The 144,179-nt window shown below is 41.0% G+C and overlaps 7 protein-coding genes across 9 annotated transcripts in view; 2 read left to right on the top strand and 5 right to left on the bottom strand.

Annotated features, from left to right (window-relative positions):
• The window catches only part of LOC133618020 (pre-B-cell leukemia transcription factor 1-like), a 59,395-nt gene extending 10,736 nt beyond the window's left edge, over positions 1–48,659 (top strand). Inside the window, exons 3-9 of one of the 2 annotated variants that reach the window (XM_061978477.1) lie at positions 20,489–20,739; positions 20,837–21,027; positions 26,757–26,892; positions 27,102–27,150; positions 43,692–43,804; positions 43,895–43,984; positions 48,468–48,659. In XM_061978477.1, the coding sequence (XP_061834461.1) occupies positions 20,489–20,739; positions 20,837–21,027; positions 26,757–26,892; positions 27,102–27,150; positions 43,692–43,804; positions 43,895–43,984; positions 48,468–48,560 (923 nt within the window). In that variant the 3' untranslated portion in view covers positions 48,561–48,659. Of the gene's footprint in view, positions 1–20,488; positions 20,740–20,836; positions 21,028–26,756; positions 26,893–27,101; positions 27,274–43,691; positions 43,805–43,894; positions 43,985–48,467 lie in introns of both variants that reach the window. The other variant, XM_061978476.1, reaches the window with a different exon arrangement.
• Positions 48,660–57,022: 8,363 nt separating this feature from the next.
• med8 (mediator complex subunit 8) lies at positions 57,023–62,116 on the bottom strand. Of its 2 annotated transcripts, none has more exons than XM_061978650.1 (7): positions 62,038–62,116; positions 59,734–59,855; positions 59,507–59,651; positions 59,293–59,433; positions 59,138–59,225; positions 57,458–57,697; positions 57,023–57,376 (listed from the first exon to the last, which is right to left on the bottom strand). In XM_061978650.1, the coding sequence occupies exons 1-7, from the start codon at positions 62,041–62,043 to the stop codon at positions 57,306–57,308; spliced, it is 813 nt and encodes a 270-aa protein (XP_061834634.1). In that variant the 5' UTR covers positions 62,044–62,116; the 3' UTR covers positions 57,023–57,305. The 2 variants fall into 2 exon arrangements, with proteins under 2 accessions (XP_061834634.1, XP_061834635.1); XM_061978651.2 differs by having other exon boundaries at positions 59,734–59,877; positions 62,038–62,098.
• Positions 62,117–65,308: 3,192 nt separating this feature from the next.
• On the bottom strand, positions 65,309–91,802 carry aldh9a1a.1 (aldehyde dehydrogenase 9 family, member A1a, tandem duplicate 1). The gene is made up of 11 exons (XM_061978472.1): positions 91,593–91,802; positions 79,651–79,796; positions 76,529–76,658; positions 76,304–76,438; positions 76,039–76,235; positions 75,822–75,962; positions 75,572–75,760; positions 75,419–75,506; positions 71,951–72,092; positions 71,770–71,882; positions 65,309–65,515 (listed from the first exon to the last, which is right to left on the bottom strand). Exons 1-11 carry the CDS (start codon positions 91,732–91,734, stop codon positions 65,421–65,423), a joined length of 1,518 nt encoding a protein of 505 aa, XP_061834456.1. The 5' UTR covers positions 91,735–91,802; the 3' UTR covers positions 65,309–65,420.
• A 2,325-nt stretch (positions 91,803–94,127) lies between these two features.
• Positions 94,128–105,772, bottom strand: tmco1 (transmembrane and coiled-coil domains 1). The gene is made up of 7 exons (XM_061978649.1): positions 105,560–105,772; positions 99,402–99,479; positions 99,273–99,332; positions 99,171–99,217; positions 99,031–99,098; positions 94,414–94,558; positions 94,128–94,357 (listed from the first exon to the last, which is right to left on the bottom strand). The coding sequence occupies exons 1-7, from the start codon at positions 105,627–105,629 to the stop codon at positions 94,259–94,261; spliced, it is 567 nt and encodes a 188-aa protein (XP_061834633.1). The 5' UTR covers positions 105,630–105,772; the 3' UTR covers positions 94,128–94,258.
• Positions 105,773–112,055: 6,283 nt separating this feature from the next.
• Positions 112,056–113,931, bottom strand: aatf (apoptosis antagonizing transcription factor). Its single transcript, XM_061978470.1, has one exon. It carries the CDS (start codon positions 113,865–113,867, stop codon positions 112,416–112,418), a length of 1,452 nt encoding a protein of 483 aa, XP_061834454.1. The 5' UTR covers positions 113,868–113,931; the 3' UTR covers positions 112,056–112,415.
• Positions 113,932–115,827: 1,896 nt separating this feature from the next.
• Positions 115,828–121,406, top strand: magoh (mago homolog, exon junction complex subunit). The gene is made up of 5 exons (XM_061978648.2): positions 115,828–116,011; positions 116,275–116,333; positions 120,945–121,055; positions 121,125–121,207; positions 121,281–121,406. Exons 1-5 carry the CDS (start codon positions 115,921–115,923, stop codon positions 121,378–121,380), a joined length of 444 nt encoding a protein of 147 aa, XP_061834632.1. The 5' UTR covers positions 115,828–115,920; the 3' UTR covers positions 121,381–121,406.
• Positions 121,407–121,494: 88 nt separating this feature from the next.
• Positions 121,495–142,066, bottom strand: cpt2 (carnitine palmitoyltransferase 2). The gene is made up of 6 exons (XM_061978469.1): positions 141,638–142,066; positions 137,061–137,214; positions 129,503–129,583; positions 127,132–127,238; positions 122,129–123,427; positions 121,495–122,062 (listed from the first exon to the last, which is right to left on the bottom strand). The coding sequence occupies exons 1-6, from the start codon at positions 142,044–142,046 to the stop codon at positions 121,734–121,736; spliced, it is 2,379 nt and encodes a 792-aa protein (XP_061834453.1). The 5' UTR covers positions 142,047–142,066; the 3' UTR covers positions 121,495–121,733.
• Between the last annotated feature and the right edge of the window lie 2,113 nt (positions 142,067–144,179).

The raw sequence follows: 144,179 nt of genomic DNA, 5'->3' as shown, positions 1-144,179 counted from the left end.
AATGGGCTCACCACCCATAGCAGGGGCCATAGAGGTCGGGTGCAGTGTGAGCTGGGCGGCAGCCGAGGACAGGGCGCTTGGCGGTCCGATCCTCGGCTACATAAGCTGGCTCTTGGGACGTGGAACGTCACTTCGCTGGGGGGGAAGGAGCCTGAGCTAGTGCGTGAGGTGGAGAAGTTCCGGCTAGATATAGTCGGACTCACTTCGACGCACAGCAAGGGCTCTGGAACCACTTCTCTTGATAGGGGCTGGACTCTCTTCCACTCTGGCGTTGCCGGCAGTGAGAGGCGACGAGCTGGGGTGGCAATTCTTGTTGCCCCTCGGCTCAAAGCCTGCACGTTGGAGTTCAACCCGGTGGACGAGAGGGTAGCTTCCCTCCGCCTTCGGGTGGAGGGACGGGTCCTGACTGTTGTTTGCGTTTACGCGCCAAACGGCAGCTCAGAGTACCCACCCTTTTTGGATTCACTCGAGGGAGTACTGGAGAGTGCTCCCCCGGGTGATTCCCTCGTTCTACTGGGGGACTTCAACGCTCATGTTGGCAGCGACAGTGAAACCTGGAGAGGTGTAATTGGGAATAATGGCCGCCCGGATCTGAACCCGAGTGGTGTTCTGTTATTGGACTTTTGTGCTCGTCACAGATTGTCGATAACAAACACCATGTTCAAACATAAGGGTGTCCATATGTGCACTTGGCACCAGGACACCCTAGGCCGCAGTTCCATGATCGACTTTGTAGTTGTGTCATCGGATTTGCGGTCTCATGTTTTGGACACTCGGGTGAAGAGAGGGCCGGAGCTTTCTACCGATCACCACCTGGTGGTGAGTTGGCTGCGATGGTGGGGGAGGATGCCGGACAGACCTGGCAGGCCCAAACGCATTGTGAGGGTTTGCTGGGAACGCCTGGCAGAGTCTCCTGTCAGAGAGAGTTTCAATTCCCACCTCCGGAAGAACTTTGAACATGTCACGAGGGAGGTGCTGGACATTGTGTCCGAGTGGACGATGTTCCGCGCCTCTATTGTCGAGGCGGCCGATTGGAGCTGTGGCCGCAAGGTAGTTGGTGCCTGTCGTGGCGGTAATCCTAGAACCCGTTGGTGGACGCCGGCGGTGAGGGATGCCGTCAGGCTGAAGAAGGAGTCCTATCGGGTTCTTTTGGCTCATGGGACTCCTGAGGCAGCAGACAGGTACCGACAGGCCAAGCGGCGTGCGGCTTCAGCGGTCGCGGAGGCAAAAACTCGGACATGGGAGGAGTTCCGTGAGGCCATGGAAAAAGACTTCCGGACGGCTTCGAAGCAATTCTGGACCACCATCCGCCGCCTCAGGAAGGGGAAGCAGTGCACTACCAACACCGTGTATGGTGGGGATGGTGTTCTGCTGACCTCGACTGCGGATGTTGTGGATCGGTGGAGGGAATTCTTCGAAGACCTCCTCATTTTGACTCATCACAATTAAATATGTCTATATCGCATTTCATTTTGCATGTGCAAAGAGAGCCATAAAGAAGGGCACGGAATGTGTTTATTCAGCATGTAAATCAGAGGTGTCAAAGTGGTTTTCACTGGCAGTTATGTTTGGCTTCTAACAGTCAATGCTATTATTACACCATTTGTTAATGCATTTTTAGTAGATTTAAAAAAAAAACTAAAATGTAAAAAAAAATATGGTAAGTTGCACTAATTTCACCTCAAATTGTAGTGTATATTACTGTAAATGTAGTGTATATTACTGTAAATGGAAAAACAGTACTGCTGTTTGTATGGTTAAAAAAAGGCAGTTCAGTTGCCAAAATTTGACTGTAAAATTTACATTAGATTTTTTACTATAAATGAAAAAAAAGTAAAAATTTTGGCACCTGAGCTGCCAGTTTGTTGTTGTTGTTTTTTTTGTTTTTTGTTTTTTACCGCAAATCAACAAGTGTATATTTTTGGGTGTATTACTGTAAATGTCAAAATGGCACCACAGTTTATTACAGTAAAAAAAAAGTACAGTTTTTTTAATTTTGAGAAAAATGCTGTAAAAACCTCAGTAAATTTCACAATTTGACCATGAAATCTATTGCTACTTTTACATTGCACACTTTGATGGATAACTTGCTTTGAAATCATTATTATTAGTATCTATTTCTATTTAAAAACGGTTTGAATGTTTGATCATATATAATTAGACAATATTTGAGTTAACATAATGTGCGATTACATGGAGTTCATATATATTTGTTCTCCCACAATAGAAAGAAAGAATACATTTAATAAGAAAAGTTATTGATACATGTTATTTCCAGGCTTTCCAGGGCCAAATAAAATGAAGTGGCGGGCCACATGTGGCCCCCGGGCCTTGACTTTGACACCTGTGATGTAAATGATAACTAAACAAACATTTATTCACACGAACATCAACCTGATACTCATTTTGTGTTATTAACGCACTATTTCAAGATAAATATGATGGAATTAATCCGCATTAACGTGTTCATTTTGAGAGCAATAAGACATAATGTGACAATATCAACAAAATAATACAATTATTCACTTTCATTTCATACACTTGTAAAAGTAGTAATACATTGCAATCAAGTCAACAGTTCAAAATAAGAGAACACAAGCAAAAATAGTTATTGGCTTTCAATCCAAATCTTTTACTTAGCTGAGATAGGCTCCAGCACCCCCGCCACCCTGAACGGGACAAACGGTAGAAAATGGATGGATGGATGGATGGACCCCAAACCCAACTTCCTTTGTCCAGTTACTCCCTGAGTTTGCAAACGATATAAAAACATATTTATAATGTAATAACAATGTAACAATATGAACACAATAAAATAACATTTCAAAATAAACATAGTGTAGAACGGTGAAATATCACGCCAGTATCCATCCAATACTCATACCATACTTGGTATCCATGTTGTCCATATTTGGAACAATTCGCCCACCTCTACGAATTAATTATTTTCTGTAAGAAAACATTTTGCGCCCCCCACTCTCCACCCAATATCATTTGTCAATAGAATTGTTATAAGTACACCTCTGCGTAACGTTGTATCCTTATCACCATTAAAGAAAACACAAAATCAATTTCGATCAACTTACAACAAAGAATAACTTTATTAACATTATTTTTTAGTCTCGAGAAAATATAAATTTTTATTACTATTGAAATTATTTATTTTTTTAAAGTGTCCTTATTTAAACTATAAACATTATTTTGACCGACTTGAACCATTAGTTACTAAAAAATATTATAAAATAATAATAAATTCAAATTGATCAGCAACGATAACTCAGGAGCACAATACAGCAGGGTTTCTTAACCACTGTGGGGCGGCCGTCGCCCCCTAGAGGGCCGCCCCACAGTGTTTCTTAACCATTGTGGGGCGGCCGTCGCCCCCTAGAGGGCTGCCACAAAATATCTGCTTCTCACCTGTGGTCGGTACGGGCCGCAGTGGTACTTACCGTATTTTCCGCACCATAAGGCGCCCTGGGTTATAAGCCGCGCCTTCAATGAACGGCATATTTCAAAACTTTGTCCACCTATAAGCCGCCCCGTGTTGTAAGCCGCATCTAACTGCGCTAAAGGAATGTCAAAAAAACAGTCAGATAGGTCAGTCAAACTTTAATAATATATAAAAACCAGCGTGATGTGGGCGCGCATGGAGTCGTATATCAACATGGACGGAGCTGCGTGAAAAAAGCCACCCGGCCTCTTCGCGTAAACTTCCCTTAACCACTCGCTCATCTTTTCTTCATCCATCCATCCCTTCGAGTTAGCTTTTATGATGACGCCGGCTGGAAAGGTCTCTTTTGGCAAGGTCTTCCTTTTGAATATCACCATGGGTGGAAGTTTCTGGCCATTAGCATGGCAAGCTAGAACCACAGTGAAGGATGACTTCTCATTCCCTGTGGTGCGAATATTCACCGTACGTGCTCCCGTTGTATCCACAGTGCGGTTCACAGGAATATCAAAAGTCAGTGGAACCTCGTCCATGTTGATAATGTTCTCTGGCCGGATCTTTTTTTCAGCTATCTTGTTTTTACAATATGCACGGAAAGTAGCCAGCTTTTCTTGAAAGTCTTTAGGCAGTTGCTGTGAAATAGTAGTCCGTGTGCGGATGGAGAGATTGCGTCTTTTCATGAACCGGAAACCTGTCGCTTAGTAGGAGTCATTTTGTGGTCTTTACAGATGTAAACACACAAAGGAAATGAAACGTAATATCCGCGCGCTTCTTCTTCTTCTACGTAGGTGGGTGGTTGCTTACAGTAGAAGAAGAAGCGCTTCCTGTTCTATGGGGGCGGGTGCTTACCTTGGCGGTTGCTTGCGTAGAAGAAGAAGCACTTCCTCTTCTACGGGGAAAAAAGATGGCGGCTGTTTACCGTAGTTGCGAGACCGAAACTTTATGAAAATGAATCTTAATATTAATCCATATATAAAGCGCACCGGGTTATAAACCGCACTGTCAGCTTTTGAGTAAATTTGTGGTTTTTAGGTGCGGCTAATAGTGCGGAAAATACGGTAGTTGTAATACACCTTTCCACCACTTGTGGCAGTAATGACAATCTCAAACAAACGGAAGACGTCTGCAGCTAAAATCATCGAGAAGTTTCTCCAGTGCAAAAATTATGACTAAAGTAGTGAATCTGTATTGTCATTTGAACTTTAATTGTATTGACAGTTTAGTCCAGAAACATATATATTATTGTTTTTTTATTATTCATTTAGTGAGAATGTATTTATTTTAACAGTGTAATTGTGTGTAAATTTATTTTTCATCCGTTTTAATGAGTGTATTCAATCACTATTTATTTTTGGAATCAGTCTGACCTAAGCCTTGATAAAAAAAAAAAAAATGCTTTCATATCATTTGACAAGGTTTATTCTACATTTATTATATATAGTTATTGAATACCATTCAAATAAAATGATTCAATCATTTTTTTAAGAAACATATTTAGTTAGAATGTGATGCACTGCATAATTGTATGTACATTTATTATTTATGTGTTCTTTCTTTTGCAGTATATTTGATTAGTCTTTATTTTTAGGTTATTATTTTGAAGTCTATTTTGGTCAACTGTAAGTAAGTTAAAAATATTAATTAGATCCTTTTCAAATGAAGATTACTCAAGATGACTAATTGAGTGTTAATATTTGAGTGGGCCCCGGGGCCCTCTGTAGTGGAAAGGTTGGTATATAACCGTCAAAATAAAAGGTGACTAAGACAATCAGTTAGCATTGTGTTGGCTTGGAAGGCTAGCAGGTGTTAGATGGAGCGCCACTCACCTGCGTGGTCGGGTGTGGTCAGTGTGTCGTGGCGGCGGATGCAAAAGTAAAGCGCGGCCGTGGTAAATCTCAGCGTGTCAAACAAAAGCGTCGCTGACTCGCCGTTTCTTTGCATTCCCCTCGCCACCTTCTGGCGGCCATGTTTGTGTAGTGTCAGGTTTCAAGCGGGAGGCTGACAAGCGTAGGCGGGCGCCCGCGTCGCGTCGACCCCTTCACTTCGCCGCCGTGCGCACCGGTGACTCTCGGGTCGGAGGTCGCGGGGTCAAGTGTGTGACCTCGCTGGCAGCCCATTATTTTACACTCTCTTTGCTGAAACGCTAACCATCGAGAGCTTTGGTTGCTATGACGACACTGTGTCATGGCACCCTCCTGCTGCTGTATGTACATCACACACACACACACACACACACACACACACACACACACACACACACACACACACACACACACACACACACACACACACACACTCTTGTGTTTGTTACCTTCCTGCCTCCCTCTTTAGGACCAGCCTTTCTAGATATATAGAGAAGTGTATTTACAACATTAATAATATATACATACTATGCACATATAAAAAGGTAAGCTTTTAGTTAATTATTATTATTTTATTTTTTTGTTTGTAATTGGTTTTTAATCTTCATTATTTACTTCAAATTATTACAGTATGTCTCTGTATACATATTTATTTTATTTGTTTTATTAATTTTGGCGAAAGGGGGCGCATTTCAATTTCTTACACACACTTGTTATTTCATATGTTGACCAGAGGGGGAGCACTTTTAAAAGCGACAATTATAGAAATCCCTCCTTTTTGGGAGCACCCTCATGTTGATAGATGTCACCACAAATGAGACATTGTCTATTAGATGCAATGTTATTGATGTATGTCATCACTTGTTCACACCTCCTCATATGGAAGATACTTTTCCTTCTTCATGTCTCAAGAAGGACAGCAAAACAAGAACACACACACACACACATTCTTGTATGTGTTACCTTCTTGAGACCTGCCTCCCTCTTTAGGACCAGCCTTTCTAGATATATAAAGAAGTGTATTACAACATTAATAATATATACATACTATGCACATATAAAAAAGGTCAGCTTTTAGTTCTTTTGTTTTTTTCTGAATTTTTGGTTTGTAATTGGTTTTTAATCTTCATTATTTACTTCAAGTTATTACAGTATGTCTCTGTATACATATTTATTTTATTTGTTTTATTAATTTTGGCTAAAGGGGGTGCATTTCAATTTCTTGCACACACTTGTTATTTCATATGTTGACCAGAGGGGGAGCACTTTTAAAAGCAACAATGATAAAAATCCCTCCTTTTTGGGAGCACCCTCATGTTGATAGATGTCACCACAAATGAGACATTGTCTATTAGATGCAATGTTATTGATTTATGTCATCACTTGTTCACACCTCCTCATATGGAAGATACTTTTCCTCCTTCATGTCTCAAGAAGGACAGCAAAACAAGAACACACACACACACATTCTTGTATGTGTTACCTTCTTGAGACCTGAGAAAAATGCCTCCCTCTTTAGGACCAGCCTTTCTAGATATATAAAGAAGTGTATTTACGACATTAATAATATATACATACTATGCACATATAAAAAAGGTCAGCTTTTAGTTCTTTTGTTTTTTTCTGAATTTTTGGTTTGTAATTGGTTTTTAATCTTAATTATTTACTTCAAATTATTACAGTATGTCTCTGTATACATATTTATTTTATTTGTTTTATTAATTTTGGCGAAAGGGGGCGCATTTCAATTTCTTACACACACTTGTTATTTCATATGTTGACCAGAGGGGGAGTACTTTTAAAAGCGACAATGATGAAAATCCCTCCTTTTTGGGAGCACCCTCATGTTGATAGATGTCACCACAAATGAGACATTGTCTATTAGATGCAATGTTATTGATTTATGTCATCACTTGTTCACACCTCCTCATATGGAAGATACTTTTCCTCCTTCATGTCTCAAGAAGGACAGCAAAACAAGAACACACACACACACACACATTCTTGTATGTGTTACCGTCTTGAGACCTCTGAAAATGCCTCCCTCTTTAGGACCAGCCTTTCTAGATATATAAAGAAGTGTATTTACGACATTAATAATATATACATACTATGCACATTTTAGTTAATCTGTTTTTGTTGAATTTTTGGTTTGTAATTGGTTTGTAATCTTCATTATTTACTTCAAGTTATTACAGTATGTCTCTATATACATGTTTATTTTATTTGTTTTATTAATTTTGGCTAAAAGGGGCGCATTTACATTTCTTACACACACTTGTTATTTCATATGTTGACCGGAGGGGGAGCACTTTTAAAAGCAACAATGATAAAAATCCCTCCTTTTTGGGACCACCCTCATGTTGATAGATGTCACCACAAATGAGACATTGTCTATTAGATGCAATGTTATTGATTTATGTCATCACCTCCTCATATGGAAGATACTTTTCCTCCTTCATGTCTCAAGAAGGATAGAAACACACACACACACACACACACACACACAGAGTTAAAGCAGAACAAGACAACCCGCCCCCCCCCTCATTGGACCAAATCAACACTCATCAACATGTAGTCCACTTTGACCCCGCCCCCCCCAGGCACTCAAGCGAGACCCCCCCCCCCCCCCATCCCCCCTTTAGCAAACCCCAGGCGCACCAAGCAGGGTGCCCCCATCACCCAACCACCCCACCCGCCATACTACCCCCCACTCTCAGCACACATCTTGCTACGCTTTCAGCTCTCATTCAGCTCTTACACACACACACACACACACACACACACACACACACACACACACACACACACACACACACACACACACACACACACACACACATTTCACATCACGCCGCATTAAAGTCATAAAATACTTTCTCCTTTCCACTTGCATCAGATATTCACACTCTACTGGCTGTGTGTGTGTGTGTGTGTGTGTGTGTGTGTGTGTGTGTGTGTGTGTGTGTGTGTGTGTGTGTGTGTGTGTGTGTGTGTGTGTGTGTGTGTGTGTGTCTGCTTAGTGCTCAGTGGCTAACGGTATGTAAGATTAGTTTAGACATAGGGCCTGATCTACTAAAGGTTTGCGTGCGCTAAAACACGTGCAAACTCCACAGCACACGCAAAAGTGATAAATAAGAGAAATAAATAAGACGCGCGATCCATTTTGCGTCTCTGTCCTCATTAATATGCAAAATATATGCTGATCGTCAAAACGCCCGCAACACTGGGGAGAGAAGATGCAAATATCCTGACTTGGATTTAATTGGATCAAACACTCTTCACCCTTTTGAGAAGAACGCGCAGACTGACGCAGTTGGACGTATTGTCACTTCAGCAACATCCTTTTATGATTTCATAGCTGCTGGGTGACTCGAGGGGCTGATTAAAACTAATGAAATGTATGCGTTTTATTGTAATTTATTTTCTTTTTTTTTAATGGCGTTTGTTTTTTTTCACAGAAAATATTACAGTGCCGTATTTTTCGGACTATAAGTGGCCGTTTTTTTCATAGTTTGGCCGGGGGTGCGACTTATACTCAGGAGCGACTTATGTGTGAAATGATGAACACATGATAATATTATTGATCTCATTCACGTAAGAGACTAGACCAGGAGTCGGCAACCCGCGGCTCTAGAGCCGCATGCGGCTCTTTAGCGCCGCCCTAGTGGCTCTCTGGAGCTTTTTCAAAAATGTATGAAAAATGGAAAAAGATGAGGGGAAAAAAAATATTTCTTTGTTTTAATATGGTTTCTGTAGGAGGACAAACATGACACAAACCTCCCCAATTGTCATAAATCCCACTGTTTATATTAAACATGCTTCACTGATTCGAGTATTTGGCGAGCACTGTTTTGTCCTACTAATTTTGGCGGTCCTTGAACTCACCGTACTTTGTTTACATGTATAACTTTCTAGGACGTGTTTTATGCCACTTCTTTTTCTGTCTCATTTTGTCCACAAGACTTTTTACGTTGTGCATGAATGCACTAAGGTGAGTTTTGTTGATGTTATTGACTTGTGTGGAGTGCTAATCAGACATATTTGGTCACTGCATGACTGCAAGCTAATCGATGCTAACATGCTATTTAGGCTAGCTATATGTACATATTGCATCATTATGCCTCATTTGTAGCTATATTTGAGCTCCTTTAGTTTCCTTTAGGTCATCTTTTTTCAATTTATATCTCATGACACACTATCTGTATGTAATATGGCTTCTAATTTTTTTGCGGCTCCAGACAGATTTGTTTTTGTATTTTTGGTCCAATATGGCTCTTTCAACATTTTGGGTTGCCGACCCCTGGCATAGACACTTATGTGTGAAATGATTCAAATAATATTATTGATTTCATTCACATAAGAGACTAGACGTATAAGATTTCATGGGATTTAGCGACAGATTGTTTGGTAAACGTATAGCATGTTCTATATGTTATAGTTATTTGAATGACTCTTACCATAATATGTTACGTTAACATACCAGTTGGTTATTTATGCCTCATATAACGTACACTTATTCAGCCTGTTGTTCACTATTCTTTATTTATTTTAAATTGCCTTTCAAATGTCTATTCTTGCTGTTGGCTTTTATCAAATGCATTTCCCCAACAAATGCCACTTATACTCCAGTGCGACTTATATATGTTTTTTTTCCTTCTTTGTTGTGCATTTTCGGCCGGTGCGACTTATACTCCGGAAAATACGGTACTTATATCCTATATTTAAAAAAAACTTCTTTAAGTATACATTTTTACTGAGCCAAAACACTGCCAGTAATATTTGGACATTGTTGTATTGGCACCGAAACAAGTTTTGGTGACAAATAAATAAAAAGCATGTTTAACACATATAGTTAATAAGTTAAAGGTGTTTAAAGATAATACAAAGTATGTTTAACACATATAGTTAATATTGTTAATAAGTTAGAGGTGTTTAATGGTAATACAAAGCATGTTTAACACATATAGTTAATAAGCTAAAGGTGTTTAAAGATAATACAAGCATGTTTAACACATATAGTTAATAAGTTAAAGGTGTTTAAAGATAATACAAGCATGTTTAACAATTAGTTAATAAGTCAAAGCTGTTTAAACATAATACAAGCATGTTTAACACATAATTAAATATTGTTAATAAGTTGAAGGTGTTTAAAGAAAAAATCTGATTTTTGGTGGATATTTTTTTGAGCCATGAAGTGTTTTTCCATGCCAATATTCATATTTTTGTACCCTTTTAATTTTTTTTCTGGGTTCCAAAGGTTTTTATGCTCGACTTTTTTGTTCGATTTCGCTTCTTTGTATTACAGTTTCAAACTAATGGCAGTTTTTTGGCTTGGGGGGCGGGGCTTACAACAAGTTTACCCAAAAAGCAGCTTTACTAGATTTGGACTTGCAAGAAGACTGCAACTTTTTCTACAATATACTTTTTTTTCCTTCTCGATACCAAATCTTACTGGCATGGTTTTTTGTGTCTTAGACTTAGACAAACTTTAATGATCCACAAGGGAGATTGTTCAACACAGTAACTCAGTTACAATTAAGGCTGAAACGACGCGTCGACGTAGTCGACGTCATCGGTTACGTACATACGTCGACGCCGTTTTTGTGCGTCGGCGCGTCGCATATTTACGTCACACTACTTTACTGTCATGGCGGAGCGCAAAGCAGACGATGCGAGCGAGGGGAAAAAAGCACGCCAAAAGTCGTCAAAAGTGTGGGAGTATTTCAATAAACGGCCTAATAACGTTGTTGTATGCACACTGTGTCGAGCGGAAATGGCCTATCATAGCAGCACAACGGCTATGAACGAACATTTGAAAAGAAAACCCCCGACAGCGTTCTTGCCATCACCATCAACAAGTCAATCGTCCGCGTGCGTATACGTTGTCATTATTACACAAAAACATGAATGTGTCATTTGTATCTGCGTTGTAAATTCATAAACTAAAGCACCGTTTCGCTCTGAGAGGCGCGTTTGGCGTGCCTGTTCAGTGTTTACAAAGACGCGCTCCTCTTTAACGCTGTGGAGAGGCGGCGGCGGCGAGCGAGCGGCGAGGCGGGGCGCGCCGGGAGCGACGCCGCAATCGTGCCCAGGTGCGCGATCCGCGCAGTTGGAAGAGAAAAGACTTTGTGTAAAATTAAAAGATTGTAAACCTGGCAAAGCCGTCTGGCGTTCAGTCTGTCGGTCCTGAAAGAACCCCACGGCACAAGACGTGTCACAAACGCTAACGTTAATTAGTTGTGCAAATACCTTTTACAACATTAACAGTTACATATACTATGTACAAACCAACAATTAACTTTCACTTTAATCATACTATCATTGTTGTGTTATTAAGCAAAATAAGCAATACTTTTACTTTTGTTGAAATGTTTACACTGTACACTTTTTTGTATTGGATGTTTAGCTTTATTTTTGCACATTTTAGCAAATAAGCAATACTTTTACTTTTGTTGAAATGTTTACACTTGTTACAGAATATTTCCGTTTTGCACTTTTTTGTATTGGATGTTTATCTTTATTTTTGCACATTTTAAAGCAAAATAAGCAATACTTTTACTTTTGAAATGCTTATACTATTCCAGAATATTAAGATTTGCACTGGATGTTTACTTTTATATTTGCACATTAAAAAGCAAATAAGCTACTTTTAATTTTGTTAAATGTTAAAAGTTTTAAATGTTTACATTGTTACAGAATATTTTGTCATGTTGTTGTCAATGTTGACTGAGTGGCCATACTTTTTTTTTTGTAAATAAAAGCCATGCCTTTTGAAAAAACTGGCCTACATTTATTTTTTCCTCTTCATTTTAAATTTAAAAAAAAATCGGTAAAAGGAAAAATAATCTATAGATTAATCGAAAAAATAATCTATAGATTAACCGAAAAAATAATCTATAGATTAATCGATAGAAAAATAATCGTTAGCTGCAGCCCTAGCTCAGTTACAATGATGGAAAGTGTAAGGGTGGAAAGGACAATGCAGGTATAAATAGACTAATATAGCGATAAAAAAATCTAACATATATACATAATATGTGTAGAGAATAATATATATACAGATATATTATCTTCAGCACATAAGTGCAGCCTCCCTCCCAGCGGCAAGAAAAAAAGTGGTGTCATGGTAGATGCACGACTGCTTCTAAAATGCCCATAAAAAGTGGTAGATGTCTCCTGCTTTTTGTAAAACACCACAGGTAGGAGGACCATGATGACATGTATGAGCAGTAAATGAGTGTCTCCATGGTGATGCCTTGTATAGTACAAGCAAAATGCTCATTTAAATAAGGCCTTCTGCCCCACCTTTTAATTGCACACGCCCACTAATAGTGAATGCTATTTTATAGATTGCACATGCGTGTTTAGCGCGTGGTGTTATAGTAAATCAGGTGGATAAGAGTGGATTTATAGCTGCAGATAGCGCCACCCAGTCCCTTTTTCTTTTCTCTTGACAGTGTAAAAAGAGGAGAGATGATTTCCAATGTAAGGAAGATATGTGCAGGACCCAGCTGGAAACAAAGTGACAAACTGGTCAAACTGGGAGTCTTGTGTGTGTGTGTGGAAACAAAGTGTCAAACTGGGAGTCTTGTGCGTGTGTGGTCGTCAAGGCGGACGGCGCCAAGATGGCGGACATTAAAGCAGTCGGGAGGCACAGCCTTTTTAATTGCGCTGGTGTGATGTTGTTCCTGGGTCTGGGATCGTCCGCTGGGCCGCTGCGGAACGTTCCAGAGGGCGTCAGAGCTGACAGCGTTCATGTTTTTTTCATCGGGTGTCGCGTCCCAATCCTCCCATGTCGTTAGCGGCGCCCGGCAGGATCCTTCAGCGCCGGCCTAATGAACTCCACTGTGGCGCCGTGCTCTCGCCTCGTTATCCGCCTCAAGGTGTCACATTAAAACACCCCCCTCCCCCCCTCACCCCCCTTTATTGACGTGTGTGACTTCCTGCTTGTTAATGAGCAGCTGACCGTGATATTTGAACCTCTTCGTGCTTATCTTTGCGACACAGCGTGCGGCTAATGGAGCTTATTTACTTTTTTTTAGTTGTCATGGAAACACGGCCTTTCCAGTATAACTCCACCCCCTTCATGTTCACCAGACACGTCATGTGGCGCCATGATAATATGTCCTCATGTGGCGTCATGATGATGTCACGCCACAGTGGAATCATGATGATGTCATGTTGTCATGGTGGCTGTCATGTCTTTGTAATCATGTTTTGTTTGGCTATGTTCTGTTGGGTTTTTGGACACTTTTAGTTCCTGTTTTTTCACTCCCGTTTTGTTTCCATGACGACCATTAGTTTTCACCTGTTTCACGTTTTGGACTCACGCACCTGTTGTCACTAATGAAGAGACTATTTAAGCCGATAGTTGCCAGGTATTCAGCCTGGCGACATTACCTCTGATACTTCTGCTACCATAGTTCATGCTGATCCTTTCACGTCATAGTAAGTGTCTTTTTGGTTTCATGTTCATAGTTTCTGCCTTTGTGCGAGTTTTGTTTTCTTAGCCAAGTTTGTTCTCCGCCTTGTGCGCGCCTTTTGTTTGTTCCTTTTTTGAGTCAAAGATTAAACATGTATTTACCTGCACGCCATGTCCAGTCAAGTTGTTTTGCATCTCGGGAAAACACTCCATGCAGTTTACTGCACCATAGTCCACGTCGTGACAGATGTTGGTGTCATGTTGTTGTCATGTTGTTGTCATGGTGGTGTCATGATAATGTCATGATGTCATGGTGGAATCATGATGATGTCATGGTGGAATCATGATGTCACATCACGGTGGAATCATGATGATGTCATGTTGTCACGGTGGAATCATGATGATGTCATGTTGTCATGGTGGAATCATGATGATGTCATGGTGGAATCATGATGATGTCATGTTGTCATGCTGGCTTCATGTTAATGTCATGGTGGAATCATGTTGATGTCATGTTGTCATGGTGGCGTCATAGTAATGTCATGTTGTCATGGTGGAATCATGATGATGTCATGTTGTCATGGTGGAATCATGTTGATGTCATGTTGTCATGGTGGTGTCATAGTAATGTCATGGTGGAATAATGATGATGTCATGTTGTCATGATGTCATGTTGTCATGGTGGCGTCATTTAATGTCATGTTGTCATGGTGGAATCATGATGATGTCATGTTGTCATGGTGGAATCATGATGTTGTCATGGTGGAATCATGATGATGTCATGGTGGAATCATGTTAATGTCATGTTGTCATGGTGGAATCATGATGATGTCATGTTGTCATGGTGGAATCATGATGATGTCATGTTGTCATGGTGGAATCATGTTGATGTCATGTTGTCATGGTGGCGTCATAGTAATGTCATGTTGTCATGGTGGAATCATGATGATGTCATGTTGTCATGCTGGCGTCATGTTAATGTCATGTTGTCATGGTGGAATCATGATGATGTCATGTTGTCATGGTTGAATCATGATGATGTCATGTTGTCATGGTTGAATCATGATGATGTCATGTTGGAATCATGATGATGTCATGTTGTCATGGTGGTGTCATGATAATGTCATGATGTCATGGTGGAATCATGATGATGTCATGGTGGAATCATGATGATGTCACGTCACGGTGGAATCATGATGATGTCATGTTGTCACGGTGGAATCATGATGATGTCATGTTGTCACGGTGGGATCATGATGATGTCATGGTGGAATCATGATGATGTCATGTTGTCATGGTGGAATCATGATGATGTCATGTTGTCATGCTGGCGTCATGTTAATGTCATGTTGTCATGGTGGAATCATGACGTTGTCATGGTGGAATCATGTTGATGTCATGTTGTCATGGTGGCGTCATAGTAATGTCATGGTGGAATCATGATGATGTCATGTTGTCATGATGTCATGTTGTCATGCTGGCGTCATTTAATGTCATGTTGTCATGGTGGAATCATGATGATGTCATGTTGTCATGGTGGAATCATGATGATGTCATGGTGGAATCATGATGATGTCACGTCACGGTGGAATCATGATGATGTCATGTTGTCACGGTGGAATCATGATGATGTCATGTTGTCACGGTGGGATCATGATGATGTCATGGTGGAATCATGATGATGTCATGTTGTCATGGTGGAATCATGATGATGTCATGTTGTCATGCTGGCGTCATGTTAATGTCATGTTGTCATGGTGGAATCATGACGTTGTCATGGTGGAATCATGTTGATGTCATGTTGTCATGGTGGCGTCATAGTAATGTCATGTTGTCATGGTGGAATCATGACGATGTCATGGTGGAATCATGTTGATGTCATGTTGTCATGGTGGCGTCATAGTAATGTCATGTTGTCATGGTGGAATCATGATGATGTCATGTTGTCATGATGTCATGTTGTCATGCTGGCGTCATTTAATGTCATGTTGTCATGGTGGAATCATGATGATGTCATGTTGTCATGGTGGAATCATGATGATGTCATGGTGGAATCATGTTAATGTCACGTTGTCATGGTGGAATCATGATGATGTCATGGTGGAATCATGTTGATGTCATGTTGTCATGGTGGAATCATGATGATGTCATGTTGTCATGATGTCATGTTGTCATGCTGGCGTCATGTTAATGTCATGTTGTCATGGTGGAATCATGATGATGTCATGTTGTCATGATGTCATGTTGTCATGCTGGCGTCATGTTAATGTCATGTTGTCATGGTGGAATCATGATGTCATGTTGTCATGGTGGAATCATGATGATGTCATGCTGGAATCATGTTGATGTCATGTTGTCATGATTGCATCAGGATGATGTCATGTTGTCATGGTGACGTCAGTATGCCACGTCGTGTCATGATGATGATGTCACAATGATATCAGGAAGATGTCATGACGATTGCTTGATGATGTCATGATGGCGTCATGACATCAGTGTGGTGTCATTGTGGCGTCATGATGGCGTCACTATGATAGCGTGATGTCACGATGATAATCGCAGTGTGTGGTCATGATGATGTGATAGTCGTGTCAAGAAGATGACATCAGAATGAGCTCATTAAAGTCACATGACCGAGTGTAAGTAGGAGTTCATTAAAGGTATTGTTGTTAGGAGCCTCAGGAAAACTCACGGTGGACTTGTGGGGGCGTGGCCAATGTGTTAATGTGTTACATACGACCATTTGAGAGAAACAAAGAGCTGAGGGGTGTGGCCTTCACGCGGTCACAAAGGGTGCACTTCCTGTTTCCTCTCGCGTTGACTTTCATCTCAAAACACTTTCATGTTTCCACTTCCTGTTTACGTTTCCATTGTTAATACTTCCTGTTCCATTTCAGTCCTTCCAAGCACGTTGATGTAGTAGTTGTGGTCCAAATGTGCAAGTTGTCAGTCCCAGGTGTCCATCACTTCTTCATGTCATCTGACTGACTATCTTTGTGTTGTTATGTCATCTGACTGACTATCATTGTGTTGTTATGTCATCTGACTGACTATCTTTGTGTTGTTATGTCATCTGACTGACTATCTTTGTGTTGTTATGTCATCTGACTGACTATCTTTGTGTTGTTATGTCATCTGACTGACTATCTTTGTGTTGTTATGTCATCTGACTGACTATCTTTGTGTTGTTATGTCATCTGACTGACTATCTTTGTGTTGTTATGTCATCTGACTGACTATCTTTGTGTTGTTATGTCATCTGACTGACTATCTTTGTGTTGTTATGTCATCTGACTGACTATCTTTGTGTTGTTATGTCATCTGACTGACTATCTTTGTGTTGTTATGTCATCTGACTGACTATCTTTGTGTTGTTATGTCATCTGACTGACTATCTTTGTGTTGTTATGTCATCTGACTGACTATCTTTGTGTTGTTATGTCATCTGACTGACTATCTTTGTGTTGTTATGTCATCTGACTGACTATCTTTGTGTTGTTATGTCATCTGACTGACTATCTTTGTGTTGTTATGTCATCTGACTGACTATCTTTGTGTTGTTATGTCATCTGACTGACTATCTTTGTGTTGTTATGTCATCTGACTGACTATCTTTGTGTTGTTATGTCATCTGACTGACTATCTTTGTGTTGTTATGTCATCTGACTGACTATCTTTGTGTTGTTATGTCATCTAACTGACTATCTTTGTGTTGTTATGTCATCTGACTGACTATCTTTGTGTTGTTATGTCATCTGACTGACTATCTTTGTGTTGCCAAACAAGTTCATCATTGATGCAAACAAAAACCTTCATTTATTTGTTGTCCTATTAATTATGGAGGTTCCTTCATCGTGCCTGTCTTGCTTTTTCTCCCTTTTTCGGGGACTATGTCTTCCTGCGAGGGGCGGTCTTTATGTTTGCGAGCCACATTATATCTACTCTCTGACCCTAATAGGACCACCTAATGACCTTCTTGTCCTTGTCTGCCCATGCAGTGGGTCACTAGGTCATGTGATGCGTGTCCATATTTCTTGTTTTGGGGGGCGCAGCAAAGACTACACTTTCTAAATATCGTGGTCAGTAGAGTTGTTTTTATTTTAGAGGGTCGACCCGATAAGTGAGGGCCACAGACTGAACAATTAAAGGATGTGGAGGCCATTTTGGCAGTTTTCGCCTTCCAAACCAGTACAGTATATAGATTTTCTTTTTCAAAGAACTAGAAGATTCGATGCCAAAGTCGAACTGAAATGCTAAGAGTTAGCCTCAGGTAACAAAATATATGGGGAAAAAAATTGCTAAAAGAAACAACAAGCTGGCATGCTAACAGTACAATGCTAACATGCTAACCGTTAGCATTAATGAAACACCAAAATATTTACACTGAGGTCTATTCCTGCTAAATTAGCTAAAACAAAATGCTAACTGAACATGTGTCAAATACCAAAATATACTACTTTGTACCTGAAAAATAGATCACATGCTAGCATGCTGACATTAGCATGAATTAAGTACCAAAACGTGACTGAGGTGTACGTATACTTGGCGTTGTCTCCATACCAATATTTTGGTACTGGTACCAAAATGTATCTAGTTACTTTTCGATACTTTTCTAAATTAAGGGCACCACAAAAATGTCATTATGGGCTTTATTTGAACATAAAATCTTACGTTACATTAAACATATGTTTATTATTGCAAATCAAGAACAATTTTGTCCTTAAATAAGTATGCAAACAAAGACTCCTAATTAGTCTGCAGTAACATATTGTGTCATTTATACACCTATTATTTTCTACACATTACGAGGGACAAACTGTAAAAAATGGATTATTAATCTACTTGTTCATTTACTGTTAATATCTGCTTATTTTCTCTTTTAACATGTTCTATCTACACTTCTGTTAAAATGTAATAATCACTTATTCTTCTCTTCTTTCATACTTGACATTAGTTTTGGATGATACCACACATTTAGGTATGGATACGATACCAAGTAGTTACAGGATCATACAGTCCTCATGTGTCCAGGTATACATATTTCCTGAGTTTATAAACATAATATACTTTTTTTTTTAAAAAGGGAAAAATATTTTTTGATGATAAAAAATATTGATTGTTGTTTGGACTAGACACACTCTTGTACTTGGTATCATTACAGTGGTACTTGGTATCATTACAGCAGTACTTGGTATCATTACAGCGGTACTTGGTATCATTACAGCGGTACTTGGTATCATTACAGTGGTACTTTACTAGTAGCAGTAACCCTAATGTTTACCTACAGAATTAGCTTAATAAAAAAAGAAGGTTACCATATTTTCCGCACCATAAGGCGCCCTGGGTTATAAGCCGCGCCTTCAATGAACGGCATATTTCAAAACTTTGTCCACCTATAAGCCGCCCCGTGTTATAAGCCGCATCTAACTGCGCTAAAGGAATGTCAAAAAAACAGTCAGATAGGTCAGTCAAACTTTAATAATATATTAAAAACCAGCGTGATGTGGGCGCGCATGGAGTCGTATATCAACATGGACGGAGCTGCGTGAAAAAAGCCACCCGGCCTCTTCGCGTAAACTTCCCTTAACCACTCGCTCATCTTTTCTTCATCCATCCATCCCTTCGAGTTAGCTTTTATGATGACGCCGGCTGGAAAGGTCTCTTTTGGCAAGGTCTTCCTTTTGAATATCACCATGGGTGGAAGTTTCTGGCCATTAGCATGGCAAGCTAGAACCACAGTGAAGGATGACTTCTCATTCCCTGTGGTGCGAATATTCACCGTACGTGCTCCCGTTGTATCCACAGTGCGGTTCACAGGAATATCAAAAGTCAGTGGAACCTCGTCCATGTTGATAATGTTCTCTGGCCGGATCTTTTTTTCAGCTGTCTTGTTTTTACAATATGCACGGAAAGTAGCCAGCTTTTCTTGAAAGTCTTTAGGCAGTTGCTGTGAAATAGTAGTCCGTGTGCGGATGGAGAGATTGCGTCTTTTCATGAACCGGAAACCTGTCGCTTAGTAGGAGCCATTTTGTGGTCTTTACAGATGTAAACACACAAAGGAAATGAAACGTAATATCCGCGCGCTTCTTCTTCTTCTATGCGGGCAGGTGGTTGCTTACAGTAGAAGAAGAAGCGCTTCCTGTTCTATGGGGGCGGGTGCTTACCTTGGCGGTTGCTTGCGTAGAAGAAGAAGCACTTCCTCTTCTACGGGGAAAAAAGATGGCGGCTGTTTACCGTAGTTGCGAGACCGAAACTTTATGAAAATGAATCTTAATATTAATCCATATATAAAGCGCACCGGGTTATAAGCCGCACTGTCAGCTTTTGAGTAAATTTGTGGTTTTTATGTGCGGCTAATAGTGCGGAAAATACGGTATTCGTCAAGTAACAAAATATTTGAGGTATGTTTGCAAAATTAGCAAAAAAAAAAGCTAGCATGCTAATATTAGAATGCTAATGATTGTGCTGCAGGACGTTAACAATTAGTAGCTTGTTAATTAACATGACTGTTAATTAATGTGGAGCAGCGGCACAAGTGGGGGTAGGTTCAAGCGTGCTGGGATGCTGCTGATTAATTATGCTAATGAGGGATTAATTACTGCCATTAATGACTTCATCACAGTGACTTGGCTAAAGCTAACCGCTAACACTAGTCCTGTGTCGCTGCCTTTACCCACACTGGGGTCAGAGGTCACGGGGGAGAAAAAGCGCATGATGGTGCCAGTGACCTTTGACCTCTCCCTGTTTTGTCAGTGCTGAGCATCCGTGGCCCTCAGGAGGAGGACCCCCCCGACACCCAGCTCATGAGGCTGGACAACATGCTGCTGGCAGAGGGCGTGTCCGGGCCGGACAAGGGCGGGGTCTCGGTGGCGGCCGCTGCGGCGGCGGCGGCGGCGGCGGGGAGCGGAGTCGCCACCGACAACTCCGTGGAACACTCGGACTACCGAGCCAAGCTGACTCAGATCCGACAGATCTACCACACCGAGCTGGAGAAGTACGAACAGGTGAGCTGATGACGTCTACGCTCTTGGGACTTTTTGTTGACTTTTTTATATATGTGTGTGTGTTCATGTGTGTGTGTTCATGTGTGTGTGTGTGTAGGCGTGCAGCGAGTTCACGAGCCACGTGATGAACCTGCTGAGGGAGCAGTCGCGCACCAGGCCCATCTCGGCCAAGGAGATCGAGCGCATGGTGACCATCATCCATCGCAAGTTCAACTCCATCCAGATGCAACTCAAGCAGAGCACGTGTGAAGCTGTCATGATCCTGCGCTCACGCTTCCTGGACGCCAGGTGTGTCGCCGGTCTCCATACCAACATCTATTTCCATACCACAAAAAAATGTCATTATTGTAACAACACATGTTAGTGTACATGAAACATATGTTTATTATTGTCATTTAGTCCTTAAATAAAATAGTGACAACTTGTCTTTTAGTAGTAAGTAGAGATGCGCGGATAGGCAATTTATTTCATCCGCAACCGCGTCAGAAAGTCGTCAACCATCCGCCATCCACCCGATGTAACGTTTGATCAGAACTGCATCCGCCCGCCATCCGCCCGCACCCGCCCGAAGTTTTATTTACGGAGGCAATAATTGAGCATGGACTTCCAATCGCACTGGCTGATCACATGGGACAGTTAAATGTTTGTAATGCAACCTTTAAAAATCATTACGCGGTGATCGCGGTCCCAAAAATAAACTTTTCTTGCATGATAATGTCCAGAAAAATTCGCTTTATATTACTATGGAGTCCTTTTAACGAATGAGTTTGATGGTTTATCACAAACCTTAAATGAAAGAAGTCCTTTCTTCTCCTGCGCTTTGGCCTTGCTTCGTGTTTGGTGCGCAATCCTGTCGGCTGAATTTCACAGCACGACATACTGTTAAAAGTGTTTATACTATTTATGCTTTCAAGTCCAAGTTGAAGAAATCTTGTTAAATGTTGACAGCATAACTACCAAAATACAGAAGTATGTCCTTAATATTTTTGCAGTGCTATTTCTGTTGAAAAGTTCAAATGATTACATTAGAGATGTGATGTGCCACTTTTCAAGTGTCTGACGGCTTAAATTAATTTTCATTAATTTTTCATATTTTGAATTCTTTTGAAAGGCTTACAAAAAAAACTACATTTGAATTGTAATTCCATGCTATTGACAGGACTATTAATTTTAATGAAGTTAGCTTACCATGTTTACAGTATGATAATTGTGATAGAAATGTGAATTTTAGGCACAGAATATTTTTTACAATTGAACAAGGCAGTAGATTATACAAGCTTGGACAGAAAGTTAATAATGACACCAATTTTTTTTTTTATGGAATTGTTTAGTACTGTTTTACCATTTGTTTACTGTAAAAAGTGTTTATACTTTCAATGAACAAATTGAAGTCTTGTGAAAGGTTGACAGGATAACTGGCATTAACTGTCAAAATAATTTCAAACTATTGAAGTTAGCTTACAGAATAAACATGTCAATCAACCCATATGATTTTTGCTGTAATATTTTTGTTTTGAAAAGTCACTGTGACTGATAGAAAAGTGATGGTTTTAGCAACATTTTAACCTGTCTGAATGCTAATAATCATTTTGCGTCGGGGGGCGAAGCCCTGAACCCTCCACCAGGACTTTGTCCTGGACCTACCGGGGCCTTGGACCCTTGGACCCTGGCTACTAGGTTTTTCTGATTTCAAAAGTTGGCAGGTATGGTGAGGTTATAAAGCTTTTGCCTGTTAAAGAAAGGAGACTGATCCAATGCAGCACAGACTTTTGCGTGCCACGCTGTCACGACCCAGACGCACACCAGTGCGCAATCATATGGGAGCCGCGCTGAGCGCACCTCCAAGCGCGTCTCGCTGCCGGCGACGGCCAGGTATGGGCCCACGCTCCAGCGCCATCCATTTTCAGGGCTAGTTGATTCGGCAGGTGGGTTGTTACACACTCCTTAGCGGGTTCCGACTTCCATGGCCACCGTCCTGCTCTCTATATAAACCAGGGTGAGCCCCACCCCTTTCGTGAGCGAACTGCGCGCGGAGTGACCCCTGTTACGCGCCCCCGGCCACGGGGGTGGCGGGCAGGTAAGCTGCTTACCTGCTGCGCGTGACGCCGGCCGCGGCGAAGGCGGACGAGGCGGGGTGTCGGTGCGGTGGGCGCGGTAGTGACCCTGGACGTGCGTCGGGCCCTTCTCGCGGATCGCCTCAGCTACGGCTCCCGGTGGGGCCCTCTCGGGGGAAGGGGCCTCGGTCCCGGACCCCGGCGAGGCGTCCCTTCTCCGCTCCGTAAAAGTGTCCATCTCTTCTTTTTTTCTTCTTCTGTTGTGGCATATGCTGCAGGTGCCTGCTCGTTTTTCGTATGTGGGTAACAACATTTAACTATGTATATATATTTACCAATTGGTTTAACTGCCACCCGCAAAAAAAAAAAAAAAAAAAAAAAAATATATCTAATTAATCCGCCCGACCCGACCCGCACGCGGATAAAATCTTATTTTTTTTAATTTCATCCGCCCGATCCGCGGATAATCCGCGGACTCCGCGGTTGTGCCCGCAAACCGCGCATCTCTAGTAGTAAGTAAACAAACAAAGACTCCTAATTAGTCGTATGCAGTAACATATTGTGTCATTTATTATTTTATACACATTATGAGGGACAAACTCATACTTGCCAACCCTCCCGGATTTTCCGGGAGACTCCCGAAATTCAGCGCCTCTCCCGAAAACCTCCCGGGACAAATATTCTCCCGAAAATCTCCCGAAATTCAGGCGGAGCTGGAGGCCACACCCCCTCCGGCTCCATGCGGACCTGAGTGACGTGTTGACAGCCTGTTCACACGTCCGCTTTCCCACAATATAAACAGCTAATGATGGAGGGCGAGTTCTTGGTTTCTTATGTGTGTTTATTGTTAGGCAGTTTCATTAACGTCCTCCCAGCGCGGTAACAACACACAACAACAGCAGTCAAGTTTTCGTCTACCGTAAAGCAGTTGGTCTGCCGTAAACAGCAATGTTGTGACACTTTTAAACAGGACAATACTGCCATCTACTGTACATGCATATGTGACCCACCCATAATGTGTCACATTTTTGTGTTGATTTATTTATTTTATTTTGTGGTTTGAATTAATTTTTGGAGCTGTCATTACACATTTATCAGTATTCACATTGGTCAGTAGGGGGCAGTAGAGCGTTTCTTCCCAATTGAATGCTATCACCTGCAGACCGGAAGTGTCTTGTCATTCTGATGAGCGCGACCAGTCTGTGAACAATTGAAACGCTTTTTCCTCCTGTATAACAGGTTAGTTTTGGTGAATCAACTCACTGAATAATATCCATGTGATCTTTATAAGTTTAAGTACACATTCTGATGGTGGAGCCTAACTCTAAAGTGTTTGTGAGTTGTAGTTTGTGTTTGTGAATGAATCCAGTGCACAGCTGCAGTAATCAATACAAAAAGGCGACGTGAGTGCGCAATGTTTATATAGGAACTTCTGATCCTAATTCAGACTCCCAAATTAGAGCTCCCGTTTTCTTATTGATTTTATCATGTATATTTGTATAATGTGTGTGTTCTGAAATAGTGACAGAGAATAGAACTAGGATGGACAATTCAACCCTTAACTCAACAATGAGTAGATGAGTGTTATGTGTGTGTATATGTGTAAATAAATGAACACTGAAATTCAAGTATTTATTTTATATATATATATATATATATATATGTATATATATATATATATATATATATATATATATATATATATATATATATATATATATATATATATAGCTAGAATTCACTGAAAGTCAAGTATTTCTTAGTTATATCTATCTTAACCACGCTCCCAACCACGCCCCCCACGCCCCATCTCCCCAAATCGGAGGTCTCAAGGTTGGCAAGTATGGACAAACTGTAAAAACTTGTTCATTTACTGTTAATATTTGATTACTTTCTCTTTTAACATGTTCTATCTACACTTCTGTTAAAATGTAATAATCACTTATTCTTCTCTTCTTTCATACTTGACATTAGTTTTGGATGATACCACACATTTAGGTATGGATGTGATACCAAGTAGTTACAGGATCATACATTGGTCATATTCAAAGTCCTCATGTGTCCAGGGACGTATTTACTGACTTTATAAACATAATATGAAGTTTTTTAAAAAGGAAAAAAGATTTTGTAACGATAAAAAATATCGATGTAATCATAGTAGTATCGACTAGATACGTTCTTGTACTTGGTATCATTACAGTGGCTGGCCAGTGAGCTATTGTATCCTCCTACGGTGTGTAGTGAAGCATGTTTAGCTATTCTTCCTCCTCCAGTGATAATACTACTTGTAAGAAACGTACTTTGTTGCCATGGAGACCAGGATTAGTGATTTAGAAGTAGCTAAAACACTGTGGATGGACGTTAGCCGCTTAGCCAGCCAGCGAGCAAAGACTCTGCAGTGCATTTTAAAGCCACAATACGTACATTCTCCCTCTTCTGTCTCCATGTATCTGCTCACATTACCAGCAATGTTACCATTTAAAGTATTTATCATATAGTACCTTTTTTTTTACTTCATTAGTAGCGCTGGATTATACCGTACAACCCTGTCCAAAACCTATATTTCTTAAACTGAATGTAAGTACAAGTTCTAGAAGTGCTAAACAAGAACTACCGTATTTTCCGCACCATAAGGCGCCCTGGGTTATAAGCCGCGCCTTCAATGAACGGCATATTTCAAAACTTTGTCCACCTATAAGCCGCCCCGTGTTATAAGCCGCATCTAACTGCGCTAAAGGAATGTCAAAAAAACAGTCAAATAGGTCAGTCAAACTTTAATAATATATTAAAACCAGCGTGATGTGGGCGCGCATGGAGTCGTATATCAACATGGACTTAAACTTAAACTTACCTTAACCACTCGCTCATCTTTTCTTCATCCATCCCTTCGAGTTAGCTTTTATGATGACGCCGGCTGGAAAGGTCTCTTTTGGCAAGGTCTTCCTTTTGAATATCACCATGGGTGGAAGTTTCTGGCCATTAGCATGGCAAGCTAGAACCACAGTGAAGGATGACTTCTCATTCCCTGTGGTGCGAATATTCACCGTACGTGCTCCCGTTGTATCCACAGTGCAGTTCACAGGAATATCAGTTGCTGTGAAATAGTAGTCCGTGTGCGGATGGAGAGATTGCGTCTTTTCATGAACCGGATCCCTGTCGCTTAGTAGGAGCCATTTTGTGGTCTTTACAGATGTAAACACACAAAGGAAATGAAACGTACGGTAATATCCGCGCGCTTTTTCTTCTTCTACGCGGGCGGGTGGTTGCTTACAGTAGAAGAAGAAGCGCTTCCTGTTCTATGGGGGCGGGTGCTTACCTTGGCGGTTGCTTGCGTAGAAGAAGAAGCGCTTCCTGTTCTACCGGTAAAAAAGATGGCGGCTGTTTACCGTAGTTACGAGACCGAAACTTTATGAAAATGAATCTTAATATTAATCCATATATAAAGCGCACCGGGTTATAAGGCGCACTGTCAGCTTTTGAGAAAATTTGTGGTTTTTAGGTGCGCCTTATAGTGCGGAAAATACGGTACAAACTCTGAACAGAATGAAACAATCACTTACTGAACAATGTCTGCTCTCATGGGATGTGTATTTCTTTAATTTAGATGAAGAATTCATCATAATACAAAAAAACAACTAATGGGCATAAACAAGAGTATTTGTGTGTCTTTCTAAGTTGAATGGCAAAGTTGCCAAACGTGAGAGTTTGTCATTTAGAGGGAACTTTCACCAACTCTGAGGCGACGCAGCAGCTCACAATATGTCAATATAGCGCTGCTAAAAGTAGTCCCTCTGCGTCAGCGCTGATAATAACAATATTGCTTATACTTGCTTCACATTAGGGTCACCATATGTACGTGGAACATGTTTTTACACACCATTATCTACATAAACACACCATTATCTACAATCATGAACGCTTCATTTTACGTGTTGTCGTTTGCCGGTTGTTGTTTTTTTCCAGACGCAAAAGACGAAACTTCAACAAGCAGGCGACGGAGATCCTCAACGAGTACTTCTACTCGCACCTCAGTAATCCCTACCCCAGCGAGGAGGCCAAAGAGGAGCTGGCCAAAAAGTGCGCCATCACTATGGCACAGGTACGCCCCCTTGTGGAATTGTCATGGCACAGGTACGCCCCCTTGTGGCACTGTTAACAAATACAGCCACCAGCCCTTTCCTGCCTAGATGGGCGGCATTAGAACAGGAAACAGGAAGTAAACGACATCATTAGTTTCTAACGTTGACGAGCTCTCAGAGGCTCCGCCCCCAGGGATATTGTGACCAATGGTGGTGTTTGTGTGCTCAGGTTTCCAACTGGTTTGGCAACAAAAGAATCCGATACAAGAAGAACATTGGTAAGTTCCAGGAAGAAGCCAACGTGTACGCCGCCAGAACCGCCGTCAGTGCGGCAAACGCGTCGTCGTCGTCGTCGTCGCACAGAAGCCGAGCAAATTCTCCCGCCACGCCAAACTCTGCAGGTGAGACAGGAAGTCTCTGCTCCTGGTTCTGGTCCACTTTGACACGCAGGCTTTTTCCTCTGACCCACTTGGGACTCCCGGCGGAACCAAACCTGCGCGCATTGTTAGTTTATAATAAATACAGAAAAAATACTTTCACTGATCAGCGCAAGCGAGGATTTCCTTTACGCCCTTCTAGAACACGGGTGTCCAAACTTGGAGGATGCGAGTCCACTTTGGGACATTAAAGATAGTAAAACCAATCATCTGTCAATCAATATATGCTAAACTACTTCTTTTGCATACAATATTGGCCTAAATTAAACTTTTTCCAGCATAAAGATGGCTTAGTAAAATGGCTTAGTAAGATGGCTTAGTAAGATGGCTTAGTAAGATGTCTTAATAAGATGGCTTAGTAAGATGGTTTAGTAAGATGGCTTAGTAAGATGGCTTAGTAAGATGGCTTAGTAAGGTGACTTAGTATGATGGCTTAGTAAGATGTCTTAATAAGATGGCTTAGTAAGATGGCTTAGTAAGATGGCTTAGTAAGATGGTTTAGTAAGATGGCTTAGTAAGATGGCTTAGTAAGATGGCTTAGTAGGATGTCTTAGTAAGATGGCTTAGTAGGATGTCTTAGTAAGATGGCTTAGTAAGATGGCTTAGTAAGATGGCTTAGTAAGATGGCTTAGTAAGATGGCTTAGTAAGATGGTTTAGTAAGATGGCTTAGTAAGATGGCTTAGTAAGATGGCTTAGTAGGATGTCTTAGTAAGATGGCTTAGTAAGATGGCTTAGTAAGATGGCTTAGTAAGATGGCTTAGTAAGATGGCTTAGTAAGATGACTTAGTAAGATGGCTTAGTAAGATGGCTTAATAAGATGGCTTAGTAAGATGGCTTAGTAAGATGGCTTAGTAAAATGCCTTAATAAGATGACTTAGTAAGATGGCTTAGTAAGATGGCTTAGTAAGATGACTTAGTAAAATGGCTTAATAAGATGACTTAGTAAGATGGCTTAGTAAGATGGCTTAGTAAGGTGACTTAGTATGATGGCTTAGTAAGATGTCTTAATAAGATGGCTTAGTAAGATGACTTAGTAAGATGGCTTAGTAAGATGGCTTAGTAAGATGACTTAGTAAGATGGCTTAGTAAGATGGCTTAGTAAGATGGTTTAGTAAGATGGCTTAGTAAGATGGCTTAGTAAGATGGCTTAGTAGGATGTCTTAGTAAGATGGCTTAGTAAGATGGCTTAGTAGGATGTCTTAGTAAGATGGCTTAGTAAGATGGCTTAGTAAGATGGCTTAGTAAGATGGCTTAGTAAGATGGTTTAGTAAGATGGCTTAGTAAGATGGCTTAGTAAGATGGCTTAGTAGGATGTCTTAGTAAGATGGCTTAGTAAGATGGCTTAGTAAGATGGCTTAGTAAGATGGCTTAGTAAGATGACTTAGTAAGATGGCTTAGTAAGATGGCTTAATAAGATGGCTTAGTAAGATGGCTTAGTAAGATGGCTTAGTAAAATGCCTTAATAAGATGACTTAGTAAGATGGCTTAGTAAGATGGCTTAGTAAGATGACTTAGTAAAATGGCTTAATAAGATGACTTAGTAAGATGTCTTAGTAAGATGGCTTAGTAAGATGGCTTAGTAAGATGGCTTAGTAAGATGGCTTAGTAAGATGGTTTAGTAAGATGGCTTAGTAAGATGGCTTAGTAAGGTGACTTAGTATGATGGCTTAGTAAGATGTCTTAATAAGATGGCTTAGTAAGATGGCTTAGTAAGATGGCTTAGTAAGATGGTTTAGTAAGATGGCTTAGTAAGATGGCTTAGTAAGATGGCTTAGTAGGATGTCTTAGTAAGATGGCTTAGTAAGATGACTTAGTAAGATGGCTTAGTAGGATGTCTTAGGAAGATGGCTTAGTAAGATGGCTTAGTAAGATGGCTTAGTAAGATGGCTTAGTAAGATGGTTTAGTAAGATGGCTTAGTAAGATGGCTTAGTAAGATGGCTTAGTAGGATGTCTTAGTAAGATGGCTTAGTAAGATGGCTTAGTAAGATGGCTTAGTAAGATGGCTTAGTAAGATGACTTAGTAAGATGGCTTAGTAAGATGGCTTAATAAGATGGCTTAGTAAGATGGCTTAGTAAGATGGCTTAGTAAAATGCCTTAATAAGATGACTTAGTAAGATGGCTTAGTAAGATGGCTTAGTAAGATGACTTAGTAAAATGGCTTAATAAGATGACTTAGTAAGATGGCTTAATAAGATGGCTTAGTAAGATGGCTTAGTAAAATGCCTTAATAAGATGGCTTAGTAAGATGGCTTAGTAAGATGGCTTAGTAAGATGGCTTAGTAAGATGGCTTAGTAAGATGGCTTAATAAGATGGCTTAGTAAGATGGCTTAGTAAGATGGCTTAGTAAAATGCCTTAATAAGATGACTTAGTAAGATGGCTTAGTAAGATGGCTTAGTAAGATGACTTAGTAAAATGGCTTAATAAGATGACTTAGTAAGATGGCTTAGTAAGATGGCTTAGTAAGGTGACTTAGTATGATGGCTTAGTAAGATGTCTTAATAAGATGGCTTAGTAAGATGGCTTAGTAAGATGGCTTAGTAAGATGGTTTAGTAAGATGGCTTAGTAAGATGGCTTAGTAAGATGGCTTAGTAGGATGTCTTAGTAAGATGGCTTAGTAAGATGGCTTAGTAGGATGTCTTAGTAAGATGGCTTAGTAAGATGGCTTAGTAAGATGGCTTAGTAAGATGGCTTAGTAAGATGGTTTAGTAAGATGGCTTAGTAAGATGGCTTAGTAAGATGGCTTAGTAGGATGTCTTAGTAAGATGGCTTAGTAAGATGGCTTAGTAAGATGGCTTAGTAAGATGGCTTAGTAAGATGACTTAGTAAGATGGCTTAGTAAGATGGCTTAATAAGATGGCTTAGTAAGATGGCTTAGTAAGATGGCTTAGTAAAATGCCTTAATAAGATGACTTAGTAAGATGGCTTAGTAAGATGGCTTAGTAAGATGACTTAGTAAAATGGCTTAATAAGATGACTTAGTAAGATGTCTTAGTAAGATGGCTTAGTAAGATGGCTTAGTAAGATGGCTTAGTAAGATGGCTTAGTAAGATGGTTTAGTAAGATGGCTTAGTAAGATGGCTTAGTAAGATGGCTTAGTAAGGTGACTTAGTATGATGGCTTAGTAAGATGTCTTAATAAGATGGCTTAGTAAGATGGCTTAGTAAGATGGCTTAATAAGATGGTTTAGTAAGATGGCTTAGTAAGATGGCTTAGTAAGATGGCTTAGTAGGATGTCTTAGTAAGATGGCTTAGTAAGATGGCTTAGTAGGATGTCTTAGTAAGATGGCTTAGTAAGATGGCTTAGTAAGATGGCTTAGTAAGATGGCTTAGTAAGATGGTTTAGTAAGATGGCTTAGTAAGATGGCTTAGTAAGATGGCTTAGTAGGATGTCTTAGTAAGATGGCTTAGTAAGATGGCTTAGTAAGATGGCTTAGTAAGATGGCTTAGTAAGATGACTTAGTAAGATGGCTTAGTAAGATGGCTTAATAAGATGGCTTAGTAAGATGGCTTAGTAAGATGGCTTAGTAAAATGGCTTAGTAAGATGGCTTAGTAAGATGACTTAGTAAGATGACTTAGTAAAATGGCTTAATAAGATGACTTAGTAAGATGGCTTAGTAAGATGGCTTAGTAAGATGGCTTAGTAAGATGGCTTAGTAAGATGGCTTAGTAAGATGACTTAGTAAGATGACTTAGTAAAATGGCTTAATAAGATGACTTAGTAAGATGGCTTAGTAAGATGGCTTAGTAAGATGGCTTAGTAAAATGCCTTAATAAGATGACTTAGTAAGATGGCTTAGTAAGATGGCTTAGTAAGATGACTTAGTAAGATGGCTTAGTAAGATGGCTTAATAAGATGGCTTAGTAAGATGGCTTAGTAAGATGGCTTAGTAAAATGCCTTAATAAGATGACTTAGTAAGATGGCTTAGTAAGATGGCTTAGTAAGATGACTTAGTAAAATGGCTTAATAAGATGACTTAGTAAGATGGCTTAATAAGATGGCTTAGTAAGATGGCTTAGTAAAATGCCTTAATAAGATGGCTTAGTAAGATGGCTTAGTAAGATGGCTTAGTAAGATGGCTTAGTAAGATGGCTTAGTAAGATGGCTTAATAAGATGGCTTAGTAAGATGGCTTAGTAAGATGGCTTAGTAAAATGCCTTAATAAGATGACTTAGTAAGATGGCTTAGTAAGATGGCTTAGTAAGATGACTTAGTAAAATGGCTTAATAAGATGACTTAGTAAGATGGCTTAGTAAGATGGCTTAGTAAGGTGACTTAGTATGATGGCTTAGTAAGATGTCTTAATAAGATGGCTTAGTAAGATGGCTTAGTAAGATGGCTTAGTAAGATGGTTTAGTAAGATGGCTTAGTAAGATGGCTTAGTAAGATGGCTTAGTAGGATGTCTTAGTAAGATGGCTTAGTAAGATGGCTTAGTAGGATGTCTTAGTAAGATGGCTTAGTAAGATGGCTTAGTAAGATGGCTTAGTAAGATGGCTTAGTAAGATGGTTTAGTAAGATGGCTTAGTAAGATGGCTTAGTAAGATGGCTTAGTAGGATGTCTTAGTAAGATGGCTTAGTAAGATGGCTTAGTAAGATGGCTTAGTAAGATGGCTTAGTAAGATGACTTAGTAAGATGGCTTAGTAAGATGGCTTAATAAGATGGCTTAGTAAGATGGCTTAGTAAGATGGCTTAGTAAAATGCCTTAATAAGATGACTTAGTAAGATGGCTTAGTAAGATGGCTTAGTAAGATGACTTAGTAAAATGGCTTAATAAGATGACTTAGTAAGATGTCTTAGTAAGATGGCTTAGTAAGATGGCTTAGTAAGATGGCTTAGTAAGATGGCTTAGTAAGATGGTTTAGTAAGATGGCTTAGTAAGATGGCTTAGTAAGATGGCTTAGTAAGGTGACTTAGTATGATGGCTTAGTAAGATGTCTTAATAAGATGGCTTAGTAAGATGGCTTAGTAAGATGGCTTAATAAGATGGTTTAGTAAGATGGCTTAGTAAGATGGCTTAGTAAGATGGCTTAGTAGGATGTCTTAGTAAGATGGCTTAGTAAGATGGCTTAGTAGGATGTCTTAGTAAGATGGCTTAGTAAGATGGCTTAGTAAGATGGCTTAGTAAGATGGCTTAGTAAGATGGCTTAGTAAGATGGCTTAGTAAGATGGCTTAGTAGGATGTCTTAGTAAGATGGCTTAGTAAGATGGCTTAGTAAGATGGCTTAGTAAGATGGCTTAGTAAGATGACTTAGTAAGATGGCTTAGTAAGATGGCTTAATAAGATGGCTTAGTAAGATGGCTTAGTAAGATGGCTTAGTAAAATGGCTTAGTAAGATGGCTTAGTAAGATGACTTAGTAAGATGACTTAGTAAAATGGCTTAATAAGATGACTTAGTAAGATGGCTTAGTAAGATGGCTTAGTAAGATGGCTTAGTAAGATGGCTTAGTAAGATGGCTTAGTAAGATGACTTAGTAAGATGACTTAGTAAAATGGCTTAATAAGATGACTTAGTAAGATGGCTTAGTAAGATGGCTTAGTAAGATGGCTTAGTAAAATGCCTTAATAAGATGACTTAGTAAGATGGCTTAGTAAGATGGCTTAGTAAGATGACTTAGTAAGATGGCTTAGTAAGATGGCTTAATAAGATGGCTTAGTAAAATGCCTTAATAAGATGACTTAGTAAGATGACTTAGTAAGATGGCTTAGTAAGATGGCTTAGTAAGATGACTTAGTAAGATGGCTTAGTAAGATGGCTTAGTAAGATGGCTTAGTAAAATGCCTTAATAAGATGACTTAATAAGATGGCTTGGTAAGATGGCTTAATAAGATGGCTTAGTAAGATGGCTTAATAAGATGGCTTAGTAAGATGGCTTAGTAAGATGACTTAGTAAGATGGCTTAGTAAGATGGCTTAATAAGATGACTTAGTAAGATGGCTTAGTAAGATGGCTTAATAAGATGGCTTAGTAAGATGGCTTAATAAGATGGCTTAGTAAGATGGCTTAGTAAGATGGCTTAGTAAAATGCCTTAGTAAGATGGCTTAGTAAGATGGCTTAGTAAGATGGCTTAGTAAGATGGCTTAGTAAGATGGCTTAGTAAGATGACTTAGTAAGATGGCTTAGTAAGATGGCTTAGTAAAATGACTTAATAAGATGGCTTAGTAAGATGGCTTAGTAAGATGGCTTAGTAAGATGACTTAGTAAGATGGCTTAGTAAGATGACTTAGTAAGATGGCTTAGTAAGATGGCTTAGTAAAATGACTTAATAAGATGGCTTAGTAAGATGGCTTAGTAAGATGGCTTAGTAAGATGACTTAGTAAGATGGCTTAGTAAGATGGCTTAGTAAGATGGCTTAGTAAGATGACTTAGTAAGATGGCTTAGTAAGATGGCTTAATAAGATGGCTTAGTAAGATGGCTTAGTAAGATGACTTAGTAAGATGGCTTAGTAAAATGCCTTAATAAGATGACTTAGTAAGATGGCTTAGTAAGATGGCTTAGTAAGATGACTTAGTAAAATGGCTTAATAAGATGACTTAGTAAGATGGCTTAATAAGATGGCTTAGTAAGATGGCTTAGTAAGATGGCTTAGTAAAATGCCTTAATAAGATGACTTAGTAAGATGGCTTAGTAAGATGGCTTAGTAAGATGGCTTAGTAAGATGGCTTAGTAAGATGGCTTAGTAAGATGGCTTAGTAAAATGCCTTAATAAGATGACTTAGTAAGATGGCTTAGTAAGATGGCTTAGTAAGATGACTTAGTAAAATGGCTTAATAAGATGACTTAGTAAGATGGCTTAATAAGATGGCTTAATAAGATGGCTTAGTAAGATGGCTTAGTAAAATGCCTTAATAAGATGACTTAGTAAGATGGCTTAGTAAGATGGCTTAGTAAGATGGCTTAGTAAGATGGCTTAGTAAGATGGCTTAGTAAAATGACTTAATAAGATGGCTTAGTAAGATGGCTTAGTAAGATGACTTAGTAAGATGGCTTAGTAAGATGGCTTAGTAAGATGACTTAGTAAGATGGCTTAGTAAGATGGCTTAATAAGATGACTTAGTAAGATGGCTTAATAAGATGACTTAGTAAGATGGCTTAGTAAGATGACTTAGTAAGATGGCTTAGTAAGATGGCTTAGTAAGATGACTTAGTAAGATGGCTTAGTAAGATGACTTAGTAAGATGACTAAATGAACTACAAATACTGCAGTAGTTTAGGCCACAGAGCAAGACCAAAACAAGCAAACGTTCAGTATCGTGGCCTCTGATTGGCTCAGCCAGGCAGCATGACTAACATTAGCCTGCTGACTCTTTTATTTAGCCAATTTTGCAGCCATATGCTAATTGTTAGCTTGCTAACTTTTTTTTTTGCCAATTTTGCAGCCGACCGCCTCAGACTCATGTAACTTTGTACTGGACACATGTTGACTGTTAGCATACTAGCATGCTAACATTGGCATGCTTACTTTTTTAGCCAATTTTTAGCCTGAGACTCATATAACTTGGTACCTGACACAGGCTAACTGTTAGCATGCTAGCATAAGTGTGCTATTTTTTTTAGCCAATTTTGCAGCCAAATTCCTCAGACACATGTTAACTGTTAGCATGCTAACATTAGTGTGCTAACTTTTTTTTTGTGCCAATTTTTCAGCCAGATGTTTCAGACACATGTTAACTGTTAGCATATTAACATTAGTGTGCTAACCTATTTAGCCTGTTTTGCATGCCAACATTAGATGGCGTGCTAGCATGTTAACATAAGTGTGCTAACTTTTTTTTTAGCAAATTTTGCAGCCGAATGCCTCAGACATACATTACATGCTAACATTAACGTACTAACTTTTTTAGCCCATTTTTCAGCCCAACGCCTCAGACTCATATAAGTTGGTACCTGACACATGCTAACTGTCAGCATGCTAACATGCTAACATTAGTGTACTCACTTTTTTAGCCAATTTTTCAGCCCAATGCCTCAGACTCATATAAGTTGGTACCTGACACATGCTAACTGTCAGCATGCTAACATTAGCGTGCTAACTTTTTTTAGCCCATTTTGGAGCCGAACGTCTCAGCCTTGTATAACTTGGTACCTGACACATGCTAACTGTTGGCGTACTAACTTTTTCCCCCGCCAATTCTACAGCCGAACGCCATAGGCTCATATAACTTAGTACTTGATACATGCTAACTGTTAGCATACTAACATTAGCATGCTAACTCTTTTAGCCAATTTTGCAGCCAAATTCCTCAGACACATGTTAACTGTTAGCATGCTAACATTAATGTGCTAACTTTTTTTTTGCCAATTTTGCAGCTAGATGTTTCAGACACACGTTAACTGTTAGCATGCTAACATTAGTGTGCTAGCCTATTTTGCAGCTGAACGCCTCAGACTTATATAACTTGGTACCTGACACATGCTAACTGTTGGCGTGCTAGCATGTTAACATAAGTGTGCTAACTTTTTTTAGCACATTTTGCAGCCGAATGCCTCAGACACACATTAACTGTCAGCATGCTTACATGCTAACATTAGTGTACTCACTTTTTTTAGCCAATTTTTCAGCCCAACGCCTCAGACTCATATAAGTTGGTACCTGACACATGCTAACTGTCAGCATGCTAACATTAGTGTGCTAACTCTTTTAGCCCATTTTGCAGCCGAACCTTTCAGCCGCATATAAGTTGGTACCTGACACATGCTAACTGTCAGCATGCTAACATTAGCGTGCTAACTTTTTTAGCCCATTTTGGAGCCGAACATCTCAGCCTCGTATAACTTGGTACCTGACACATGCTAACTGTTGGCGTACTAACTTTTTTTTTAGCCAATTTTATAGCCGAACGCCGCATGCTCATATAACTTTAGTACTTGATACATGCTAACTGTTAGCATACTAACATTAGCATGCTAACTCTTTTAGCCAATTTTGCAGCCAAATTCCTCAGACACATGTTAACTGTTAGCATGCTAACATTAATGTGCTTTTTTTGCCAATTTTGCAGCTAGATGTTTCAGACTTATATAACTTGGTACCTGACACATGCTAACTGTTGGCGTGCTAGCATGTTAACATAAGTGTGCTAACTTTTTTAGCACATTTTGCAGCCGAATGCCTCAGACACACATTAACTGTCAGCATGCTTACATGCTAACATTAGTGTACTCACTTTTTTTGGCCAATTTTTCAGCCCAATGCCTCAGACTCATATAAGTTGGTACCTGACACATGCTAACTGTCAGCATGCTAACATGCTAACATTAGTGTACTAACTTTTTTTAGCCAATTTTTCAGCCCAATGCCTCAGACTCATATAAGTTGGTACCTGACACATGCTAACTGTCAGCATGGTAACATGCTAACATTAGTGTACTAACTTTTTTTAGCCAATTTTTCAGCCCAATGCCTCAGACTCATATAAGTTGGTACCTGACACATGCTAACTGTCAGCATGCTAACATTAGTGTACTCACTTTTTTTAGCCAATTTTTCAGCCCAATGCCTCAGACTCATATAAGTTGGTACCTGACACATGCTAACTGTCAGCATGCTAACATTAGCGTGCTAACTTTTTTAGCCCATTTTGGAGCCGAACATCTCAGCCTCGTATAACTTGGTACCTGACACATGCTAACTGTTGGCGTGCTAGCATGTTAACATAAGTGTGCTAACTTTTTTTAGCACATTTTGCAGCCGAATGCCTCAGACACACATTAACTGTCAGCATGCTTACATGCTAACATTAGTGTACTCACTTTTTTTAGCCAATTTTTCAGCCCAATGCCTCAGACTCATATAAGTTGGTACCTGACACATGCTAACTGTCAGCATGCTAACATGCTAACATTAGTGTACTCACTTTTTTAGCCAATTTTTCAGCCCAATGCCTCAGACTCATATAAGTTGGTACCTGACACATGCTAACTGTCAGCATGCTAACATTAGCGTGCTAACTTTTTTAGCCCATTTTGGAGCCGAACGTCTCAGCCTCGTATAACTTGGTACCTGACACATGCTAACTGTCAGCATGCTAACATTAGCTAACTTATTGAGCCAGTTTTGCAGCCGAACGCCTCAGACTCATATAACTTGGTAACATGCTAGCTGTTGGTGTGCTAGCATGTTAACATAAGTGTGCTAACTTTTTTTAGCACATTTTGCAGCCGAATGCCTCAGACACACATTAACTGTTAGTACACTAATGTTAATATGTAAGCATGCTAACAGTTAATGTGTGTCTGAGGCATTCGGCTGCAAAATGTGCTCAAAAAGTTAGCACACTTATGTTAACATGCTAGCACGCCAACAGTTAGCATGTTACCAAGTTATATGAGTCTGAGACACTTGGCTCCAAAATGGGCTAAAAAAGTTAGCACACTAATGTTAGCATGCTGACAGTAAGCATGTGTCACGTACCAAGTGTTTTGAGTCTGAGGCGTTGGGTTGAAAAATTCGGCTAAAAAAAGTTAGCATGCTTACATATTAACATTAGTGTACTAACAGTTAATGTGTGTCTGAGGCATTCGGCTGCAAAATGTGCTCAAAAAGTTAGCACACTTATGCTAACATGCTAGCACGCCAACAGTTAGCATGTTACCAAGTTATACGAGTCTGAGACGTTCGGCTCCAAAATGGGCTAAAAAAGTTAGCACACTAATGTAAGCATGCTGACAGTTAGCATGTGTCACGTACCAAGTTATTTGAGTCTGAGGCGTTGGGCTGAAAAATTGGCTAAAAAAAGTTAGCATGCTTACATATTAACATTAGTGTACTAACTTTTTTTAGCCAATTTTTCAGCCCAAAGCCTCAGACTCATATAAGCTGGTACCTGACACATGCTAACTGTCAGCATGCTAACATTAGTGTGCTAACTCTTTTAGCCCATTTTGCAGCCGAACCTTTCAGCCGCATATAAGTTGGTACCTGACACATGCTAACTGTCAGCATGCTAACATTAGCGTGCTAACTTTTTTAGCCCATTTTGGAGCCGAATGTCTCAGCCTCGTATAACTTGGTACCTGACACATGCTAACTGTTGGCGTACTAACTTTTTTTTTAGCCAATTTTACAGCCGAACGGCACATGCTCATATAACTTAGTACTTGATACATGCTAACTGTTAGCATACTAACATTAGCATGCTAACTCTTTTAGCCAATTTTGCAGCCAAATTCCTCAGACACATGTTAACTGTTAGCATGCTAACATTAATGTGCTAATTTTTTTTGGGCCAATTTTGCAGCTAGATGTTTCAGACACACGTTAACTGTTAGCATGCTAACATTAGTGTGCTAGCCTATTTTGCAGCTGAACGCCTCAGACTTATATAACTTGGTACCTGACACATGCTAACTGTTGGCGTGCTAGCATGTTAACATAAGTGTGCTAACTTTTTTAGCACATTTTGCAGCCGAATGCCTCAGACACACATTAACTGTCAGCATGCTTACATGCTAACATTAGTGTACTCGCTTTTTTTAGCCAATTTTTCAGCCCAATGCCTCAGACTCATATAAGTTGGTACCTGACACATGCTAACTGTCAGCATGCTAACATGCTAACATTAGTGTACTCACTTTTTTTAGCCAACTTTTCAGCCCAACGCCTCAGACTCATATAAGTTGGTACCTGACACATGCTAACTGTCAGCATGCTAACATTAGCGTGCTAACTTTTTTTAGCCCATTTTGGAGCCGAACGTCTCAGCCTTGTATAACTTGGTACCTGACACATGCTAACTGTTGGCGTACTAACTTTTTCCCCCGCCAATTCTACAGCCGAACGCCATAGGCTCATATAACTTAGTACTTGATACATGCTAACTGTTAGCATACTAACATTAGCATGCTAACTCTTTTAGCCAATTTTGCAGCCAAATTCCTCAGACACATGTTAACTGTTAGCATGCTAACATTAATGTGCTAACTTTTTTTTTGCCAATTTTGCAGCTAGATGTTTCAGACACACGTTAACTGTTAGCATGCTAACATTAGTGTGCTAGCCTATTTTGCAGCTGAACGCCTCAGACTTATATAACTTGGTACCTGACACATGCTAACTGTTGGCGTGCTAGCATGTTAACATAAGTGTGCTAACTTTTTTTAGCACATTTTGCAGCCGAATGCCTCAGACACACATTAACTGTCAGCATGCTTACATGCTAACATTAGTGTACTCACTTTTTTTAGCCAATTTTTCAGCCCAACGCCTCAGACTCATATAAGTTGGTACCTGACACATGCTAACTGTCAGCATGCTAACATTAGTGTGCTAACTCTTTTAGCCCATTTTGCAGCCGAACCTTTCAGCCGCATATAAGTTGGTACCTGACACATGCTAACTGTCAGCATGCTAACATTAGCGTGCTAACTTTTTTAGCCCATTTTGGAGCCGAACATCTCAGCCTCGTATAACTTGGTACCTGACACATGCTAACTGTTGGCGTACTAACTTTTTTTTTAGCCAATTTTATAGCCGAACGCCGCATGCTCATATAACTTTAGTACTTGATACATGCTAACTGTTAGCATACTAACATTAGCATGCTAACTCTTTTAGCCAATTTTGCAGCCAAATTCCTCAGACACATGTTAACTGTTAGCATGCTAACATTAATGTGCTAACTTTTTTTTTTGCCAATTTTGCAGCTAGATGTTTCAGACTTATATAACTTGGTACCTGACACATGCTAACTGTTGGCGTGCTAGCATGTTAACATAAGTGTGCTAACTTTTTTAGCACATTTTGCAGCCGAATGCCTCAGACACACATTAACTGTCAGCATGCTTACATGCTAACATTAGTGTACTCACTTTTTTTGGCCAATTTTTCAGCCCAATGCCTCAGACTCATATAAGTTGGTACCTGACACATGCTAACTGTCAGCATGCTAACATGCTAACATTAGTGTACTAACTTTTTTTAGCCAATTTTTCAGCCCAATGCCTCAGACTCATATAAGTTGGTACCTGACACATGCTAACTGTCAGCATGGTAACATGCTAACATTAGTGTACTAACTTTTTTTAGCCAATTTTTCAGCCCAATGCCTCAGACTCATATAAGTTGGTACCTGACACATGCTAACTGTCAGCATGCTAACATTAGTGTACTCACTTTTTTTAGCCAATTTTTCAGCCCAATGCCTCAGACTCATATAAGTTGGTACCTGACACATGCTAACTGTCAGCATGCTAACATTAGCGTGCTAACTTTTTTAGCCCATTTTGGAGCCGAACATCTCAGCCTCGTATAACTTGGTACCTGACACATGCTAACTGTTGGCGTGCTAGCATGTTAACATAAGTGTGCTAACTTTTTTTAGCACATTTTGCAGCCGAATGCCTCAGACACACATTAACTGTCAGCATGCTTACATGCTAACATTAGTGTACTCACTTTTTTTAGCCAATTTTTCAGCCCAATGCCTCAGACTCATATAAGTTGGTACCTGACACATGCTAACTGTCAGCATGCTAACATGCTAACATTAGTGTACTCACTTTTTTAGCCAATTTTTCAGCCCAATGCCTCAGACTCATATAAGTTGGTACCTGACACATGCTAACTGTCAGCATGCTAACATTAGCGTGCTAACTTTTTTTAGCCCATTTTGGAGCCGAACGTCTCAGCCTTGTATAACTTGGTACCTGACACATGCTAACTGTTGGCGTACTAACTTTTTCCCCCGCCAATTCTACAGCCGAACGCCATAGGCTCATATAACTTAGTACTTGATACATGCTAACTGTTAGCATACTAACATTAGCATGCTAACTCTTTTAGCCAATTTTGCAGCCAAATTCCTCAGACACATGTTAACTGTTAGCATGCTAACATTAATGTGCTAACTTTTTTTTTGCCAATTTTGCAGCTAGATGTTTCAGACACACGTTAACTGTTAGCATGCTAACATTAGTGTGCTAGCCTATTTTGCAGCTGAACGCCTCAGACTTATATAACTTGGTACCTGACACATGCTAACTGTTGGCGTGCTAGCATGTTAACATAAGTGTGCTAACTTTTTTTAGCACATTTTGCAGCCGAATGCCTCAGACACACATTAACTGTCAGCATGCTTACATGCTAACATTAGTGTACTCACTTTTTTTAGCCAATTTTTCAGCCCAACGCCTCAGACTCATATAAGTTGGTACCTGACACATGCTAACTGTCAGCATGCTAACATTAGTGTGCTAACTCTTTTAGCCCATTTTGCAGCCGAACCTTTCAGCCGCATATAAGTTGGTACCTGACACATGCTAACTGTCAGCATGCTAACATTAGCGTGCTAACTTTTTTAGCCCATTTTGGAGCCGAACATCTCAGCCTCGTATAACTTGGTACCTGACACATGCTAACTGTTGGCGTACTAACTTTTTTTTTAGCCAATTTTATAGCCGAACGCCGCATGCTCATATAACTTTAGTACTTGATACATGCTAACTGTTAGCATACTAACATTAGCATGCTAACTCTTTTAGCCAATTTTGCAGCCAAATTCCTCAGACACATGTTAACTGTTAGCATGCTAACATTAATGTGCTTTTTTTGCCAATTTTGCAGCTAGATGTTTCAGACTTATATAACTTGGTACCTGACACATGCTAACTGTTGGCGTGCTAGCATGTTAACATAAGTGTGCTAACTTTTTTAGCACATTTTGCAGCCGAATGCCTCAGACACACATTAACTGTCAGCATGCTTACATGCTAACATTAGTGTACTCACTTTTTTTGGCCAATTTTTCAGCCCAATGCCTCAGACTCATATAAGTTGGTACCTGACACATGCTAACTGTCAGCATGCTAACATGCTAACATTAGTGTACTAACTTTTTTTAGCCAATTTTTCAGCCCAATGCCTCAGACTCATATAAGTTGGTACCTGACACATGCTAACTGTCAGCATGGTAACATGCTAACATTAGTGTACTAACTTTTTTTAGCCAATTTTTCAGCCCAATGCCTCAGACTCATATAAGTTGGTACCTGACACATGCTAACTGTCAGCATGCTAACATTAGTGTACTCACTTTTTTTAGCCAATTTTTCAGCCCAATGCCTCAGACTCATATAAGTTGGTACCTGACACATGCTAACTGTCAGCATGCTAACATTAGCGTGCTAACTTTTTTAGCCCATTTTGGAGCCGAACATCTCAGCCTCGTATAACTTGGTACCTGACACATGCTAACTGTTGGCGTGCTAGCATGTTAACATAAGTGTGCTAACTTTTTTTAGCACATTTTGCAGCCGAATGCCTCAGACACACATTAACTGTCAGCATGCTTACATGCTAACATTAGTGTACTCACTTTTTTTAGCCAATTTTTCAGCCCAATGCCTCAGACTCATATAAGTTGGTACCTGACACATGCTAACTGTCAGCATGCTAACATGCTAACATTAGTGTACTCACTTTTTTAGCCAATTTTTCAGCCCAATGCCTCAGACTCATATAAGTTGGTACCTGACACATGCTAACTGTCAGCATGCTAACATTAGCGTGCTAACTTTTTTAGCCCATTTTGGAGCCGAACGTCTCAGCCTCGTATAACTTGGTACCTGACACATGCTAACTGTTGGCGTGCTAGCATGTTAACATAAGTGTGCTAACTTTTTTTAGCACATTTTGCAGCCGAATGCCTCAGACACACATTAACTGTCAGCATGCTTACATGTTAACATTAGTGTACTAACTTTTTTTAGCCAATTTTTCAGCCCAATGCCTCAGACTCATATAAGTTGGTACCTGACACATGCTAACTGTCAGCATGCTAACATGCTAACCTTAGTGTACTAACTTTTTTTAGCCAATTTTTCAGCCCAATGCCTCAGACTCATATAAGTTGGTACCTGACACATGCTAACTGTCAGCATGCTAACATTAGCGTGCTAACTTTTTTAGCCCATTTTGGAGCCGAACATCTCAGCCTCGTATAACTTGGTACCTGACACATGCTAACTGTTGGCGTACTAACTTTTTTTCCCCGCCAATTCTACAGCCGAACGCCATAGGCTCATATAATTTAGTACTTGATACATGCTAACTGTTAGCATGCTAACTCTTTTAGCCAATTTTGCAGCCAAACACCTCAGATTCATATAACTTGGTACGTGCTGCTAACGTTAGCATGCAGCCTTTTTTTTTTTTTTTTAGCAAAAAACACATTCTAACTGTTAGCATTTCATTAATTTCAGCATCCACGGACAATTTCACACCTTTTTGCGTAATATTGCTATTTTGTCAGTCGAATGTGACATACTTGTTGGAAAGATGCAAACCTCACACGTGGTCTGTAGGCCAACACCACACCGCTTCTTCACACATGCTAACCCCGCCGCTGATTGGACGGCTGCTGTCTCCTCGCAGGTTCCGCCGCGTCTTTTAACGCGTCCAACTCGGCCGACCTCTTCGCCGGCGTCCAGCCCCTCAATGGCGACCCGTACCAGCCGGCTCAGGTGGGCGCCAGCGTCCAGGCGCAGGTACCACTTGCTCATTTAACCCACATTTGCCATCTTTTTTTGTCTTCCAGATGACATCATTGTTGTTGTTGTTGTTGTTGTCGCCCCCAGGTGGACAGTCTGCGTCACGTCATCAGCCAAAGGGGCGTGTACAGCGAGGGCCTGTCAGCCAATCACATGTACAGTCCTCAAGGCCTCAACGTAAGCATGGAAGACACACAAAGAGTATCTGAGGTTGTCGGGGGAGGGGCCGAGCAGGTGACCACCTCTCCGCCGCGTCGGCGTTTCCCCGCCAGCACGTGCGGGAGAACATGGAGGGGGGAGGGGGGAGGGGGGAGGGTGGTGTTAGTGTGCTGGCTGGCGGGAGGAAATCCACAGCGACAAGGCGTGTCGGGAGGAGTAAAATGGATAGGACAGCCAGAAGGAGACTGGGACAACATTCAGAGAGCATCGCTCACGTCACCTTGCAGCCTCGCTAATGGCGCTGACAGCGAGCGTGCACTACTTCCTCTACACACACACATATATTATTATGGGCCCGCTGCAATGCAATACATTGTATACACACATATGTTATTATGAGCCTGCTGCAATGCAATACATTGTACACACACACACACACACACACATATATATTATTATGGGCCTGTTGCGATGCAATACATTGTACACACATATATTATTATTATTATGGGCCTGCTGCAATGCAATACATTGTACACACACACACACACACACACACACACACACACACACACACATATATTATTATGGGCCTGTTGCGATGCAATACATTGTACACACATATATTATTATTATTATGGGCCTGCTGCAATGCAATACATTGTACACACACACACACACACACACACACACACACACACATATATTATTATGGGCCTGCTGCAATGCAATACATTGTACACACACATACATTATGAGCCTCCTGCAATGCAATACATTGTATACACATATATTATTATGGGCCTGTTGCAATGCAATACACACACACACACATATATTATTATGGGCCTGCTGCAATGCAATACATTGTATACACATATATTATTATGGGCCTGCTGCAATGCAATACATTGTACACACACATATATTATTATGAGCCTCCTGCAATGCAATACATTGTATACACATATAATATTATGGGCCTGCTGCAATGCAATACATTGTACACACACACACACACACACACACACACACACACACACACACACACACACACACACACACACACACACACACACACACACACACACATATATTATTATGGGCCTGCTGCAATGCAATACATTGTACACACACATATATTATTATGGGCCCGCTGCAATGCAATACATTGTACACACATATATATTATTATGGGTCTGCTGCAATGCAATACATTGTACACACATATTATGGGCCCGCTGCAATGCAATACATTGCACACACAAATATATTATTATGGGCCTGCTGCAATGCAATACATTGTACACACACACACACATATATTATTATGGGCCTGCTGTAATGCAATACATTGTACACACACACACACACACATATATTATTATGGACCTGCTGAAATGCAATACATTGTATACACATATATTATTATGGGCCTGCTGCAATGCAATACATTGTACACACACACACACACACACACACACATATTATTATGGGCCTGCTGCAATGCAATACATTGTACACACACATATATTATGGGCCCGCTGCAATGCAATACATTGTACACACACATATATATTATTATGGGTCTGCTGCAATGCAATACATTGTACACACATATTATGGGCCCGCTGAAATGCAATACATTGCACACACAAATATATTATTATGGGCCTGCTGCAATGCAATACCTTGTACACACACACATATATTATTATGGGCCTGCTGTAATGCAATACATTGTACACACACACACACACATATTATTATGGACCTGCTGAAATGCAATACATTGTATACACATATATTATTGTGGGCCTGCTGTAATGCAATACATTGTACACACACACACACACACACACACACACATATATTATTATGGACCTGCTGAAATGCAATACATTGTATACACATATATTATTATGGGCCTGCTGCAATGCAATACATTGTACACACACACACACACACACACACACACACACATATATTATTATGGGCCTGCTGCAATGCAATACATTGTACACACACATATATTATTATGGGCCCGCTGCAATGCAATACATTGTACACACACATATATATTATTATGGGTCTGCTGCAATGCAATACATTGTACACACATATTATGGGCCCGCTGAAATGCAATACATTGCACACACAAATATATTATTATGGGCCTGCTGCAATGCAATACATTGTACACACACACATATATTATTATGGGCCTGCTGCAATGCAATTCAATGTATACACACATTATTATGGGCCTGTTGCAATGCAATACATTGTACAAACACATATTATGGGCCTGCTGCAATGCAATACATTGTACACACACATATATTATTATGGGCCTGCTGCAATGCAATTCAATGTATACACACATTATTATGGGCCTGTTGCAATGCAATACATTGTACAAACACATATGGGCCCGCTGCAATGCAATACATTGTACACACACATATTATGGGCCCGCTGCAATGCAATTGCCCATGCACTACAGCAGTGAATGGGCGCTTGCATTGCAGCAGGCCCATATTATTATTGCTCATACACTACATTGCCAAAAGTATTTGGCCAGCCATCCAAATGATGAGAATCACTAATCACTTGGCCCGGTGTATCAAATCAAGCACTTGAACATGGAGACTGTTTCTGAAAGAATGGGCCGCTCTCAGTGATTTCCAGCATGGAACTGTCATAGGATGCCACCTGTAACTTTTTATGCTAATTTTGCAACCATTTACCCTACAGTCATATAACTTTGTCCTTGACATATGCTAACTATTAGCATGTTAAGATGCTAACATTACCGTGCTAACTTTTTTTCAAGCAATTTTCGCAAACGCACACCTTACAGTCATTAAACTTGGTACGTGACATATGTTATCTGTTAGCATGCTAATTTTGGCACCTTGGACATTGTACACACATATATTATGGGCCCGCTGCAATGCAATACAAAGTTATAAAAAGTTATAAAAAATACATTGCTAAGGTTGGTACGTGAAACATGCTAACTGTTTTTGCAGGCTAACTTTTTATGCTAATTTTGCAACCATTTATCCTACAGTCATATAACTTTGTCCTTGACATATGCTAACTATTAGCATGTTAAGATGCTAACATTACCATGCTAACTTTTTTAAGCAATTTTCGCAAACCTTACAGTCATTAAACTTGGTACGTGACATATGTTATCTGTTAGCATGCTCATTTTGGCACCTTGGAATCACATAGGTTGGTACGTGAAACATGCTAACTGTTTTTGCAGGCTAACTTTTTATGCTAATTTTGCAACCATTTACCCTACAGTCATATAACTTTGTCCTTGACATATGCTAACTATTAGCATGTTAAGATGCTAACATTACCATGCTAACTTTTTTAAGCAATTTTCGCAAACCTTACAGTCATTAAACTTGGTACGTGACATATGTTATCTGTTAGCATGCTCATTTTGGCACCTTGGAATCACATAGGTTGGTACGTGAAACATGCTAACTGTTTTTGCAGACTAACTTTTTATGCTAATTTTGCAACCGTTTATCCTACAGTCATAAAACCTTATCCTTGACATATGCTAACTATTAGCATGTTAAGATGCTAACATTACCATGCTAACTTTTTTAAGCAATTTTCGCAAACGCACACCTTAGTCATTAAACTTGGTCATGACATATGTTATCTGTTAGCATGCTCAATTTGGCACCTTGGAATCACATAGGTTGGTACGTCAAACATGCTAACTGTTTTTGCAGGCTAACTTTTTATGCTAATTTTGCAACCATTTACCCTACAGTCATATAACTTTGTCCTTGACATATCCTAACTATTAGCATGTTAAGATGCTAACATTACCATGCTAACTTTTTTAAGCAATTTTCGCAAACGCACACCTTAGTCATTAAACTTGGTACGTGACATATGTTATCTGTTAGCATGCTCAATTTGGCACCTTGGAATCACATAGGTTGGTACGTCAAACATGCTAACTGTTTTTGCAGGCTAACTTTTTATGCTAATTTTGCAACCATTTATCCTACAGTCATATAACTTTGTCCTTGACATATGCTAACTATTAGCATGTTAAGATGCTAACATTACCGTGCTAACTTTTTTTCAAGCAATTTTCGCAAACGCACACCTTACAGTCATTAAACTTGGTACGTGACATATGTTATCTGTTAGCATGCTCATTTTGGCACCTTGGAATCACATAGGTTGGTACGTGAAACATGCTAACTGTTTTTGCAGGCTAACTTTTTATGCTAATTTTGCAACCATTTACCCTAAAGTCATATAACTTTGTCCTTGACATATGCTAACTATTAGCATGTTAAGATGCTAACATTACCGTGCTAACTTACTTTTTTTCAAGCAATTTTGGCAAACGTACACCTTACAGTCATTAAACTTGGTACGTGACATATGCTAACGAGTTCATGAGCATGAAACTTTGTGCATCAGCATTTTAACCAGCCCCTCCTCCTTTCAGACAAACGGCGGCTGGCAAGACACGCCCACCCCGTCTTCAGTGACATCGCCCACAGAAGGACCCGGAAGCGTCCACTCAGACGCGTCCAACTGATGTCCGATTGGGACCATTTGTACTCTTTGACTTCTGCGGTGCCACACATCCTTTTGATTGACACATTTCACTTCCTGTCCTGTCTTTTTAAACTTCCCGTCTTGGGTCTTTGTTGGCATTCCAAACACGTCGGATTTCTTTCTTTACTCGCTGGAGACTTTGACACCTTCAAAATGTGACGTTTTTTTGTTTTTTTTTACAAGAATGAATGTTTCTTGAAACTTGTGGGCGGAGTCACTGTGACGTCATCGCCATGTGGGCGGAGCCACTGTGACGTCATCGCCATGGTGTCCTGCTGCAAGAGGAGCTAAAGAAAACAATCCCAATAAAGACTCTTTTTACCGCGTGTGGAACCGGACGGAATGTTGGATTTGTTACTTATTGCATGTCTTTTTATTGCTAGGACAAGGAAACATTATTCTTTGTTTGCTGTTCTCAGAGAAGTGTTTTTTTACAAGTCATAACAAGAAATAAACAGGAAGTTTGCAATGAGAGCGGACGCGTGATGATGATGACGTAGTTCCCAAACCAGTCATTTGCGGTTTATGTTTTTCATAATGTTATCTTGGCTGTTAGCATGTTAGCATGGCTCTGCTAACTTGTTGTTAGTGGACCAACTTCTTTTAATGCTGCTCATACATGATAGTACAAACCCCGTTTCCATATGAGTTGGGAAATTGTGTTAGATGTAAATATAAACGGAATGCAATGATTTGCAAATCATTTTCAAGCCATATTCAGTTGAATATGCTACAAAGACAACATATTTGATGTTCAAACTCATAAACATTTTTTTTTTTTTTTGCAAATAATCATTAACTTTAGAATTTAATGCCAGCAACACGTGACAAAGAAGTTGGGAAAGGTGACAATAAATACTGATAAAGTTGAGGAATGCTCATCAAACACTTATTTGGAACATCCCACAGGTGTGCAGGCTAATTGGGAACAGGTGGGTGCCATGATTGGGTATAAAAGTAGATTCCATGAAATCATTCACAAACAAGGATGGGGCGAGGGTCACCACTTTGTCAACAAATGCGTGAGCAAATTGTTGAACAGTTTAAGAAAAACCTTTCTCAAGCAGCTATTGCAAGGAATTTAGGGATTCCACCATCTACGCTCCGTAATATCATCAAAGGGTTCAGAGAATGTGGAGAAATCACTGCACGTAAGCAGCTAAGCCCGTGACCTTCCATCCCTCAGGCTGTACTGCATCAACAAGCCACATCCGTGTGTAAAGGATATCACCACATGGGCTCAGGAACACGTCAGAAACCCACTGTCGGTAACTACAGTTGGTCGCTACATCTGTAAGTGCGAGTTAAAACTCTCCTATGCAAGGCGAAAAACCGTTTATCAACAACACCCAGAAACGCCGTCGGCTTCGCTGGGCCTGAGCTCATCTAAGATGGACTGATGCAAAGTGGAAAAGTGTTCTGTGGGTCTGACGAGTCCACGTTTCAAATTGTTTTTGGAAACTGTGGACGGACCAAAGAGGAAAAGAACCATCCGGATTGTTCTAGGCGCAAAGTGTAAAAGGCAGCATGTGTGATGGTATGGGGGTGTATTAGTGCCCAAGACATGGGTAACTTACACATCTGTGAAGGCGCCATTAATGCTGAAAGGTACATACAGGTTTTGGGGCAACATATGTTGCCATCCAAGCAACGTTACCATGGACGCCCCTGCTTATTTCAGCAAGACAATGCCAAGCCACGTGTTACATCAACGTAGCTTCATAATAAAAGAGTGCGGGTACTAGACTGGCCTGCCTGTAGTCCAGACCTGTCTCCCATTGAAAATGTGAAGCCTAAAATAGCACAAGGGAGACCCCCGGACTGTTGAACAACTTAAGCTGTACATCAAGCAAGAATGGGAAAGAATTCCACTTCAAAAATGTGTCTCCTCAGTTCCCAAACCTTTACTGAGTGTTGTTAAAAGGAAAGGCCATGTAACACAGTGGTGAACATGCCCTTTCCCAACTACTTTGTCACGTGTTGCAGCCATGAAATTCTAAGTTCATTAATATTTGCAAAAAATAAAGTTTATGAGTTTGAACATCAAATATGTTGTCTTTGTAGCATATTCAACTGAATATGGCTTGAAAAGGATTTGCAAATCATTGTTTATATTTACATCTAACACAATTTCCCAACTCATATGGAAACGGGGTTTGTAGTTTATTCGCTTCTATGGAGGCAATGATTTCGAAGCAGAAGCTAACTCGTCAAGACCACTGGCGTCGTCCAACGGCGAGTTAACGAACGCCGTCGCCATAGCTCGTTTTAAAAGGGGCGTGGCCTCGCCAGGGTTCGATGCCAGCGGTGTTTGTTGACAAGTTTGTCACGGCGTCCTCAGACTGAATCATTCCCAACTTTTATCTTGTCGGTTTTTGTGTGCGCGTGTGGGGGAGTGTGTGTGCTTTTTTTTTTTTTTGTTGTCGCCTGGAGCGTCTGGAAGGTTGTTAGCACTTTGATTGGAGGAGCTCTTATCTCTGCTAAACATGAGAGACTTTTTGGACGTGATGCTGATCACGGGGATGCTGATGTCACTCTGCATTAACTGGTCTTGCCTACACACACACACACACACACACACACACACACACACACACACACGCACACACACACACACACGCACACACACAGCGTTGTTTATGTTTATGGCCTACTCATCTGGTCAAATTATTAGGAACGGATGCTGCGAGAAAAAATACCACGCGAACCCGCGGCTACATTTTCCACGGCACAAACAAAATATTAGTTATGGTCAAATAATTAGAAAAATAATGGCGACACCCAAAATAATAGGTACACCTGCAGACAAAGTATTAGGAACACCTACGACTAGTGATGGGTTGATGAGGCGTCATGAAGCGTTTCGACACGTTGCAAAACTGTATTGATACTGTGTCGATACTGTGTCACTAAATACTGACATCTGCTGGACATTAAAAATCCCTACAGACAACCTATGGACCGACTCAACTGACACTGATTTGATGCCCTAGTACAGGGGTCACCAACCTTTTTGAAACCAAAAACTACTTCTTGGGTACTGATTAATGCCAAGGGCTACCAGTTTGATACACACTTAAATAAATAAATATATTGTCATTTGTAAGTTACACGTAAGTGTGATTTAAACAAGAATAGCTCAATAAATACATTTATATATATAAAAAATGGGTATTTCTGTCTGTCATTCCATCATACATTTTTTTTTTCCTTTTATGGAAGGTTTTTTGTAGAGAATAAATGATGAAAAAAACACTTAATTGAACGGTTTAAAAGAGGAGAAAACACGAAAAAAAAAAATAATAATTTTGAAACATAGTTTATCTTCAATTTCGACTCTTTAAAATTCAAAATTCAACCGACAAAAAGAAGAGAAAAACTAGCTAATCTGAATCTTTTTGAAAAAATTAAAAAAAGAATTTATGGAACATCATTAGTCATTTTTCCTGATTAAGATACATTTTAGAATTTTGATGACATGTTTTAAATTGGTTAAAATCCAATCTGCACTTTGTTAGAATATTTAACAAATTGGACCAAGCTATATTTCTAACAAAGACAAATCAGTATTTCTTCTAGATTTTCCAGAACAAAATTTTTAAAAGAAATTCAAAATACTTTGAAATAAGATTTAAATTTGATTCTACAGATTTTCTAGATTTGCCAGAATATTGTTTTTGAATTTTAATCATAGTAAGTTTGAAGAAATATTTCACAAATATTCTTCGTCGAAAAAACAGAAGCTAAAATATTTATTATTCTTTACAATAAAAAATAAATAAATTTACTTGAACATTGATTTAAATTGTCAGGAAAGAAGAGGAAGACATTTAAAAGGTAAAAAGGTATATTTGTTTCAAAATCCTAAAATCATTTTTAAGGTTGTATTTTTTCTCTAAAATTGTATTTCTAAAAGTAATAAGAAGCAAAGTAAAAAATAAATGAATTTATTTCAACAAGTGAAGACCCATCCATCCATCCATTTTCTACCGCTTATTCCAAGTGAAGACCAAGTCTTTAAAATATTTTCTTGGATTTTCAAATTCTATTTGAGTTTTGTCTCTTTTAGAATTAAAAATGTCGAGCAAAGCGAGACCAGCTTGCTAGTAAATAAATACAATTTAAAAAATAGAGGCAGCTCACTGGTAAGTGCTGCTCTTTGAGCTATTTTTAGAACAGGCCAGCGGGCGACTGATCTGGTCCTTACGGGCTACCTGGTGACCGCGGGCACCGCGTTGGTGACCCCTGCCCTAGTATATACAATAATATAAACCAAGTCATTTAGGATTATTTCATATCTTCATTTAAATAAAAAATATACTTTTATCTTTTTTAGATACAGTCAATAAATAATGTGAACATGTATCATAACATGTACATCTAATAGAACGTGTTGTGGATGATTGTGGACTGGGAATTTATTTAATTTTATTTTTTTACACATTTTTATTAAAAAAAAAAAAAAAAAAAGTTTTTCCGACGTATTACATTTTAGACGATTTCTCTTCTTAGTTATTATTTCTCGGGCTGTAGAAAAGAGCCGCTCACAGGGCACAGAGGAGGCGTCATTGCTGCCACAATATTGGGTATAACCAAACTATTAGGTACATCTGCAGACAAAGCATTAGGAACATGTAAGGCCAAATTGTTGGGTACCCCATAATATTAGGTACACCCGCAGACAAATTATTAGGAACATACTCCCAACATATTAGGTACACCTAAATTATTAGGTGTGCCCAAATGATTGGGTACGCCTGCAGACAAAGTATGAGGAACATGTGAGGCCAAATTATTGGGTACCCCCTGTACTGATATGTGCTAGGAACGGATATTACGGACCTCTATCTATGTAACACCGTGCCGTTCTGAAATCAAACATGTTCTGGTACCAACGGAGCAGCCAAGCTAACTGATAGCAGCGGTCTGCACGTCGGGAGCAACCCGAACAAGAGTGCGCCACGGCTGCACTCCTACCGACCATGAACTGGACCGACCCGGACCTGAGTGAGGCCATATCACTGTTTAAACAGAACATTATTCTTTACCTAGAGCAGGGGGCGGCAACCCGCGGCTCCTCTTTGATCACTCTGATGCGGCTCAGCAGCTTACTTGCCGACCCCCCCCCCCATTTTCCCGGGAGACTTCCGGTTTTTAATGCCTCTCAAAACTCCCGGGATTAATATTCTCCGATTTTCACACTTACAGTTATAATAAGGGTGTGCCATGATGGTACAGCATTTGACGCCCTCTACAATCTGTATTGACAACGTGCCAGCCCAACCCTTTGTTATGCAGTTTGCATCTTCTGCTTGCACACGCACGTGACAGCAAGGCATACTTGGTCAACAGCCACACAGGTTACACTGACGGTGACCATATAAAACAAGTTTAACACTCTTACTAATAATGCGCCACACTTTGAACCAAAACCAAACAAGAATGACAAACACATTTCGGGAGAACATCTGCACCGTAACACAACATAATAATAATAATAATAACTGGGATTTATATAGCGCTTTTCTAAGTACCCAAAGTCGCTTTACATGTGGAACCCATCAATCATTCACACCTGGTGGTGGTAAGCTACTTTCATAGCCACAGCTGCCCTGGGGTAGACTGACGGAAGCGGCCCCTCCGACCACCACCTATCATTCATCATTCAGTTCACCGGTGTGAGTGGCACCGGGGGCAAAGGGTGAAGTGTCCCGCCCAAGGACACAACGGCAGCTATTTTTTGGATGGTAAGAGGCGGGGAGCGAACCGGCAACCCTCAGGTTTCTGGCACGGTTGCTCTACCCACTACGCCATGACGCCATAAACACAACAGAACAAATACCCAGAATCCCATGCAGCCCTGACTCTTCCAGGCTACATTATACACCCCTGCTAGGACCAAACCCCACACCCACCCCAACCCTGCTCCCTCACACATCAAACCCCCCGCCCCCCATCCTCTGTGCGTCGGTTGAGGTGGGCGGGGTTTGGTAGCGGGGGTGTATAATGTAGCCCGGAAGAGTTAGGGCTGCATGGGATTCTGGGTATTTGTCCTGTTGTGTTTATGTTGTGTTACGGTGCGGATGTTCTCCCGAAATGTGTTTGTCATTCTTGTTTGGTGTGGGTTCACAGTGTGGCGCATTATTAGTAAGAGTGTTAAAGTTGTTTTATATGGTCACCGTGAAGGACTGAAACGGCTCAGTGAAGCCTGCTAAACTATGGGAATTCTATGACGGTCAGTTGAAACTGAATGTGAATTTTAGGATCCATACACTCCACCTAATGCAGTACAGGCAAAAGCCGAATGAGAGCATTGATGACTTTGTGACCAGAGCCAGAACGTTAGCTCAAAAATGCCAGTTTACTGATGAAGAGCTGAACGAAGGTCTAATTGAACTCACCATTGCTCGTACACCTCATGATGCTCGGAGAAATGACCTGTACAGCAAACCCAAAGGCCACTCTCTGGCGGATGAACTAACAGAAGGGCGGAAATACGAAGCCCTATCAGCAGGCAATGAACAGTTACAGCAACTCGGCATGAAAACCCACGCCGTGGACAGAGGGCCGACGTGCCAAAATGGTGGTAGGAGCCATAAACCCCGTCAAAGTCCCGCGTATAATGACGAATGCTCTGCCTGTGGTGCAAGAGGTCATTGGGCGAAGTGCTGTAGGAAAAGCAAGCAGAAGAGACAGCAACGCTCCGGGCGGGGTAGGGGCCAAAGGAGTAAGTCCCCCTCCTCCCCACCACAACAGAGACGTGACAGACAACAAGCCTCCAGGGGCCACAACAGGCAACGTGGTGAGTCTCATATCAACACCATAGACGGCTCGGAGGCCGATGAAGAATGTGAGTACCAATCACTCACCATCAGCGAGAAAAGTATGTACAGCATAGAGAGCAAAGCACCCAGAGAGGAGGCATACACAACATTGAAGGTGAGGCCACCTGACTTACTGATACACACTCCGCCTAAAAATAGCCACAGGAGCGTCTGGCAACACACTCCCACTACACCCGGAACAAAGAGCAGAGGACATGAAGGAGCACCACCACCACCGTAGATGCCGCAGAGAACTGCCTCGGACAGCATTGACTGCGGTGAACAAGGACAGAGGAACATGGCATCCAGCTGTTGTGCAAAAGTGCAACAAGCCAAGAAGCTATGTTGTACAAACACCAAATGGCAACCGGATTAGACGGTGCAGGAGTTAGCTGCGTGAGCTATACGACCCACAAATGCAGAGAAGCGTAAACCAGACCCACATTGCTGGGACGCAGCACCAAGAGGAGGACACTCATTAGGGTCACCGTGACCCACCGGACACGGCCACAACGCCACCCTGTGACACACAGTCACCCAATAGCCCAGAACCTAGACACACCAGGTCACAGGCACCCAATAGCCCAGAACCTAGACACACCAGGTCACAGGCACCCAATAGCCCAGAACCTAGACACACCAGGTCACAGGCACCCAATAGCCCAGACACACCAGATCACAGGCACCCAATAGCCCAGAACCTAGACACACCAGATCACAGGCACCCAATAGCCCAGAACCTAGACACACCAGGTCACAGGCACCCAATAGCCCAGAACCTAGACACACCAGGTCACAGGCACCTAATAGCCCAGAACCTAGACACACCAGGTCACAGGCACCCAATAGCCCAGACACACCAGATCACAGGCACCCAATAGCCCAGAACCTAGACACACCAGGTCACAGGCACCCAATAGCCCAGGACAGAGGCACACAAGAGGTGGTAAGCCTATACACAGGCCCTCTCACTACAAGGACTATGTGTAGTCCAGGTTACGTTGGTTCTTATTGAATCATTGACGTTATTGTTTTTGCAGACTAGATGTTAATAAACAAAAAGAGAGGAAAAGGGACATTGTATTAATTACTGATGTGTGCACTAATGTTTGAAAGTGATATGGCTTATATTAGTCCTCTGAGGAATGTTATGTTTTTGTGTTTCTTGCAGAGAATTTATCACAACTAAGTTTACAGGGGAGGTGTTAGAACTAAATAGGCGGATGTAGTCATATGTGCTGGGAACGGATATTACGTAGGGTGCACCATGGACCTCTATCTATGTAACACCACTAGGTAAACAACCGTTCTGAAACAGAAGATGTTCCAGTCCTAACTACCCAGTGTATTATTCATACCAATAACACTTCACCCCAAAATATTAGGTACACCTGCAGTCAAAGTATTAGGCACACCCAAATTATTAGGTGTGCCCAAAACATGAGGTACACCTGCAGATATTTATAGCAACGTGGCCAAATTATTAGGTATGCCACCAATAAAAAGTACACCTGCAGACAAATAATTAGGAACGCATGAGGCCAAATGAAGTGCAAACAAATTATAGGTACACACGTGAGGCCAAATTATTAGGAACAGACAAAATACGAGGCACAAATGCTGAAAAAATATTAGGTACACCCAAATTAGGTGTGCCCAATGTATTAGGTACACTTGAATACAAAGCATTGGGTACATGACATGAGACCAAATTTGGTAGGCTACAAATGATTAGGTAGACCCATAATATTAGGTAGACAAGACGTAATACTCCTTAAGTTAACTTTAATATATGATGGTTGCTAGACGTTATCATGACAAGGAAATAAAGCCAAAACTTGTTTGGGACTTGCTGCCATCTAGTGGCTGACTTGTAGATGTGACAGATGGCTAGTGGAGACTCATCTGCTGTAAGGGTGCATGGAGCCCGAGGCCGACTTGATGTTGGTCTTGATGCTGCCTGGCATCTTTCCTGGCGACGTTCACAACAACACAACATCAGCAACCACACGGCGTGAAGGCAGACAGGAAGTGAGAGCAGCATGATCAATACCTGGCTGTCCTTGCTGCTGGTTGGGCACCGGTCCTCCCAACGCCCCCTGCTGGCCCACCCCACCACCGATGGTAACCTGCTGCAAGGTGGGGCCGCCGCTCATCATGGGACCTTGACCGGGATGTCCCGGCGGCAGGGACCCGGGCGGCCGGCACTTGGAGAGGCCCTTCCCGAAGGCCACGGCTCCGACCAGAGCGTTGGTGTCGGCCGGGTTAAAGGACGCTTTGTTCTGTCGCATGGCTGAAAGTAACCATGTTTACTTTGGGGACTTCGTCTTTGCCGCCATGAAATGTTACATACTTTGTGGACTTCGTCTTTGCCGCCATGATATGTAACATACTTTGTGGACTTCGTCTTTGCCGCCATGAAATGTAACATACTTTGTGGACTTCGTCTTTTCCGCCATGATATGTAACATACTTTGTGGACTTCGTCTTTGCCACCATGAAATGTAATATACAGGTAAAAGCCAGTAAATTAGAATATTTTGAAAAACTTGATTTATTTCAGTAATTGCATTCAAAAGGTGTAACTTGTACATTATATTTATTCATTGCACACAGACTGATGCATTCAAATGTTTATTTCATTTAATTTTGATGATTTGAAGTGGCAACAAATGAAAATCCAAAATTCCGTGTGTCACAAAATTAGAATATTACTTAAGGCTAATACAAAAAAGGGATTTTTAGAAATGTTGGCCAACTGAAAAGTATGAAAATGAAAAATATGAGCATGTACAATACTCAATACTTGGTTGGAGCTCCTTTTGCCTCAATTACTGCGTTAATGCGGCGTGGCATGGAGTCGATGAGTTTCTGGCACTGCTCAGGTGTTATGAGAGCCCAGGTTGCTCTGATAGTGGCCTTCAACTCTTCTGCGTTTTTGGGTCTGGCATTCTGCATCTTCCTTTTCACAATACCCCACAGATTTTCTATGGGGCTAAGGTCAGGGGAGTTGGCGGGCCAATTTAGAACAGAAATACCATGGTCCGTAAACCAGGCACGGGTAGATTTTGCGCTGTGTGCAGGCGCCAAGTCCTGTTGGAACTTGAAATCTCCATCTCCATAGAGCAGGTCAGCAGCAGGAAGCATGAAGTGCTCTAAAACTTGCTGGTAGACGGCTGCGTTGACCCTGGATCTCAGGAAACAGAGTGGACCGACACCAGCACATGACATGGCACCCCAAACCATCACTGATGGTGGAAACTTTACACTAGACTTCAGGCAACGTGGATCCTGTGCCTCTCCTGTCTTCCTCCAGACTCTGGGACCTCGATTTCCAAAGGAAATGCAAAATTTGCATGGTTGGGTGATGGTTTGGGGTGCCATGTCATCTGCTGGTGTCGGTCCACTCTGTTTCCTGAGATCCAGGGTCAACGCAGCCGTCTACCAGCAAGTTTTAGAGCACTTCATGCTTCCTGCTGCTGACCTTCTCTATGGAGATGGAGATTTCAAGTTCCAACAGGACTTGGCGCCAAGTTTTTCAAAATATTCTAATTTACTGGCTTTTACCTGTACTTTGTGGACTTCGTCTTTGCCGCCATGAAATGTAACATACTTTGTGGACTTCGTCTTTGCCACCATGAAATGTAATATACTTTGTGGACTTCGTCTTTGCCGCCATGATATGTAACATACTTTGTGGACTTCGTCTTTGCCGCCATGATATGTAACGTACCTAAGCTTTCTGCGTCTCTGTCGTCACGAGGGTTGCTGAGCTTCTCCAAAAGATTGGAGCACAACTTATTCAGCGTCTGGATTTGTTTCTGGAGAAAAAAAAATGGGTTAAGTCACGTTGTCGCCCAGCGACCGATTAATCGCAACGCCGCTCACCTGTGCCGCTTCCGGGCCGATGCGAGCCGCCTCCACGCTCAGCTGCTTCTCCTGCTCCTCCACCTCGGGGTCGGGTTTGGTGCGCAGGTAGTCCGGAACGATCTCGTGGTTGAAGATGGGCACGCGCAGCTCGGTGAGTTTCTGACAGACCGCAAACACCGGAAAAATAAATGCAGCTCAGGACTTTTGCCGCCATTCCTGCAAAGACGCTCACCGCCAAATCGTCGTCGCGGTCCTGAGACAGCACCAGCGGGATGATGACCTGGTTGCGAAACGACGGCGTCTTCTCGTTCTTGAGGAGTTTATTGATGGTGTTCAGCTGACCCGAAAGAAGGGCGAAGTTGTCCAGGACGGACGGCCTGACGGACGGAAACAACCCAAGGTGATGCCAACGCGGACGAGAAACGGCGTGCTCTGTGGAGGCCGTGTGACGCTTCTCACCATGTCAGTCGCTCGTACTCGTTCTCCAGCTTGAAGATGAAGGAGTGAAGCGCGTTCTTCACGTGCGCCACCTGAGTGATGAGCGACTCCAGCGAAGCTTCCAGTTGTTTCTCTTCCCGCTGCTGCATGGGGACAATTCTAAGGCTGAAACGACGCGTCGACGCAGTCGACGTCAACGGTTACGTAAATACGTCGACGCCGTTTTTGTGCGTCGGCGCGTCGCATATTTACGTCACACTACTGTCATGGCGGAGCGCAAAGCAGACGATGCGAGCGAGGGGAAAAAAGCACGCCAAAAGTCGTCAAAAGTGTCGGAGTATTTCAATAAACGGCCTAATAACGTTGTTGTATGCACACTGTGTCGAGCGGAAATGGCCTATCATAGCAGCACAACGGCTATGAACGAACATTTGAAAAGAAAACCCCCGACAGCGTTCTTGCCATCACCAAGTAAATCGTCCGCGTGCGTATACGTTGTCATTATTACACAAAAACATGAATGTGTCATTTGTATCTGCGTTGTAAATTCATAAACTAAAGCACCGTTTCGCTCTGAGAGGCGCGTTTGGCGTGCCTGTTCAGTGTTTACAAAGACGCGCTCCTCTTTAACGCTGTGGAGAGGCGGCGGCGGCGAGCGAGCGGCGAGGCGGGGCGCGCCGGGAGCGACGCCGCAATCGTGCCCAGGTGCGCGATCCGAGCGAGCGAGGAAGAGGAGCCGAAAAGCGAGGAGAGAAAAGAGTTGGAAGAGAAAAGACTTTGTGTAAAATTAAAAGATTGTAAACCTGGCAAAGCCGTCTGGCGTTCAGTCTGTCGGTCCTGAAAGAACCCCACGGCACAAGACGTGTCACAAACGCTAACGTTAATTAGTTGTGCAAATACCTTTTACAACATTAACAGTTACATATACTATGTACAAACCAACAATTAACTTTCACTTTAATCATACTATCATTGTTGTGTTATTAAGCAAAATAAGCAATACTTTTACTTTTGTTGAAATGTTTACACTGTACACTTTTTTGTATTGGATGTTTAGCTTTATTTTTGCACATTTTAGCAAATAAGCAATACTTTTACTTTTGTTGAAATGTTCACACTTGTTACAGAATATTTCCGTTTTGCACTTTTTTGTATTGGATGTTTATCTTTATTTTTGCACATTTTAAAGCAAAATAAGCAATACTTTTACTTTTGAAATGCTTATACTATTCCAGAATATTAAGATTTGCACTGGATGTTTACTTTTATATTTGCACATTAAAAAGCAAATAAGCTACTTTTAATTTTGTTAAATGTTAAAAGTTTTAAATGTTTACATTGTTACAGAATATTTTGTCATGTTGTTGTCAATGTTGACTGAGTGGCCATACTTTTTTTTTTGTAAATAAAAGCCATGCCTTTTGAAAAAACTGGCCTACATTTATTTTTTCCTCTTCATTTTAAATAAAAAAAATAATCGGTAAAAGGAAAAATAATCTATAGATTAATCGAAAAAAATAATCTATAGATTAAGCGATTAATCGAAAAAATAATCTACAGATTAATCGATAGAAAAATAATCGTTAGCTGCAGCCCTAGACAATTCCAGATGTGACGTTTTGAAGCAAAACTCTCAATTGACACACGTTGCATTTTGAGTTTGCTCACACATGGAACTACGGTCAAATACAGCAGCTTCCACTGCGCATGACCCAAATGGTTAGTAGTCGGAAGGGGAGGGTTGATTGATTGATTGATTGATTGATTGAGACTTGTATTAGTAGATTGCACAGTACAGTACATATTCCGTACAATTGACCACTAAATGGTAACACCCAAATAAGTTTTTACACTTGTTTAAGTCGGGGTCCACGTTAATCAATTCATGGTAAAGGGACTTTATTAATCCTGGTGGTTGCAATTAACAAATAAACAAGAGACGATTAACTCTTGAAAGTGTTATTTCCAGTGAGCGTACAATGACAATATTATATTATATTATATTTGGGACAGCACTACAGTGTCAACATTTGCTCCATTAAGAAAGTACTGCAAATGATGAAGACAATTATTTCCTTTGACTTGACCTAAATCCTTTTCAAACAAGGCGATGTTGTGACGTGTTTAATTGAGTTTACTTCCACTAAACACAATGTCAACAAACGTCCATTAGCATTAGCATAGCGGCTAATGCTAACACCGCTATGCATTGCTAAGTCGAAGGAGATAAACTAAACGCACCCTGACACGAACTAACAAGCTCTTTAAACGTTAACATCTGACACTTGAAAGTCGACATTTTGTCTTATATTAGCGCGGACTTACTTGCATGTTGAAACAACGAACTAACGTGAAGATGAACACAATGACAAACGGGAGCACTTCCGGTTCACTCTTTTCAAAATAAGAGATTTCGTTTTGAACGTCGAAAATCCTCTAGCGTACTTAAACAATATTGAGTCAATTGTTTGCTATCATTTTAGCCTTTTAATTTACTATTATGTAGAATTGTGATCATTATTGTCTCTTGGTTATGGAGGTAAATGTGTGTTTTAATTATGAAAGCTTTTTTGGACACGTTTGAATGTTGTGAACATCAAATAATACTGACAATTGTATTAAATAAAAAATTGTGAGGAAAAATTCAGTGTAAAAATGTAGTGAATAAAAAAATTCAATGTAAAAAAAAATCTGTGCTTGGAAAAAAAATAGTGCTTCAGTCCTAATTGACCGGAAAGTGAGTTTTGCGTTTTAAAGCAACGGAATTTTTATACGCTGAATTTTGAAACAATGTATTTTTACAAACTTGATTTTTAAACACTCACATTTTCATACTTGCCAACCCTCCCGAATTTTCCGGGAGACTCCCGAAATTCAGCGCCTCTCCCGAAAACCTCCCGGGACAAGTATTCTCCCGAAAATCTCCCGATTTTCAGCCGACGCTGGAGGCCACGCGCCCTCCAGCTCCATGCGGACCTGAGTGAGGACAGCCTTTTCTTTATGACAACAGGGTGACAATAACTAAATCATCCAGACTAGAGATACAATGTATTATTATGTTTATCTAACCTAAAAATAAATATATTTATTAATTTTTTTAAATAAATACAATTTTTTTACTATATTTTGCTAAAAACATAAAAATTAATTGTATTTTTATTTATTTTTTCTGACTCCTTATTACATGCAGCCATAGAATTATACATTAAAATAAACATATTTGAAATCATTAATTTTAAATGATCATAATAATTCCTTTAAAATGACCATATTTAATTATTAAAAATAATTACTTGTTTATCAACAACTTTAGCATTTTATTCATTACATTTTGAAGCTCTCAGAAGCCAAGTTATGTTATATTCCTTAAGATTTATTTATGCAAGTTTGAAGTATCAATTATCTAAACACAGTTTTGTTTGCATACTTTCAGGATATATATATATATATATATATATATATATATATATATATATATATATATATATATATATATATATAAAATATTACACATTTTTTTATCATGTTTTTACGGAAGAAATTCTGGCAACTGCGCTACCAGTTTTTTTTTACCGAAAAATGATTTTTCATTGTACAATTTGATGGATAAGTTGCTTCAAAATCATGAGTCAAGCAGATATTTATATACTCATTTGGATGTTTGGAATGTGCAATAATATAACATTTGTTGCAACATTAGATTAAGTTTAAAATATATGACATTTCATACGGTACATGTATTTTTTCCTGTCAAAATAGAAAGTTGACTACTTTTAGAAACACATAGGCATGGTAGTGTTGTCCCGATACCAATATTTTGGTACCGGTACCAAAAATAAAGGCATACTTGCCAACCCTCCCGGATTTTCCGGGAGACTCCCGAAATTCAGCGCCTCTCCCGAAAACCTCCCGGGACAAATTTTCTCCCGAAAATCTCCCGAAATTCAGGCGGAGCTGGAAGCCACGCCCCCTCCAGCTCCATGCGGACCTGAGTGACGTCAGGTGCGCAACACCACGTAAATCGTTGGCCAACCAAAAAGTAACCCCAGTACGCTATAGCCAACATTCACCAGGAGATGGCAACAGACAAACATAGATAACTCTATTACATTATTCCCCTTTTAGAAATGTATAGAAGTTACTCAAAATAAATAAACAACCCAACCAAAAAATGCAGAAGCTCAATTAAAAAACTGTACTTAAGCCACATTCTTTTTTTTTTTTTTTTAGTACTGAACTCTTAACCCTCATTTGTAAAAAAAAAAAAATAACATGCTTATTATACAAACAGTATTTGTACACCTTTAACACAGATTTTTATACTGTCTTCAGAGATTCAGTTTTTTTTGGTGGTACTCGAAACCTTTCTGGGCACCTGCGAAAGGGTGTTCAGCATGGTTAGAAAAATAGTGACAGAGAATAGAACAAGGATGGACAATTCAACCCTTAACTCAACAATGAGTAGATGAGTGTTATGTGTGTGTATATGTGTAAATAAATGAACACTGAAATTCAAGTATTTCTTTTATTTATATATATATATATATATATATATATATATATATATATATATATATATATATATATATATATATATATATTGTGTATATATATATATATATATATATATATATACATATATATATATATAATAAAATAAATATATATACAGCTAGAATTCACTGAAAGTCAAGTATTTCTTATATATATATATATATATATATATATGTATGTATGTATGAAATACTTGACTTGGTGAATTCTAGCTGTAAATATACTCCTCCCCTCTTAGCCCCGCCCCCAACCCCCACATCCCGAAATCGGAGGTCTCAAGGTTGGCAAGTATGATAAAGGGGACCGCAAAAAATGTATTGTAACAAAAAATCTTAGGGTACATGAAACATATGTTTATTATTGCAATTTAGTCCTTAAATAAAATAGTGAACATACTAGACAACTTGTCTTTTAGTAGTAAGTAAACAAACAAAGACTCCTAATTAGTCTGCAGTAACATATTATGTCATTTATACACCTATTATTTTGTACACATTATGAGGGACAAACTGTTAAAATTGATTATTAATCTACTTGTTCATTTACTGTTAATATCTGCTTATTTTCTCTTTTAACATGTTCTATCTACACTTCTGTTAAAATGTAATAATCACTTATTCTTCTCTTCTTTCATACTTTACATTAGTTTTGGATGATACCACACATTTAGGTATGGATGTGATACCAAGTAGTTACATGATCATACATTGGTCATATTCAAAGTCCTCATGTGTCCAGGGACATATTTACTGACTTTATAAACATTATATAGATTTTTTTTTAAACTAAATATCGCAGTACTATACTAATACCAGTATACCGTACAACCCTAATGCATGGTAATTCCAGGCCTTTGCGGGCCACATAAAATGAGGTGGCGGGCCAGATATGGTCACTTGAAAGTCTAAACGAGATGAGACAATTATTTGACTTTTTCTGTGTGATGATTTCCCACAGAGGACTTAAAAGCAGGTTAGCAATGTGGCAGACAGTTTCAAACAACAGTAGTCGGCCAAAGTGAAGTCAGGGAAAACAAGAGAAAGATGGTTGACTTCATTTTTACTTCATAAGAAATGGAAGCTCAAAAAAAACCATCCGGATGTCAAGGCGTCTGTGGAGCAGATTTTCGTGCAAATAAAATCAGCAAAAGCCCCTCAGAAGAGACTCTCCACATCGCCCATTTCCACCACCACAGTCTTCAACTGGGAGTAGTACTCGATGGTCACCTGACCGTTCTCACGGCCGAAACCTGCAGATGCAAAATGGAAACACATTAGAAGAGTACCGTATTTTTCAGACCATAGGGCGCACCGGATTATAAGCCGCTGAGCGGGTCTAGTCAGGTCTATTTTCATAAAAAAGGCGCACCGGATTATAAGACGCACTAAAAGGGTCATATTTGTCATGACTTGGTCCTGGGTGTTTGCTTTTCCGGGATGCAACGGAAAGTTGGCTCGGGCGAGACGGGAATGTAAGTACATTTTTTATTGAAACAAAAAAAAGAAGTAAACAAAAGGCGCGCACAATGGCAGAGAACAAACTATGAAACCAAACACTTGCACAAAGGCAAAAACTATGAACAACAAAAAACACTAACTGTGGCAATAATAAACAAAACTTACTCGGCATGGACAAAAAGGAGCAGCGTGAACGATGGACATGAAAAAAAGAGTCCGAAATGTGCAGAGCATAAATGTGGGGATGTCACCAGAAAGACAAACTGAAAAACAATGAACTTAAAATACTACAGACATGATTAACGAAAGCAGGTGCGTGCATACCTGCCAACTTTTGAAATGAGAAAAACCTAGTAGCCAGGGTCCAAGGGCCGCAGGCCCCGGTAGGTCCAGGACAAAGTCCTGGTGGAGGGTTCAGGGCTTCGCCCCCCGACGCAAAATGATTATTAGCATTCAGACAGGTTAAAATGTTGCTAAAACCATCACTTTTCTATCAGTCACAGTGACTTTTCAAAACAAAAATATTACAGCAAAAATCATATGGGTTGATTGACATGTTTATTCTGTAAGCTAACTTCAATAGTTTGAAATTATTTTGACAGTTAATGCCAGTTATCCTGTCAACCTTTCACAAGACTTCAATTCGTTAATTGAAAGTATAAACACTTTTTACAGTAAACAAATGGTAAAACAGTACTAAACAATTCCATTAAAAAAAAAATTGGTGTCATTATTAACTTTCTGTCCAAGCTTGTATAATCTACTGCCTTGTTCAATTGTAAAAAATATTATGTGCCTAAAATTCACATTTCTATCACAATTATCATACTGTAAACATGGTAAGCTAACTTAATTAAAATTAATAGTCCTGTCAATAGCATGGAATTACAATTCAAATGTAGTTTTTTTGTAAGCCTTTCAAAAGAATTCAAAATATGAAAAATTCATGAAAATTAATTGAAGCCATCAGACACTTGAAAAGTGGCACATCACATCTCTAATGTAATCATTTGAACTTTTCAACAGAAATAGCACTGCAAAAATATTAAGGACATACTTCTGTATTTTGGTAGTTATGCTGTCAACATTTAACAAGATTTCTTCAACTTGGACTTGAAAGCATAAATAGTATAAACACTTTTAACAGTATGTCGTGCTGTGAAATACAGCCGACAGGATTGCGCACCAAACACGAAGCAAGGCCAAAGCGCATGCATGGTGCAGGAGAACAAAGGACTTCTTTCATTTAAGGTTTGTGATAAACCATCAAACTCATTCGTTAAAAGGACTCTATAGTAATATAAAGCGAATTTTTCTGGACATTATCATGCAAGAAAAGTTTATTTTTGGGACCGCGATCACCGCGTAATGATTTTTAAAGGTTGCATTACAAACATTTAACTGTCCCATGTGATCAGCCAGTGCGATTGGAAATCCATGCTCAATTATTGCCTCCGTAAATAAAACTTCGGCATTTATCACATCCAAAGAATCTGTTTGGGCGACGAAAAACGTTGAAAGTTTTCCACTTGTATCACTAGCAACGGCATTAGACTTGTGTTTTTTTGTCCCAACGTGGTCTTTTACATCGCTAATTCCTCCGTGTCCGATCGAAAAATCTTGTCTGCACAAGGTGCAATTCGCGTAGTTTTCACCCTTTTTTTTTTTTAATTAATGAAAAACCGTATTTTTTATCACTGCAACCGTAACCCGGAATAGGTTGATGAAAACCGTACGAATTACGGGAAAACCGGAGTAGTTGGCAGGTATGTGCGTGACTCAAAACGTGAAACAGGTGCGTGACGTGACAGGTGAAAACTAATGGGTTGCTATGGTGACAAACAAGAGTGCACAATGAGTCCAAACGTGGAACAGGTGAAACTAATGGGGTAATCATGGAAACAAGACAAGGGAGTGAAAAGCCAGAAACTAAAGAGTTCAATAACTAAACAAAACTTGACTAAAACAAAACATGATTACACAGACATGACAATATTATAATTATTTTCTAAATGTAAAAGACTTCCTTGTGGTCTACATCAGTGGTCCTCAACCTTTTTTGCACCACGGAGCGGTTTATTGTAGGCATTATTTTCAGGGACCGGCTTTCCACTTGTGCCAGATAAATACAGCAAAAATAAGTGCATGAAAAGTACAACTCACTTTAACACTGAATTAGTGGGAGCCCTGGGCTTGTTTCTTTGCAATGAGATGCAGATGCAAATCAGCTTTTTGGCTACAATCTGTCACATTTATATGTTATATGTTCATTAATGTGTCACTAAGTTATAACAAATGGCAACTTCCTATGAGGAGTATTATTGTACATCTATAAACAAGCTTATTGGTGGGACAGGCCAAAGTTAAGTCAGAGAAAATGCTGTAGTTTATCAATTATTTCATGTTTCTCTGCGGCCCGGTAGCAAATGCGTCACGGACCGGTACCGGTCCCCGGTAATGGTGTTTTTTTGCTCAAATATTGCATAGATGATGTTTTACACGTCGCTTTCTGACAGTCTCTTCAGGATGCACCGTTTTGTGGGCGCTCTTATTTACGTGCCTCCACTTGGACAGCGTCTTCTTTGTTGTAGCGTGCAAGGACGGGGGTGGAAGAAGTGTCAAAAGATGGCGCTAACTGTTTTAATGACATTCACACTTTACTTCAATCAATAACGGAGCTGCATCTCCTCATCCGTGGCTCACTAGTGCAACAACAACACCCGAAATGTGTCCCGTGACCGGAACTCTCTAATAAGTAAAGTTCCTTGGGTGAATAATGTAAACTCACTACACCGGTATGTTTTAGTGCTTTCATGGTGAGTTTACTGACAGATATAAGTAGGGATGATGTTTGATAAGAAAATATCGAGTTCGAGCCCGTTATCGAATCCTCTTATCGAACCGATTCCTTATCGATTCTCTTATCGAATCCAGATACCGTATTTTCCGCACTATTAGCCGCACCTAAAAACCACCAATTTACTCAAAAGCTGACAGTGCGGCTTATAACCCGGTGCGCTTTATATATGGATTAATATTAAGATTCATTTTCATAAAGTTTCGGTCTCGCAACTACGGTAAACAGCCGCCATCTTTTTTCCCCGTAGAAGAGGAAGTGCTTCTTCTTCTACGCAAGCAACCGCCAAGGTAAGCACCCGCCCCCATAGAACAGGAAGCGCTTCTTCTTCTACTGTAAGCAACCACCCGCCCCCGTAGAAGAAGAAAAAGCGCGCAGATGTTACGTTTCATTTCCTTTGTGTGTTTACATCTGTAAAGACCACAAAATGGCTCCTACTAAGCGACAGGTTTCCGGTTCATGAAAAGACGCAATCTCTCCATCCGCACACGGACTACTATTTCACAGCAACTGCCTAAAGACTTTCAAGAAAAGCTGGCTACTTTCCGTGCATATTGTAAAAACAAGATAGCTGAAAAAAAGATCCGGCCAGAGAACATTATCAACATGGACGAGGTTCCACTGACTTTTGATATTCCTGTGAACCGCACTGTGGATACAACGGGAGCACGTACGGTGAATATTCGCACCACAGGGAATGAGAAGTCATCCTTCACTGTGGTTCTAGCTTGCCATGCTAATGGCCAGAAACTTCCACCCATGGTGATATTCAAAAGGAAGACCTTGCCAAAAGAGACCTTTCCAGCCGGCGTCATCATAAAAGCTAACTCGAAGGGATGGATGAAGAAAAGATGAGCGAGTGGTTAAGGTAAGTTTAAGTTTACGCGAAGAGGCCGGGTGGCTTTTTTCACGCAGCTTCGTCCATGTTGATATACGATTCCATGTGCGCCCACATCACGCTGGTTTTAATATATTATTAAAGTTTGACTGACCTATCTGACTGTTTTTTTGACATTCCTTTAGCGCAGTTAGATGCGGCTTATAACACGGGGCGGCTTATAGGTGGACAAAGTTTTGAAATATGCCGTTCATTGAAGGCGCGGCTTATAACCCAGGGCGGTTTATGGTGCGGAAAATACGGTAGGTTGTTGTATATGTAAAAAAACACAATCTTTGGTTTAACAAAAGCTCACTTTTATTTTATAAGAAAAAAATAAAATAAAATAAATATATAATTATTGACTGTTACCCCCCCTAAAAAAATTAAATAAATACATGTTGACTGTTGTTACCCAAAGTATATTAAGTGGGATTTTTCAGAAAAACAAATATATACAGTAACACAAAAACAACCTGTCTCTGTGATCACTATAGGTGAATAGCCATGCCTTGAGGCGGTTTTTCCGGTCCATTATTTTTGCTGCTTGTGAGCTACGTCATTTCCTGTGATGTGCCACAGGGCATTTCTTTTGGGACGGTATTCGTTCCCAGGGATTCGAATAAAGAACCAACTCTTTTTCTTTACTAAAGCATACTTGCCAACCCTCCCGGATTTTCCGGGAGACTCCCGAAATTCAGCGCCTCTCCCGAAAACCTCCCGGGACAAATATTCTCCCGAAAATCTCCCGAAATTCAGGCCAATAACCTGCCCAATAACGTTATAACTGTAGAATGATGGAGGGCGAGTTCTTGGTTTCTTATGTGTGTTTATTGTTAGGCAGTTTCATTAACATCCTCCCAGCGCGGCAACAACACACAACAACAGCAGTCACTTTTTTGTATACCGTAAAGCAGTTCGTCTGCCGTAAACAGCAATGTTGTGACACTCTTAAACAGGACAATACTGCCATCTAGTGCATTTGATGAAAGCACTTTTGTGCGTGCCACACAGCAATGCATCATCAGAGAGGGTGTTCAGCATGGTTCGAAAAATAGTGACAGAGAATAGAACAAGGATGGACAATTCAACCCTTAACTCAACAATGAGTAGATGAGTGTTATGTGTGTGTATATGTGTAAGTAAATGAACACTGAAATTCAAGTATTTCTCTTATTTATATATATATATATATATATATATATATATATATATATATATATATATATATATATATATATATATATATATATATATATAAATAATAAAATAAGTAGTACAAGTATTTATTTAATATATATATATATATAATAAAATTAATATATATATATATTAAAATACATATATATATACGTATATATATATATATATACATATATATAGCTAGAATTCACTGAACGTCAAGTATTTCTTATATATATATATATATATATCTATGAAATACTTGACTTGGTGAATTCTAGCTGTAAATATACTCCTCCCCTTTTGGCCACGCCCCCAACCACGCCCCCGTACCACCCCGACCACGCCCACCTCCCGAAATCGGAGGTCTCAAGGTTGGCAAGTATGACTATAGTGGCCTCGATAACGGGAACCGGTTCTCAAAAAGGGATTCGAGTCCATGGAATCGGTTCTTTTCTTATCGAACAACCGGGAGAACCGGTTTCGAACATCATCCCTGGATATAAGTAAGAACTTTACACTACTTTATATTAGAAATGGCAACAGTGGAGGATGAATATCACATAACAAGAAGATTATCGACTACGGGGTCGGCACGGACTACAATGGCGGATGCGCGCACATTTTCAGGACTTATGCAGATCCCAAATACACATCAGCAGGTACCAGAAGGTAAGAAAAGTTGCTTTTGCATAATATTGTGAAACATAACAGCAGATAAGGTCTGCTAATGGGTGCAATTTTGCGGTCCTTGTATGTGTGACTACAGTAGCCATGATGGGCGACAATCCATCAAGCGGTGTGGCTTCATAGCTTACCAAAGTCCTACTAAAACATTTTGATGGATTTGTGAGTGCCGTGTGTATTGTTCTATATTCTCAATGGAACATATAAAATGTTGGTCTTGTTTACTGGCGTCAAATTGCAGTTTACACGTATCTCTTATGTGTGACTGCCATCTACTGGTCACACTTATCATTACACCATGTACCAAATAAAATAGTTTCGAGGTCGGTAAGCACAACCAGAATTATTCCGGTCATTAGACACACCGAGTTATAAGGCGCACTGTCGAATTTTGAGAAAATGAAATAGTCCGAAAAAAAGGGTATTTTGAAAGGTGCGCACACCTGACATCTTGTAACCGCCGAAGGGCACCTCCACCGGGCTGATGTTGTAGTTGTTGATGAAGCACGTTCCCGCCTCCAGCTTGCTGGCCACTCGGTGAGCTCTTGAGATGTCTCTGAGGGACAAAAAAAAAACAAAAAACGTTGAGACTTTGTGGAGGCCGCTCTTCATGGTCGTGCTCACCTGGTGAAGACGCCGGAGGCCAGTCCAAAGGTGGTGTTGTTGGCCCGCTGCAGGACCTCCTCCTCGGTGTCGAACGGCAGGACGGACATGACGGGGCCGAAGATCTCCTCCTTGACGCAGGTCATGTCGTCCCTGCAGTCGTCTGACGCCACATCAACACCAACACAAGGAAGAAAGAGGAGAAAGAAGGGAAGGTAAGGTAAGTTAAAGAAGGTATAGCGACTAAGTTGGTCCAGGTAAAAAACATATTTATAAATCAAATATTTTCATTCGTTTACGACCTTGTAAAAATGATGTTTAACAGCCTGACATGATAACACCCACATACATAGTCACCTTCACCATATTTGCATCCAGCACCTAATGCTGCCTGCGGCTGAGCCAATCAGAGGCCACGATACTGAACACAGAGCGCTGATTGCTTTGCTCTCATACAGTGGCTAATACGGCTGGAGTAGTGGACATTTTTTTGTTGAATTGGCCATTTTTATGAATGAAAATGCTTAATTTAGGGTAATGTACAGTGCAGGCCAAAAGTTTGGACACACCTTCTCCTCATTCAATCTTCATTTTCATGACTATTTACATTGTAGATTGTCACATCAAAACATGTGGAGTTTTGTACTTAACAAAAAAAGTGAAAACATGTTTCATATTCTAGTTCCTTCAAAATAGCCACCCTTTGCTCTGATTACGGCTTTGCACACTCTTGGCATTCTCTCCATGAGCTTCAAGAGGTAGTCACCTAAGTTAAAGTTAAAGTAGCAATGATAGTCACACACACACACTAGGTGTGGTGAAATTTGTTCTCTGCATTTGACCCATCACCCTTGATCACCCTCTGGGAAGTGAGGGGAGCTGTGAGCAGCAGCGGTGGCCGCGCCCGGGACTCATCTTTGGTGATTTAACCTCCAATTCAAAGCCTTGATGCTGAGTGCCAAGCAGGGAGATAATAGCTCCCATTTTTATAGTCTTTGGTATGACTCAGTCGGCGTTTGAACTCTCGACTAAGGCTGAAACGACGCGTCGACGTAGTCGACGTCATCGGTTACGTAAATACGTCAACGCCGTTTTTGTGCGTCGGCGCGTCGCATATTTACGTCACACTACTTTACTGTCATGGCGGAGCGCAAAGCAGACGATGCGAGCGAGGGGAAAAAAGCACGCCAAAAGTCGTCAAAAGTGTGGGAGTATTTCAATAAACGGCCTAATAATGTTGTCGTATGCACACTGTGTCGAGCGGAAATGGCCTATCATAGCAGCACAACGGCTATGAACGAACATTTGAAAAGAAAACCCCCGACAGCGTTCTTGCCATCACCATCAACAAGTCAATCGTCCGCGTGCGTATACGTTGTCATTATTACACAAAAACATGAATGTGTCATTTGTATCTGCGTTGTAAATTCATAAACTAAAGCACCGTTTCGCTCTGAGAGGCGCGTTTGGCGTGCCTGTTCAGTGTTTACAAAGACGCGCTCCTCTTTAACGCTGTGGAGAGGCGGCGGCGGCGAGCGAGCGGCGAGGCGGGGCGCGCCGGGAGCGACGCCGCAAGAGACAGGGGACGACGAGCGAGCGAGGAAGAGGCGGGGCGCGCCGGGAGCGACGCCGCAATCGTGCCCAGGTGCGCGATCCGCGCAGTTGGAAGAGAAAAGACTTTGTGTAAAATTAAAAGATTGTAAACCTGGCAAAGCCGTCTGGCGTTCAGTCTGTCGGTCCTGAAAGAACCCCACGGCACAAGACGTGTCACAAACGCTAACGTTAATTAGTTGTGCAAATACCTTTTACAACATTAACAGTTACATATACTATGTACAAACCAACAATTAACTTTCACTTTAATCATACTATCATTGTTGTGTTATTAAGCAAAATAAGCAATACTTTTACTTTTGTTGAAATGTTTACACTGTACACTTTTTTGTATTGGATGTTTAGCTTTATTTTTGCACATTTTAGCAAATAAGCAATACTTTTACTTTTGTTGAAATGTTTACACTTGTTACAGAATATTTCCGTTTTGCACTTTTTTGTATTGGATGTTTATCTTTATTTTTGCACATTTTAAAGCAAAATAAGCAATACTTTTACTTTTGAAATGCTTATACTATTCCAGAATATTAAGATTTGCACTGGATGTTTACTTTTATATTTGCACATTAAAAAGCAAATAAGCTACTTTTAATTTTGTTAAATGTTAAAAGTTTTAAATGTTTACATTGTTACAGAATATTTTGTCATGTTGTTGTCAATGTTGACTGAGTGGCCATACTTTTTTTTTTGTAAATAAAAGCCATGCCTTTTGAAAAAACTGGCCTACATTTATTTTTTCCTCTTCATTTTAAATTAAAAAAAAAAATCGGTAAAAGGAAAAATAATCTATAGATTAATCGAAAAAAATAATCTATAGATTAACCGATTAATCGAAAAAAATAATCTATAGATTAATCGATAGAAAAATAATCGTTAGCTGCAGCCCTACTCACGACCTACCCATCTCAGGGCGGACACTTTGCATGGCAGCTCCCGCCATCAGAGTGTGAAAGTGTGTGTGAATGGGTGAATGTGGAAATAGTGTCAAACCGCTTTGAGTTCCTTAAAAAAAAAAAAAGGTAGAAAAGCACTATACAAGTACAACCCATTTTATCATTTACTCTAACCACTAGGCCACTGAGTAGAACCTGAAATGGTTTTCACTTCACAGGTGTCCAGGGTGTACCCCGCCTGTTAGAATAATTGTTTCTATATTATCACAAAAGCTTTGTATTACGTTGAGTTCCTGGCAGGGAGACGGGAGCTGTCTTTGGGGCCTACCAGGATTAAGGCTCGTCAAACTCCACCGTGACCTCAAAGCGGACAGATGGCAGGATCTGCCCAACTTCCAGATAAACTCTTTTTGAAGTATTTTACGAACTCTCTTTGAACTATTTTATGGAACTCTTTTTGAACTATTTTATGACCTCTTCTTTTGAACTGTTCGGTAGCCAAAGGCAACGCTGTTTACGACCCACTTCCCTCTGGAAGAAGCTGTGGTCAGGTGGGGGGAGAAAGTCAAATAAAGAAGGAGGAGTGCAATCTTTTGTCAGAGCGTGGTGCAAGACTGCACAGAGAGTACAGTGGCCGCGTCTCTCCTCAAAATTGAGTCCAAATTTAATTCTGTCTCTGTTTTATTATTTGCTTCTTGTCTTGTTTAATAGATGTCATCAGTATTTGAACCTGACACCGCCAGCTGAGATAGGCTACAGCTAACCCCCGCGACCCCGAACGGGACAAGCGGTAGAAAATGGATGGATGGATGGAGGTGTCATAGTTTTGATGTGACAATCTACAATGTAAATAGTCATGAAAATAAAGATTGAATGAGAAGGTGTGTCCAAACCTTTGGCCTGTACTTAAATCAAACTTCACAAAAATTCCTCAACGGAATGAAGCCGCAACCTTTGAAGCGCGACGTGGCGAGGAACTTACCGAGTATGCAGGGCGACATGAAATAGCCAGCTTTCAGTTTGGGATCGCTGGGGACAAACATGTCTCCACCACAAAGCACTTTGGCGCCCTAAAAACCACCAGACTTTCCTGTTAGCTTTAGCATTAGCATGGCCACCGCCGCTAACGACTTACCTCCTTCTTGGCTTGACTGACAAAACCTAGAACCTTCTCCAGTTGGGGCTTGCTGATCAGCGCTCCCATGCGCGTTCCGTCCAGCAGAGGGTCCCCGATGGCGATGGCCTTGGTCCTCTTGACCACCTGCTCCAGGAACTGCGGCATGACGTCCCTCTGAACAAAGACCCTGGTGCCGTTGCAGCACACCTGTGGGAGGAGAGCGGCTTGGCGAGGAGCTCGGGGACGAAGCGAGGAACGAGAGACAGACCTGTCCCTGCGTGAGGAAGTTGGCCATCAGCGCGCCCTTCACCGCGTTCTCCAGCTCGCAGTCTTTGAAGATGATGAGCGGCGACTTCCCGCCCAGCTCCAGCGTCACCTGCTTCACCGTCTTGGCGGACATTTCCATCACCTGCAACCGCCAACATGCACGTTCACTTTGAACCAATCCCAGGGCTTGAACAATCAAACGGGTGTTGATGGCTTACCTTCTTCCCTGTGGGCACGCTGCCCGTAAAGGAAACCTTGGCGATCGCCGGGTGACGGCACAGCAAGGTGCCGGTCTCGGCGCCGCCTTGTACCACACAGAAGAGCCCGTCGGGAACGCCGGCCTCCTTGTAGATCTCCGCCAGTATGACGGCGGTGACGGGGGTCATGGGAGAGGGCTTGAACACCATGGCGTTGCCTGTCAAAGCGCAAAGTGACGGGGACGGTCGCCGCCACGGCTGGAGAACACGTGGTTTACCAACTCACCGCACGCCAGCGCAGGAGCGGACTTCCAGGCCGCGATCTGGAAGGGGTAGTTCCAGGCGCCGATGCCCGCGCACACGCCCAGAGGCTCCCTTCTGGTGTACGCAAACGCTCCACCGGGAAGCTGGATGTGCTGGCCTGTTGAGACAATCCGGAAGGTTCCGCTATTAATGCCTCTTTAGATACAAATGGCGCCACTAACATATTCAATGTTGGCGTGACAGCGACCTGACAGCGTTCCCGCCAGGCCGGCGTAGTACTCCAGGCACTGCCAGGCCACGTCCACATCCACCAGCGCTTCAGTGATGGACTTCCCGTTGTTGACCACCTCCACCTTGGCGATCTTCTCCCGGCGCTCCTGGAGTCAACGTCCACAAAGAACTCGCTTGAAGTGCCTCACAACCCCCTCACGCCGTAACGTGTTTCCTGTCACGCCAGGAACACAAATGTCCACGCAACCCCGGATTGGAGAATAATAATATTAAGAATTGTTGATTTTTATTTATGTAGTGAAAAAAGTGCTATATTAGAGAGTGGGCGTGTCCATCTAAATATGATGTTGTCTAGTGGGCGTGTCCATCTAAATATGATGTTGTCTAGTGGGCGTGTCCATCTAAAAATGATGTTGTCTAGTGGGCGTGTCCATCTAAATAAGATGTTGTCTAGTGGGCGTGTCCATCTAAATATGATGTTGTCTAGTGGGCGTGTCCATCTAAATATGATGTTGTCTAGTGGGCGTGTCCATCTAAATATGATGTTGTCTAGTGGGCGTGTCCATCTAAATATGATGTTGTCTAGTGGGCGTGTACATCTAAATATGATGTTGTCTAGTGGGCGTGTCCATCTAAATATGATGTTGTCTAGTGGGCGTGTCCATCTAAATATGATGTTGTCTAGTGGGCGTGTCCATCTAAATATGATGTTGTCTAGTGGGCGTGTCCATCTAAATATGATGTTGTCTAGTGGGCGTGTCCATCTACATATGATGTTGTCTAGTGGGCGTGTCCATCTAAATAAGATGTTGTCTAGTTGGCGTGTCCATCTAAATATGATGTTGTCTAGTGGGCGTGTCCATCTAAATAAGATGTTGTCTAGTGGGCGTGTCCATCTAAATATAATGTTGACTAGTGGGCGTGTCCATCTAAATATGATGTTGTCTAGTGGGTGTGTCCATCTAAATATGATGTTGTCTAGTGGGCGTGTCCATCTAAATATGATGTTGTCTAGTGGGCGTGTCCATCTAAATAAGATGTTGTCTAGTGGGCGTGTCCATCTAAATATGATGTTGTCTAGTGGGTGTGTCCATCTAAATATGATGTTGTCTAGTGGGCGTGTCCATCTAAATATGATGTTGTCTAGTGGGCGTGTCCATCTAAATATGATGTTGTCCAGTGGGCGTGTCCATCTAAATAAGATGTTGTCTAGTGGGCGTGTCCATCTAAACATGATGTTGTCTAGTGGGCGTGTCCATCTAAATATGATGTTGTCTAGTGGGCGTGTCCATCTAAATATGATGTTGTCTAGTGGGCGTGTCCATCTAAATATGTTGTTGTCTAGTGGGCGTGTCCATCTAAATATGATGTTGTCTAGTGGGCGTGTCCATCTAAATATGATGTTGTCTAGTGGGCGTGTCCATCTAAATATGATGTTGTCTAGTGGGCGTGTCCATCTAAATATGATGTTGTCTAGTGGGCGTGTCCATCTAAACATGATGTTGTCTAGTGGGCGTGTCCATCTAAATATGATGTTGTCTAGTGGGCGTGTCCATCTAAATAAGATGTTGTCTAGTGGGCGTGTCCATCTAAATATGATGTTGTCTAGTGGGCGTGTCCATCTAAATATGATGTTGTCTAGTGGGCGTGTCCATCTAAATATGATGTTGACTAGTGGGCGTGTCCATCTAAATAAGATGTTGTCTAGTGGGCGTGTCCATCTAAATATGATGTTGTCTAGTGGGCGTGTCCATCTAAATATGATGTTGTCTAGTGGGCGTGTCCATCTAAATATGATGTTGTCTAGTGGGCGTGTCCATCTAAACATGATGTTGTCTAGTGGGCGTGTCCATCTAAATATGATGTTGACTAGTGGGCGTGTCCATCTAAATATGATGTTGTCTAGTGGGCGTGTCCATCTAAATATGATGTTGTCTAGTGGGCGTGTCCATCTAAATATGATGTTGTCTAGTGGGCGTGTCCATCTAAATATGATGTTGTCTAGTGGGCGTGTCCATCTAAATAAGATGTTGTCTAGTGGGCGTGTCCATCTAAATATGATGTTGTCTAGTGGGCGTGTCCATCTAAATAAGATGTTGTCTAGTGGGCGTGTCTAACTAAATATGATGTTGTCTAGTGGGCGTGTCCATCTAAATATGATGTTGTCTAGTGGGCGTGTCCATCTAAATATGATGCTGTCTAGTGGGCGTGTCCATCTAAATATGATGTTGTCTAGTGGGCGTGTCCATCTAAATATGATGTTGTCTAGTGGGCGTGTCCATCTAAATATGATGTTGTCTAGTGGGCGTGTCCATCTAAATATGATGTTGTCTAGTGGGCGTGTCTAACTAAATATGATGTTGTCTAGTGGGCGTGTCCATCTAAATATGATGTTGTCTAGTGGGCGTGTCCATCTAAATATGATGTTGTCTAGTGGGCGTGCCCATCTAAATATGATGTTGTCTAGTGGGCGTGTCCATCTAAATAAGATGTTGTCTAGTGGGCGTGTCCATCTAAATATGAGGTTGTCTAGTGGGCGTGTCCATCTAAATATGATGTTGTCTAGTGGGCGTGTCCATCTAAACATGTTGTGGTCTAGTGGGCGTGTCCATCTAAATATGATGTTGTCTAGTGGGCGTGTCCATCTAAATATGATGTTGACTAGTGGGCGTGTCCATCTAAATATGATGTTGACTAGTGGGCGTGTCCATCTAAATATGATGTTGTCTAGTGGGCGTGTCCATCTAAATATGATGTTGACTAGTGGGCGTGTCCATCTAAATATGATGTTGTCTAGTGGGCGTGTCCATCTAAATATGATGTTGTCTAGTGGGCGTGCCCATCTAAATATGATGTTGTCTAGTGGGCGTGTCCATCTAAATATGATGTTGTCTAGTGGGCGTGTCCATCTAAATAAGATGTTGTCTAGTGGGCGTGTCCATCTAAACATGATGTTGTCTAGTGGGCGTGTCCATCTAAATATGATGTTGTCTAGTGGGCGTGTCCATCTAAATACTTTTGCCACTCTGTTGTGTTAAAGCAATTGTCACAATAGCATTTTGTAAGTTGGCAACATCTAATCTAATCTAATCTAATGCTGTGGGAGTGAATCAATAATGTGTTTTACTGCTGTCTCACTCTGATGATGCGAGCGGCCTCCAGCATGACCCGCGCTCTCTCCATGCCCGCCAGCTGGCTCCACTGCAGGTAGGCGGCCCGGGCGCTCCTGATGGCCGCGTCCACGTCCTCCTCGCCGCAGGGGGTCATGTGACACAGCACGCGGCCTGCACACGCACACACGTTATAACTTTAACTTCTTCATTTACCCATAGTTATAACTGTAGCAGGCTAACTACAATTTAAAGGGGAACAGCGCTTTTTTGGGGGGGAATTTTGCTTATCATTCACAATCCTTATGTAAGAAAAGAAAATATATACAGTACAGGCCAAAAGTTTGGACACACCTTCTCCTCATTCAATGCTTTTTCTTTATTTTCATGACTATTTACATTGTAGATTGTCACTGAAGGCATCAAATAACCACCATCACATGTTATGTAGACCACAAGGAAGTCTTTTACGTTTAGAAAATAATCATAATAATATGACTCCTTTAATGCGCCTTATAATCTGGTGCGCCTTTTGTATGAAAATAAACCTGACCTAGACCCGCTCATCCCCTTATATTATAGTCCAGAAAATACGGTATATATATATATATATAAATATATATATATATATATATATATATAAAACGATGATGGAGGCATTTGGATGTTTTTTAGAGCGCTTTATAGGCAACTTCCGTTGTTGCCATTGTTAGCTGACTTTTGCTAACGTTTATTTACGAGTTAGAATGCATTTTTAAAAAGAAAAACGTGTGCTTGTCTTACATAAGGATTGCGAATGATAAGCAACATTCGAAAAAAAGTGCACTTCCCCTTTAAGGCAATGCAGAACATCCATCCATCCATTTTCTACCGCTTGTCCCTTTTGGGGTGGCGGGGGATGCTGGAGCCTATCTCAGCTGCATTGTAAATTGAATACTAGAAAATGACTGCGGAAGTTTTGATGGGCCACGACCTCTGGTCGAGGGCCACACTTATTAGATGGTGTCTGAATCCGTGAGTTTTTGGTGTGACGGAAAAAATGAGCCACAGAGCTAGCCTAAATCAGTAGCATGTTTACATAAAATTGCTAACACGTAGCATGTGTGCTAATGATAGCATGATAACAGTCAGCATGCTTCATATGGCTGCGGAAATAGGAAAAAAAAAAGTGTAAAATTAGATGAAAAAGTTAGCAAGCCTAAGTTAGCTTGCTAGCATGCTCTCGTTTGCATGCTAACAGGTAACAAGTGTCACATACCAAGCTATAAGTTAAGTTAAGTTAAAGTAGCAATGATAGTCACACACACACACACTAGGTGTGGCGAAATTATTCTCTGCATTTGACCCATCACCCTTGATCACCCCCTGGGAGGTGAGAGAAGCAGTGAGCAGCAGCGGTGGCCACGCCCAGGAATCATTTTTGGTGATTTAACCCCCAATTCCAACCCTTGATGCTGAGTGCCAAGCAGGGACGTAATGGCTCCCATTTTTATAGTGACTCTGGGCTAAACGGTTAAAAAACAGTAGCTTAAAAAGTTAGCATGCTAGCAAGCTAACGTGAGCATGCTAATAGTTAGCTTGTGTTGCATACAGAGGTGGGTAGTAACGTGCTACATTTACTCCGTTACATCTACTTGAGTAACCTTTGGGATAAATTGTACTTCTAAGAGTAGTTTTAATGCAACATACTTTTACTTTTACTTGAGTATATTTATAGAGAAGAAACGCTACTTTTACTCCGCTACTTTTATCTACATTCAGCTCGCTACTGATTTTTATCCATCTGTTAATGCACGCTTTGTTTGTTTTGCTTTGTCAGACAGACCTTCAAAGTAGGATATATCGCATGCCTGCGTTTCACCAATCAAATACAGTCACTGGTGACGTTTGACTCCGTTTCACCAATCAAATACAGTCACTGGTGACGTTTGACTCCGTTTCACCAATCAAATACAGTCACTGGTGACGTTTGACTCCGTTTCACCAATCAAATACAGTCACTGGTGACGTTTGACTCCGTTTCACCAATCAAATGCAGTCACTGGTGACGTTTGACTCCGTTTCACCAATCAAATACAGTCACTGGTGACGTTTGACTCCGTTTCACCAATCAAATGCAGTCACTGGTGACGTTTGACTCCGTTTCACCAATCAAATACAGTCACTGGTGACGTTTGACTCCGTTTCACCAATCAAATGCAGTCACTGGTGACGTTTGACTCCGTTTGACTCCGTTTCACCAATCAAATACAGTCACTGGTGACGTTTGACTCCGTTTCACCAATCAAATACGGTCACTGGTGACGTTTGACTCCGTTTCACCAATCAAATGCAGTCACTGGTGACGTTTGACTCCGTTTCACCAATCAAATACACTCACTGGTGACGTTTGACTCCGTTTCACCAATGAAATACAGTCACTGGTGACGTTTGACTCCGTTTCACCAATCAAATACAGTCACTGGTGACGTTTGACTCCGTTTCACCAATCAAATGCAGTCACTGGTGACGTTTGACTCCGTTTCACCAATCAAATACAGTCACTGGTGACGTTTGACTCCGTTTCACCAATCAAATACAGTCACTGGTGACGTTTGACTCCGTTTCACCAATCAAATGCAGTCACTGGTGACGTTTGACTCCGTTTCACCAATCAAATACAGTCACTGGTGACGTTTGACTCCGTTTCACCAATCAAATGCAGTCACTGGTGACGTTTGACTCCGTTTCACCAATCAAATACAGTCACTGGTGACGTTTGACTCCGTTTCACCAATCAAATGCAGTCACTGGTGACGTTTGACTCCGTTTCACCAATCAAATGCAGTCACTGGTGACGTTTGACTCCGTTTGACTCCGTTTCACCAATCAAATACAGTCACTGGTGACGTTTGACTCCGTTTCACCAATCAAATACGGTCACTGGTGACGTTTGACTCCGTTTCACCAATCAAATGCAGTCACTGGTGACGTTTGACTCCGTTTCACCAATCAAATACACTCACTGGTGAAGTTTGACTCCGTTTCACCAATGAAATACAGTCACTGGTGACGTTTGACTCCGTTTCACCAATCAAATACAGTCACTGGTGACGTTTGACTCCGTTTCACCAATCAAATACGGTCACTGGTGACGTTTGACTCCGTTTCACCAATCAAATACAGTCACTGGTGACGTTTGACTCCGTTTCACCAATCAAATACACTCACTGGTGACGTTTGACTCCGTTTCACCAATGAAATACAGTCACTGGTGACGTTTGACTCCGTTTCACCAATGAAATACAGTCACTGGTGACGTTTGACTCCGTTTCACCAATCAAATACAGTCACTGGTGACGTTTGACTCCGTTTCACCAATCAAATGTAGTCACTGATGACGTTTGACTCCGTTTCACCAATCAAATACAGTCACTGGTGACGTTTGACTCCGTTTCACCAATCAAATGTAGTCACTGATGACGTTTGACTCCGTTTCACCAATCAAATGTAGTCACTGATGACGTTTGACTCCGTTTCACCAATCAAATACAGTCACTGGTGACGTTTGACTCTGTTTCACCAATCAAATACAGTCACTGGTAACGTTTGACTCCGTTTCACCAATCAAATACAGTCACTGGTGATGTTTGACTCCGTTTCACCAATCAAATGCAGTCACTGGTGACGTTTGACTCCGTTTCACCAATCAAATACAGTCACTGGTGACGTTTGACTCCGTTTCACCAATCAAATACAGTCACTGGTGACGTTTGACTCCGTTTCACCAATCAAATGCAGTCACTGGTGACGTTTGACTCCGTTTCACCAATCAAATGCAGTCACTGGTGACGTTTGACTCCGTTTCACCAATCAAATGCAGTCACTGGTGACGTTTGACTCCGTTTGACTCCGTTTCACCAATCAAATACAGTCACTGGTGACGTTTGACTCCGTTTCACCAATCAAATACGGTCACTGGTGACGTTTGACTCCGTTTCACCAATCAAATGCAGTCACTGGTGACGTTTGACTCCGTTTCACCAATCAAATACACTCACTGGTGACGTTTGACTCCGTTTCACCAATGAAATACAGTCACTGGTGACGTTTGACTCCGTTTCACCAATGAAATACAGTCACTGGTGACGTTTGACTCCGTTTCACCAATCAAATACAGTCACTGGTGACGTTTGACTCCGTTTCACCAATCAAATGTAGTCACTGATGACGTTTGACTCCGTTTCACCAATCAAATACAGTCACTGGTAACGTTTGACTCCGTTTCACCAATCAAATACAGTCACTGGTGACGTTTGACTCCGTTTCACCAATCAAATACAGTCACTGGTGACGTTTGACTCCGTTTCACCAATCAAATGCAGTCACTGGTGACGTTTGACTCCGTTTCACCAATCAAATACACTCACTGGTGACGTTTGACTCCGTTTCACCAATGAAATACAGTCACTGGTGACGTTTGACTCCGTTTCACCAATCAAATACAGTCACTGGTGACGTTTGACTCCGTTTCACCAATCAAATACAGTCACTGGTGACGTTTGACTCCGTTTCACCAATCAAATGTAGTCACTGATGACGTTTGACTCCGTTTCACCAATCAAATACAGTCACTGGTAACGTTTGACTCCGTTTCACCAATCAAATACAGTCACTGGTGATGTTTGACTCCGTTTCACCAATCAAATGCAGTCACTGGTGACGTTTGACTCCGTTTCACCAATCAAATACAGTCACTGGTGACGTTTGACTCCGTTTCACCAATCAAATACAGTCACTGGTGACGTTTGACTCCGTTTCACCAATCAAATACAGTCACTGGTGACGTTTGACTCCGTTTCACCAATCAAATGCAGTCACTGGTGACGTTTGACTCCGTTTCACCAATCAAATGCAGTCACTGGTGACGTTTGACTCCGTTTCACCAATCAAATGCAGTCACTGGTGACGTTTGACTCCGTTTGACTCCGTTTCACCAATCAAATACAGTCACTGGTGACGTTTGACTCCGTTTCACCAATCAAATACGGTCACTGGTGACGTTTGACTCCGTTTCACCAATCAAATGCAGTCACTGGTGACGTTTGACTCCGTTTCACCAATCAAATACACTCACTGGTGACGTTTGACTCCGTTTCACCAATGAAATACAGTCACTGGTGACGTTTGACTCCGTTTCACCAATGAAATACAGTCACTGGTGACGTTTGACTCCGTTTCACCAATCAAATACAGTCACTGGTGACGTTTGACTCCGTTTCACCAATCAAATGTAGTCACTGATGACGTTTGACTCCGTTTCACCAATCAAATACAGTCACTGGTAACGTTTGACTCCGTTTCACCAATCAAATACAGTCACTGGTGATGTTTGACTCCGTTTCACCAATCAAATGCAGTCACTGGTGACGTTTGACTCCGTTTCACCAATCAAATACAGTCACTGATGACGTTTGACTCCGTTTCACCAATCAAATACAGTCACTGGTGACGTTTGACTCCGTTTCACCAATCAAATACACTCACTGGTGACGTTTGACTCCGTTTCACCAATCAAATACAGTCACTGGTGACGTTTGACTCCGTTTCACCAATCAAATGCAGTCACTGGTGACGTTTGACTCCGTTTCACCAATCAAATACAGTCACTGGTGACGTTTGACTCTGTTTCACCAATCAAATGCAGTCACTGGTGACGTTTGACTCCGTTTCACCAATCAAATGCAGTCACTGGTGACGTTTGACTCCGTTTCACCAATCAAATGCAGTCACTGGTGACGTTTGACTCCGTTTCACCAATCAAATGCAGTCACTGGTGACGTTTGACTCCGTTTCACCAATCAAATACAGTCACTGGTGACGTTTGACTCCGTTTCACCAATCAAATACGGTCACTGGTGACGTTTGACTCCGTTTCACCAATCAAATGCAGTCACTGGTGACGTTTGACTCCGTTTCACCAATCAAATACACTCACTGGTGACGTTTTAGACTCCGTTTCACCAATGAAATACAGTCACTGGTGACGTTTGACTCCGTTTCACCAATGAAATACAGTCACTGGTGACGTTTGACTCCGTTTCACCAATCAAATACAGTCACTGGTGACGTTTGACTCCGTTTCACCAATCAAATGTAGTCACTGATGACGTTTGACTCCGTTTCACCAATCAAATACAGTCACTGGTAACGTTTGACTCCGTTTCACCAATCAAATACAGTCACTGGTGATGTTTGACTCCGTTTCACCAATCAAATGCAGTCACTGGTGACGTTTGACTCCGTTTCACCAATCAAATACAGTCACTGGTAACGTTTGACTCCGTTTCACCAATCAAATGCAGTCACTGGTGACGTTTGACTCCGTTTCACCAATCAAATACAGTCACTGATGACGTTTGACTCCGTTTCACCAATCAAATACAGTCACTGGTGACGTTTGACTCCGTTTCACCAATCAAATACACTCACTGGTGACGTTTGACTCCGTTTCACCAATCAAATACAGTCACTGGTGACGTTTGACTCCGTTTCACCAATCAAATGCAGTCACTGGTGACGTTTGACTCCGTTTCACCAATCAAATACAGTCACTGGTGACGTTTGACTCTGTTTCACCAATCAAATGCAGTCACTGGTGACTTTTGACTCCGTTTCACCAATCAAATACAGTCACTGGTAACGTTTGACTCCGTTTCACCAATCAAATGCAGTCACTGGTGACGTTTGACTCCGTTTCACCAATCAAATACAGTCACTGATGACGTTTGACTCCGTTTCACCAATCAAATACAGTCACTGGTGACGTTTGACTCCGTTTCACCAATCAAATACAGTCACTGGTGACGTTTGACTCCGTTTCACCAATCAAATACACTCACTGGTGACGTTTGACTCCGTTTCACCAATCAAATACAGTCACTGGTGACGTTTGACTCCATTTCACCAATCAAATACAGTCACTGGTGACGTTTGACTCCGTTTCACCAATCAAATACAGTCACTGGTGACTTTTGACTCCGTTTCACCAATCAAATGTAGTCACTGATGACGTTTGACTCCGTTTCACCAATCAAATACAGTCACTGGTGACGTTTGACTCCGTTTCACAAATCAAATACACTCACTGGTGACGTTTGACTCCGTTTCACCAATCAAATACACTCACTGGTGACGTTTGACTCCGTTTCACCAATCAAATACACTCACTGGTGACGTTTGACTCCGTTTCACCAATCAAATACACTCACTGGTGACGTTTGACTCCGTTTCACAAATCAAATGCAGTCACTGGTGACGTTTGACTCCGTTTCACCAATCAAATGCAGTCACTGGTGACGTTTGACTCCGTTTCACCAATCAAATGCAGTCACTGGTGACGTTTGACCAGGCGGTCACATGACATAATAAACTTAAAGTTTCAGCGGCAAAACAACAACAAGCTTAAGCTTACATGAACTCAACGTCAAATTTGAGGAAGCACATGGCGGTAAGTAACGTTAGTAGATATTTTGGCTGTCACCGTAGGCTGATGTTAGCTTCCCTGCTATGAATCATTGTCAAATATACATCGTGTGGGGACATTTATTAACGCACTGCAGCCTCATAGACCCACACACACACACACACACGCATGCATACAAACACCAATCAGAAGTGCACAGTGTGTTCCCAGGTGCAGCCCACACCTATCAGTTTATGGCTTGTATAAAGGCTAACTTGTTATTTTCCTTTGTAATTTTTTTTATGTTAATGTATTATTATTTAATATATATTATTGTTTTAGCTGCTTAAGAGATATTCCTGGCTCTGAATTTGCTCATTGCTATTTTTATGTTTTTGTGCATTATTTAATAATAATAATAATAATAATGGATGTTATATTTGTTGCCGTCATCATTAAACGGGCAGGTTACTCATCAGTTACTCAGTACTTGAGTAGTTTTTTCACAACATACTTTTTCTCAAGTAAATATTTGGGTGACTACTCCTTACTTTTACTTGAGTAATAAATCTCTAAAGTAACAGTACTCTTACTTGAGTACAACTTCTGGCTACTCTACCCACCTCTGGTTACATACCAAGTTATATGACTAGATGGTGTATGGCTGGGGAATTAGAGAAGAAAAAGTAAATTTAGAAGAAAAAAAAGATAGCACTTTATTTAATGTTAAAGTGTTTACAAGTGTCACGTACCAAGTTACAGGACTCTGGGGTAAATGGACGTGCTTATTTCTCATATGTGTTTACCAGTGACGTGCAGTAAATTGTTATATGTATCCAGTGATTATACTATAAAGTTATTTTCCATTTAACTTCACCAGTTTTAGATTATTTTTATACAAAATCGCTGAATTTTCACATTTGCCGTTCAAATACTGAGAAGAGACGGTGCGGTGAACAGCAGCCAGTTGAGGCACGTCACTCAGTGCCTCAACATGGATTCCGGACTCGGCTAACTGCTGGCCTGCTGTGCAGTGAGACCGTATTGCTATATGAACTATATTATACATTTCCATAGTTTAGTTAGCTGAGGTATATAATGTACAGTGTATTTTGTCAACAACTGTATGTGTGTAAAGTATTTCTTGTGCTGAGCGATCATAAAACGGCTGCAAAAGACGCACTGGCTGAGGCTCCAGTAATCCCGCCTCCTGCACCCCCGCCGTAGAATTGTTATATCAACTAAAGCCCACACTTAAACTTTCCACGTGCAAGATTGAATCTATTTAAAAAAAATATTTAATAAGAAGCCAAAAAGTGCAAAAACAATAATGTTGGTGTTGGAGGAGTTGTGAATGACTGCAGGGACACTACATTAGATACACCTGCAGACTGCAGGTGTACCTAATTCACAACTCCTCCAACACGAACATTATTGTTTTTGCACTTTTTGGCTTCTTATTAAATAACTTTTGTAACCTATTTTCATGGGCTTTCCTATTTGTGATGTTAAGTTCCTGTTATGCGCTGTTATACAGTATATGCCTTTAGCTCTCTTTTTGAAGGCGCTAAGAGCGGAAGTGATGTCACGTTGTGGAGGTTTTTGAAAGAATGTAAATAAAGTGGTCCTCGTGTAAACTGGAGCCTCCGTGTTTGTTATTTTGTAGTTTCATACAGTATAGGCCACATTTATAAACCCTCGGTTACACTTTTTTAAATAGATTCAATCTTGCACGTGGAAAGTTGAAGTGAGGGCTTTCGTTGCGGCGCATGGACTTCATTTCTAAGTAAAGGTAAGACCATAATAACGTTTTTCTTTATTAAATGTGCTTTTTTGTGTGCTACAGTTTGTATGTGTAAAGTTAAAGTTAAGTTAAAGTAGCAATGATTGTCACACACACACTAGGTGTAATGAAATTTGTCCTCTGCATTTGACCCATCACCCTTGATCACCCCCTGGGAGGTGAGGGGAGCAGTGGGCAGCAGCGGCGCCGCGCCCGGGAATCATTTTTGGTGATTTAACCCCCAATTCCAAGCCTTGATGCTGAGTGCCAAGCAGGGAAGAATGCTGGTATGAGCTTTTAAACATAACCCGTTAACTGCTGCCAATCAAATGGTGAATAAGATACTCTTTAGGGTTCATATGTTTGTAAATCTGACTGTGATGAAGTCAGTGCCTCACCAGCCATCAACCTCACCGCACGTCACTGGCGTTTACTTTATTGTTAAGTCAAGTCATGTCCTATTAGCAGAGGTGGGACCAAGTCATTGTTTTGCAAGTCACAAGTAAGTCTCAAGTCTTTGCCCTCAAGTCCGAGTCAAGTCCCGAGTCAAGACAGGCAAGCCCCGAGTCAAGTCCAAAGTCAAGACTGGAAAGTCTCAAGTCAAGTCCTAAGTCCTGCATTTTGAGTTTCGAGTCCTTTCAAGTCCTTTTAACCACAGACTAATATATTAACACAGATTGTGTATGCTTTTCAAACGCTGTATTTATTTATTAAAACAAGTGCATTTTAAATTGCAGGAAAGAAAATTGTGCTGACATTGCACTTTATAATAGCACTATTAACCAGTCATTTTAAACATTAACTCATTCCTTTACAGAACAAACACATTGAAAAATAAAGTGCAAATGTACTTATTTGTACAAAAGTGTTAACATTGAAAAAACATGACATATACGTGAACATAACAAAAAAGTTGTACTTTTTATATGTCAGGGCCCTATGCTGCATTGCATTTGCAAAAGACCAAATTAGCCAAGAGTCTGTCAGTCATTTGTGCACGATGGGGGCGTAGTATGATGCCACCATGGCTGAAAACTCGCTCCACTGGAGCACTGGAGGCAGGCACTGCCAAGACTCTCATGGCCACTCGGAACAGTGAAGGAAGAGTCTTCATGTTCAATGCCCAGAACAAAAGGGGGGAGAGAGTTGTTTTGGGTTGGTGCACTACTTGTAAGTGTATCTTGTGTTTTTTATGTTGATTTAATTAAAAAAAGAAAAGAAAACATTTTATTTCTTGTGCGGCCCGATACCAATCGATCCACGGACCAGTACCGGGCCGTGGCCCGGTGGTTGAGGACCACTGAGGTAAACAACCAACAGTATGTCAGAAAGCTAGCTAAAACGGTACACATATTCATAATATAGTATACATTTTAACTGACCTTTATTTGACTATTTTTGTCTTTTTTTAGGTGGCTAAAATATGCGGTGCTGCTGACCGCCGTCTAACGTTACGTGTGATATATTGACTAACGTAACCCTGCTTAAAAAAAAATCACTGAACAAAAAGTATGAATAAGGTAGTGAACTGCAACAGATTCCCGTGTTTGCAATAACGTTATAACGTTAGCAGTGAGTTTACAGCCTCACTGATTTAACTACACAGCAAATAAAAGTCACGTTACTTAGCCAATAAACGTTATCTTACATTCAAAACTTACCGTTCTTTGTGCAACTTCAAATGCCGGACGAAGTTGGAAGTTGTTGCCTCTCCATCAGTCATTTTCGAACCGCATGTGTTGCATACTGCAAACCGTTTTGTGTTGACCACCTCGTCATTTTTATACCCAAACAAAATTATTTTAGGTATCATTTTTTGTTCACTGGCGTGTGGTTTGGACATGTCTTCTTCGTTGGTTGTCCTGCAATTTGATTGGATGAATGCTGTGTGATGAAAACAAAGTAGATGTAATTTGATTGGCTGTTGTACTGAGAGCACACCAGCTGACACACGCAACGCTGATAGACAAGTACACAATGAAAAATACGGAGCGCTCCCGAATAACTTTTTCATCTTTGGGTTTTGGGGAAAGTAGCAAGTCATGTCAAGTCATGTCAATTCAAAAGGCTCAAGTCCAAGTGAAGTCACAAGTCATTGATGTTAAAGTCTAAGTCCAGTTGCAAGTCTTTTTACATTTTGTCAAGTCGAGTCTAAAGTCATCAAATTCATGACTCGAGTCTGACTCGAGTCCAAGTCATGTGACTCGAGTCCACACCTCTGCCTATTAGTGCACATTCCATTACAAAAACAAGTAAAATATTGCCAGTGTGTCCTAGTTAGAAGCATATTATGCAACTGTTTGCAGCTCAATGTGCCAACTTTCTTCTTGTCTGCTTTTCATGCCAACAATGGAAAGTCTTGGTACTTTGCCTGCTCCGTCTCTGGCTTGGAGTCCAAAGGGTACATTTGATGTACCCTTTGGACTCAACTACATGATATACTATATCATGTGTACACAACTACATGATATACTATATCATGTATACACAACTACATGATATACTATATCATGTGTACACAACTACATGATATACTATATCATGTGTACACAACTACATGATATACTATATCATGTATACACAACTATGATATATACACAACTAGTATATAATGTAGTTGTGTATATTATGTCACCAGGAAGAGGTCATTGCCCCCCCCCCCCCCCCCCCCCAGTTTGAACACGAGAACATTCCACATTATAGCCGCACCGTGGTGATGACGTCACAGGCTAGCTTAACCTACCGGTGGCGGGCTCGTAGACGGCCTCCGAGGGTGCGCCTTCCCGGGCTGCCTCGCGCCTTCCGCCCCAGAAGTTGAGCGGGCCGGTGAAGACCAGGGTTCCGGTGGAGGCGGCGGGCATGGCGTCGAGGACGGACTGGGCCATGTTGTGGTCAGGGTGGAACTTTCTGGAATAAACCTCGAGCGAAGCGGGGAAAAAAACCGTTGTCTTGTACCGTTGTCTGACACGCCCCTCTTCATCCAGTAAACCACGCCCCGGTTTTTTTCCTGACACGCCCCTTTCATTACTCCCCATTTTACGGTCCTAATGTCACTCTTTTGCATCGGTTTCTGCGGCGTTTGTACGACAAATAAACGGCAGTGATAATAGCCGCTGCAACACGACGGTTACCATTAGCGTTTTGAAAAAGAAAATGATCGGAAAAGCGTGACTGTGGTAACGGACTGGCGCTAGCTAGCTTAAATGCTAACATGAAAACAACGGACATTTTCACGTCTTTCCCCATTTTTAGCCGTGTATAAACACATAACTTCCCAAACAACTGAGCTACACTATTCACATTAACCATGACGGATGTTGTGTTTATCCGCAAAGTGAGCAATTAACTCAGTGGTCCCCAAACTACGACCCGCGGGCCGGATATGGTCCGCCAGCGTCAAACATCCGGCCCGCAGGAAGTCCCAGGTTAAAAAAATTATATATATATTTTTTTATTATTATTATTTTTTAAATCTGTCCTTTCTAATCCATTTTCTACTGCTTGTTACTCTTGTTGTCTCCTAGCCGCTCAGGCAAATCATATGGTCTAAAAATGCATTTTCCCATCAATAACGTGACATCATCGCACGCTCATTCAGTCAATTAAGTGTGCCAGGATATATATATATATATATAAACAGGTAAAAGCCAGTAAATTAGAATATTTTGAAAAACTTGATTTATTTCAGTAATTGCATTCAAAAGGTGTAACTTGTACATTATATTTATTCATTGCACACAGACTGATGCATTCAAATGTTTATTTCATTTAATTTTGATGATTTGAAGTGGCAACAAATGAAAATCCAAAATTCCGTGTGTCACAAAATTAGAATATTACTTAAGGCTAATACAAAAAAGGGATTTTTAGAAATGTTGGCCAACTGAAAAGTATGAAAATGAAAAATATGAGCATGTCCAATACTCAATACTTGGTTGGAGCTCCTTTTGCCTCAATTACTGCGTTAATGCGGCGTGGCATGGAGTCGATGAGTTTCTGGCACTGCTCAGGTGTTATGAGAGCCCAGGTTGCTCTGATAGTGGCCTTCAACTCTTCTGCGTTTTTGGGTCTGGCATTCTGCATCTTCCTTTTCACAATACCCCACAGATTTTCTATGGGGCTAAGGTCAGGGGAGTTGGCGGGCCAATTTAGAACAGAAATACCATGGTCCGTAAACCAGGCACGGGTAGATTTTGCGCTGTGTGCAGGCGCCAAGTCCTGTTGGAACTTGAAATCTCCATCTCCATAGAGCAGGTCAGCAGCAGGAAGCATGAAGTGCTCTAAAACTTGCTGGTAGACGGCTGCGTTGACCCTGGATCTCAGGAAACAGAGTGGACCGACACCAGCAGATGACATGGCACCCCAAACCATCACCCAACCATGCAAATTTTGCATTTCCTTTGGAAATCGAGGTCCCAGAGTCTGGAGGAAGACAGGAGAGGCACAGGATCCACGTTGCCTGAAGTCTAGTGTAAAGTTTCCACCATCAGTGATGGTTTGGGGTGCCATGTCATCTGCTGGTGTCGGTCCACTCTGTTTCCTGAGATCCAGGGTCAACGCAGCCGTCTACCAGCAAGTTTTAGAGCACTTCATGCTTCCTGCTGCTGACCTGCTCTATGGAGATGGAGATTTCAAGTTCCAACAGGACTTGGCGCCTGCACACAGCGCAAAATCTACCCGTGCCTGGTTTACGGACCATGGTATTTCTGTTCTAAATTGGCCCGCCAACTCCCCTGACCTTAGCCCCATAGAAAATCTGTGGGGTATTGTGAAAAGGAAGATGCAGAATGCCAGACCCAAAAACGCAGAAGAGTTGAAGGCCACTATCAGAGCAACCTGGGCTCTCATAACACCTGAGCAGTGCCAGAAACTCATCGACTCCATGCCACGCCGCATTAACGCAGTAATTGAGGCAAAAGGAGCTCCAACCAAGTATTGAGTATTGTACATGCTCATATTTTTCATTTTCATACTTTTCAGTTGGCCAACATTTCTAAAAATCCCTTTTTTGTATTAGCCTTAAGTAATATTCTAATTTTGTGACACACGGAATTTTGGATTTTCATTTGTTGCCACTTCAAATCATCAAAATTAAATGAAATAAACATTTGAATGCATCAGTCTGTGTGCAATGAATAAATATAATGTACAAGTTACACCTTTTGAATGCAATTACTGAAATAAATCAAGTTTTTCTAAATATTCTAATTTACTGGCTTTTACCTGTAAATGATCTACTCCAAACTGGTGGAGATGATGGAATAAGAAATGCATGTAATTTAAAATGTATCAATAAAACTTTATTTCTACAGACGTGACAGTGAATACTGACAAAAGTATCGTTGTGTCAATTCTTGGTCGAAATGGGGAAAAACATTTGCGGTTCAATGAAGTCCCTCCTGAAGTGGATTAGGAAAACTTGGCGGCCTGGGGAGGTGGTCCCAAGAAGCCCCCCGCCTGTTTGGTCGCCGCTCTGGAGGGGGCGAGGCCCAACATCTTCTGGATGTTCTGCACAGTGGATTGAGTCAATGCATATTAAGAGAGAAATATGGAAGATGCCATACCTGTCTGATGGACATGGTGCAGAGGATGTAGAGGAAGATAAAGGAACAGTCGGTGTAATCCTCGCCCAGCAGGTTGCGATGTGACAGACCCTGAATGTAAGACAGCGGAACAAACGGCAGCTTGGCCACCACTCGCCCGTCAAAACTGAGAAACAACAGAAACATATGTCATGTCAATCAAGTTAGGGTAACTTTTTACTTTTTTCCTACGCTTTGCACCCTGCGGTGGTGGCTAATTTAGGGATTTTTCTTCACTGATGGCCATTATACAAAAAATATTCGTAAAACATGTTAGTGCGTCCCGCAAGTTTTATATTAATGGCGCTTGACAGTGTCATACTTGCCAAACCTCCCCATTTTTCATGGAGACTACAGTGTGCCGGCCCAGCCACACGTTGAATGAGGCTTCTGCTTGCACACGTACGTAACAGCAAGGCATACTTGGTCAACAGCCATACAGGTTACACTGACGGTGGCCGTATAAAACAACTTTAACACTTCGGGAGAAAATCTGCACCGTAACACAACAGAGTGTCCGCCCTGAGATGGGTAGGTTGTGAGTTCAAACCCCGGCCGAGTCATACCAAAGACTATAAAAATGGGACCCATTACATCCCTGCTTGGCACTCAGCATCAAGGCTTGGAATTGGGGGTTAAAACACCAAAAATGATTCCCGGGCGTGGCACCGCTGCTGCCCACTGCTCCCCTCACCTCCCAGGGTTGTGAACAAGGGGATGGGTCAAATGCAGAGGACAAATTTCGCTGGTACTTTAACTTTAACTTAACATAAACACAACAGAACAAATACCCAGAATCCCATGCAGCCTTAACTCTTCCGGGTTACATTCTTTCTTTCTTTAGTTTATTTGGAACATGAACACACTTACATCATAATACATCACACAATTTCATATCATTTCATTTTACAACATGCCCGAAAAGGAGTAGGAAGAAGCAAAGCTTATTTAATCCTACCCCTTTCCCACTTCAAGCGTTTACAAATATATAGAATAATTTACTGACCTTTTTATATAATAAAATAACATCTATGAATTAGTATACAACAGTTTTGTAATATGTAATTAATTAATTAATTCAGTCATTATTAACATACTGAGATGAAGAATATCTTATTTTCAATAAGGTTGAAAGTATTTCTCATAATTCTTCTTCTTTGTACTCTGTAAGCACTATTATTTTGAACAACCTCTTAAACTGGATCATATCAGTACCATTTTTAACTTCTTTACTTAATCCATTCCATAATTTAATTCCACATACTGATATGCTAAAAGTTCTAAGTGTTGTACGTGCATATAAATGTATATTATACACCCCCCCCCCCTTACCACCAAACCCCGCCCACCTCAACCGATGCACGGAGAGGGCGTTGATGTGTGGGTGAGCAGGGTTGGGGGGGGCAGGGTTTGGTGTCGCCCGGAAGAGTTAAGGCTGCATGGGATTCTGGGTATTTGTTCTGTTGTGTTTATGTTGTCTTAAAAAAACACATTAAACAAACACATTTCGGTTGTTTGGTTTTGGTTCACAGTGTGGCGTATATTAGTAAGAGTGTTAAAGTTGTTTTATACGGCCACTGTCAGTGTGACCTGTATGGCTGTTGACCAAGTATGCCTTGCTGTTAAGTACGTGTGCAAGCAGAAGCCTCATTCAACGTGTTGTGTCTGTTTGTACAGCTTGTAGCGGGCGCTAAATGCTGTACCATCACGGCACGCCCTTAATATTATTGTTAAGGTGAAATTCTGAGAATATTTGCCCCGGGGAGAGGCAAGTTATTTAGCCTACTTAGTTGTCAGAATCATGTTGAAAAGGGTTTTAGTACTCTTGATAACAACTAGCCAGCTGAATTAGGGGAGTTTGAATAATACACAATGGTTGGTAACAAGAAACTGACCTGTTTATTCAAGGATAAACACAAAATAGACAAAATTATACATGACAAACAGAAATGGCATCATTGAACTAGGGCTGGGCGATATGGCCTTTTTTTAATATTGTGATATTTTAAGGCCATATTGCGATACACGATATATATCTCCATATTTTGCCTTAGCCTTGAATGAACACTTGATGCATATAATCACAGCAGTATGATGATTCTATGTGTTTGGATTGATTGATTGAGACTTTTATTAGTAGGTTGCACAGTGAAGTACATATTCCGTACAATTGACCACTAAATGGTAACACCCCAATAAGTTTTTCAACTTGTTTAAGTCGGGGTCCACTTAAATTGATTCATGATACAGATATATACTATCAGATATATACTATCATCATAATACAGTCATCACACAAGATAATCACATTGAATTATTTACATTATTTATAATCCAGGGTGTGGATGTAAGTGTCAAAAAGACAGCCAAAAGAGTTTGATATGAGAATAAATCTAAAGTTAAAATATAGGGTAGAAATGCACCCATTTGCAGGAAATGTAGTCTTGATTTTCAAAATGTTCTTTCAAGGCTTGCATGTCTACATTAAAACATTCTTCTTCATACTGCATTAATATATGCTACTTTTAAATTTTCATGCAGAGAAGGAAATCACAACTAAAAAAAATCACTAATTTTTGTTGATGTGGAAATATTTGCCTCGGCATTTTGATGGTGTGGACGTGTGGCACCGAATGGAGATAAGCGTCTCGACGGACGTCACAATATTTGAACAATGATGACGAAAACTGTTTTCTCTGTCGTGTCCGTGTGTCGAAAATTGTTATGCGCTTATTTTTTTATTTGATTTTGTGCGTGGCATAGATTTGCTATGCGCAGAGGACGCTTAAACAGTGCGCAATTGCACAGGCGCGCACCTTAGAGGGAGCGTTGCTCGCACGGCTGCGCTAGCATCACAGCTAACGTTAGCCATGCTGCTACCTCTCTGCTCGGGGAGGACGTACACGTATGTGACGTATGACGTGACAGTATGTGACGTATGACGTGACAGTATGTGACGTGTGTAAGAAGGTGCGCTCGCTGTCTGTGAGAGGGAGACACAGGAAAGAGTGAGAAGAGCCTGTCGTGTACCGTATTTTCCGCACTATTAGCCGCACATAAAAACCACAAATTTACTCAAAAGCTGACAGTGCGCCTTATAACCCGGTGCGCCTTATATATGGATTAATATTAAGATTCATTTTCATAAAGTTTCGGTCTCGCAACTACGGTAAACAGCCGCCATCTTTTTTCCCCGTAGAAGAGGAAGTGCTTCTTCTTCTACGCAAGCAACCGCCAAGGTAAGCACCCGCCCCCATAGAACAGGAAGCGCTTCTTCTTCTACTGTAAGCAACCACCCGCCCGCGTAGAAGAAGAAGAAGGGCGCGGATATTACGTTTCATTTCCTTTGTGTGTTTACATCTGTAAAGACCACAAAATGGCTCCTACTAAGCGACAGGTTTCCGGTTCATGAAAAGACGCAATCTCTCCATCCGCACACGGACTACTATTTCACAGCAACTGCCTAAAGACTTTCAAGAAAAGCTGGCTACTTTCCGTGCATATTGTAAAAACAAGACAGCTGAAAAAAAGATCCGGCCAGAGAACATTATCAACATGGACGAGGTTCCACTGACTTTTGATATTCCTGTGAACCGCACTGTGGATACAACGGGAGCACGTACGGTGAATATTCGCACCACAGGGAATGAGAAGTCATCCTTCACTGTGGTTCTAGCTTGCCATGCTAATGGCCAGAAACTTCCACCCATGGTGATATTCAAAAGGAAGACCTTGCCAAAAGAGACCTTTCCAGCCGGCGTCATCATAAAAGCTAACTCGAAGGGATGGATGGATGAAGAAAAGATGAGCGAGTGGTTAAGGTAAGTTTACGCGAAGAGGCCGGGTGGCTTTTTTCACGCAGCTCCGTCCATGTTGATATACGACTCCATGCGCGCCCACATCACGCTGGTTTTTAATATATTATTAAAGTTTGACTGACCTATCTGACTGTTTTTTTGACATTCCCTTTAGCGCAGTTAGATGCGGCTTATAACACGGGGCGGCTTATAGGTGGACAAAGTTTTGAAATATGCCGTTCATTGAAGGCGCGGCTTATAACCCAGGGCGCCTTATGGTGCGGAAAATACGGTAATGCCAGCAGCTAAAAGCAACTGCGTGAGAATTCACAGACCTGTGGATGTGTTGAAGGTGTGCTGGAAAATGCGTAACGGAAATTACGGAGCAGCAGAAAAGTGGAATGTATTATTTAAATCGGTGCGTAGGAAAACACGGACCGGAGTTTTTAAAAAAAAACTGGATCTGGATCGGCATTTTCCCATGCCTTGCCGATACGCAATTTTTGGCAAATATCGGCAGCCGATCCGATCCAAATATCGGATCGGGACATCCCTACCGTGGACTAATTGAGTCTGTTTAGCTGATTGGAGAGCTAGCTTCTTGCAGCTGGTGGGTGCACTGTTTAGATACAATTAAGGTATGTAAATAAACATTTACTAAATCTTTCTCTGTAAATAATTCCTTACACAACGTATATATCTGCAGTGCGGGTAATATATGGGGGAAAAACAATTATTTTCAAATGTAGTGGATGCGGCTTATAGACTTTATAGACTTGTATGCACTTTTCAAGCTGCTTACATGGAGTTGAACATGCCCATCAAAGCCGTGAAGCAGAAGCCGATAGCAAACATGGACTTCATTCGCACCTGAAAATAAAGGAGTTAATAACTGTTCTTGCAACAATCAATCAATGACCTGATCAGCTTCTAGTCACTCACCATAGACAAGTCTCTGTTGTTGTTCTTCAGCTTCTCTTCTTGTCTCTCTGTTAAAAACACCAACATGTGATCGCTCCTCCAAACTTTGCAAGACAATCTTACCTATTTTCTTCTTTTGTTGGCGGCCTGCAGATTCTGTAATGGTTTCCTTTTTCTTCTCCACTGCGGACAAATACACACGACTACTGGAGGTGTGCAAACAAAATGAATATTCAAAAAGGTCCATCTTACGTTTCTTGCTCTGCTTTTCCACCTCAGCCTTCAGCCTCTTGTACTTCTCAGTGCGATACACCAGCACCCAGGTGATTCCTGGACAATCACACCACAGATTCAATCACAAAATACTCACTTTAGGGCTGAACCAACAAAACAATGTCAAAATATATGGCAATACACACGTAATCGATATTGATAAAAAAATGTGTTTGGTAAAAATATATATGTTTTTTGTTAGGAAGTAGCCGCAAGGTACAAAGGCACTGGCTCCCTGGTAAAACATGATCACTGATCAATCATGCAACAATATCGAGTTTGGTTGCTCCATCTTGTTGTCTCGCCGTTGATTCTCTGGATGGAGTGGGAAGAAAAAGTTCAAATTACAGCAAATAAATTGTTGATAAAGCAGTAAAAGTCACCTCGACACAATGGCATTTAAAACATTTTTTTTTTATATAGACCGTGGTTCACCTCTTTTCTTTTCAACCCAAGTCCGTTCCCTATTGGGGTATACGGAAACAACAGGTAGGAACAAAAGTGCAAGACTATATAAATAAAACAAATTACAAAATATAACAAATGTTGTCATTTAAAACAATGGTCCAATATATTTCAATAATTACTTCAGAGCATTAACTCCTTTTACATGCTAAAATAAGAATAACAGACCAAATTAAATGTTACACAGCTGGAACTTCCTGGCACTAAACCTGCAAAAAAATAGTTCTTAGTGTTTCTCTATGATTACATTTTCACACTTTGCAGTTAAAGTTAAAGTTAAAGTAGCAATGATTGTCACACACACACACACTAGGTGTGGCGAAATTATTCTCTGCATTTGACCCATCCCCTTGATCACCCCCTGGGAGGTGAGGGGAGCAGTGAGCAGCAGCGGTGGCCGCGTCCGGGAATCATTTTTGGTGATTTAACCCCCAATTCCAAGCCTTGATGCTGAGTGCCAAGCAGGGAGGTAATGGCTCCCATTTTTATAGTCTTTGGTATGACTCGGCCGATTTTGTTACACTTTATTAAGCATTTCTTCCATATTCCTTATTTTTGCACTTAAATTTTTAAAAGTTGTTATAATTTTGTCTGAGTGTTTCCAATGGTTGTGTTGACGATTCCTTTCTGCCTCTAATTTAAGGGGATTATAAACAGAGGAAGTTTATACTTTAAATAAAAATGTTTACATTTATTATACTTTTTCTCCTGATCCTTATTTTTTTTTTAAAGTAAAACCAATGAATAATTATAATATATGGACCAATACAAAAGAGGTTCCGCAGCCTTCGAAGCAGAACCTCCAGGTTCTGTAACAGCTTCTTCCCTCAGGCCGTAAGACTCTTGAACGCATCATAAAAATCCCCTCAACTCCCCCCCAAAATGGATTAACTCGCTGGAATAAAAAAAGACAATATAACATACATCCATAAATGTGGACGCATGTGAAAAAGTGCAATATATTTATCTGGACAGTAACCTATTTATTTATTTATATATGCACCTTATTGCTCTTTTATCCTGTACTACCATGAGATAATGCAACGGAATTTTGTTCTTATCTGTGCTGTAAAGTTCAAATTTGAATGACAATAAAAAGGAAGTCTAAGTCTAAAACACTTGTGTAGTGATAGATGTACAGTCCAGGCCAAAAGTTTGGACACACTTTCTCCTCATTCAATCTTTATTTTCATGACTATTTACATTGTAGATTGTCACATCAAAACTATGAATGAACACATGTGGAGTTATGTACTTAACAAAAAAAAGGTGAATGCATGTTTTATATTCTAGTTTCTTCAAAATAGCCACCCTTTGCTCTGATTACTGCTTTGCACACTCTTGGCATTCTCATACCTGCCAACTTTTGAAATCAGAAAAACCTAGTAGCCAGGGTGCCGCAGGCCCCGGTAGGTCCAGGACAAAGTCCTGGTGGGGGATTCAGGCTTCGCCCCCCGACGCAAAATGATTATTAGCATTCAGACAGGTTAAAATGTTGCTAAAACCATCACTTTTCTATCAGTCACAGTGACTTTTCAAAACAAAAATATTACAGCAAAAATCATATGGGTTGATTGACATGTTTATTCTGTAAGCTAACTTCAATAGTTTGAAATTATTTTGACAGTTAATGCCAGTTATCCTGTCAACCTTTCACAAGACTTCAATTTGTTAATTGAAAGTATAAACAGTATAAACACTTTTTACAGTAAACAAATGGTAAAACAGTACTAAACAATTCCATTAAAAAAAAAATTGGTGTCATTATTAACTTTCTGTCCAAGCTTGTATAATCTACTGCCTTGTTCAATTGTAAAAAATATTCTGTGCCTAAAATTCACATTTCTATCACAATTATCATACTGTAAACATGGTAAGCTAACTTCATTAAAATTAATAGTCCTGTCAATAGCATGGAATTACAATTCAAATGTAGTTTTTTTGTAAGCCTTTCAAAAGAATTCAAAATATGAAAAATTAATGAAAATGAATTGAAGCCATCAGACACTTGAAAAGTGGCACATCACATCTCTAATGTAATCATTTGAACTTTTCAACAGAAATAGCACTGCAAAAATATTAAGGACATACTTCTGTATTTTGGTAGTTATGCTGTCAACATTTAACAAGATTTCTTCAACTTGGACTTGAAAGCATAAATAGTATAAACACTTTTAACAGTATAACAGTACTAAACAATTCCAATAGATAACATTGGTGTCATTACCTTTTTGTGGCTAAAATCCGAAAAACGTTGAAAGTTTTCCACTTGTATCACTAGCAACGGCATTAGACTTGTGTTTTTTTGTCCCAACGTGGTCTTTTACATCGCTAATTCCTCCGTGTCCGATCGAAACATCTTGTCTGCACAAGGTGCAATTCGCGTAGTTTTCACCCTTTTTGGAACGGATAATTATTCCCGGATAGGCTTTTGAATATTCTTCACGGAATGACTGCAGTTTTCTTTTCGGTTTAAGACTCGTTTGCGATTTTTCTCCGGCTGATTCCATGATCGTTCGCTCGTTTGGAAACAATGGCAACTGGTGCCTCGTGCTTGGCAGCGGTGCTATAAATAGCCTCGCGCATGGCCTTCGGAATGGCTCGATAGGAAATTACGGGAAGCAGTGTCGATTGTCATTGTTGTTACGCGATTTCGTGAATAAAACTTAAAAAAAAATTTTTTTTTAAATGAATGAAAAACCATATTTTTTATCACTGCAACCGTAACCCGGAATAGGTTGATGAAAACCGTACTAATTACGGGAAAACCGGAGTAGTTGGCAGGTATGCATTCTCTCCATGAGCTTCAAGCACACCTGTAAAGTGAAAACCTTGTCAGACTACCTCTTGAAGCCCATGGAGAGAATGCCAAGAGTGTGCAAAGCAGTAATCAGAGCAAAGGGTGGCTATTTTGAAGAAACTAGAATAAAAAACATGTTTTCAACTATTTCACCTTTTTTTGTTAAGTACATAACTCCACATGTGTTCATTCCTAGTTTTGATGTGACAATCTACAATGTAAATAGTCATGAAAATAAAGATTGAATGAGGAGAAGGTGTGTCCAAACTTTTGGCCTGGACTGTATATGAATGTTGTCATTCATTCAGGGTATTCAATCGATCACAACTGGACTGTTTGGTTTGTCTTAGAAGACGTTTCATCACTTTGTGCTCATAGACATAGATTGCTGCTCCTCCACATGGAGAGGAGCCAGATGAGGTGGTTCGGGCATCTGGTCAGGATGCCACCCGAACACCTCCCTAGGGAGGTGTTCGACCGGTAGGAGGCCACGAGGAAGACCCAGGACACGTTGGGAAGACTATGTCTCCCGGCCGGCCTGGGAACGCCTCGGGATCCCCCGGGAGGAGCTGGACGAAGTGGCTGGGGAGAGGGAAGTCTGGGCTTCTCTGTTTAGGCTGCTGCCCCCGCGACCTGACCTTGGATAAGCAGTGAGAAGATGGATGGATGGATGGATGGATGGTCATAGATTGGTTAGATCTAGTCTAGTGGCTGGTGCCAAACTAAGTCTATGAGCACGAACTGATGAAGCCTACTCGGATGAGATCATTTAGCCATACCCAACTCAGCTCCATTTATTACTAAATAACAGAGGTGTGGACTCGAGTCACATGACTTGGACTCGAGTCAGACTCGAGTCATGAATTTGATGACTTTAGACTCGACTTGACAAAATGTAAAAAGACTTGCAACTGGACTTAGACTTTAACATCAATGACTTGTGACTTCACTTGGACTTGAGCCTTTTGAATTGACATGACTTGACATGACTTGCTACTTTCCCCAAAACCCAAAGATGAAAAAGTTATTCGGGAGCGCTCCGTATTTTTCATTGTGTACTTGTCTATCAGCGTTGCGTGTGTCAGCTGGTGTGCTCTCAGTACAACAGCCAATCAAATTACATCTACTTTGTTTTCATCACACAGCATTCATCCAATCAAATTGCAGGACAACCAACGAAGAAGACATGTCCAAACCACACGCCAGTGAACAAAAAATGATACCTAAAATAATTTTGTTTGGGTATAAAAATTACGAGGTGGTCAACACAAAACGGTTTGCAGTATGCAACACATGCGGTTCGAAAATGACTGATGGAGAGGCAACAACTTCCAACTTCGTCCGGCATTTGAAGTTGCACAAAGAACGGTAAGTTTTGAATGTAAGATAACGTTTATTGGCTAAGTAACGTGACTTTTATTTGCTGTGTAGTTAAATCAGTGAGGCTGTAAACTCACTGCTAACGTTATAACGTTATTGCAAACACGGGAATCTGTTGCAGTTCACTACCTTATTCATACTTTTTGTTCAGTGATTTTTTTTAAGCAGGGTTACGTTAGTCAATATATCACACGTAACGTTAGACGGCGTATTTTAGCCACCTAAAAAAAGACAAAAATAGTCAAATAAAGGTCAGTTAAAATGTATACTATATTATGAATATGTGTACCGTTTTAGCTAGCTTTCTGACATACTGTTGGTTGTTTACCTCAGTGGTCCCCAACCACCGGGCCGCGGCCCGGTACTGGTCCGTGGATCGATTGGTATCGGGCCGCACAAGAAACATTTTTTTTTTTTTTTTTTTTTTTTTTTTTTAATTAAATCAACATAAAAAACACAAGATACACTTACAAGTAGTGCACCAACCCAAAACAACTCTCTCCCCCCTTTTGTTCTGGGCATTGAACATGAAGACTCTTCCTTCACTGTTCCGAGTGGCCATGAGAGTCTTGGCAGTGCCTGCCTCCAGTGCTCCAGTGGAGCGAGTTTTCAGCCATGGTGGCATCATACTACGCCCCCATCGTGCACAAATGACTGACAGACTCTTGGCTAATTTGGTCTTTTGCAGATGCAATGCAGCATAGGGCCCTGACATATAAAAAGTACAACTTTTTTGTTATGTTCACGTATATGTCATGTTTTTTCAATGTTAACACTTTTGTACAAATAAGTACATTTGCACTTTATTTTTCAATGTGTTTGTTCTGTAAAGGAATGAGTTAATGTTTAAAATGACTGGTTAATAGTGCTATTATAAAGTGCAATGTCAGCACAATTTTCTTTCCTGCAATTTAAAATGCACTTGTTTTAATAAATAAATACAGCGTTTGAAAAGCATACACAATCTGTGTTAATATATTAGTCTGTGGTTAAAAGGACTTGAAAGGACTCGAAACTCAAAATGCAGGACTTAGGACTTGACTTGAGACTTTCCAGTCTTGACTTTGGACTTGACTCGGGGCTTGCCTGTCTTGACTCGGGACTTGACTCGGACTTGAGGGCAAAGACTTGAGACTTATTTGTGACTTGCAAAACAATGACTTGGTCCCACCTCTGCTAAATAATCCCTTCTTGAAACTGCTCAAGTGTCTTTGGTAAATGTCTCCTACTTCTTCAGACTTTTATTGTGACACTTTGACCGGAAATGCTTTTTGTTTTTCCCAGCGTCAGCCTTATTGGGATTAGCCGTTAGCTTAGCAGGCTAAACTAAACCCACTCGCTAAATGGCACAGTTTTCATTATGTCGCGATTTCCTCATTCCATACAACAAAAAGATCAAGCGGAAGCCAACGTAGCATGACACTAGATCCTTAATGGCGTTCAAAGTGTGGTTTCAGTCCAACTATCGTGCAGTTAGCAGGGCTCACTTTACCTTCGGCTAACAGGGCGGTGCACACGGAGATGAAGACGATGAGGATTGTGTCTGGAAACATGGTACTCATATCGGCACTCCTCCCCTGGCGACAGTCCGATTATTACTTACAAAAATGTTGTTTTTGTAAGAGCAGAAGACGTCTAATCACGCTTTCAAGAAGCAGCGGCGAAAAGGTCAGCGAAGTACTTCCGGGTCAGCGTTGCCAAATGGGAAATGACACCTTATCGTAATCACAATCGTTAAATGATCGCATTTGGAAAACTCTTTCACGCCTAACATCGCTCAGGACTGTCTAATGCAGTGAAATATTACCATGAATTGATTAACGTGGACCCCGACTTAAATAAGTTGAAAAACGTATTGGGGTGTTACCATTTAGTCATACTTGCCAACCTTGAGACCTCCAATTTCGGGAGGTGGGAGCGTGGTCGGGGGTGGGGCGTGGTTAAGAGGGGAGGAGTATATTGACAGCTAGAATTCACTAAGTCAAGTATTTCATACATATATATATATGTATATATATTAGAGATGCGCGGTTTGCGGGCACAACCGCGGAGTCCGCGGATTATCCGCGGATCGGGCGGATGAAATTTAAAAAAATTAGATTTTATCCGCGGGTCGGGTCGGGTCGGGTGGTTAAAAAAAAATTAGATTTTAAATAGATTCAGGCGGGTGGCAGTTAAACCAATTGGTAAATATATATACATAGTTAAATGTTGTTACCCACATACGAAAAACGAGCAGGCACCTGCAGCATATGCCACAACAGAAGAAGAAAAAAAAAAGAGATGGACACTTTTACGGAGCGGAGAAGGGACGCCTCGCCGGGGTCCGGGACCGAGGCCCCTTCCCCCGAGAGGGCCCCACCGGGAGCCGTAGCTGAGGCGATCCGCGAGAAGGGCCCGACGCACGTCCAGGGTCACCACCGCGCCCACCGCACCGACACCCCGCCTCGTCCGCCTTCGCCGCGGCCGGCGTCACGCGCAGCAGGTAAGTAGCTTACCTGCCCGCCACCCCCGTGGCCGGGGGCTCGTAACAGGGGTCACTCCGCCCGCGCAGCTTACCTGCCCGCCACCCCTGTTGCCGGGGGCGCGTAACAGGGGTCACTCCGCGCGCAGTGCGCTCACGAAAGGGGTGGGGCTCACCCTGGTTGATATAGACAGCAGGACGGTGGCCATGGAAGTCGGAACCCGCTAAGGAGTGTGTAACAACCCACCTGCCGAATCAACTAGCCCTGAAAATGGATGGCGCTGGAGCGTCGGGCCCATACCCGGCCGTCGCCGGCAGCGAGACGCGCTTGGAGGTGCGCTCAGCGCGGCTCCCATATGATTGCGCACTGGTGTGCGTCTGGGTCGTGACAGCGTGGCACGCGAATGTCTGTGCTGCATTGGATCAGTCTCCTTTCTTTAACAGGCAAAAGCTTTATAACCTCACTAATGCCTTGCATCGTCTATATTAGATATATAACAACGAGCGGGTGCGGGCGGTTCTGATCAAATGTTAGATCGGGTGGATTGCGGATGGTTGACGACTTTCTGATGCGGTTGCGGATGAAATAATTGCCTATCCGCGCATCTCTAATATATATATATCTATCCATCCATCTTCTTCCGCTTATCCGAGGTCGGGTCGCGGGGGCAGCAGCTTAAGCAGGGAAGCCCAGACTTCCCTCTCCCCAGCCACTTTGTCCAGCTCCTCCCGGGGGATCCCGAGGCGTTCCCAGGCCAGCCGGGAGACATAGTCTTCCCAACGTGTCCTGGGTCTTCCCCGTGGCCTCCTACCGGTCGGACGTGCCCTAAACACCTTCCTAGGGAGGCGTTCGGGTGGCATCCTGACCAGATGCCCGAACCACCTCATCTGGCTCCTCTCCATGTGGAGGAGCAGCGGCTTTACTTTGAGCTCCCCCCGGATGACAGAGCTTCTCACCCTATCTCTAAGGGAGAGCCCCGCCACTCGGCGGAGGAAACTCATTTGGGCCGCTTGTACCCGTGATCTTGTCCTTTCGGTCATAACCCAAAGCTCATGACCATAGGTGAGGATGGGAACGTAGATCGACCGGTGAATTGAGAGCTTTGCCTTCCGGCTCAGCTCCTTCTTCACCACAACGGATTTGATACAGCGTCCGCATTACTGAAGACGCCGCACCAATCCGCCTGTCCATCTCACCATCCACTCTTCCCTCACTCGTGAACAAGACTCCCAGGTACTTGAACTCCTCCACTTGGGGCAAGATCTCCTCCCCAACCCGGAAATGGCACTCCACCCTTTTCCGGGCGAGAACCATGGACTCGGACTTGGAGGTGCTGATTCTCATCCTACATTCCAAACGTTTACATTTTGTTAAAATTAAAATAAGTACTCAAAGTAAGTTATCCATCAAATGATACACTGTCAAATATGACAACAAAAAATGGTAGCACAGTCACCAGAGTTTTACTGTTAAAAACTGTAATTATTTACCCTTTTTTTCATTTATGTGCTGTAAAAAAAAACAACAACAAAAAAAACATTGCACATTTTACTGTAAAATTCTGGCAACTGAGCTGCTAGATTTTAGGGGGGTAAAATATACCTATTTTTCATAGCACGTAAATATATAATATTAAAATGGATGTTAATTGTGTGTGTATGGTGGGGATGGTGCTCTGCTGACCTCGACTGCGGATGTTGTGGATCGGTGGAGGGAATACTTCGAAGACCTCCTCAATCCTACCAGCACGTCTTCCTATAAGGAAGCAGGGCCTGGGGAATCTGTGGTGGGCTCTCCTATTTCTGGGGCTGAGGTTGCCGAGGTAGTTAAAAAGCTCCTCGGTGGCAAGGCCCCGGGGGTGGATGAGATCCGCCCGGAGTTCCTTAAGGCTCTGGATGTTGTGGGGCTGTCTTGGTTGACAAGACTCTGCAACATCGCGTGGACATCGGGGGCGGTACCTCTGGATTGGCAGACCGGGGTGGTGGTTCCTCTCTTTAAGAAGGGGAACCGGAGGGTGTGTTCCAACTATGGTGGGATCACACTCCTCAGCCTTCCCGGTAAGGTCTATTCAGGTGTACTGGAGAGGAGGCTACGCCGGATAGTCGAACCTCGGATTCAGGAGGAACAGTGTGGTTTTCGTCCTGGTCGTGGAACTGTGGACCAGCTCTATACTCTGGGCAGGGTCCTTGAGGGTGCATGGGAGTTTGCCCAACCAGTCTACATGTGCTTTGTGGACTTGGAGAAGGCATTCGACCGTGTACCCCGGGAAGTCCTGTGGGGAGTGCTCAGAGAGTATGGGGTAACGGACTGTCTTATTGTGGCAGTTCGCTCCCTGTATGATCAGTGCCAGAGCTTGGTCCGCATTGCCGGTAGTAAGTCGGACACGTTTCCAGTGAGGGTTGGACTCCGCCAAGGCTGCCCTTTGTCACCCATTCTGTTCATAACCTTTATGGACAGAATTTCTAGGCGCAGTCAGGGCGTTGAGGGGATCTGGTTTGGTGGCTGCAGGATTAGGTCACTGCTATTTGCAGATGATGTGGTCCTGATGGCTTCCTCCGGTCAAGATCTTCAGCTCTCACTGGATCGGTTCGCAGCCGAGTGTGAAGCGACTGGGATGGGAATCAGCACCTCCAAGTCCGAGTCCATGGTTCTCTCCCGGAAAAGGGTGGAGTGCCATCTCCGGGTTGGGGAGGAGATCTTGCCCCAAGTGGAGGAGTTCAAGTACCTCGGAGTCTTGTTCACGAGTGGGGGAAGAGTGGATCGTGAGATCGACAGGTGGATCGGTGCGGCGTCTTCAGTAATGCGGACGCTGTATCGATCCGTTGTGGTGAAGAAGGAGCTGAGCCGGAAGGCAAAGCTCTCGATTTACCGGTTGATCTACGTTCCCATCCTCACCTATGGTCATGAGCTTTGGGTCATGACCGAAAGGACAAGATCACGGGTAAAAGCGGCCGAAATTAGTTTCCTCCGCCGGGTGGCGGGTCTCTCCCTTAGAGATAGGGTGAGAAGCTCTGCCATCCGGGGGGAGCTCAAAGTAAAGCCGCTGCTCCTCCACATGGAGAGGAGCCAGATGAGGTGGTTCGGGCATCTGGTCAGGATGCCACCCGAACGCCTCCCTAGGAAGGTGTTTCGGGCACGTCCGACCGGTAGGAGGCCACGGGGAAGACCCAGGACACGTTGGGAAGACTATGTCTCTCGGCTGGCCTGGGAATGCCTCGGGATCCCCCGGGAGGAGCTGGACGAAGTGGCTGGGGAGAGGGAAGTCTGGGCTTCCCTGCTTAAGCTGCTGCCCCCGCGACCCGACCTCGGATAAGCGGAAGAAGATGGATGGATGGATGGATGTTAATTGTGTATCATGAGGCAAATGATCGTACATTTATATCCATATGTTATTCGCTTTTTACAAACGGCCCTATGAGGGCAGTCATAACTCCGATGTGGCCCTCAATGAAAACAAGTTTGACACCGCTGGGTTAGAAGAAATAGGAGAAGGTCTGGCAACGCGGGTCCTTAAGTGGAGTAGGTCGATCTCAACATCGATCACACCGATATCAAGGGTGGTATCACATGGGGTTGATACTCGCGTGATGAATGGATTTTTTTTCAGCTCTTAATTATTTTCACCAAATGTTTTTTTGTCATCCATAATAATATTGTACTTTGTTTATTTTGCTGAAACAATACTAAGCAATGCAAGTAAATAATTGTATAATTTTATTGACATTCTTACTCGTCGTTTTGAAATATTGTAAAATTGTTCACCAGCCTGAATGATTACCGACCAGTGGCCTTCACTCCGGTAATCATGAAGTGCTTCGAGCGACTTGTTCTCCAGCACATCAAGGACCATATCCCTCCAGACTTCGACCCCCACCAGTTCGCATACCGGGCGAACAGGTCCACAGAGGACGCCATCGCTGTTGCTCTCCACTCTGCTCTGAACCACCTGGAGCAGCAGCAGAGCTACGTCCGGATGCTCTCTGTGGACTATAGCTCTGCCTTCAATACAATAATCCCGGACAGACTCTGCAATAAACTGGACACTCTTGGCCTCCCCCCTCTCACAAACGCCTGGATAAGGGACTTCCTAACGGACCGACCCCAGAATGTGAGACTTGGCCCGCACCTCTCATCCTCCCGCACGCTGAGCATCGGCTCCCCACAGGGCTGTGTGCTGAGCCCCCTCCTCTACTGCCTTTACACCCATGACTGCAGTCCGGCCCACAGTGACAACCTTACCGTCAAGTTCGCCGACGATACCACAGTGGTCGGGCTCATCTCCAGGGGTGACGAGGCTGCCTACAGAGAGGAGGTCCTGAAGCTGACGGCCTGGTCTTCGGAGAACAACCTCGCTCTCAACACCAGCAAGACCAGAGAGATCATCGTCGACTTCAGGAGGAGCAGCACCGACCCTGCCCCCCTCTACATCAACGGCGAGCGTGTAGAGAGGGTCCACACCTTCAGGTACCTTGGAGTCCACATCTCTAATGACTTCTCCTGGACAGTCAACACCACATCAATCATCAAGAAGGCTCAGCAGCGGCTACACTTCCTTAGAGTCCTCGGGAAGTACAACCTGAAGCCTGACCTGCTGCTGACCTTCTACCGCTCGTCCATCGAGAGCCTGCTGACCTACTGTATTACGGTATGGTACGGCAGCTGCACTGCAGCAGACAGGGAGAGGCTGCAAAGAGTGGTCAAGACGGCTCAGAAGATCATCGGCCGCCCTCTCCCCTCTCTGACGGACATCTACACCTCCCGCTGCCTCAACAGAGCCAGTGCCATCATCAAGGACAGCACCCACCCTGGCTCTGACCTGTTCCACCTGCTGCCCTCTGGGAAGCGCTACAGGTGCATTAAAACCAAAACAAACAGGCTAAAGAACAGCTTCTTCCCCAGGGCCATAACCATCCTGAACGGACTGCCCCATTGTCCCTCATAACTGCCTTCTCTTCGGTGCAATAACCCATTCCACCAACCACCCTGTTTTTTTTTCATGTATATATTCATTTCACACCATATTCATTGCACTTCTACATTTTTTATATTTTTATATATTTGCACATTGTTTTTCTAGCATGCACACATCGCACTGTATGGAATGGCCTCAATCTCGTTACCTTGCGTAATGACAATAAAGCTGATTCTGATTCTGAAATACTGTTAGGTTGCATGTGATGACGTCATGTCTTGTGTGTGACATCACAGAACATCCAGGAAGTACAGTCATGTTACATTAAGTCCACTTGTGCGTTTTTAAAACATGGTTTTCTTTTTTTTTTAACTCAACGCTTTTATACCAGTAAAAGTCACATTAAAGCGTGTGAGAGGAAATATAGAGTACAAGTTGATTTATTTATGGATTTTGGGAGGAAAATCTTGTTTCCTGATCAAAACATAACATTCCCAAATACTGCAGTTTTTAATAATAATTAAAAAAAAATCATCCTCCAAAATCCTAATTATTGTGTAATGTGTAGAACAGTCTAGATCAGTGATTCTCAAACTGTGGTAAGTGTACATGGGCTCCTTCTAGTGGTACGTCAAAGACTCACTTGATTAAAGTACAGTGTTTTATGTCCCTATATTCAAACACAGTGTCACTGTTCAAACCGTGTGTCATGTTACAGTGGCCACATATATATATTTATTAAATAAAACCTCTGCCTTGTTTTTAATGAATACTTAGGTCTACTATGCTACTCAAAGTTGGTCTTTATGGTGGTACTTGGGGGGAAAAAAGTTTGAGAACCACTGATTAAATGTCAAGCAAGTCTGTGGTGTGTGTTGAAAGTTTAAAGGTCTCACACACACACACACACACACACACACACACACACGCACACACACTGTAAATACAAAGACATACTGAGTCCGCCTCCTTTACTCCTGGACCGAGGCGTCGCGCCCGAAGAGGCTTCTGTAGAGTTCGTTGCAGGCCTGGTCGTTCATGGCGCCGTGGTGGATGGGCGCCATGTAGTTGAGCAGCTTGGCGTGCACGTGGTAGCGCACCTTGCGGCCCTTGCTGGCCTTGGTGTCCACCTTCTTCTTCATCTTGCTGCGCAGCTTCTGGATCTGCAGCCACTGGCGGCCCGCCGCCACCTGGTCGTTGGGGTCCACGGCGCCCGTCTTGCGCTCGATGAGCTCCCGGAGCAGCTGGTGGTAGAAGTCGTCGTCGTCAAAGATGTCCTCGTCCAAGTCCTTCAGGTGACGGTTGGCCTTCCGGGGTGCCTCCGCCTCCTCCTCGGCCTCGGCGGGCACGGCGTCCGACGCCTCGCTCTTGCCAAGAACGCGGTACTCGGAGCGCCGTGTCTGCGTGCGACTGACCAGCCGCTCGTTGTCCATCAGAACCTGCTCCACTTGAGTCACAATGTTGCGCTCGAACGCCCCAAAGCCGCCGCCGCCGCCGCCCTTGCCCGTGCTCAGGCGGGTTTTGTCATGCCACTTCTGCAGCGTGGCGTCACAATACGGCCGGAAGGCGGCGAAACGCTTGGCCGCCATTTCCGGGTAGTCAGCCATGTCCAGTTTGCGTTTGGCGGGCGCGCTCTCCTCCTCGCCGTCGCCCTCGTCCCCCATCAGCACGGTTCTGGTGTCGGGGTTCTGCCAGAGCAGCTGATGGTGCAGCTCCAGCAGGGACCTCTGAAGGGCCTTCAGGGCCTTGCGCGACTTCTTCACGGCCCCCGCCAGCTCGGCCCCGCCACGCCGTTTGAATTCGCCGAAGGTTTCCGGCTGAGGAAGCTGGTTGGCGCTCACCAGAACCTTCTGGATCTTGATGCGGCCCTCCAGCAGCTGGTCCCAGAGAGCCAGCTGGTTCTTCACCGCCTTCCCTTTCTCCACCTCCTCGGACACTTGGTCTTTGGAGAAAGTGGAGATGGCCCCCTCGTCGTCCTCCTCATCATCATCATCACTCTCATCCTCCTCACCTTCTTCATCGTCACTGTCATCCTCCTCGCTGGCTCCCAGGTCATCCATGCCCTCAGTCACTTGTTGCAGAGTGACGTCATCACTTCCTTTCTCCTCTTCATCATCTCCTGAAGAATCCACCTCTTTGTCATCTTCCTCTAACGCTCCATCCTCATCGTCCTCATCGTCCATGAGCAGCTGTTTGCGGGAGACGGCCTTCCCCGAGTACCTGCGGTCAGTGTCGGCGAGCAGGAGAGTGTTCCTCTTCCGCAGCGCGCTGAGGCCCACCGCCGCCTCGTCCTGCGGGTCGTCCTCCACGAAAGCGTCGCTGACTTTGGCTTTGGTCGCCTCGTCATCGTCGTCCTCCGGGTCGGCGAACTTTGGGCGCGGGTTGAGGAGGAGCTGGAGCTCCTGGGAGAAGGAATCCGCCATGAGGGAACTTCTACAACAGCCAACGCGTGCGGCGCCTTGGTGGTGACGTCGTCAGTACGCGACGGTTTAGGTATCTTTTTATTTTTTATTTTTTTATATACCTATTTATGAAGTTCAACATTTACAAAAAAACATCTGAACAATAACGACCAAAACAAGTACAAAAAACAGTACAATACTCGATAAACAGCCAATTTTTTAATAGTTTTCTTCGAACGTGGGGCCGTCGAAGAAATCTCGCGAGACTTCGTTGAGTTTTTTTTTTTAAATATACGTATTTATAAATTTCACCATTTACAAACAAGCACATGAACAACAGCGACCAAAAAAGTACAAAAAAACAGGACAAAACAGTACAATACTCGATAAATAGCCTTTTTTTTTTATAGTTTTCTTCGAATGTGGAGCCGTCAAACTCTCGCGAGACTTCGTTGACTTTTTTTTTAATTATACCTATTTATAAAGTTGAACATTTACAAACAAACATATGAACAATAACGACCAAAACAAGTACAAAAAAACAGTACAAAACAGTACAATACTCGATAAACAGCCAATTTTTTAATAGTTTTCTTCGAACGTGGAGCCGTCGAAGAAATCTCGCGAGACTTCGTTGACTTTTTTTTTTTAAAATATACCTATTTATAAAGTTCAACATTTACAAACAAACATATGAACAATAACGGCCAAAACAAGTACAAAAAACAGTATAAAACAGTACAATACTCGATAAACAGCCAATTTGTAAAATAGCTTTTTTCGAATGTGGGGCCGTCAAAGAAATCTCGCGAGACTTCATTGACTTTTTTTTCTCCTTATAAACCTTTATATATAAATTTCAACATTTACAAACAGTTGAGAAATAATGGCTAAATATTTCCGGTTCAGAATGACAACAGCAACTTGAAATTGTTGAGATTTGTTAAGAGTGCCTTGGTTTTTTATGTATATTGAGAATATATATGTTTTTATGTACATTGTTCAATAAAAAAAATTAAAAATTACAACAGCAAGACAAAAAACGAAAAAAAACCATAAACTAGTTCTGGTTCAAAATGACGCCATACAAGCCTGAATATTTAACAGCTACTTGAAATTGTTGAGATTTGTTAAGAGTGCATTGGTTTTTTATGTATATTGAGAATATATATATGTTTTATTTACATTGTTCAATAAATAAATAAATAAATGACAACAGCAAAAAAATAAATAAAAAACGTAAACTAGTTCCGGGTCAAAATGACGCCATACAAACCTAAATATTTAACAGCTACTTGAAATTGTAGAGATTTGTAGAGAGATCCTTGGTTTTTATGTATATTGAGAATATGTTTTTATGTACATTGTTCAATAAAAAAAATAAAAAATTACAACAGCAAATTACCATAAATTGATTAACGTGGACCCCAAGTGGAAAAACTTATTCGGAGGTTACCATTTAGTGGTCAATTGTACGGAATATGTACTGTACTGTGCAATCTACTAATAAAAGTTTCAAAGTTTCAATTTAAAAAAAAACCCAAAAAAAGAACAGCCTGTTATTTTTCTTCAAGCGACGCATTATTCAAAACAACTAAATCAAAGCCAATTAAGATTTTAACCCTTCTAATATAGTTATGACATATCAAATGAATGAAAAACTATTTTTAATGTCGTAATAGTTGAACTCTGAGTTTTGACCTCCCTGCAAGACAAGCAACAGGGCATAGCGCGTTCTTTGTTGCGCATGCGCACCTCGCCTTAACACAGTAGTTCGATGGATTGTGTCGGGCGGGCTTTAGCAGGGAAAATAACTCTAAAGCTCCTGGGAGAAGGAATCCGCCATGAGGGAACTTTTTATATTGAATTGTATAAACCTTTATTTATAATATGTAATCAAGAAATAAGAAAAAGGAAAACAAGTACAGAAACAGTACAAAACAGCGCGCTGCCCACCTGCAAGACAAGCACCAGGGCATCGCAGCGTGTTCGTTGCGCATGCGCACCTGACTATGCCCACTCCGCCTTAACACAGTCGCCAGCTTGATTGTGTCGGCGGGCTTTAGCAGACAAAATGTCCTCCAGTGACTTCTATTTGAGATATTATGTCGGACACAAAGGGAAGTTTGGACACGAGTTCCTGGAGTTTGAGTTCAGGCCTGATGGTACGTTTTATGCTCGTGTTGTCGCGAGCTAACGCGGCTAGCCGGCTATGCTAAGCTAAGCTAGGCCTTAGCCTTTAAAAACATGCTTCCGCGCGCATGAATGACTCTTTATGTTCACCTGAGGGTTTCAACATGGTCATACACGCTAGGACGGACAGAAACCCAACTAATATCATTGTTATAGCGCTTGCAAATGTTGACGGAGTCTTAGAAACACCATGTGGGCCACAAGACGTCATTCATTGCTTCTTTTCTCCTTGCAGGTAAACTCAGGTACGCCAACAACAGCAACTACAAGAATGACGTCATGATCAGAAAGGAGGTAACTGTGTTTTATGTGTATACTTTATAGACCCATACCAGTTATTTGGTTAAACTTGGAAAAATGACCACAAATGGGTGTGGAATTTAAAAAATAAATTGACTTACATGAAACTAGTTTTATTAGACTAATCCAGTGACATAAATATCAAGAAAGTTATGGACTTTTAGAATAGGTGAAAACTTCTGGTCAACTTTTTCAATGCAAAGTCAATGTAGTCCTCTTTGTTAAACATGTCACACATTTATTCATATTTTCCCTGTTTGAAGAAGGTGGTGTCATTGAAAAGCTTGCTAAACAAAGACTTAAACACAGGTGTGTTTTTAATTGATTACATTGTGACTAGTGATGGGTCCGGCAACACCGATGCATCGGCGCATGCGTCGAGCTCATAGAGCAAAACCCTGTGTCGGTGCACGTACCGCTTTTAGAAAGTCACGTGACCGATCATGAGCTGTTTTGAGCACGTGACCGATACGCCAACTGTGTCGCCTCCTCTGTGCCCTGTGAGCGGCTCTTTTCTACAGCCGGAGAAATAATACCGTATTTTCCGCACCATAAGCCGCCCTGGGTTATAAGCCGCGCCTTCAATGAACGGCATATTTCAAAACTTTGTCCACCTATAAGCCGCCCCGTGTTATAAGCCGCATCTAACTGCACTAAAGGAATGTCAAAAAAACAGTCAGATAGGTCAGTCAAACTTTAATAATATATTAAAAACCAGCGTGATGTGGGCGCGCATGGAGTCGTATATCAACATGGACGGAGCTGCGTGAAAAAAGCCACCCGGCCTCTTCGCGTAAACTTAAACTTACCTTAACCACTCGCTCATCTTTTCTTCATCCATCCCTTCGAGTTAGCTTTTATGATGACGCCGGCTGGAAAGGTCTCTTTTGGCAAGGTCTTCCTTTTGAATATCACCATGGGTGGAAGTTTCTGGCCATTAGCATGGCAAGCTAGAACCACAGTGAAGGATGACTTCTCATTCCCTGTGGTGCGAATATTCACCGTACGTGCTCCCGTTGTATCCACAGTGCGGTTCACAGGAATATCAAAAGTCAGTGGAACCTCGTCCATGTTGATAATGTTCTCTGGCCGGATCTTTTTTTCAGCTATCTTGTTTTTACAATATGCACGGAAAGTAGCCAGCTTTTCTTGAAAGTCTTTAGGCAGTTGCTGTGAAATAGTAGTCCGTGTGCGGATGGAGAGATTGCGTCTTTTCATGAACCGGATCCCTGTCGCTTAGTAGGAGCCATTTTGTGGTCTTTACAGATGTAAACACACAAAGGAAATGAAACGTAATATCCGCGCGCTTCTTCTTCTTCTTCTACGCGGGCGGGTGGTTGCTTACAGTAGAAGAAGAAGCGCTTCCTGTTCTATGGGGGCGGGTGCTTACCTTGGCGGTTGCTTGCGTAGAAGAAGAAGCACTTCCTCTTCTACGGGGAAAAAAGATGGCGGCTGTTTACCGTAGTTGCGAGACCGAAACTTTATGAAAATGAATCTTAATATTAATCCATATATAAAGCGCACCGGGTTATAAGCCGCACTGTCAGCTTTTGAGTAAATTTGTGGTTTTTAGGTGCGGCTAATAGTGCGGAAAATACGGTACATATATATATACTCTATTAGCCACAACACAACCAGGCTTATATTTAATATGCCACAAATTAATCCCGCATAACAAACACCTCACCACTCCCGTCCATATAACCCGCCAATACAACTCAAACACCTGCACAACACACTCAATCCCACAGCCCAAAGTACCGTTCACCTCCCCAAAGTTCATACAGCACATATATTTCCCCAAAGTTACGTATGTAGATTAACTACGATCAAAGTATTGGACAGGACGTCGAAAATGTGTAATAAAAGTTGTACTTTATATAAGAAAAAAATGGCATACAAAACGATCCCTATATCTTATCTGTCATTCATTCATCACCCGTGGGCTCGTAATCCTCAATCTCAACAACCACAATGGACCTGCTCCCGGTCTTTTCTAACATCCGGTTTTGCCGCAATGCATTGTGGAACATGCAGTCTTTTAGTTAACCCTTTGTTCGGCTATTGAGTAGAAAACAACTCATTTCAGTGTCAGTGTTTCTCAAATAATCAATATCAAATACATGTATAAATCAAATCAATCCCCTTTTAAGCTGTAAATAATAGATAAATTTATCAGCAATTAAATCAAACATGCAAATTAGGAATGATCATCACACATGAACTATATAACCCATAAGTTACAACAACGTACGTGACATGCACATAGCGGCACGCGATCAAATGTTTGGAAGCCGCAGCTGCATGCGTACTCACGGTACCGCGTCTGCGCATCCAACTCAAAGTCCTCCTGGCAAGAGTCTCTGTTGTCCCAGTTCTCCACAGGCCAATGGTAAAGCTTGACTGTCATCTTCCGGGAATGTAAACAATGAAACACCGGCCGTGTTTGTGTTGCTGCAGCCGGCCGCAATACACCGCTTCCCACCTACAGCTTTCTTCTTTGCTGTCTCCATTGTTCATTGAACAAATTGCAAAAGATTCACCAACACAGATGTCCACAATACTGTGGAATTTTGCGATGAAAACAGACGACTTAATAGCTGGCCACTAGTGATGGGTTGATGAGGCGTCATGAAGCGTTTCGACACATTGCAAAACTGTATTGATACTGTGTCGATACTGTGTCACTAAATACTGACATCTGCTGGACATTAAAAATCCCTACAGGCAACCTATGGACCGACTCAACTGACACTGATTTGATGCCCTAGTACAGGGGTCACCAACCTTTTTGAAACCAAAAACTACTTCTTGGGTACTGATTAATGCCAAGGGCTACCAGTTTGATACACACTTCAATAAATAAATATATTGTCATTTGTAAGTTACACGTAAGTGTGATTTAAACAAGAATAGCTAAATAAATAAATGTGTATATATAAAAAAATTGGGTATTTCTGTCTGTCATTCCGTCGTACATTTTTTTTTCCTTTTACGGAAGGTTTTTTGTAGAGAATAAATGATGAAAAAAACACTTAATTGAACGGTTTAAAAGAGGAGAAAACACGAAGAAAAAAAATAAAAAAATTTTGAAACATAGTTTATCTTCAATTTCGACTCTTTAAAATTCAAAATTCAATCGACAAAAAGAAGAGAAAAACTAGCTAATTTGAATCTTTTTGAAAAAATTAAAAAAAGAATTTATGGAGCATCATTAGTAATTTTTCCTGATTAAGATACATTTTAGAATTTTGATGACTTGTTTTAAATTGGTTAAAATCCAATCTGCACTTTGTTAGAATATTTAACAAATTGGACCAAGCTATATTTCTAACAAAGACAAATCAGTATTTCTTCTAGATTTTCCAGAATTTTTTTTAAAAAGAAATTCAAAATAATTTGAAATAAGATTTAAATTTGATTCTACAGATTTTCTAGATTTGCCAGAATAATTTTTTTGAATTTTAATCATAGTAAGTTTGAAGAAATATTTCACAAATATTCTTCGTCGAAAAACCAGAAGCTAAAATATTTATTATTCTTTACAATAATAAAAAAAAAATTTACTTGAACATTGATTTAAATTGTCAGGAAAGAAAAGGAAGAAATTTAAAAGGTAAAAAGGTATATTTGTTTCAAAATCCTAAAATCATTTTTAAGGTTGTATTTTTTCTCTAAAATTGTATTTCTAAAAGTAATAAGAAGCAAAGTAAAAAAAATAAATGAATTGATTTAAACAAGTGAAGACCCATCCATCCATCCATTTTCTACCGCTTATTCCAAGTGAAGACCAAGTCTTTAAAATATTTTCTTGGATTTTCAAATTCTATTTGAGTTTTGTCTCTTTTAGAATTAAAAATGTGGAGCAAAGCGAGACCAGCTTGCTAGTAAATAAATACAATTTAAAAAATAGAGGCAGCTCACTGGTAAGTGCTGCTCTTTGAGCTATTTTTAGAACAGGCCAGCGGGCGACTGATCTGGTCCTTACGGGCTACCTGGTGACCGCGGGCACCGCGTTGGTGACCCCTGCCCTAGTATATACAATAATATAAACCAAGTCATTTAGGATTATTTCATATCTTCATTTAAATAAAAATATATTTTTATCTTTTTTAGATACAGTCAATAAATAATGTGAACATGTATCATAACATGGAAATCTAAGAGAACGTGTTGTGGATGATTGTGGACTGGGAATTTTTTTAATTTTTAATTTTTATAAAAAAATAAAAAATAAACTTTTTTCGACGTATTACATTTTAGACGATTTCTCTTCTTAGTTATTATTTCTCCGGCTGTAGAAAAGAGCCGCTCACAGGGCACAGAGGAGGCGACACAGTTGGCGTATCGGTCACGTGACCAAAACAGCTCATGATCGGTCACGTGACTTTCTAAAAGCGGTACGCGCACCGACACAGGGTTTTGCTCTATGAGCTCCACGCATGCGCCGATGCATCGGTGTTGCCGGACCCATCACTAATGCCTACTATCCCTTGGGATTCTTTGCACTTATTTCAAGTGATTTTAGATGTAAAAAAAAAAAAAGTTTTCCTGTTAATTCTGCACGTGCAAGTTCCTTATTTGACTTCCTGTTGGCCGTGGCAGGCGTACGTGCACAAGAGCGTGATGGAGGAGCTGAAGAGAATCATCGACGACAGCGAGATCACAAAAGAAGACGACGCTCTGTGGCCGCCTCCAGACCGAGTGGGCAGACAGGTTGGTTTAGGCACGATTGTGACCCGTCTGTGTGACTGACGCTGTGGTCTGTCTGCAATGTGACTTCAGGAGCTGGAGATCGTCATTGGCGACGAGCACATTTCCTTCACAACTTCCAAAATTGGTTCTTTGATTGACGTCAACCAGTCCAAGTGAGTAGTTCCCCCCGAAGCACAACATGGAAGAGCATTTTTGGCTTGGAACTGAAACTCCAATGTTCTCCAGGGATCCTGAGGGTCTTCGTGTGTTTTACTACCTGGTGCAGGACCTCAAATGTCTCGTCTTCAGTCTCATCGGTCTACACTTCAAGATTAAGCCCATCTAAACCCCTTTTTGTTTTAAGTTCTGTTTTGTTGTACCACCCTTTTGTTGTACATTTTTTGTTTTGTTTACATTTTAAATAAAGTTTGAGAATACAAATTGCGTGTCATGTGATCATGATTTTATTCAGCAGATAGCTATTTGATTTACATTTCCCCACACATGTATTCATAAAAACCTTTTGTAAACATTCAAAGACATGATTCAGGCTGCAAATGAGAAAAGCTCCAGTGATGAGACGTCATGTGACCACGACCTCACAGACATGTCAACTTTAAAGCAGAGTGACTTTCACATTATTCTTCAGTCTTAAACTGCATTGTGACCAAAAAAAAAAAAGTAGTTTTGGAGCAGACCTCAGCTGAGCGACTTTCCTTCCACGACGCAGAAAATGTCCTCCAGAGATTTGTGCACGCACTCTAGGAAGCGCCGCACGTCCCGAGCCGGGTAGCTGCTGACGTTGCAGCCTATCCAGTCGTCGTGGACGCCGTAGCCCACGCCGAAGCCGTCGGGCACGACCGGGGCGAAGCCTCCGAGGTTGACGGCGGGACTGGTGAGGGTGCTGGTGGACAGGATGTTGTGGTTGATGGCGGCGTAGGCGGGGTCGCTGTACAGGCTGTGCAGGGGCCGACCTTTGGAGCCGGCCAGGTAGCGCAGGGCGAACAGGTGGCGGTCGAAACCTTGACCTGGACACAGAAACAGGATGTTAGATTCAGGCTGTGGTGAAAATGGTGGAAGGCGGCGACACGCACCCATGGCGGCCTCCTTGGTGAGCTGCCCGTGGTACTTGGAGCATTGTTGAAGCATGGCCTGCAGCTCCGCCACGCTGTGCTTTCCCGCCTCGCGGACGAAGGCGTGCGAGCATCGCTTGGTAAAGGCGGTGGCGGGACGGATGGTCTCCGTGCGCCCGTGTTTGAACGCCGCCGTGCTGCAGGACTCGTAGGTGGCGACCGTCTGGCCGTACTGCCTCAGGAAGCCCATCTGGAAGGCCAGCTGGGCGATGGCGTCCGGGCTCAGCTTGCTCTTCTTCAGCTGCTCCTTGCCGCCGCGCTTGAACTGCATGGCGTCGATGGTGAGCTCCGACACGGCCGAGTCGAAGTTGGCCTTGGCCTTCTTGATGGCCTCCTCCAGCTCGCCGTCCAGCTTGAAGTCAAGGCGGCGCACGGCGGCGGCGGCTGGGGCGGGGGCGGAACCCGGGTGCACCAAGGGCCTCTCTGTGGTGTCTTTGAAAATCTCGTTCTGGAAGCGCAGCACGGCCACGCCGTCGCCCCACGAGTGCTCAAAGTTGATGGCGGCGTTCCCGTCCCGGGAGAGGATGACGCTGAAGGACTTGTCGTACCAGCGGTTGCAGCCGTCGCCGTGCAGCATGTTGTGCGACACGTGCACGGGGTCGCTGAGGCTCACGTCGTCCAGGCACAGACAGAAGACGGCGCTGTCGACGAGGCGTAAATCCTCGCCGTTCCCGGCGGCTATCAGCTTGTCTCGAAGCCCCGCCCACACGTCTCTGTTCTCGCTGGTCAGCACCCCGAGAGGGAAGGCCGGCGCCGGCGTCTGGTCGGACAAGACGTACTTCAAGTGGGCCTGGATCTGGGCGGGCTCCACCAAATCGCCGTTGCGGTCCACGATGTCAAACACGTACATGTGGCCTCGCCTCATCACCAGCAGGTGGCGCCCTTCCTCGTCCGTGAAGAGCTCGTCCCGCCCCGGCTTGGGAATACGACTGGAGTTGAAGAGGCGGAAGTACTGCGACATGTCCAGCGGGTAGGCGTTGACCATGTAGGCGCCGTACCAGGACAGGGAGGGCGGCACCCAGCGGATCAACCTCTTGAAGGCGTCCGTGTCGCTCTTGGCCGGGTTGAGGTGGAAAACCTCCGGCGCCAGCAGGCCGGCTCGCAGCGTCTTCATGAAGCGCACGGCCGAGCACACCATGTTGCTCGCACGCACCAGCTGCTCGTTGTACTCGCTCCGGGGGTCGGGGTTGAAGGACATGAAGGGGTTAAAGTTCAGCACCACCGGCTGGCGTGCAGACAGGTACATGTCGAACCACGGACCTGCGGGGAGACGTCATTATATATTATTATTATTGCTCATACTTCAAACTTTATCATTATTACTCTTTTTATTTGAGTTCCAACACTTCCTCTTACGGCCAACGAGCCCCACATATGTTATACCGTCGGGAAGATCTACTTTCCGCTTATGGCCGTATTTTAAATTGGGAACATTTCAAGTTACTATGGCGATGCTATTCACAAATAAACAAAAAAATGTCCCGAAGAAACAAAAAAAATGGGCCAATTGAACAGGTCTTTGGTGTAATACGAGACGAACCGGCCAACGAACCCCCACATATGTTATACCGTCGGAAAGGTCTCCTTCTCGCCGATGGTCGTATTTTAAATTGAGAACATTTTAAGCTACCATGGCGATGCTATTCACAAATAAACAAAAAAATGTCCCGAAGAATAAAAAAAAAAGGGGCCAATTGAACAGGTCTTTGGTGTAATACGAGAGGAACCAGCCAACAAACCCCCACATATGTTATACCGTCGGGAAGGTCTACTTTCCGCTTATGGCCGTATTTTAAATTGGGAACATTAAAAAAAAAACAAAGTTGTTGTTTTGAACTGGAAAAATTCACGATTTTCCCGAAATTCCAGGAATTCCGTAATACCATTTCTCAATTCAACATGTTACTACTTCAACATTTCTCCACCCATTTGAAAAATGTCAACACCAACCATTTCAACTCATTCAGACCATTCAAGTTTTTTTTTATACCATTTTCAAAAAAATTCCCGCTTTTCCCCGAAATTCCCATTGAAATGAATGGGACATTCTTCAAAGTTCCACAATTCCCACATTTTTCACCTGATTCAAACCGTTCCAACTTCTAAATATTCAGCCTGTTCAGGAATTGTGTGTTCTACTTCAACTATTCTACTTCAACAATTGTAAAAAAAAAAAATTCCCGGATTTTCATAATTCCTTTTTTTTTTTCTTGTTGCATTTTCCCCATTCAAAATTAATTGGCCATTCCACAATTCCCACATTCTCCAACCCATTCCACCTTCAACACATTCTGGAAATTCAAAGTACCATTTTTCCACATTCAACAAATTTCCAGGAATTCCCGTTTTTTGGTAACCTTATTTCCACCCTTAAATTCGACTACTCCTTTCACATTTTTCAAGGCATTTCAACCGTTCCACCGTCAAAACACTCCTCACATTCAGGACAAAAACCAAGTTGGTTAAGGAACTAGAAAAATTCCCAATTTTCCCGAAATTCCAGGAATTTCTCAATTAAAAACTGTTAGTAATTCAACATTTCATGACCAATTTAAACAGTTCCAACACCAACCGATTCAACTCATTCAGGACATTCATGCTCCTAATCATTTGAAAAAATAAAATCCCACTTTTCCCCAAATTCTCAAATTTCCAGGAAGTTCCCATTGAAATGAATGGGACATTCTTCAAAGTTCCACAATTCCCACATTTTTCACCTGATTCAAACCGTTCCAACTTCTAAATATTCAGCCTGTTCAGGAATTGTGTGTTCTACTTCAACTATTCTACTTCAACAATTGTAAAAAAAAAAAATTCCCGGATTTTTATAATTCCTTTTTTTTTTTCTTGTTGCATTTTCCCCATTCAAAATTAATTGGCCATTCCACAATTCCCACATTCTCCAACCCATTCCACCTTCAACACATTCTGGAAATTCAAAGTACCATTTTTCCACATTCAACAAATTTCCAGGAATTCCCGTTTTTTGGTAACCTTATTTCCACCCTTAAATTCGACTACTCCTTTCACATTTTTCAAGCCATTTCAACCGTTCCACCGTCAAAACACTCCTTACATTCAGGACAAAAACCAAGTTGGTTAAGGAACTAGAAAAATTCCCAATTTTCCCGAAATTCCAGGAATTTCTCAATTAAAAACTATTAGTAATTCAACATTTCATGACCAATTTAAACAGTTCCAACACCAACCAATTCAACTCATTCAGGACATTCATGCTCCTAATCATTTGAAAAAATAAAATCCCACTTTTCCCCAAATTCTCAAATTTCCAGGAAGTTCCCATTGAAATGAATGGGACATTCTTCAAAGTTCCACAATTCCCACATTTTTCATCTGATTCAAACCGTTCCAACTTCTAAATATTCAGCCTGTTCAGGAATTGTGTGTTCTACTTCAACAATTGTAAAAAAAAAAAATTCCAGGATTTCCATAATTCCTTTTTTTTTTTCTTGTTGCATTTTCCCCATTCAAAATTAATTGGCCATCCCACAATTCCCACATTCTCCAACCCATTCCACCTTCAACACATTCTGGAAATTCAAAGTACCATTTTTCCACATTCAACAAATTTCCAGGAATTCCCGTTTTTTGGTAACCTATTTCCACCCTTAAATTCGACTACTCCTTTCACATTTTTCAAGGCATTTCAACCGTTCCACCGTCAAAACACTCCTCACATTCAGGACAAAAACCAAGTTGGTTAAGGAACTAGAAAAATTCCCAATTTTCCCGAAATTCCAGGAATTTCTCAGTTAAAAACTGTTAGTAATTCAACATTTCATGACCAATTTAAACAGTTCCAACACCAACCAATTCAACTCATTCAGGGCATTCATGCTCCTAATCATTTGAAAAAATAAAATCCCACTTTTCCCCAAATTCTCAAATTTCCAGGAAGTTCCCATTGAAATGAATGGGACATTCTTCAAAGTTCCACAATTCCCACATTTTTCACCTGATTCAAACCGTTCCAACTTCTAAATATTCAGCCTGTTCAGGAATTGTGTGTTCTACTTCAACTATTCTACTTCAACAATTGTAAAAAAAAAAAAAAATTCCCGGATTTTCATAATTCCTTTTTTTTTTCTTGTTGCATTTTCCCCATTCAAAATTAATTGGCCATTCCACAATTCCCACATTCTCCAACCCATTCCACCTTCAACACATTCTGGAAATTCAAAGTACCATTTTTCCACATTCAACAAATTTCCAGGAATTCCCGTTTTTTGGTTACCTTATTTCCACCCTTAAATTCGACTACTCCTTTCACATTTTTCAAGGCATTTCAACCGTTCCACCGTCAAAACACTCCTCACATTCAGGACAAAAACCAAGTTGGTTAAGGAACTAGAAAAATTCCCAATTTTCCCGAAATTCCAGGAATTTCTCAATTAAAAACTGTTATTAGTAATTCAACATTTCATGACCAATTTAAACAGTTCCAACACCAACCGATTCAACTCATTCAGGACATGCATGCTCCTAATCATTTGAAAAAGTAAAATCCCACTTTTCCCTAAATTCTCAAATTTCCAGGAAGTTCCCATTGAAATGAATGGGACATTTTTCCAAGTCGTACAATTCCCACATTTTTCAAGCTATTCAAAGCATTCCAACATCAACACATTCCACCCATCCTGGACATTCTAACTAACACTTTCCCAAGTTCCAAACCAAATTCCGGTTTTCCTGGAAATTCAAACTCTTCAACATTGAAACTATTCTTACATTCATACTACATTCTATCAGCATTCTGCTTTGGAGCATTCACACCTCATCCAGGTATGTTTTATTATTACTTATTTATCAACAAAATGTAATTATACTTTTGTATTTATTTAGATACCTATATATTTTTTCCCCCGATCAAGTCTATTGTTCCTTATAAAAATTCCAATAAATATTACGTTGAATGAAAAGAAATGTTGTGGGTCAACGTGCACCAGAGATGTAGCTGGTGTGATTGTTGCTTTTATCCTGAGCCAGCAGATCTTCTTGCAGGCTCTTGCCCTCCCCAGTCAGGAAGTCCTGAGCCAGCTTTTCTGTGGTTCTGAAGGAGGACAAGAACAAAAACTTTAGGCGATTTTAAAACCCCCTTAAAACTAGGCCTGGGCGATACATCTATTTTATGGATAAATTGGATTTTCTGGTTGCAGACGATTAATCCAGTGTTTTCCCCCCAAGGAGCTTTCATAGCTCACGCCCTCCCCCTTATTTCCTTCGGGGAATTTCACACACACATAGCAAAGCATGGCTAATGCTAACACAAACGACAACATGGCGTTTTTTTCCAAAGAAAAGAAAAATGTGTCGTTGGTGGTTTAGATTTGTGGCAACAGACTTGGCACAATTGGCTGCATGCTGCAAAGTTTGTTTAAAAAGAGGCAGCAGAACAACAAACCTAGTCCAGCATCTGAAACCGAAGCATCCAGCCGAGTGCGGGAAATGCAATATAAAAATAATATAAAAATAAATATATATACATATATTTAAGGCTGAAACGACGCGTCGACGTCATCGGTTACGTAAATACGTCGACGCCGTTTTTGTGCGTCGGCGCGTCGCATATTTACGTCACTCTACTTTACTGTCATGGCGGAGCGCAAAGCAGACGATGCGAGCGAGGGGAAAAAAGCACGCCAAAAGTCGTCAAAAGTGTGGGAGTATTTCAATAAACGGCCTAATAATGTTGTTGTATGCACACTGTGTCGAGCGGAAATGGCCTATCATAGCAGCACAACGGCTATGAACGAACATTTGAAAAGAAAACCCCCGACAGCGTTCTTGCCATCACCATCAACAAGTCAATCGTCCGCGTGCGTATACGTTGTCATTATTACACAAAAACATGAATGTGTCATTTGTATCTGCGTTGTAAATTCATAAACTAAAGCACCGTTTCGCTCTGAGAGGCGCGTTTGGCGTGCCTGTTCAGTGTTTACAAAGACGCGCTCCTCTTTAACGCTGTGGAGAGGCGGCGGCGGCGGCGGCGGCGAGCGAGCGGCGAGGCGGGGCGCGCCGGGAGCGACGCCGCAATCGTGCCCAGGTGCGCGATCCGCGCAGTTGGAAGAGAAAAGACTTTGTGTAAAATTAAAAGATTGTAAACCTGGCAAAGCCGTCTGGCGTTCAGTCTGTCGGTCCTGAAAGAACCCCACGGCACAAGACGTGTCACAAACGCTAACGTTAATTAGTTGTGCAAATACCTTTTACAACATTAACAGTTACATATACTATGTACAAACCAACAATTAACTTTCACTTTAATCATACTATCATTGTTGTGTTATTAAGCAAAATAAGCAATACTTTTACTTTTGTTGAAATGTTTACACTGTACACTTTTTTGTATTGGATGTTTAGCTTTATTTTTGCACATTTTAGCAAATAAGCAATACTTTTACTTTTGTTGAAATGTTTACACTTGTTACAGAATATTTCCGTTTTGCACTTTTTTGTTTTGGATGTTTATCTTTATTTTTGCACATTTTAAAGCAAAATAAGCAATACTTTTACTTTTGAAATGCTTATACTATTCCAGAATATTAAGATTTGCACTGGATGTTTACTTTTATATTTGCACATAAAAGCAAATAAGCTACTTTTAATTTTGTTAAATGTTAAAAGTTTTAAATGTTTACATTGTTACAGAATATTTTGTCATGTTGTTGTCAATGTTGACTGACTAGTGGCCATACTTTTTTTTTTGTAAATAAAAGCCATGCCTTTTGAAAAAACTGGCCTACATTTATTTTTTCCTCTTCATTTTAAATTAAAAAAAAAATCGGTAAAAGGAAAAATAATCTATAGATTAATCGAAAAAATAATCTATAGATTAACCGATTAATCGAAAAAAATAATCTATAGATTAATCGATAGAAAAATAATCGTTAGCTGCAGCCCTAATACACACAGTTTCTATATTTACCGCTCGCCACAACAAATCTGTTCAATTTAGCTCAAATCTGCTTGTGTTGGACAGGAAGTCATGCACAAACTGCTTTATTTTCAAAATAAAATACTCCATTTTCAAGGCGGATCGTATTTGTCAAAAGTTTCCAGACTTAATTTCCCCTCGTTGACACAAATGGATGAGCACATGCTGATTCTGGAGGTCTAAAATTAACATATCATACACAGGCATATCCCGGGGCAGCTATATGGGGATACAGGGGCCTGTGTCAAATACAAGCATTGGTTGTAGTAAATCAAATATTTAGTGAAAAAATTGGGAGATTTAATTTTCAGGCCGTGTCGCCCAGGTCTAAAAACACAAAACTAGGGAAGCATTTGTAATATATTTGATTGAAAACTTACTGGAAGTGGTCGTCGTCTAAAAGAGGCTTCTGAGCGGCCAAATACCTCCTGATGGTGTCCTCCAGCTTTGGAATACCTAACCTGCATCAGCAACAACATTCTCTGTCAATAAAGTTGTGATTGTCAAAGTGTGGTAGCAGCACTGTCAAACTTGTTGTCATCCAGGGCCACACTGCAGTCATGGCTGCCGTTAGAGGGCCGCTCGTAACAGTAAATCACTCAGGAATTTGCCTATGAATTTTTATATTTTACATTAAAGACTTTAAAAAAAAAACACGAAAAAAAAATAAAAATAAAAAAAATAATAATAATAATTAAAAAAAATAAAAATGAATTAAAGCTGCAAGCAGCGTTGGTCGGGCCCGCGTATTTGGCAGGTGCTAGTCCTAAGTGTCCCAATACTTTTGTCCAGTTTTAGTCCCAAGTGTCCCAATACTTTTGGCAAGTTGTAGTCCCAAGTGTCCCAATACTTTTGTCAAGTTGTAGTCCCAAGTGTCCCAATACTTTTGTCCAGTTTTCGGCCTAAGTGTCCCAATACTTTTGTCCAGTTTTCGGCCTAAGTGTCCCAATACTTTTGTCTAGTGTACCTACCTTGTCTGCATTGTGTGGGCACGCTGGTGCTTCCTGCTTTTAAGCAGCCATCTTAAAAAAACAGCAGCGCAGCAGCATCAGCGGGTCTTTGAAGGGTCATAAAATCAAAACCGGAGCAGGTATTAAAACGCTGTTCTGTTAGTTTATACACAAGGGTTTAATCTCTCTCCTGTGTTAGTTTGAAGCCGAAACGACAAACGCGCTCAGAGGAGATAGATTTTGAAGAAAGGTGACCGTTTTTTTACAAAAATTTTGTTTTGAAGGGGGAATAGCAAACTTCCTGTTGATTTTTGCTGGGGGTTGTCAATTTATGAAATGTAGGCCTAAGTGAGACCTACATAGAGGTTTTTGTTTCATGTCTCTCTTCCCAGGGAGAGTTACAGGCAGTTTTGTCAGTTTTTTCATCAGAGGAGCAGTTTTTTGTGCGTTTTATTAAAAAATTGCGCTAGAGCACAATTTTGAGATTTGGGGTTAGGTTTTTTTTTTTAATTAGATCACAATTTTTGCCAGTCCTGATGTGTGCGTTCAGTTTGGTGAGTTTTGAAGCATGTTAAGGGGGTCAAATTACAGCTCAAAGAGGCAAAAGTGACTGTTTTTAGTACTTTTTTGTCTTGAAGGGGGAATTGCCAACTTCCTGTTGATTTTTGCCCGAGAATATACCATTATGAAATCTAGGTGTAAGTCAGACCTACATAAAGGTTTTTGTTTAAAGTCTCTCCGACCTTCCTAGTGGGAGTTACAGGCAGTCTAGTTTTTTTTTTTCCTAGGGGGCGCTAGAGCGCAATTTTGAGTTTTTTTGGTTTGTTTTTTTTATTAAAAGGCAATTTTCGCAGGTCCTGATGTGTGGGTCAAATATGGTGAGTTTTGAAGCATGTTAAGTGGGTCAAATTACAGCTCAAAGAGGCGGTCGGTATAATAATAATAAAGAATAATAATAAAACCTTACAAATTCAATAGGTCCTTATGGCCCATTGTAAAAGGACTCCCGTTGGGATTCCTTTTACAATGGGCCATGCGGGCCCTAATAAAAAACATGTGGATTTTACAGAAAAAAGCTGTCAGCTTCGTTGCCAGACTTTTGGTGTTTTTTATTATTATTTTTACGCCCAAATGCAGCTGAAGTAGGCTCCAGCACCGCTCGCCACCCCAAAAGGGACAAGCGGTAGAAAATGGATGGATATATAAAAATATATAAATATAAACACAGTAACGCTGTTTAATGTTATTTTGGCAACTGAGCTGCCAGTTTTTTTACCATAATAAAATCAACAGTGGAGTTTACAGTAGAAAAAACAACAACTGACAGCTCAGTCGACAGACTTTTACAAAAAAAAAAATCCCTACATTTTAAGGACTTAAAAAAACAAAACATAAAAAAAATAAAAAATAATAATAATAAAAAATGTGGATTTTACAGAAAAAAGCGGTCAGCTTTGTTGCCAGATTTTTGGTGTTTTTTATTATTATTTTTACGCCCGAATGCAGCTGAGATAGGCTCCAGCACCGCCCGCCACCCCAACAGGGACAAGCGGTAGAAAATGGATGGATATATAAATATATATAAATATAAACACAGTAACGCTGTTTAATGTTATTTTGGCAACTGAGCTGCCAGTTTTTTTACCATAATAAAATCAACAGTGGAGTTTACAGTAGAAAAAACAACAACTGACAGCTCAGTCGACAGACTTTTACAAAAAAAAAAATCCCTACATTTTAAGGACTTAAAAAAACAAAACATAAAAAAAAAATAATAATAATAATAATTTAAAAAAAATAATAACAAAAAATGTGGATTTTACAGAAAAAAGCGGTCAGCTTCGTTGCCAGATTTTTGGTGTTTTTTATTATTATTTTTACGCCCGAATGCAGCTGAGATAGGCTCCAGCACCGCCCGCCACCCCAACAGGGACAAGCGGTAGAAAATGGATGGATATATAAATATAAATAAATATAAACACAGTAACGCTGTTTAATGTTATTTTGGCAACTGAGCTGCCAGTTTTTTTACCATAATAAAATCAACAGTGGAGTTTACAGTAGAAAAAACAAAAACTGACAGCTCAGTCGACAGAATTTTACAAAAAAAAAATCCCTACATTTTAAGGACTTAAAAAAACAAAACATAAAAAAAATAAAAAAATAATAATAATTAAAAAATAATAATAAAAAATGTGGATTTTACAGAAAAAAGCGGTCAGCTTCGTTACCAGATTTTTGGTGTTTTTTATTATTATTTTTACGCCCGAATGCAGCTGAGATAGGCTCCAGCACCGCCCGCCACCCCAACAGGGACAAGCGGTAGAAAATGGATGGATATATAAATATAAATAAATATAAACACAGTAACGCTGTTTAATGTTATTTTGGCAACTGAGCTGCCAGTTTTTTACCATAATAAAATCAACAGTGGAGTTTACAGTAGAAAAAACAACAACTGACAGCTCAGTCGACAGACTTTTACAAAAAAAAAAAATCCCGACATTTTAAGGACTTAAAAAAACAAAACATAAAAAAAATAATAATAATAATAATTAAAAAAAAAAAAATAAAAAAAAAATGTGGATTTTACAGAAAAAAGCGGCCAGCTTCGTTGCCAGATTTTTGGTGTTTTTTATTATTATTTTTACGCCCGAATGCAGCTGAGATAGGCTCCAGCACCGCCCGCCATCCCAAAAGGGACAAGCGGTAGAAAATGGATGGATATATAAATATAAACACAGTAACGCTGTTTAATGTTATTTTGGCAACTGAGCTGCCAGTTTTTTTTACCATAATAAAATCAACAGTGGAGTTTACAGTAGAAAAAACAAAAACTGACAGCTCAGTCGACAGACTTTTACAAAAAAAAAATCCCTACATTTTAAGGACTTAAAAAAACAAAACATAAAATAATAATAATAATAATTAAAAAATAATAATAATAATAAAAAATGTGGATTTTACAGAAAAAAGCGGTCAGCTTCGTTGCCAGATTTTTGGTGTTTTTTATTATTATTTTTACGCCCGAATGCAGCTGAGATAGGCTCCAGCACCGCCCGCCACCCCAAAAGGGACAAGCGGTAGAAAATGGATGGATATATAAATATATATAAATATAAACACAGTAACGCTGTTTAATTTCATTTTGGCAACTGAGCTGCCAGTTTTTTACCATAATAAAATCAACAGTGGAGTTTACAGTAGAAAAAACAACAACTGACAGCTCAGTCGACAGAATTTTACAAAAAAAAAAATCCCTACATTTTAAGGACTTAAAAAAACAAAACATAAAAAAAATAAAAAAATAATAATAATTAAAAAATAATAATAAAAAATGTGGATTTTACAGAAAAAAGCGGTCAGCTTCGTTACCAGATTTTTGGTGTTTTTTATTATTATTTTTACGCCCGAATGCAGCTGAGATAGGCTCCAGCACCGCCCGCCACCCCAACAGGGACAAGCGGTAGAAAATGGATGGATATATAAATATAAATAAATATAAACACAGTAACGCTGTTTAATGTTATTTTGGCAACTGAGCTGCCAGTTTTTTACCATAATAAAATCAACAGTGGAGTTTACAGTAGAAAAAACAACAACTGACAGCTCAGTCGACAGACTTTTACAAAAAAAAAAAATCCCGACATTTTAAGGACTTAAAAAAACAAAACATAAAAAAAATAATAATAATAATAATTAAAAAAAAAAAAAAAAAAAAAAAATGTGGATTTTACAGAAAAAAGCGGCCAGCTTCGTTGCCAGATTTTTGGTGTTTTTTATTATTATTTTTACGCCCGAATGCAGCTGAGATAGGCTCCAGCACCGCCCGCCATCCCAAAAGGGACAAGCGGTAGAAAATGGATGGATATATAAATATAAACACAGTAACGCTGTTTAATGTTATTTTGGCAACTGAGCTGCCAGTTTTTTTTACCATAATAAAATCAACAGTGGAGTTTACAGTAGAAAAAACAAAAACTGACAGCTCAGTCGACAGACTTTTACAAAAAAAAAATCCCTACATTTTAAGGACTTAAAAAAACAAAACATAAAATAATAATAATAATAATTAAAAAATAATAATAATAATAAAAAATGTGGATTTTACAGAAAAAAGCGGTCAGCTTCGTTGCCAGATTTTTGGTGTTTTTTATTATTATTTTTACGCCCGAATGCAGCTGAGATAGGCTCCAGCACCGCCCGCCACCCCAAAAGGGACAAGCGGTAGAAAATGGATGGATATATAAATATATATAAATATAAACACAGTAACGCTGTTTAATTTCATTTTGGCAACTGAGCTGCCAGTTTTTTACCATAATAAAATCAACAGTGGAGTTTACAGTAGAAAAAACAACAACTGACAGCTCAGTCGACAGACTTTTACAAAAAAAAAAATCCCTACATTTTAAGGACTTAAAAAAACAAAACATAAAAAAAAATAAAAATAATAATAATTAAAAAAAAAAAAAATGTGGATTTTACAGAAAAAAGCGGTCAGCTTCGTTGCCAGATTTTTGGTGTTTTTTATTATTATTTTTACGCCCGAATGCAGCTGAGATAGGCTCCAGCACTGCCCACCACCCCAAAAGGGACAAGCGGTAGAAAATGGATGGATATATAAATATAAATAAATATAAATACAGTAACGCTGTTTAATTTCATTTTGGCAACTGAGCTGCCAGTTTTTTACCATAATAAAATCAACAGTGGAGTTTACAGTAGAAAAAACAACAACTGACAGCTCAGTCGACAGACTTTTACAAAAAAAAAAATCCCTACATTTTAAGGACTTAAAAAAACAAAACATAAAAAAATAAATAATAATAATAATAATTAAAAAATAATAATAATAATAAAAAATGTGGATTTTACAGAAAAAAGCGGTCAGCTTCGTTGCCAGATTTTTGGTGTTTTTTATTATTATTTTTATGCCCGAATGCAGCTGAGATAGGCTCCAGCACTGCCCACCACCCCAAAAGGGACAAGCGGTAGAAAATGGATGGATATATAAATATAAATGAATATAAATACAGTAACGCTGTTTAATTTCATTTTGGCAACTGAGCTGCCAGTTTTTTACCATAATAAAATCAACAGTGGAGTTTACAGTAGAAAAAACAACAACTGACAGCTCAGTCGACAGACTTTTACAAAAAAAAAAAAAATCCCTACATTTTAAGGACTTAAAAAAAAAAAACATAAAAAAAAAATAATAATAATAATAATTAAAAAATAATAATAATAATAAAAAATGTGGATTTTACAGAAAAAAGCGGTCAGCTTCGTTGCCAGACTTTTGGTGTTTTTTATTATTATTTTTACGCCCGAATGCAGCTGAGATAGGCTCCAGCACCGCTCGCCACCCCAAAAGGGACAAGCGGTAGAAAATGGATGGATATATAAATATAAACACAGTAATGCTGTTTAATGTTATTTTGGCAACTGAGCTGCCAGTTTTTTACCATAATAAAATCAACAGTGGAGTTTACAGTAGAAAAAACAACAACTGACAGCTCAGTCGACAGACTTTTACAAAAAAAAAAAAAATCCCTACATTTCACAGTCAAATCTATTGGTCATTTTCTATAGCGTACAATTTGATGGATAACTTGCTTCGAAATCATAAGTTAAGCAGATATTTAAGTATTTATTTGGATTTTGACCAACAAAGTTAGATAATATAATATTTGTTGCAATATTGGACACTATTTTTGTTCCCTATCAAACTAGAAAAGTAAGAAAATAAGAAAGTTAAGTTAAGTTAAAGTAGCAATGATTGTCACACACACACTGGGTGTGGTGAAATGTGTCCTCTGCATTTGACCCATCACCCTTGATCACCCCCTGGGAGGTGAGGGGAGCAGTGGGCAGCAGCGGTGGCCACACCTGGGAATCTTTTTTGGTGATTTAACCCCCAATTCCAAATTGGGGGTTAAATCACCAAAAAAGATTCCCCTCACTTCCCAGGGGTTAGGGTTAGGATATGGGTTGAAAAGGATTTGCAAATCATTTGCATTCCGTTTATATTTGCATCTAACACAATTTCCCAACTCATATGGAAACGGGGTTTGTACTAATACAAGTGTCAATCAATCAATTCTATTCTATTCTTCTGTTCAAACTGTGTGTAATGTTACATTGGACAACATGATGAATTATACATGTTATATAAAACTCCTCCCTTGGTTTTAGTGAATGTGTAGGCCTACTACGCTACTGTTTTCTGAGGTGGTACCTGGTGGAAACAGCTCGACTGCTGCAGAGCAAACAGCGCCCCTAGAGGTCAAGTGTGGAAACCCCGTGCACTTTGACCTGCATTCAGACATTGTGGAGGAAGATGACCTTGTCTCACCTGGGCAAACTCTTCTGATAGTGACCTTGTCTCACCTGGGCAAACTCTTCTGATAGTGACCTTGTCTCACCTGGGCAAACTCTTCTGATAGTGACCTTGTCTCACCTGGGCAAACTCTTCTGATAGTGACCTTGTCTCACCTGGGCAAACTCTTCTGATAGTGACCTTGTCTCACCTGGGCAAACTCTTCTGATAGTGACCTTGTCTCACCTGGGCAAACTCTTCTGATAGTGACCTTGTCTCACCTGGGCAAACTCTTCTGATAGTGACCTTGTCTCACCTGGGCAAACTCTTCTGATAGTGACCTTGTCTCACCTGGGCAAACTCTTCTGATAGTGACCTTGTCTCACCTGGGCAAACTCTTCTGATAGTGACCTTGTCTCACCTGGGCAAACTCTTCTGCTAGTGACCTTGTCTCACCTGGGCAAACTCTTCTGATAGTGACCTTGTCTCACCTGGGCAAACTCTTCTGATAGTGACCTTGTCTCACCTGGGCAAACTCTTCTGATAGTGACCTTGTCTCACCTGGGCAAACTCTTCTGATAGTGACCTTGTCTCACCTGGGCAAACTCTTCTGATAGTGACCTTGTCTCACCTGGGCAAACTCTTCTGCTAGTGACCTTGTCTCACCTGGGCAAACTCTTCTGATAGTGCATGCTGGGCACGACGCTCCTGTGCAGGAAGTCGTCTCTGCTGCTGTGGTCGCGCTTCCAGAAGCTTCTCCATGCGGCCACTCTGGAATGAATGAACCCGGCAGGCTTCCTCAAACATTGCGTCGACATGACTGGCGAATACAAAAGTTCGAATAAGAAGTTTGCAGCACAAACAAAAGACGCAAAGACAGCTGTCAGGTGAAGCTAACACGTTAGCAATAGCAGCTAGCCGTCGTTAGCATCAGGCTACTTCCTTAGCTTGCTCGCAAACGGTTTGTTTTGTTAAAAAAAAAAAAAATTTAAAGCTTGTGACGAAACGTCACCCCGCACGGAAAACTCTACCCTGAACGTTTATGGTCATACAAGTTTTTTTTTGTTTACTAACACGTTCGCGTACATTCAAGACAGGAAGTAAAAATGGGCAGGTTTGTCACGTGACCTTCATAGGCTTACGTCATGTGCGTAAGAACACGCCTACTACTGTGAAATGAAATGTGGGCGGGGTTAAAGGGCCTCAAAAACAGGCTTGAATCACATTTGTTTTTGTGACAATCCGCAATCAAATCTATTAACCAATTAAAATTAAATAGAAGCAAAAAAAATAAAAATAAATGTTTATGTATATATATATATGTATATATATATATATATATTTTTTTTTTTGCAAGAGTATGTTGTTGTAATTGACAAAAAAAATAAATGTGTATATATATATATATATATATATATATATATACATTTTATTTATTTTTTTTGCTTCTATTTAATTTTAATTGGTTAATAGATTTGATTGCGGATTGTCGCAAAAACAAATGTGATTCAAACCAAAAAAAAATAAAAATGTATATATATATATATATATATATATATATATATATATATATATATATACTTTTTTTTTTTTTTGCTTCTATTTAATTTTAATTGGTTAATAGATTTGATATATATATATATATATATATATAAATATATATATATATATATATATATATATATATATATATATACATACATATATAAGGCATTTGTTTTTAATGGCTATTTTCTATTGGATCTACTCTATTTTATGCTGCTGCTGTCACATATACTGTAATATTGTACATGGTCATTTATATATATTTTATATATGTTATAGACATAATATATCTGTATATATAATATACTGTACACATATTATGTATATATATATATATATATATATATACATTTTTATTTTTATTTTTTGCAAAGAGTATGTTGTTGTAATTGACAAAAAAAAAAGTATATATATATATATATATATATATATATATACATACTTTTTTTTTTTTTTTTGCTTCTATTTAATTTTAATTGGTTAATAGATTTGATTGCGGATTGTCGCAAAAACAAATGTGATTCAAGCCAAAAAAATAAATAAAATGTATATATATATATATATATATATATATACTTTTTTTTTTGCTTCTATTTAATTTTATTTGGTTAATAGATTTATATATATATATATATATATATATATATATATATATATATATATATATATATATATATATATAAGGCATTTGTTTTTAATGGCTATTTTCTATTGGATCTACTCTCTATTTTATGCTGCGGCTGTCACATATACTGTAATATTGTACATGGTCATTTATATATATTTTATATATGTTATAGACATAATATATCTGTATATATAATATACTGTACACATATGTATATATATATATATATATATATATATATATATATATATATATATATATATACATTTTTATTTTTATTTTTTGCAAAGAGTATGTTGTTGTAATTGACAAAAAAAATGTATATATATATATATATATATATATATATATATATATACATTTTTTTTTTTTTTTGCTTCTATTTAATTTTAATTGGTTAATAGATTTGATTGCGGATTGTCGCAAAAACAAATGTGATTCAAGCCAAAAAAAAAAAAAAAAATGTATATATATATATATATATATATATATATATACTTTTTTTTTGCTTCTATTTAATTTTAATTGGTTAATAGATTTTATATATATATATATATATATATATATATATATATATATATATATATATATATATATATATATATATATATAAGGCATTTGTTTTTAATGGCTATTTTCTATTGGATCTACTCTCTATTTTATGCTGCTGCTGTCACATATACTGTAATATTGTACATGGTCATTTATATATATTTTATATATGTTATAGACATAATATATCTGTATATATAATATACTGTACACATATTATGTATATATTCGTATATATGTTAGATTTTATGTCGCTATATTTAGTCTATTTATACCTGCATCGTCCTTTCCATCCTTACACTTTCCATCATTGTAACTGAGCTACTGTGTTGAACAATTTCCCTTGTGGATCATTAACATACTTGCCAACCTTGAGACCTCCGATTTCGGGAGGTGGGGGACGTGGTTAAGAGGGGAGGAGTATATTGACAGCTAGAATTCACCATTCTACATCCTGAAAATATGCAAACAAAACTGTGTTTAGATAATTGATACTTCAAACTTGCATAAATACATCTTAAGGAATATAACATAACTTGGCTTCTGAGAGCTTCAAAATGTAATGAATAAAATGCTAAAGTTGTTGATAAACAAGCAATTATTTTAATAATTAAATATGGTCATCTTAAATGAATTAATATGATCATTTAAAATTAATTATTTCCAATATGTTTATTTTAATGTATAATTCTATGGCTGGATGTAATAAGGAGTCAGAAAAAATACAAATAAAAATACAATTAATTTGGATGTTTTTAGCAAAATATAGTAAAAAGTTAGTTTATTTTTTTTTTTAATTAATAGATATATTTATTTTTAGGTAAGATAAACATAATAATACAATTTATCTCTAGTCTGGATGATTTAGTTCTTGTCACCCTGTTGTCCTCCCGTCATGAAAAAAAGGCTGTCCTCACTCAGGTCCGCATGGAAATCGGGAGATATTCGGGAGAATATTTGTCCCGGGATGTTTTCGGGAGAGGCGCTGAATTTCGGGAGTCTCCCGGAAAATTCGGGAGGGTTGGCAAGTTTTGATCATTAAAGTTTGTCTAAGTCTAAGTCTAAAGATGGAGGATGACAAGTATGAATTGATTAACGTGGACCCCGACTTTAAACAAGTTGAAAAACTTATTGGGGTGGTACCATTTAGTGGTCAATTGTACGGAATATGTACTGTACAGCAGGCCCGGCCCTAACCAATCTGGCGCCCTAGGCAAGATTTTAGGTGGCGCCCCCCCACATCGGCAGTGAAGTGTATATACTCACAAGAAACCGAATAGCTTTGTCTTTGACCTTTTTTTTTTTTTTACTTACAACTATACCTAATATATAAAGGGGTGGAAAAGTGACTATTACCTGCAGGGCAAACATTAGCTAACCAGAAGGCAATAACAATGTAAACAAAAAACACCTGCTTAAAAGATCTAATACAAATGTCCCTGAGGAATGTAAGGTGGGAGTACTGTAATCACCTAACGTTACATTATTATTTTCCATAACAATTTAGCCCCCTCCACAAAATTAACCCGACGTTAAAACTTGCCGAATCTACAGTGTAATCTATTAATAAAAAGTGATGCACATTATTGACTTTTCCTCAAGATTCTTATCTTGCCGGTATTTTCTTAAAGTGATCTTGTTTTTGGGACACTAAGAAAATGAAGATATTTTAACAATTAATTGTCATTGTTACATTTTTTTAAATTCAAATTTACCAAACAAAGCCATCCACAAATAACTGTCACTTCTTCTCTTCTATAAGATTTATGGACAAATAAGATGTGGAAATATACCATAACCAACTAAATCTCCTAAAAACACTAGTTTATAATAAGTATATACTTGTATATGTTTTAATACCTTTTTTAATAGGTCGTGCATGTATATTTTCTAACCGTTTTTTTTTAACAGTTCTTACAATCTTACTGTAAATCTTGTTGCTAATTATGCCATTTTTGTTGTTAAAAAAAAAAGCTTTTAAAAACCTAAGTAAAAAGAAAGACGTTTAAAATATTACATATTTATTTTTATAGAAATAAGTAGGCTGAGATCACTGCAGTGCTGTCTTACAGCCAGCGGGGGGCAGTGTTGTCCCAGTCTAAGTGTATTTGTCGTAAATCGGGCAGTTGTCGGCAGCAAACTCATTAAAACTGCCTTTTGCAAACTCAAAACGTGACAGAAGTGATTTACTGATGGTATATTTGTGTGAGTTTTAAGTAGTTTAATGACTTTGCCTGTGCAGAACTCGACGTTAGAAGTTGAAGGTTTGTGTTGAGTCGAGATCACTCTGGCATCGACACATCGAGTCTGGATTCTCAGAGGCGGGAGGGGCGGAGAGAAGAACCCGGAAGTGGAGTTAGCAAACAGCAGCAAAGTCCGCCAGCACTTTGCAGCTCCGCACAAACATTTTTTCTTTTAAAAAAAAACTTCTCTAGCGCTGCTATAAGATGCCCGAAATACACGCACCGAGGTACGAACACGAATGTTGCTGGTTAAGTTAGCATTAGCCGATGGTTACTTTGTTTAAATGGCGTTTCCTTAACGTGTGTCACCGCCGTGACCGGTGACGTCATTGACGCTATGCTCATTGCACTTGACGCAGGAGGATCGAGGCCGCGCGGTGCAGCGCGGGTGACGGACTGGAAGGCTTCAAGGCTCACGCGGTGTTCCAGGAGATCAACAAGAAGCTCCAGGAGGTGATCACGTGACTTTGCCACCTCGTCTGAAAACTCAAGCCTTGCATTTTCTCTCCAGGAGGGCGAGAAGTTCGTGAAGAAGATCGGGGGCGTGTTCGCCTTCAAAGTAAAAGACGGCCCGAATGGACAGGAGGCCACGTGGTTTGTGGACGTCAAGAACGACCGCGGCTGCGTGCACAATGACACGGGTGAGGGGCACGACCTTTGTCCCACTTCATCACTTATTAACATCAGTCTAACGTGTGTGTGTGTGTGTGTGTGTGTGTGTGTGTGTGTGTGTGTGTGTGTGTGTGTGTGTGTGTGTGTGTGTGTGTGTGTGTGTGTGTGTCAGCGAAGAAAGCCGACTGCACCATCTGCATGTCCGACTCAGACCTGTTGGCCTTGATGACAGGAAAGATGAACCCTCAGACGGTGAGCACTGACTTCTTTAGTTGGCTTTGTATTCACTTGACGTCACTTCAAATGTCAGGCCTCAAATTTTAACTTTAAGGACAAGGCAAGGGTTGCTGTAAAGGAGGACTCGGTTTAGGGAACCAAACAAACATTACTTTCATTCCAGGCAGGGGCTCCAAAGCATGTATGCACTCGAGTCCCACAAGTCCTGCTGCGCAAGTCCTGGGATGCCCAAAATGTGCCAAATGTGCCCAGCCAAGTCCCACGGGAAGGCAGGGAGAAAAGTCAGAAAAAATTTCAAAAATCACACCTGGGTTCGAGTCCCACAAGTCCTGCTGCCGGCCGCGCAAGTCCCGGGATGCCCAAAATGTCCAAAACGCGCCCAGCCATGTCCCACGGGAAGGCAGGGGAAAAAGTCGTCAAAAGTCCCAAAAATGTTCAAAATACCTACCCGGGTTCGAGTCCCACTAGTCCCGCTGCGCAAGTCCCGGGATGCCCAAAATGTCAAACGCGCCCAGCAAAGTCCCAATAGAAGGCGGGGAGGAAAGTGAAAAAAGTTGGCAAAAGTCAGAAAAATGTTCACAAATCACACCGGGTTCAAGTCCCGCCGAAAAGTCAGCAAAAGTCCCAAAAATGTTCAAAATACCTACTCGGGTTCGAGCCGCCGGCTGCGCAAGTCCCAGAATGCCCAAAACGCGCCCAGCCAACTCCCACGGGAAGGCGGGGAGAAAAGTCGTCAAAAGTCCCAAAAATGTTCAAGATTTTTCAAAAATCACACCCGGGTTCGAGTCCCACAAGTCCCGGAATGCCCAAAATGTCCAAAACGCGCCCAGCAAAGTCCCACGGGAAGGCGGGGGGAAAAGTTGTCAAAAGTCCCAAAAATGTTCAAAATTTTTCAAAAATCACACTCGGGTTCGAGTCCCACAAGTCCCGGAATGCCCAAAACGCGCCCAGGCAACTCCCACGGGAAGGCGGGGGGAAAAGTCCCAAAAATGTTCAAGATTTTTCGAAAATCACACCCGGGTTCGAGTTCCACAAGTCCCGGAATGCCCAAAATGTCCCACGGGAAGGCAGGGGAAAAAGTCGGCAAAAGTCCCAAAAATGTTCAAAATACCTACCTGGGTTCGAGTCCCACAAGTCCCGCCGCCGGCCGCGCAAGTCCCGGGATGTCCAAAACGCGCCCAGCAAAGTCCCAATAGAAGGCGGGGAGAAAAGTGAGAAAAGTCGGCAAAAGTCCGAAAAATGTTCACAAATCACAATGCCATTATTTTCCCGCCGAAAAGTCAGCAAAAGTCCCAATTATGTTCAAAATACCTACCCGGGTTCGAGCCGCCGGCTGCGCAAGTCCCAGAATGCCCAAAATGTCCAAAACGCGCCCAGCAAAGTCCCACGGGAAGGCGGGGGGAAAAGTCGTCAAAAGTCCCAAAAATGTTCAAAATTTTTCAAAAATCACACCCGGGTTCGAGTCCCACAAGTCCCGGAATGCCCAAAACGCGCCCAGCAAAGTCCCACGGGAAGGCGGGGAGAAAAGTGAAAAAAGTCAGAAATATGTTCAAAAATCACACCCAGGTTCGAGTCCCACAAGTACCGCTGCCGGCCGCGCAAGTCCCGCGATGCCCAAAATGTCCAAAACGCGCCCAGCCATGTCCCACGGGAAGGCAGGGGAAAAAGTCCCAAAAATGTTCAAAATACCTACCCGGGTTCAAGTCCCACAAGTCCCACTGCCGGCCGCGCAAGTCCCGGGATGTCCAAAACGCGCCCAGCAAAGTCCCAATAGAAGGCGGGGAGAAAAGTCGGCAAAAGTCAGAAAAATGTTCACAAATCACACCCGGGTTCAAGTCCTGCCGAAAAGTCAGCAAAAGTCCCAAAAATGTTCAAAATACCTACTGGGTTCGAGCCGCCGGCTGCGCAAGTCCCAGAATGCCCAAAATGTCAAACGCCCCCAGCCGACTCCCACGAGAAGGCGGGAAG

Source organism: Nerophis lumbriciformis, linkage group LG18 (assembly GCF_033978685.3).
Source record: "Nerophis lumbriciformis linkage group LG18, RoL_Nlum_v2.1, whole genome shotgun sequence".
In the NCBI taxonomy this organism is placed as follows: Eukaryota; Metazoa; Chordata; class Actinopteri; order Syngnathiformes; family Syngnathidae; genus Nerophis; species Nerophis lumbriciformis.
Note: the sequence above shows the minus strand (reverse complement) of the source record. Positions and strands in the feature narration are given on the sequence as shown.

Excerpts from the sequence above, each read along its gene's own strand:
- tmco1 (XM_061978649.1), bottom strand. The coding sequence starts at position 105,629 with ATGAGTACCATGTTTCCAGACACAATCCTCATCGTCTTCATCTCCGTG. Across the intron at positions 99,480-105,559 it reads CACCGCCCTGTTAGCCGAAG|GAATCACCTGGGTGCTGGTG; the intron begins GTAAAGTGAGCC and ends GTGATTGTCCAG. Across the intron at positions 99,218-99,272 it reads CCAACAAAAGAAGAAAATAG|AGAGACAAGAAGAGAAGCTG; the intron begins GTAAGATTGTCT and ends TGTTTTTAACAG.
- cpt2 (XM_061978469.1), bottom strand. The coding sequence starts at position 142,046 with ATGTTAATAAGTGATGAAGTGGGACAAAGGTCGTGCCCCTCACCCGTG. Across the intron at positions 129,584-137,060 it reads TATCAGAAGAGTTTGCCCAG|GTTAGGTATTCCAAAGCTGG; the intron begins GTGAGACAAGGT and ends TTGCTGATGCAG. Across the intron at positions 122,063-122,128 it reads CACCAAGGAGGCCGCCATGG|GTCAAGGTTTCGACCGCCAC; the intron begins GTGCGTGTCGCC and ends TTCTGTGTCCAG.
- aldh9a1a.1 (XM_061978472.1), bottom strand. The coding sequence starts at position 91,734 with ATGGCCCAGTCCGTCCTCGACGCCATGCCCGCCGCCTCCACCGGAACC. Across the intron at positions 75,963-76,038 it reads GCGTGCCCACAGGGAAGAAG|GTGATGGAAATGTCCGCCAA; the intron begins GTAAGCCATCAA and ends TGGCGGTTGCAG. Across the intron at positions 75,507-75,571 it reads TCAGTCAAGCCAAGAAGGAG|GGCGCCAAAGTGCTTTGTGG; the intron begins GTAAGTCGTTAG and ends GGTGGTTTTTAG.
- med8 (XM_061978650.1), bottom strand. Across the intron at positions 59,434-59,506 it reads ACCGCGACGACGATTTGGCG|AAACTCACCGAGCTGCGCGT; the intron begins GTGAGCGTCTTT and ends GCGGTCTGTCAG. Across the intron at positions 59,226-59,292 it reads TCGGCCCGGAAGCGGCACAG|AAACAAATCCAGACGCTGAA; the intron begins GTGAGCGGCGTT and ends TTTTTTCTCCAG.
- magoh (XM_061978648.2), top strand. The coding sequence starts at position 115,921 with ATGTCCTCCAGTGACTTCTATTTGAGATATTATGTCGGACACAAAGGG. Across the intron at positions 116,334-120,944 it reads ACGTCATGATCAGAAAGGAG|GCGTACGTGCACAAGAGCGT; the intron begins GTAACTGTGTTT and ends TGGCCGTGGCAG. Across the intron at positions 121,208-121,280 it reads ATTGACGTCAACCAGTCCAA|GGATCCTGAGGGTCTTCGTG; the intron begins GTGAGTAGTTCC and ends AATGTTCTCCAG.
- aatf (XM_061978470.1), bottom strand. The coding sequence starts at position 113,867 with ATGGCGGATTCCTTCTCCCAGGAGCTCCAGCTCCTCCTCAACCCGCGC.